The following is a 127,283-nucleotide window of genomic DNA, read 5'->3' as shown; positions in this document are numbered from 1 at the left end:
GGCAGGAGGCCAGGTTGGAGACACTTTAAGGATTCAAAACAATGCAAAAGCTGTTAGTACTTTTCACTAGTCACTGCTCATCTGATATTGAGTTTGCTATGCACAATAATTCGTAAGCCAAATATTATCTCAAGAAAATTTGTTTTCGGGTGGGGAAAGCCACACTTAGGACATTGGGTACAGCCAAGAGACAAAAAAAAAATTACATTTGAGGGCATTTTAGTTAAGTAGATTAATGAAGTATACATCCAGTTATTAAAGTATGATATTCCATGTTAGTGTACCTGGTATGTAATAAGAAAATATGCAATCTATTAGATTAGAGGTACACTGTGTAATTTCCTGACTCGGCTGTCTACAATCCCGAGTATTCGATCGGTCCATGAATTGGTTTCATGGCACGCAAGATGAATGTTGCATCGACAAGTACCGTCATGCACATGACAAGCTCTCTTTTGCTACAATATATGGCAATAGACATTTTGCCCCTGCAACCTTGAAGAGATGCATTGTGACCCCCACAATAGAAGTTAAGATGTATCGTTTACAAAAATAGCAAAGTAAACATATAAGAGATAGTATGCAACACTTCTCATGCTCAATTGGAGAAGAATTATCTATGCTTAGAATTGCAATTGCTTCCTTTACTTCTATGTCTTTTTTTTTTTGGGAGGGGGGGGGGATGGAGGAAGAGGAATTCAATATTCACAACTGACGTCAGAGTACAGTCACCTTCACTGGTAACAATATGTGTGTAAATGGTATAAGAATTTACCCAGGATATGTGTCTACCAAAATTGTGAAATAAGACGATACTTGTTCAGGGATGATAAAAAGATGGCATACTCAACATCTGAAGGTGTGCTGTTATTCCTTTATGGAATTCTATTGTTTTCATAAAATTCCATATTTTCCAGTTTCTCAGTTTGATAGTACTTCCAAGATATTTACATGACAACTTCTGAGATGGTACAGTGACACAAGTTTACTCTTCTTTCCTTCCTAGTAGGTAAATAAATCTGTGATAGATGAATTGTATTGCAGCTGCTTATTAAGACTTCATGGAGTAGAATGTAGCAGTCAGTTAATATTTTTCAGCTGTTTGGATTGTCCATAAACACCGAAATGAAATACTGTACTGACACTGTCACCATATAAACTCCATTTGACTTGATTATCTCGATTCAATTGTTCAGGCTTTTAGCAAAAGATCTCTGTCACAGTATGAAATGCATGCATACCTTATACTGTTCAAAGATGTACATGTGTATTGGACCAAGAGGCAGGCATTAATACCTGCTTAGTAGTTGTACTTACATTTTGATGTTTACCATGTATTGTTACAGTGTGTATATTCATGTATGATGTTGACATTGTTTGGAAGAATGATAAAGAATTCATGTCCATCACTAGATCAAAGCTGTATTCAGTCAAATAACAGCAACCAAATGTAGGTTTTTGTTTCACAAGGTAGATGAATAAGACACACGTTGGTTATAAGCAAATCAGAAGTATTACTTACCCCGGGTATTTAGAATTTGAAAAGATGGATTTGACACTTTGACAAACAGAAATTATTTCACAAGGTAGCAGACCTATCTCATTTGTCTACTAATCAAGTATGTATTATATCTCCTTAACAGAGATAATATGACAGCACTCTTGTGTGCTTGAAATGATTATAAAGTCAATGTTTACAAGAGACTTTGAAAGTTGCGGCTTTCTGTTCTGACCAGTACATACAACGCCCTTCAACATTATTTCTGATCAAATCCTGGCCAGAAATTGCGTAGACATGTACGATATCCACACCATATGAAGTCATCGAAACATGGTAAAAATGGAAATAACAGGGAATTTAGATTGAAAATCCCATTTGCATATGCCATAGTGCATGTGATTATAGTGCATAGTTTTTGAATATGGCATCTGCTGATGTTATAATCTGACAGTTCTAATTGCTAATGCCCCATGGACGAAATGCATGTTCTCACAAAAGTGATGCTAAATATAGTATTATAAAGTTGGTGAGTGCTTCAGCTGAAGTGTGGCAGTGTTTCATAAAACTCTGAAATGGGCATGCTACTAGGGAGCTTTAGATTTGCTGCGCGGACGTTTGAAACGAGTGTGTTAGACGTTCTCCTCTCCCCTGCGTCGTGCTGAAAAGTAGCTTTAGATTACGCTGAGATGCAACCTATAAAAAATAAAATGGCGCCCCCATATGATCGGTGCATGAGGTAGCTCTCTACGTAGGGAATTGAGTGGACGTAAAAATAGCCCAGAACATGCAGTGAAAACTCAGGCACGCGAGCTATAAATAGATCGTGTCTGATATGCAATTCTGCGCATGCTCAGACCAGGTTTTTTATCCCTCTGAACGTCCCTGTTGCGAAAATCTAAAGCTCCCTGATATTGTGTGCAAGAAGATGTGACTTTTGCGTTCATTGGGTTGTATGATCCTCATGCCCTAAAATAATATTGTATGATGGACGTTCGGGAAATGGGACATATTTGTTATGAGGAACCATAATATTATGGAATGTATAAAATATGATTTATTCTATTCTATTGCTTCACCAGCATCTTGTTGATGCTTCCAACAGCTCTAGGAATTTTTCTCATGATGCAATCATGTATGCAATTGTCATTATCAGTCCTAGCAATTTTACCTGACAAGCAACGCTACGAATTATAGATGCAATCATGTATGCAATTGTTATTATCAATCCCAGCAATTTTACCTGACAAGCAACTCTTTTTATTTGTTTTATCATTGTTTTCATACCAAATTTGAATGTAGCTGTAAATAGAAAAATTGATATATGATGTATACAAACTGAAATCTACCATCAGCTGACGGATGTATTATGTAATTGAGAATGCTTCCCATCACAATGACAAGTCAAGTATTTTCATAACTTGGTCTTCTGAAGTAATAGCATGACCAATATGTGCCTGTTTATCAAAAGCAATCTCATCTTGATACCAGTATCAAAATAATTATGAAGTCATTGTAGATCCTATTCTTCTCAAAACTTTTATCAATTTGATAGTTCATCATCTCTTGCCATTGATTATGTGACTTAAAATGATGTATATGTGTCTTATCATATGTGATTATGTGCCTATTGTATGAAGACAAGCAACTACTGGTATATTGTTCCATGCTTTAAATCAATTCATTATTAAAATATGATTCTTCATATTTCTTCCATGTGTTGTTGTTGTTGTTGCTGAATGCATTTTTAACAGAGTAGAGTACTGTTGTATCATAATTGGACAGAAAAAAAACCCTGGATTTGAAATTTTCAATGTTCTAACAGAACTGATGTTACATACTGTACAAGCACAATTGCAAATGAGATGAGATGAGATATGTTATAGCCTCACACCTTTTATGGACAGTCCCACAATTTCTTGCTGAATTTCCCTGTTGTTTTTTTGTTTGTTTGTTTTTTTACTTAAATAAAAAGGAAAAACTTTCATCCGTCACACATCAAACCGGTGTTGTGCGGCAACAACCTTGCAGTAACAACTCTTGTTGGGGGTTGAACATGTACAATGTATGTAGTTGCAGATGAAATACCTACAAAAAAAAGAGAAAATGTTTGATATTCTGGTACAGGAGTTGAAGGAGTTACCAAGTGACATCATCTCAGCTAATTTGCATATGTTGTTTCAACCAATACAGTATAAGTATTTGGAGAGAACACGAAACTTGAAAATATAGTGGACTCCCATTAAAACAAAGTCTTCAGGACTGGCAGTTTTCTTTCATTATATCGAAATTTCGTTATAACTGAACAAATAAACAATACTTTATAGAAATACATTGTACACAGAGTGGATAATGTTGCGGTCTGAATTTTTACTTTGTTGTAACTGGAATTTCATTATAACCGTGCCCGTTACAACGGGAATGTACTATACCATTACATGCACTTTATCTTTTCTGACTGATCTTCATGACAAGACAGCTGTAAATCCTTTTTACCATTATACATGTACAATGTATTACCATGTCGGGTATCATTTCATTCCTACAGTATTGCCAAAACAATAGAATACAAGATTAAAGAATTATTTTTTCTTTTACTCAAGTATTGGTGGGGTTGTGAAATGGGCTTATAATTTTTTGCGAGAGATCATGAAACCACTTGTGAAATAGTACAGAGCATACCATTCTAAAACGAATCCAAAGTTTATTTGATGAAAATCAGTTTTGGAATGGCCGAGACATCCAAAAACAAAGTAAAATAAAGCGATAATAATAAAAGCTGGGCCCCACCTTTTATTAGGATTGCTTTGTTTTGCGTATCTCGGCCATTTTAAAACCAATTTTCGTCAAATAAAAGTTCAATTCCTCTTACAGTTACATGCTCTTTCATATTTCATAAAAGGCTTTTCATTATCTCACCCAAAAATGTTAGAAACCTGAAGTTACCATGTAGGTCTCAACAAAAACTATATGACCCCTTTTAAGGGGCGGTTCTTCTCCTATTCGTTATCAATGTTATGTATTTGTGCCCTGATGCATCAACATTCTTTCCTGAACAGTACTGATGAAACAGTCTACAGTATAAGAAGACAGTAACACTATGTTACATAAAGTGTGTGTGACAGCTTAATACTATTTCACATGACCAAGGGACCAAGATGTTTGATCAAAAGATGTCTTTTATTCAGGAAAAAACAAAAAACACAAAACACAAAGACTATTGACACACACATGATTTATTGGGATTAAAAAAACAAACAAACAAAAAAACCCACAATATACATAAAAAAAGTACTTAACAGTATGAATAAGGCAGTACCAGAAAAAAAGGCTGTCTTTTGGTATAAAAACACAATGCCAAAATACCTGAGAGTAGTTCATACAATAACCGAGTGGACACTATCTGTAACTCTTTAACTCTTTGTGCAAATTCCACATACATATGTACCACTGTAGTGTAAACGTTTTGTACACTGTATGTGAATTATGGTAGTACCACAGCTACAGATGTACATGTACATTGTACATGTACTAGACATTGATCTTCTAAAATCCATCCAAACAGTGAAAAGGAAAGACTAACACCTCGATGCATCTACATTTACGTTGGAAAATACAATGTACATGTATTGTCTACTGCGATCAAAATTTGTCCATGATTTCTAATCACTGTTTGATTCTTTTCTCTTTCTTTTTTTTTTTTTTTAAATATATAAAATACATGTATAGGCTTTATGTATCACAGTAAATGATCAGTGATTTCTCAGAGACTTTACAATTTGCATTCCAAGATTCACTTGTCCCAAACTTCTTTATAACCATAATACGTTTTACATCCATGGAGATGTACAATGCACTTACCAATCAAGTAATCAAAATATACTAATTATATGTCTTCTCGTACCATCATATGAAATAATTTAAGAGCACTCAAAATCTTATTCCTTGTGCTTGTTTTGGTCATTGTTTGTTTCTGTAACAAAATGCACAGTAATGTGTATGAATGCGCAATTCAAAATTTCTTCACTTCAGTTCATTACCATTTGCAAAATATGAATAGGATTGTTTTAACAAACTGATGCTAAATGTATATGCAAGAGATATGACTTTGCAAGCTACATTACCCTTCTGTCAAATTGTGACATAAATACACCTTTAAAGCTATTTCCATCAAAACTACATGTACACTCAAACGTACCAACATAAAATGTAAATCAATAATGCCATAGCAGCTTGTACACAATACATGGATCCTGGGGTAACAGGTCAATTAATCTTCTGATCACATTCTACAAAATGCTGAAACTATCGCAAGTTCTAGCCAACGTTAGAATTTGGCACTATGTTACCACCTCTTTGAGTATCATAGTGTTGTAGTTAGTAACAGCTAATCCTGATCCAAAAATATATAAAGATTGGAATAAATAATGACTAGAATACTCCTTCTAATGCAAATACATGTATAGGTGGGTGGTCAAATACAAAGCATCACTTCTGGAAAAACACTGAAAAGAGATCGGTCTCATGATGAATGTATTCGTTCTATTACAGTCACTTTCACTTCATAAAAAATGTCCCACAGGATAGCACACTAATACTGTTGTCCCCACTGTTAAAAGGCAATATGAAAACCACTTAGAAATCAGCAATGTGTAAGACATACAGTGTACGTACTTCTAGCAACTGAGACATTTTCTTTCGAGTCAGTCTTTATTGCCATGAACTAGCAACTCTTTATGTGCAATATGCACCATCAGCCACTACTGTTTATTGTGAGCTGCAATCTACTTTTTTTTTTTGTTGTTGTAATTCAACACATGCGTGAAACTCTCTACATGGCACTAGTGGATTGCATCATTGTTTGCTATTTTTAAGATCTTACAGCAATATCACAACAAGGAGTACAAATAACACAACACCCTGAATAGCTACACTTTAAAATGCACCTCAAACAGAATTCCAAAATTTATACATGAAATAGAAAATATAACAAATTTAGGTCATCTTTGCCATAAGCAATAAATGATTTGGGAAGCCTGTTACAGTACTTTGGGGAAGGTAGAACATGTGTGCAATCTGCATTCTCGTTGGTCCAAAAAGACTTGAGCGTAATAATTTCATACATGTGGCATACCAAAGCAGTAAACTCGTTTTTTACAAGAGCCAACCGCTGCATTTTTGGGGGTAGCATTTTACATATCTTATCTTTCATTCCTTTCAAAATGAATACATTTTCAGGCCATTTCATGTACACATTGTACAAGTGTGATTTAGATCCTGGTGTCTAGTAGACTGGTAGGGTATTGTAGCTGGAATTGGCATGTTTAAAATTTGCACATCCAAGTATTCCATATTATCTGTTCATCGAGCCATGTGCTGTCTTTGAATGTAAAAACCACTTGGGTTACTGAACCTAATGAGCAAATAAAAGAGCAATCAAGACAGATGTGAAATACAAGGCACATCCAGCATTAGGTATCTACATGTCTGATTGAAACGCTGCATGATTACAAAAACTTAATGTAGGTGATATTTAAGGAAAGCAGTCATAAAAACTCACTCTACAGCCTCGTACCCTCCAAATGGTGACCTGCCATTTCTAAATCATATGTGGGCAAGTTTTGGTTCCATCTACATGTACTGCATAAATCTGTGCAATTTGCGATCACATTTCCTGGTGGGTCCAAATCAATGCCAATACACAAAAGAATGAAGACATAATGAAGTAAAAATAAACCCTGTTCACAAATAAGCCTACAGGTTGCTGGAATGGACTTTCTTTGGTAGCTTTGCAATGTACTGTATTACACGCCATATATTTTTCAAGGTTTTTATTATTGTGAATTTCATGAGTCACATGCTTTTTACTGATTATGACACATGAAAATACCTGCTCTGATCCAAACATGAATGTGACATGAACAGGTATATTTCTTTTTTCATTACTGTCCTCCATGATCACAAATTTAACCACTTGCAAAATTGTCAGGAGGTTATGATTCAAGAAAAATTAGACTTGCTGAATATATGGCGGATTGAGTATCAGCTGATGAGAATACCATGTATCACCTTGTAAGGAGTGTAATCAAAAGATCTAGGAGGGATATCAGCTACACAGCACAACTAAATAGGAGGAACAATGAAGGGACGTCACACACCATATGGGTTTTGCCGCTGTCACGGCAGACGAAGGCTGGCATGTCTACGCCAGGTGGACTTTGCCGTATCCACGCCAGAGACCGTCGCGGGAGAAGAGCAGGAGCAAATCCAGGACGAGGAGAATGGCCGGGAGAAGGAGGTCGGCGGGAGGGTCTCCCAGGGCCAAACGGGCGTGGAGGTGGATGACGGAGAGGACCATGAGGACAGTGCCGCTGATCACGGGCCAGTCATAGCGACCGAAGGCCAGGAGGGAGCCGAACGCGATCTCCAGGACGGCTATCATGGCACAGTACATGGCTGCCGATGGCTGGAAGCCAACGGCCTTGAGTGGGAAAACTCCAGAACAGCGACTCATCAAGGACACCTACATGTATGTTGTATGTGAATACATGGTGGAAAGAGAAAGGAAGAGACTATGACACACAAGCACAAACTCACCATGGGTAGACTTCTTCAGCGAGATAAATTTCTTATTAACAAAAGCAAACCTCATTTGATGCACCACGCGTTACCCTGGGGTACCGTAGTACCCCAGATTACCGCGTTGTGTAGCGCCACCTCACGTCCATTCGAGAACAGTCAGAGAAAAATGCATGCACTGTGTGCGTGTACATAGTCCTTCCCATGCCACTGCATGTTATACTATGCGTGCATGAAAGCTGCGATACCACTAGCGTGTGCTTTAGTGTAGTGCAGTGCAGTGGCTAGCGCGCGCTAGCTCCAGCACCAAAATTATTTCCTCTTTTTTGGCACCCAGGGTACAACCTTTTTAAAAAAATAAATTATTCAACAAAATGGCTGATTTTTATTTGGTACCCCGGGATACCATTTATGTCATCATTTGTCATTAGCAAACTCATAGTATACAAATGAGTATAATGCCATATTTAAGGTTATATTTCCAGTTTTACAGCAATCAACACTTGCGAGTATTAAACTCCTGCATGTGTTCTATTACTAAAGTGGGACTATGCACACAATGACACACGATGTTCATTAGCTGTTTTAATTTATTGATGAACGAAACTGCCCTAAGCAGAAATTAATTTATAGGCACCCTGTCTAAGCTAAGCTGCCGCATTGACAGGGTTGTTTAGATTTTATTCTACTCACATGATTGTTAGTGAATGGTGTTTTGACTTTTGTGTTTGTCTTGTAAGTTGTGTTCTTGGTTTGTTGTAAAATTTACACACATCACTGTACAGTATCAGTAACCGTTACAGATATCTGAAATCTTTATTCCAATTTTAAAACTGAATGCCCCTGGGGAATGGTTTAAAGACAAAGTTAATGTCTAACTAGATATTAACGTTAGGTCCTATGCGTAGGCCGTAGCTCCCTCCGTCGGCTCTAGTCATGCCTACCTTACCTAGCCCGACCAGACACTGTTACGCTATGCGAAAACAGCGTCTGACACGCACGGCATGCAGCCTCGAAGTGAGGAACCTCAACACAACTACAAAACTTAGGAACATGTATACTTTTCTCCTTTAAACAGAATACTTTACTCACGTTAAATGCTACAGAAGAATAGTTCGCCACACTGGGTCCATGGAGACCACTTGCGATAAGTCCGTGGAACAAATAAATGACACTTTCTGGCGCAATTCCTGACCGCCGGGCTTCGTCGTTGCAGGATTCAAAATGGCGCCTTGACTTATGCGCATGCGTGACCGGATGTGCTCCAGAGCGAGCGCGTGTGCGTTGAAAGTGTCGAACAAACCTTGGCGTCTGCGACACAATAACCCAGTACAGTTTATAGCTGTATACCTTATACTAGTAACCGTGCGTACGCTGCTTGAAAGGGCATTCACATCACGTGACCACCCGATATCTGAGCTTGGCCTGGCGTGAAAGATTGTGTACGGTGTGGACATGCTGGATATGATGATCAATTTCGGTAAGTTTCATTACGTACATTTGAATATATATAGCATCAGATGTAGAGTAAATATTGAAGAGTATACTCGATGAGTTTGAGGTGACAAAAATGATCGTAAGTATCAAAAGTCAAAGCTATCGTGTACGATTACGTCGCCTCTCCTAGTGATTGGTGGTCGCGCGCGTACAGCCCTGTCGCGACGTACCATGTACAGCGACTGGGCTGTGTATAGTTAACCTTACCGAACCAGCGACCCCAGGCCCCAACCCGTACTGTTACTGGTTACAGCGCCCCGCGCCTACCCTGGTAAAACCACCACCACCTGTACCGTACTGTAGTACCTGCAAATCAACTCTGCATGCATGAACACTCCACCACACTCCATTGTGGATCCCTCACATACCTGTGTCCCATGTGCCGGTTCTATCGGTGCTACTTTCAAAGTTCCCATGAGCACAGCGAACAGCCCAAGACCAACAGCTAGGTAGTACATCCCGTTAGCCATTTTAGCAGGTTTAACAGCAGATTAAGGCTCTTTAATCGGAAAACAATGTATGTTAAATCACGCTAAATAACGTTACTGGATTCCCGATATAAGCCGGTGGCATTCAAAGGGTGTACGCAGCTTAGGTTGCATTGTTCACAATGCGAACGTAACGTACACAAAAACAGTGAGCGCGCAGTGCGTGCGTACCGTGCGTGCGTACGAGATTATTGCAGAGGTACTGTTGAGGTCCGCCGCGCCGTTTATGGTACCATGTACAATGTACTGTATTCGATCCGTTATCGATTCTGAGCCAAACGCGCGAAACCCGAGGGACACGCCTTTTCGGTGTGGCAACGCGGACTCAGACTCACATTTGTCGTGTTTTATACCCACCTTTCATCATTTTGATTTACTAGTATCATAATAGGCAAAATATAAAATTAATAGGTCTATAATAGTACGGATATTGTACATGCATGTAGCGAGATAATAATGAATGGAGATAAACATGAAACAAAAAACCGATAGACCCAAGTGTATCAAGAAACCAATCATTGTCATACAAGAGTGATATCATCAATTCACTTTTCATCATGTATTCAATTCAATAGTTGATTTATTTCCATCATCAAAAAAGAAAAGAAAAAGGGAACACGATCCAAAGTGGTACAATTTTTCAGTTTGTCTTACATTCGTCTGATAAAGGCATTTTTTTTCAAGTACAATATAAAGTATATGCACGAATGATGTCATTAAAAAAAGGGAACAATGCACTTTGCCATGGCAACAAAAATAGTAAATAATCATAACGATGGAAACAGTTTTCCACTAAAAAGCTAAGCTTGTAAGACGTGGAACACTGGAACAAAACAACAACAGCACCAATTTGTTATATCACTAAAACATATTCATTTTACATTCTTCTATATACTATTGTACATTTACTCATTGATACTCAGTATGATGCTGATACTATATGAACAATACTTACTATATGAAAAGTATCTCGGGTCCTTTACTCGGTTGTAATAAAATCCCTCCTCATCTCACTGGTACAGACACTCCGTTTCTCTCTTCTTCTTTTTTTTTAACTCATCTCGACACTATACAACGAAACTGAAAAACAAAAGGTTATTAGATTATTGAATGCTTTAGACAGGCCTGTAGCTTTCACCAGATGAAGGGCCCACCGGTAACTTCAAATTTAGCTTATGCATATACAAAGTACCAGCGCGGGGTCCACATACACACATACTTTTTTTTTTTAATTCTTTATTCGAATTTCGTTCAATTTCATATCACAAAATTCACTTTCACAGAAACAAAAACAAAACATTATGCAAAGACAAACTGCAATATCTAACATTGTACAAAATTTAATGTCAATCTTACACTATAAAAGACAAAATACCACAAACATTGTGCAAAATAATGTCAAACTTACATTGTAACTCTCAAACCAAAGAAACCAAATCCGCTTTTTTTTTTTTAAACACACATCCATAGGCCTATATTCTCGCAAAATGCCCGCAAAACGCGGACATGATAGATAGTTTGCTTAAAACAAGGGGCATATTCCACTGCTTCTCAAAAGAAAAAAGAAATCGAAGCCATTTGCGAGAAACACTCGCACATGCACACACACACACACAAACGCCAACATGCATCCCCAGGCTTCAGGTTTTATTTACACTTGAATAACTCTGACTGACATGTAAATTGCCATTTTTTCTCATACAATAAAATACATCCTAATCATAATGTGGACGTGATGTGGAAGTGGTAGAAGCAATAGAGAGGAAAACGACAAGAATGTTACAATAGCTCGCAGATACGGCAAAATCAAGACAGAAAAAGAAAATCACATCTCATCCTCGGCACGCATCATTATATTCCCACTTTAACACTGGCATTCCAACTGTTCCTATTTTAATCGCTGTCTTATTTTCTTCTTCTTTACACATCCTAAAATACTTCATAACATCATTAAACTTTGGTACCTCCCCTTTCGATCTCGCTAAATCATAAAATATATTTAATCATCAATTTATTGTATTCCATCCTTTGATTTTTAACGAGTTTCCGGATATACCTGTATAAACAACTTCCCCATTCATATTTTCCAGTTCTTCTAAATTCAATTTCTGAACAATAATTTGCCACAATTCCTGAACTTTTACACTCCCAAAATAAATGTGAATTTTCCTTAGTGCTTTTACTGCGAGAGAACAAAGATCATCCGAAACAAACCCAAATTTCAACAGATGAACTTTTATGTAAAGTGCACCATAAGAAGTTTAAACTGAAATTCCCTAAGCTTTGGGATAAGAGTTGTAACTCTGGGTCGGAGAAAAATATCTTGGGTTACTTCTGGTGAGAAGGCGAAATTACTGTGTCGATCTTGTGCTTCCAATGTATATAACTGCTGTAAATCAGTTTAAAAATGCTTGTAAATCTTTCTCGAAGGTATGTCACCAATGTACTTTTCCATTTAATTTTAACCAAATCTCATCAACCTGAAATAAAAAAGTTTACCCACGACAATCTAAACGCACATATACAAAAAAAGCACACACACACACACACAAGCACACACACACGCAAACACACACACACATACACACACACACACACACACCACACACACATACACACTTTTGGCTCTTACGAAAAAAAACAAAAACAAAAGCGGAAACAAAGGAAGAGGATCGAGAGGGTACTATCACGAACCCCATCGTCTTGACAGCTAGGGCCTCACACTCAAAAATGCAGTCCCTAAATAGCAAATGTTTGATATTTAAATGTTCTTTGTTTTCAATGTAAATATTTTGATTGGTAAGTCAGAGTTTGTTTGAGGTTTACGTTCCCTCTCTCCCTCCCTCTCGCCCCTCTCCTGCATGGCTCCCTCTCTCTCTCTCTGGGGGAATGACAAAAGGCGTATAGGCCTATATGGGTATACAGAATTACTGTAGGCTCAGGTAGTGACGTCCACGAGTGAGTAGGCCCTACGGTTCCAACCATGCGATTAGCATAATGTTTTGTTTCTTTGCTGGTTCCCACTATTATTATCATTAGGAACGTGAGACGAAAAATCTATTTCTAATTATCTACTGTTGCATATTACGACCTATGTTCAAATAGTTTCATGGGATATTCTGATATTTCTCTCCCTAACTCTATTGCCGGCGGAGCGTTTTCAAAGTGTGTGTGTGTGTGGGGGGGGGGGGGGGCACTTCCGGGTTTCATGAGCTAACAAGCAAAAAAAAAAAGAATAAAAAAGGGGGTCAGAGGAAGGGGGGGGGGGGTCTCAGCGCAAAAAAAAAAAAAAAAAAAAAAAACATAACCTTACCGCGCTCACACTTCAACATCTCTATCTATTTCTATGTAGTGCCACTTACATACTTCCGGCCTAAAAAAATTGTGGGGGCCCAAGTGATGACACATTATGTATTCCTTTGTATGCACAAAAAGTGTGTGTGGGGGGGGGGGGGCTGCACCACGTGGGCCTATAACACACTGTACTATAGCTAAATCAAGACATGGTGCTTCTAGACTTGACTATACATTAGAAGAGGTCTGAATAAAGCAGTTGTACCGGTTAGTCTGCGTATGAAAGAATAACGCTTTCTTATAAGGCAACAATGAAATATTGGTTATGACATCATCAGCTCACTCATTTACATATTCATATCAACAGAATGAGAACTATATAGCCTGTATGGATATAGACTGCATGAATTAGCTTAACTTCCCAATGTCATAACGACCCTAATCTTTATCCGATTTTGATCAAATTTTGACTGTTGTAATTTTGTAAATAATATGTAATTTTACTCTTTCTCATCATAATAGTTTTACTGGACACGAATGTCACTTTAAAGCAATAACCCTCTGTGTGCCATATAAATTTCCTGACCATTACTATTTTGTTCGTAAATGACTCAAAGACACAGAAAGGGTTAAAGGGTTTTCTTATGGAAGTAAAGTTCTTCATGAAAATTGGGCACCAAATTTTTGTGTAAGCGACCGACAAGAAGGCCTCTCTGCCGCCAGTGCCAGAAATGTCTGATGTTTCATAGCGCCATCTCTAGTTTGAGGAGGTTCAACAGCAGCAGACATACGGAGCTATGCAACTCGACCTTAGGACAACCCAACCCTTGATAAGACGACCCTTACATTTGACGGCTTGATCGTGCTGTAATTGCTGCAACAACCGGGCTGTTTAATTTGTTGACAAAATAATAAAGAAAACAACAAAAAAACTTGCATCAAACTGGCATGGCAACGGATCGGACATAAATAAAACTCATAAATTGCATTAAATTGTTGTACTGGATCAGATTTGTAGGCCTATACAAGAGGATGACAGTAATTTTGCTGTTGAAGTAAAAACATCAGTTTCGTTCCCACTGAAAGAAGGAGTTTTTCTTTCCGCAATGTGAGCCCAGACTCGACAATAGCTAAGTGAGTTATCAATGTGATAGTTTTGTGTGAACATTTATGTCTGTGAAATATTGATGATGAACTGAAGATGGAGTGGACCTTATCTCAGCATTTACAACCGTCAAATGCATAAAAATAATAAGGACAAAACAAGTATGTTTTTTTTTTCTTAAACAAACTTCAAATCATTTTGTTTGGGTTAAGTTATTTAAGAAAACAAAACAATATAGTCACAACCACTAGAGTGTTGATCATCCAAGACCATAATTGGAGGTGATGTAATATTGCTTTATAAGCCTCTATGTCCCTTACTTTTCTTCTTTTTAAATGAAATTAGGATTGAAATTTACTAAGTCCTTATACACAATAAATTAATACAATCACATGAATTCCTGTACTTTTGAATTGCAAAATAGTAACCTTACGGGACAGGGCAGTAACAAGTGCAACTGGGACTTAGGTGACATCCTGACTGCCACTAATCAGTGATTGCTCGATGAAATATCAACACCAACCGTCAAACTCGTGAGTTTGTAGCAAAAAAAGCTGCTGAAAGCTGCTTGTCCAATGAAGGCGAGCCAATGAAGTAAAATGGAGTCAAAAGGGGCCTGAGCTTTCGATCCTAGCAGAATCTTTGTCAGAGGCAAAATGACAAACAAGCAAGGGCAATCACATATAAGGACTTCACACAACAAGAACAGACAGGGACAGGCTGGGTACACAAAACAAAGAAAACAAAGGAGAGGGTGGGAAGTCATGGGCAAGGAGCCCAACAGGTAAAGGGAGGGGGATTAGAGCAGGAGGGTGCATGGACAGACAAAATAAAAGGCCTTTTAAAAGGCGGAGGAGGGTCAGTAATGAACATGAGGATCAAGGGGGCAACCATTATGAAGGAAAAGATGAATAGGGAGGCAACATCAAAGAAGAAGATAAGGATTGCCTCTGACGAAGACGATAAAGATTGCCTCTGACGAAGATTCTGCTAGAATCGAAAAATCGTGAGTTTATAACATTTCCGTTGATCAAGTCAGCTAGATTAAATACTGTTAATAGGGACCTTATCAATATTGGGTGAAAACATTATCATGAGACTATCAAATAAAATTCCACGCCTTTCTTTCAAATTTAGATGAAATAGTTCGACTTTCTTCACTATGAAAATAGTGCCGAATATGATATCAAATTGCTCTTTGAACTTTTTTCCAGAGTTTACAGAATTGAATTAGATTGAAGGAAAAGGTTCCATCTCGACCTACAATATTATATGAACAAAGAAAATTTACTTCTTGTCTTATGAAACCGTCTTACAGTCCATAGTTAAAGACAATTAACATAATATGGACTTAATTATTTCCTTCACAAGGCAAAGGCGAGGTCGTGTTTTACTTTATATAATAGTGACATTAGTTAATGTCTTTTTCATTTCAAATCTAAGAAGATGTGCCTTTCCTGAAGATGTTTTTTTTTTTTTCAACAAATAAACCGATCACGCTCTTGAACAGCAAAGCACCAACTTGGCAAGGAGTACGGTCGTCGTGTCTGAGGCTGAGCCTTTTGAGGTCGAGTTGTCCAGGACAGTCCACGAAAGTTGTAAAGCAAGCGGCATTGCCGTTCGGATCTTACGCAATCTTGCCCATACGAAGGTATGTAATAAGTCGAAACCAATGGCCGACACGCTGCCGCAGTGACGGTACGTGTTGAAAATTAGAAATAGTGCAAAGATGGGTGGTGCATTACGCCGTGCAGCAACAAATTTCAACGTGGAAAACCGGGCACATCGTCTGATTGACCAAGAGAAAGTGAGACCATCTCCCAAACATCCTAGCACAGCCAAAAAAATTGCCGAATATCAGAGAGGTAGGTACCGGTACCGTGCATCTTTCGCTAGGTGGAATAGCTTTGCTTACCGCGTGGGTTGCCGCGCGCTGCGGGGCCGGGGCGGCCTGGGCGCTGGGCTTGGACAGGTGGCGACGCGACGAGGTGTGTTAATCACTTGGTGGGGTCAGTTTCATGAAGACAGCGAGAAGTCATCACAAATAATATGTCTTTAGATAAATCCAAAACGGCCAAACTCGCCCATCATATGTAGCTATGAGAAAAGAGAAGTAAAGTCCATTTCATGAATTCTCTTCTCAAACGAAGTGTGTCTCGTGAGCAAAAAGTCTCTCAAGAGTCAAAACTTAATAAGACTTTCAGTTTCATGAAACGGACTCGACCCCATGCCAGGCGCAGGCGCTCAGGCCAGCTCGCCAGGCCGAGTGAGTGGTGATGATTACCTCCCGGATCCTTGCCCCTATGACGAGATTAGAAGTAAATCTTTGTAATACAATGTACTAAACTGTAGAGATGCACTGAGCTGAGCCAGGCGTGTAGATGTTTTCACGGATGTCAGAACACACAAAAGTTATAGATAGCTCTATAAATCTTTAATGAGTTTAATCAAGTGAGCACAAATCTGAAATGCAGTTATGTGACTGTGTCCATCAATATCGAGGTAGACATGCGCTTGTCTCAAGTTAAAAATTCACCAAATAATGTAATGCAAGATAATTTTGTGGCATGACAATTTTGCAAATTGGAGCCACCTGCCTTTTCTTTTCTTTTTTTTTTTTTTTCCGGCATGAAATTTTCATGAATTGCTACTGATGTTAATTCATGTAGTGTAGACAAGGACTATTGTGTGCCTTTTAATTTTGCAAATTTTGGCTCATGAAATTAAGATGCATGCTAATATTTCTGTGTTGTTTTTTTTTTTTGTTGTGTGTGTGTGTGTGTGTGTGTGTGTTTTACAGTACATTTTAAAGGGGATGGTTAGTAATTGATCATAGGGAATCAGTGGGAATGCTTTGAGATGATTGTTCCAATCCTTGTGGGATTCATTTAAGAGTACATTATATATCTATTGTGTGAAAATTATTTGCTTCAGAATGATCTCAGAGTCATATTCAAGTAATGTGCAGTGCAATGTTTCCAGGTTAGCATGCCTGTACAGTGACGGGGTGATCGTTAACGTTTTGAAAACTGGGCCATTAACGATCGCCCTGTCACTGTACAGGCATGCAAACCTGGAAACATTGAACTGCACATTACTTGAATATGAGACCATTCTGAAGCAAATAATTTTCACACAACAATAGATATATATAATGTACTCATTAATGAATCCCACAAGGATTGGAACAATCATCCCGAGCATTCCCACTGATTCCCACTGATCAGTTACCGGTACTAGCCATCTCCTTTAACAAGCATCGTATCACTCAACTAATTTGGAACACGTTGGATTTGAATTGTGAGAGGTGTAGATTTTGTTGCTTATTATAGGATAGTAACACATTGGTCCATTGAGTATTTCTATTTAAACACGCGCACACACACACACACACACACACCACTTGTTAATGTTAGCACTGTGTAGGGCCCTACCAAACCTGAAACTGCCATCATTTGTTATTCACACAGATACTCCGTGATGATACTGTTGAAGCCAGACCTGGCACTTTTCATAATTCTGTCCAATTCAAATTCCAAAGAGTGATTTCATTCCATTTGGAAAATATTTGTTTGCAATTTTGACACAATTGGTCAAGTTTCTTTGCTGGTTTCCACATACAGGCATAAAAGTATATTTTGCCAGTAATACATATAGTGTAATTTGCCATTGATTAGGTATATTTGACCGAGCACCTCAAAACAAACAAAAAGTCGCACACTCTGATTTTGCATGAGGACTGAAAATAAGTGAATTGGGTCATCCTAGCCGATCTTGACTTTTTCATATTTTCTGAAAGAGCAAGTCTTCTTTTACATTATGCTAAAATTTGGTATCATAAAACGGGCAGGAAAGTGTGTTTTTTTAGCAGTTTATCTTGAACTTTTTTGGTAGAATGGAGTGATTAGGTGTGTCTTTAGAATCCCTTTTTCATTTCTGAAAAACCTTGTCCACACTCTTCACTTTCAACTGTAATAACTTTTAAAAGGGTAGTGCTACTGCTTTGAAAGTTGGCATTAATTATGGACAGAATGTGTTAATGGGGCATGCTTAATTTCAGTTTAATCTGATAATTCCTTCATTGTTGTTACTCTGGTGGTTTACTTCCTGTTTTTTGTCCCATTCATCGCACAGCCAGCACGGTTCTAAATGGTAAAGATTAAGCGCTTGAATAGACACTGTACTTCAGAGCCTCTTTTCTCAGTTCACACTTTTCCTGAGTTTGTGCTTTCTTTCCAATATTTAGATAGGTTAGGAGAGTCCATTTCATTTGAGTTATACATCATTTTAAAGCTTAAAGTGTGCTCTTTCAGAATATGGTCTTAACTAAAAATTCATGTCTGGCGACTTTTTGTTTGTTTTGAGGTGCAGGGTCACATATTGTGCGTTTCATACCTGTTTGTCACAGTGACTATATTTGTGTCATTTCTTGTTGATTTTGCTTTCACAGAGAATCCAGAGATCCTTGAGAGGCAGCAGGTGAAAGATGAGAGGTTGCTGGGAATGCTGAAAGATGTCAAGGTCATGTCACAGGAAGTAGAAGGAAAGGTCAGGTCACATTCTTGACATGTAACAAATCCCTCTCCATACTCCCAAGACCCCAGCTGATACTCAATCCCCGGTATCTTGCAGTCATCTCACTGGCACTTTTGTAGATAAAGTGAATACACTTACACCACATTTGCCATAAAACTGATTTTGCCTCGGCTGATATGCAAGCTATCGAATTCAGGAGCCATGTGAAATATGAAGAATTTTACTAAGTACTGAAAATATCCATAGTTTTTAAGCTTTCCTGTGGGGATTCTGAAATATTATGTTTTGTTTTGCAATTAAGTTGCTAAAAGTCATCTCTCTGACTAAATTCAATTTCACAATTGACATTTTGATATTTTCCAAATTGTTATTAAAGATTATATGATCACATACTGGTAAGAATGTGTTGCCTTCTGGAAGTAATGACATAGCCTAGTGAAAAAGAAACGATGTTCAGGAATTTCTGTTTGATTTGAGTGACAGCATTTAACTTGTATGAAAATGTAAGGAGGCTCTGTTTTGAAAAGGGATATTCAGATGATTATTGACTTGAAATCTTTGACCTTGCATAAGATAAAATGTAACTATTGTATTGAAAAGGAAACATGCTGTGATATTTTATAGCTTTTCTTCAGTTCTCACATTTGTAGTCTCTTCTAAACCATCAGCGTTTACATCATTCATGTCGAAGGAAATAGAAATTGAAATTCCACATGAAATTTTTGCCCCCAGCGTCTGATGGATGTGGACATGGCTGCTGAGGCCAAGCGTAAGGCGCGTCCCCTGCCTCAGAACCGGCAGCAAAAGCTGGGCTCCCCCAGCATCTTCCTGGAGCCGGACACTATCCCCGAGGGTCGGCTGTCTGTCGGGCAGGCTTTGGAGATGCTGGCCAAACATCGCCAGAACAAGGAGGTCAGTGAGAATCACAACAGGGCGAGCATGTACCATTATGTTGCCAGCCTACTGGAAAATGGTAGTGCGAACTAGTGCAAAGGGATTAGACACAAAGTCATACTTTCTCATGAACTTGTGGCAAAGTTAATATCACTTTTGTACTTCCTGGACATGAACTTTCATCGAGAAAAATACTGTGTTGTTTTCCAGTTGTAATGCTTAAGTCTGGACGTCATGAGTAGTGAAATGCTCTTCAGGAGTAAATACATGTACATATGAGCGGACCTGATGATTTTATGGCAATGGAGCAGCGGAGGTTGGAATGATATTTGAAACATACTAATAAGTTACAGTGTGACAGTTTGAATGTCCAAAAGTCTTCACCATGCTTCCATGTAATCATCATCACATCAGCCTCTTTATTTGATTTATACATGGAAAGGTGCAGATAGGGTCATGGCATTTTTATTTCTTATGACAAGGCATTTCTTAGATACATCCTTTGATTAATGAAACTGGGCTCAGGATCAAAATTCTGTTTCTAAATGTATTACTCTAGAATCATTCAGAAAAAAAGAAGAAAAAGAAGCATTTGTCAGATCAAATTCTGGTCTATAAAAGGTAGAGTAGAGGAAAGATTTGTCATTAAATCATTAACATGCACTACCTTTTTCTTTCAGCATATTGTGTCATAGCTTTTACTTGCCTAGAGTATGTACATGTATTGCTAACAATTGGGAGGTCAGCTTATTGCAGCTATACAGCGGAACCTCTTTTTAGAGGTTAGATAACAAAATCCTTATATAGCATGGCTAATTTGCAGGTCCCAGCTCTTTATATTTCTTTTCTCTTTTATTTATTTATTTATTTTTTTTTTTTTGTAGCTTTGATATCGTGAGAAACCTGACATAGCAAGGCAATTGTCATGGTTTGTAGGTCCTTGATATGGCAAGGTTCCCCTGTATTAAAAATATTCCATAAAATGGATGGTTGCTGCATTGCCTGCATGTCCTGACCCTGTTGTCAGTCTGTCTATCTGTGTTTGTATTTCAATTCCATGTTCCAGGAGTACTCGGCAGAGAGATTGTCCAAGGAATACAAGGTGGACCTGAAGGACACAGAGAACATCCTGGAGTACTTCAAATCCTTCAAGGTCATCCCGCTGGTCGCCGAGAAGGACGTGCCCCGCATCTCCGGCAGGTGATGCCCGCTGAACGTCGAGGGGGCCGGGCTGGTGGTGAAGGCCCCGCCTGGTTGTGAGGGCCCTGCCCGGTCAGTTATGGTTGCATTGGGCCACCAGGGCTTCTCAGTGAAGTGATTCTGTTCAGACAGCTTTGGTAGTAAGGTACTTGTGGATGTCGGTACATCAGCAGAGGGGATGAATAACTTGGGAGAAGTACTTTTTGTTGTTCATTGGACTCATGCGAAATGCAGTCAGCTTTGTAGAAGTCAATACCCAAGAAGTGAAAAACAGTCAGCTACGATGCAAGTCCTGACTTTTTCACAGTCCTGAATGCCCAATATATGACTTCAACATAAGTTGAATATACGATGAGTTCTAGAGCCTGTTCTTTGGTCCAGTATATTCAACTCATGCCAGTCTCTATGATCATACCCAATTCTGCTTTTACTACATAATATCTTGCATACTGTAATGGGTAGACAATAGTGCGAGTTACTCATATCACAATACACTCCTGTTGCATAGTTAATGTCTGTAACCGACATATATCAGTATGTGAAAGCATTGTACGAACACTTAATTGAAAGAGTTATAGTATGTGGACCATTTTGTAAGAGTGATTACACTTTGGGTGGTAAGCCTGTGAATTAAGTTTTCATTAAAATGGTTCTTCAGTTTACTTTCTAATCAGCAAATTTTTGCTACAGCGAAGGCTAATGCTTTGAATGCCCCACTGCTATATCTCTCACCCACATGTACACAGTGATAACTTCAGATTTGTTGATGTAGAATCAATCTTCAAATAGCCTCTCTTCATGGTCCTTGGCAAGTACTATGGTCATGGTTATAGGATCAGAGTTGTACTTCCTAGATTCATTTTATGTGAGGATTGTGCATAGGAGTCAAACCGCTTTGCTAGAATTTGGAAGATTTCATAGCTTTGATGCAAGGGAAAATAGAAGACAAACATTATGATGATGACAACAACACTGAAGTGTGCGAACAAATGTTTGCACACTGCGAAAGAAATAATATGCCCATCCGCAAACTTCAGTCAGAATGTTTGATATTACCACTCTAGTATTCAAAATTGAGATGTATGCTATATACCATGTGTCCCCCCCAAAAAAATTACTCCGCAATGATATCTTTAAAAATAGTGAATCAATCTAAATACAAATTCAGGGTATGAAACTATAACTCATTGCCCACATTTGATTTGCTTCAGTGGTCAAAGAGAAATGAGGAATTTTGTAGAGGATGTCAGGAATCTCTTCCCTCCAAGTTCTGTCTACTGTATTCACACACAAGAGCATCGAAGTGCTAAACTTGGAAGAGTCAAACTCATGACATACTTTACAACAATCCACAATTCTCTGTGACCGCTTAAAGGGAAGATAAACCCCAAGAACAATGTGGATTGAGTGAAAGCAGCAACATTAGTAGAACACATCAGTGAAAGTTTGAAGAAAATCGGACAATCGATGCAAAAGTTATGAATTTTTAAAGTTTTGGTGTTGGAACCGCTGGATGAGGAGACTACTAGAGGTTGTGACGTATGAGTGGACTACAATATCAAGAAAATATAAAGAAAATACTACAAAAATCCATTTTTCATGAAAATTACAAATTCCATCAACTTGATATTGACATATGTTAAGGGTAGCAATTATTCCCCCTGCTTTCTGAAAGCGGTTGGTCCACTGCTCTTTCATAATTCTAGAAAATTGAATTTTTGTTAAATATCCTTTATATTGTCTTTGTATTGTTGTCCACTCATACGTCATATCCTCTAGTATTCTCCTCATCCAGCGGTTCCAACACCAAAACTTTAAAAATTCATAACTTTTGCATCGATTGTCCGATTTTTCTCAAACTTTCACTGATGTGTTCTACTAATGTTGCTGCTTTCACTCAATCCACATTGCTCTTTGGGTTTACCTTCCCTTTAACCAAATTGAATGGGGTTTTCTGCAAAATAGAGCTAAGATGTTATATTTTAAGACCCTGCAATGTCTTTTAGGCAGTTTAGTCATATTGGGTGTTATCATTTTTTTTTTTTTTTTTTTTTTTTTTTGGGGGGGGGGGGGGGGACATACTGTATTGTGTAAATTCTGCACTTTTTCTACACTTCCTCCATGTCTTGGCAAATAAATTCCATTACTACAGAGACTCCAACTCTCCCGTTTTCGACGGGAGATCTCCCGCCGAAAACCCATTTTTGCAAAATCTCCCGTTCTCCCGTTTGAGATTTAATTTCTCCCGCCCTGGCTCTGTGTCTCCCGTTGGAAAGGATTTCTTACTTATAGCTATTGTATGTTGAAAAAATAAGCCTTAGATAACACCAGAGGGCATCTAGAACCCTAGAAATTTCGCGCTTCGCACACATCAACTTGGAGTCTCCCGTTTGCTAGGGGTTTCAGGCGGGAGAATCTCCAGATCAGAAGGTGCTATGGGTTGGAGTCTCTGTTACTAATATGCAAAGCCCCCTGATTTTGGAATTATTCTTGCCTATCAAGATGCATGTGTCCCCACCAATAGCTGTTTGTGATCATCCTGATATTGATATGCTATGTTGGCAACCCTGAATTTACATCCTTCGTTTGTGGTGTTCTTGCTGTTCTTTCAATGTTCATGCCTCTACCCTGAAGGATGCCTGAGGCATTATGCTATATTTGATTCCACAGTATCCTTGTTTCAGAAGAGATTATGTTTCGTGGTAGTGAAACATGAATTGCAAAGCATTGTGATGTCGTTAAAGAAGAGACAGAATGAAAAAAGAAATATATCAATAAAGTGTCTGTACGTATTAAATGTGAATATCTCTTTGTAAAGTGTGATATGATTTTCATTAGTAAGCTCTCTGTGTATGCGTAGGTGTGTGTTTGTGTGTGTGCTTGTCAAGATACCCCATATGAATGCATGGTGACACAACATTTGCTCTTCCGACTGTTAGGGTTGTGAGAGGGTTTCAGGTTTAGTTTGATGGGAGAATGAGGGTTAGGGTTATGTTTGTGGGTAGAATCTATGTTTGACTGTAATACATGTAGCATGCAGTTAATTCATGGGAGCAAATGCCCAGCAGTGCATATTTGAATGTGATTTGATAGTCCATTCAAACAATATGATTTTTAAATGTTTTTTATTACATTTTATTACATCTTATTAAATCTTTGATCTGCCCTTGGGAGTTGCTGTTTTATGACATGGATGCACCATTGTTCATTGGCTTGTACGTGGATTTCTACAAAATTTCACTCTTGCGTATACAATGTAGGTGGATCTGTTGATCCAACTGTTCCAAAAAAATGGGCATGTCTACCCAAATACACTCTATCAACAGGTGAAAGGATTATTATTCTTATCATTTATTTATTCATTTATTTATTTATTTATTAATGATAATAGACTTTTTAAAGTGCTCATTCTACCTAAAAAGATATATATACTACATATATATACTTTTTATTTATCTATCTATTTACTTATTTATTGGTATTATTTTCTTCTTCTTTTTTTTGGGGGGGGGGGTGGGGACTCTGGATATCTGTACACAGTTTTGAGGGAAACAGCACATAACTCCCCCCTCCCCCATGTAGCTCTCTGCAGCTGCCCCCTCCTGACCTGGTACCTCTATGTCTGTTTTATCACCTGCACCCTGTTTTCCTCCCTTACACCTGTCAAACCTCTCCCCTCCCCCCCCCCCCCCCAAAAAAAAAAAAAAAAACAAACAAACAAACAAACACAAAACAAAACAAAACAAAAGAAAACAAATTAAACAAAACAAACTTTACACACACACACACACACAACACATACACAAACACATTCTGTGACAAATGTAACTGATTAATGTACTAGTATGTACTTTTCCAAGGAGCACAGGTGTGAGGAAAGATAAAGCATGCATTATGTAACATGCATGTGTGTGTGTGTGTGTGTGTGTGTGTGTGTGTGTGCCCCCACCAACACATACACAGAAAAATTCAATGTAAAATAGTTTGTGTAATTGAAGCAGTGTTTCACACTTTGATGTAGCGTAGAAATTGTTGGATGATGTCTAATTCTCAACCACAACCAATGTGCAAACTAGAATCATCACATTGGAATTTCATACACCTCTCTTGCCAATAACTTCATGCCTAATACAATAAAATGAGGAGGAAACGGAAATCCACTGCACAAACACATTCACAGAAGCTATCAGTAAAAGACAGCATGTTTTCACACATGACTACTGATGCCAAGAACCACGGGTGCAAAGGCAAGAAAAAGAAAGAGAAAAGAATTGGGCCTCCATAATCACCTTGCTATACAAGAGTTTTATCATATCCAACCATTCACAAGGCAGTTACACTGTAATTTTCAACCTAGTTTTGCTTAAAGGGGAAATCCAGTCCATATATAAGTTAGTCTGATAGAAAAGAGTAATACATGTATCTTACTAGTTCAATGATAAAGATTTGACTGAAATTGGATGAAAAATAAGGAAGTTGTGACATTTTGAAGTTTTGCTTATTTCTGCAATACAGTTCTCGTACAGTGGATATAAATATGCAAATGAGTGAGCTAACCATGTCATACCCTCACAATTTTCCATTGATAGTGTAAAAAAAATTGAAAAAATTCAATATTTCTGTCATTGAAGTCTGAAACATGATATTATTCCTGGTTGAATAATTTCAGAATAGTGATCAATTAGATATACCAAGATTTGAGCCTCGGGCGCAATTGCGTTTGAATGAAAAAATGGAAATTTCAAAATTTTATGTACAAACTACATGGCAAATTGTGAGGGGATGAGATGCTCACTTTGCCATTTGTATATATTTTGACCATTCAAGAACCGTTTCCTGAAAACTTAGCAAAACTTTGAAGTTTCAAAACTTCCTTATTTTTCACCCGATTTCGATCAAAATTTTACCATTAAACTTGTAACATTTCACTATTTCTTAATATCAGACTAACTTATATTTGGACTGGATTTCCCCTTTAATTACAGGTGCATGTTTTTAATCTGAACAGTATGAAGGAAGTGAAAGAGACAAGCTCGATATTGTATTGACTTCAGCTATGGTGTGTGCATTCATGTGTGAACTTGTGGATGCAAGCATGTCAGTTCAAGTTGTGTGCTTGTTTGGCTACCAGGCCATGGAGGTTGTGACATAGCTGCCGATGATTCAAGATGAATTCCTGTTGCAAATCTGACATTCCCTTGGGGCACCTTTTAAGGACTGCCCACACTGAATGCCCTTTTGTCCATGTTATAAGAAAATGTTCCATCTTGTTCTCTTAAATTCAAGTAGGAACCAGTCTCAGATTTCACTCCATATAGCTTAATAGGTATTTTCATGTTGTAAAAATAAAACTTGGAACTAGTCTGTCTTGTGTTAAAGTTTGTATGAAAATTTGTAGAACAAGTCTACTTGTCTCTGATATAAACCCTCTTCTCCCACATTAGCAGAACAAAAGAATAAAGTGATGACAATACTTTAATGTCATGTGGACATGTTCCATTCTTTATTTCTTTGCATGTACACAGTATCTCCTAATATTCACATATACAATAATGACCCAAAGTGCTTCCTACACATGAAATATTTAATTATAAAACAGCAGTACGGGGTATCAAATATTTACCAAACCTCAACCCCTCTGACGATATTTTTAAAATATTCAAAGGGTTTTATGTATAGATCCTGTTAGAAATATACAATTACTTGCTCTTTTGGTCATGAAGAATTTCATTGTACAAAAGAGAAAACATGAATGTTTTCCATGCACAAGGTAATCTCAGTAGTTTCACAAATATATTTCGGCTCAATATTCTACAAATGCTACATTATTTGACAATGTGGTCAGATATGTACTGTTTGTTTCATGCTTTTCACATTTTACATTATCTTTAAATATTTTCTTCTTGTAATTACACAGTTCATTAAAACAAGCAACTCTTTGGCTCTGAAGCTTTTTACACCATAAAGACTTGTGTGAATTTTTTTCAGTACGGATTTAATCCACCTAAATTACACATCCTACGACAGTCAAAATGCCAAAATTATACATTGGTAAAAAACACTCCATTGTGAGAAATATATTGTAATTGTTTGAAAATAAAAGCAAGATAAATGATAAAAGAACATCACCACACCAAATCCAAGGCTGCAAAATGTGTGACTTTCCAAAGCCATAATCGTGAAAATGTGGTGAAAGAAAAAAAAATAGAGAAAAAAAAACCATTAAAAAATATGCATGGTCTGCAGTACACATGATACACATCACTTTGATTTATGAACATTGGATGCATGAAACGTATTCAGCTAGTTCTCAACTTTTCCCTACCCTTTACATCAGAATTACTGTGTACTTGAAATGGGAGGAACATGAAGAGAAAAAAAAAAGTCGTGATTCACTCCCGGTAGTTACCGCGCAGTTAGCAAAAATGATCTATCTTGTGACTGCTGCCAGAATAACGAGCTTACAGAGCAGAGAAGAATCTCCCACAGCATCAGTGAAACGTAACAGATTGTCATATCCTTTCTACAGTTAGAGACCGTGTCCATCAGAGCTATGGGCTGTGCCCACTAGATGCCCCTTGTACAGTGAAGTATTTACAACATTCAACAGCTCAGGACAGGGAGGAAAAAAAAAATCCATCAACAGACAACACTGACAGACAGACAGACATACATACATACAAACATAACGGTAAAAATTATATCCTTAAATATAGACATGCGATTGCATAACATTTTGTACAAGCAGCACAAAAGAAACAGAAGACAGTCCTTGAACACAGACAGACAGACATTCACAGCCTGACAAACCTTCCAATTGTACTTTTCAGACTATTCACCCACTCCAGCAACATCAGTGATCGTACAAATTTTCTGTCTCCAAAACCGAAACGCTCATATTGAACCATCTCTGTATAGAATTTGTTTAAGCTAATCTGTGTGTAAGTGTTCACTGTAAGTGTGCTCATAGCAAACATAAATACCTCATGGGTTTTTTCAAATTATTTGGCTCCCCCTCTGACTAATTCTATGCTTTTCAAGAAGGAATAGACTGCAGTGTCCAAGGGGGTAACAGCTCACAGATAACACTTCAAGTGACTCATACCTAGGCCTATATTAGTAATGACTAACATAAGTGCAGACCAAAGTCTTCTATTACAACTCTACCTTGCAAATTTATAAAATCACCCTGTCATAAAGACTGAAAACTTGATAAAGCTTACTTTCAGTTGTAGGGACAAAGCCCTGACCATCCATGTTGTCTTGATTGTGGACACAAGCAACACGAAGATGAATCAAACTTTTCTTTTTCAAGTCCCGATTCTCATAGTCTAGCATGCGTCACTTCCGGTATAGCTGTAGTGAAAACAAACAGCTCGCCTGCACTACAGTACATGTGCAGAGCTCGAGCAGTGCGTTGGTGTTCAGAATCCTCGACCTACCATTCTTTCCTATAATTTGTCAATAAAATCTATTGTGGCTACCAGAACTGTAAAGAAGAACCATATCTGACAGTTTCATGGAATTTCAAAGCAAATTATGGAAGAAAAGTAGAATATTTTGACGCAAAGATACACCAATAGTAGGTTTGTTTTCACTCATGCTAAATACCTGATGTCCGACCATTAGAATATGGGAGACAAGCCATTACCAATATGGATATATCTCTCTTATCTCCGAATAGTCATGATTTGCCACGGGAGAAGAAAGGACTGACCCTTTAAAAAAAAAAAGAAGATAGATGACCCTTAAAAAAAAATTAACCTTCTTGTGTCTTGAAACTGAAATCACTTCACAATGACTTTCAAAATGATTGCTGCTTATTGTTTCAAAATCTAAGCCATTCTAGCACTATCCATTATCCTTATTTCTCCCATTAAAATAATTAAAATAAACAGAAGCTTTATCTTTTGCAACTCATTAGAATCAATCTATCTTCAATGAAGTCAATCTGTCACATGACATTCTCTCTCCACGTACCATGCAAGTGAAGTCATGGTATCTTCAAACACAGTCAAAATAAAACCCCTACTGTCTATGTTCTTAACATACGGAACCCTGCAAAATATACTTGAGCATGTACACATCAGTCTGTTATAAGCAATGCAATCAATAAGTTTAAGTCACCAACTTTGAAACCAAAACATATTTTTCCTCAAGAAAAACTGAATTAAAATTTGTCTTTGGTCATCTTCACTTGCTGTTGTCTATTCTTTTCTTCTTCTTTTTTTGAGCATCATTAAAAATCTAAGGAAACAAAACGAAGAAGAAAAAACCAGAAGTACTGCATCTGTGACTCATTCTAATGAATTATGCTGAATACCTGCAGTAGTACTTGATTTTTAAGCAAATCGCAATTACTTGTATTTCAGGCAATCTACCACTGAATACACTTTCGAATAGCAGAACTGGTTTTAAGTACTGATCAGTACGCAGGTAAAAATGCCAAGGAATTTTCAAAGGCTCAATGAATACGTTCTGCCCCGGCAGCATCTACCAGTATTTCACTTGATATTAAATAATATTCATCAAGTTTGACAATTTTATTATTATTTTACTAATCAATGGCTAGAAGGCATGTCTCATCTAACCCATCAAACCACTAACGACATATGAAGCATACTCCTAGATCAGGCAGTCCCTAGTACGGTCGAATAAAAGATATGAGCAATCCAAGGTTGTCCATAAAACTACCCCAAATACACTTCATTTTGCCTTGTTCACGACAGAAGGTACTTGTGAGCAATACCAGCATGAAAACTTTTGCCAACACAGTGCATGTGTTTGTGTGAGCGTATTTTCGGCCGGATCACACAAAAACGCAAACCTGATCAATCGTAAGGTATGCGGTAAGAAACATCAATCAAGAATATTCACCACATTCGCCTTTGACTATTGGCCTGAGCAAAAGATGTCTGCTATCAATGATATACATTGTAGTACTCTGATTTCACTCGCGATACAAATTCCAATGTATTGATGTCTGAAGCCCCCCACAGCTCCAAGTAGAAAATATGGATGATGCTAATTACTGCTACACAAAAACCATGCAATTCACAATGACTGTGGTCATTACGTTCTTTGCCAACTACATAATCTTGGAACTAATCTATTTGATCAAATGCCATTACATACTGATGGTATGGCATGTCAACCCCAACCCACTAGACATTTTGCAAACTTTTAGTTCGCAATTGATTTCTATGGCTAATCAATGTCCTGTAAATCAACTTCTCTTGACAAACTAATTTCTACATGATGGTTCTCACAGAGTATTGCATTCTCAGCGTTATTACACAAGTCTGCAGTGTTTCGTCCTGGACGGGTGCTGCAAATTCTAAAAGGTACATGAAGATAGCAATAGAAATGAGATGAGAAGACATCAATGTCCTGTGGGGGTGGGGGGGGGGGAGACACACCGTCTCCTCATCACTCATGAAGTACACATGGTAGAATTTTGAATGACGGACATCGCTTGGTGAGACAAGGGTGCTTGCTAAACGTACACCATCTCCTGCATGTCAAGGCTATTTTGCGCCGCGGCGCCGTCCCCTTCCGACCTCTCCATCTGCTCGGGTCCCGGCGACGAATCAATGTCGATGGGCAGCGGGTGCGGGTGCCCGTTGTCGTCAAAGAACCGCCGGAACGTGAACTCAAAGAAGGCGTGGTCGGGCTGCTGGCGGTGGCTCTCCGCCTCGCTGGGGTTGCTGTCCCAGCTGTCTGTGCTGGAGTTTGAGCCGTGCAGCTTCTCTGGCGAGACTGGGTCAAAGTTTGAGGTGTCTGTCGGGTGACGCAAGGTGGGCGTGTATGGGGCCTTCATCTTGCGGATGTTAGAGTCAAAATCGATGGTCTGGAAAAAGGGGTGGGACTTGATGTCCAGGACGCCATTCTTCCCTAACCGGTCTTCTGGCCCCGTGCAGAGTCGCAGGATGAAGTCTGAGGCATCCCGGCTGAGCTTGGCCTGTGGCGGGATGTGAAGACACTGTAGCCAGTTGATGACCTGCACACACAAAAAAAAGAAGAAAGATATACAGAAGTGAAATAAATGAAAAACAGCGGGCCATGACGAGAATTCATCTATCTGTCTGCTGATATAAACAACCAGAGACATGCAGAAATAATTCATTCATTGTCAGTCATCATAACATTTACATGGAAGATATTCCTTGAATGCATGTGACGAACTGCTCAGTAATGGCAGCACATATGCATCAACCTTTCTCTTTAAAATGCATGTCCTACCTGAAACCTGTGCACAGCAAGTTGAGCTTACTCAGTGAGCCATTGTATTACAACTGTACTGGTTCGTGCCTAGTGTGTTTCAACAAGACACACTGCAAAATGATAAAAATGTTTTGTGCCAATTTGAAAAGAAGGAAAAGAGGTTCCGACCATGAATCTCACGACAATGACTGTCTACTAATAATACAAGAAACTTCTGCAACCCTGTATATGAATTGTATACCAAAGAGCACAGGCCCTACCCCTTGCTCTCCTTGATTTATGCGGTGGCTAGAATATCAACCTCTATTTTGTGAATGTAAATACTGACACCACATTCAACCCGTCTTTCCATTCTGAACACACAGGGTTTATTCTAAAGGTCAGTTTCATCTTTCAGAATGAAGGTCATGGAGTGGTACCTTCCACTGCGTCTCAGCAGGTGAGTCGGCATGGAATGGGGGCTGTCCCACCAGCATCTCGTAGAGGATCACTCCTACGCTCCACCAGTCACACAGTTGGGTGTAACCTGGAAGAGAAGGTGAAACAAGGGAGAAAGGTTGGACAATCAGTTGACTTCAGCCAAATGTTACACTTTTTTTCATATCACATACTCATAAATGAATCAAACAAAGGGACTGCAGCTTAAATTAAAATAGAATTCACTGGTCATGAATGAAAATCAAAGCAATTATTAGTAAGCCTCCTAATATACTGAAAAAGGTCACTGTATTTCAGAGTTCTTTCTTACAAGCTACTGTAAGAGTGGAAATTTTGGTAGTGTTTAAATTTTCATGCATTTCATGCAACCAGACACTAGCACGAAAATAAAAGCATACAAATATCATTGCTTGTCGTATGTTGCGGTAGTTGATGTCTGGATTTCGTGGAATTAAAAACACGCGAAACTCTTCTTGACCGGCCGAGCGCGAAAATATCCACTTTTACAGCATTCTGCTAACAACTGCCATGGGGCATTTATGTACCTTTTGCTTGCTGCAAACAATTTTTGGTTTTTTCTGTTCTGCTTTAACAGCTACCTACAAGATGAAATCACTGCCCCACCCCCTTCCCCGCCCGACCCTTTCTAAGGTGCTCTTGAGCCTGAACTTTACCATTATCAATCCTCGTGAGAACCTCCGGTGCGATGTAGTTAGGTGTCCCCACCAGGGAGTGGGCCTTGCATCTCTCCTGCTGCCGTTTCCGCCGTCGCTCCAGGGTCTTTAGAGGGCGCTGTCCGAGCGTTTTGAGGTCCACGTCCTCTTTGCAATCCTTGCCGAAGTGCTGGCCACAGCGACACTTTCCGCCATCGTTGGTGTCGAAGGGCTCCATACTGTCCTGCCTGGCATGCCCAGCTGTAGTGGCATGGTAAGAGAAGAATTAGCATACTTTGCATTAAACATCTAAATCCTCACATGAAGGCGCTGCTCAGCGGCGACCAGTTGGCTTTCTCGTTTTCTTGTCAAACATGCCTGCACATACATGAGGTACTTTAAATCACACTCTTAATGCACCTGACATTTTGATGTTAGTTCAGAATAAACGAACAAAACCAAAAAATGCCATATATCTACGCAAGTTATAAATCAACAGCAACTGTAAATGGGTGACATACCATCTACAAATTTCCCTGCTGACATCTACATTAATACTTCAGAGTATCATTTGAATCAATATATCCAGACATAAGCATTTTGTTTATTATGTCATTGAGTCTAGAAACAAGCAGTTTTTTATATTGATGATTACGGCAAAAAAAAAGTTTATCACAACGTAAAATAAAAACAAACCCCATGATGGGCAAGACAAACTTAACTCCCCCATATTATCTACTTTCAAAGCCTACACTATATGATATATTTCAAGTGGTAGAAACAGGTGTTTATTGACTTACACTTCTGGTAGTACTTTGAGTCATGAGTCCACCTGAAGCCAGTGCAGAGCCCAAAATCTGTGAGCTTGATGTGGCCATCCCTGTCAATGAGGATGTTGTCTGGTTTGATGTCTCGGTGGATGAATCCCATCTTGTGGACACTCTCAATGGCCAGCACCAGCTCAGCAATGTAGAACCGCGCCAAGTCCTCCTCAAAGATCTCCAGCCGGATCAGGAGACTCATCAAGTCCCCTCCGGGGATGTAGTCCATCACGAAGTAGAGATTGTCCTTGTCCTGGAAGGAGTAGTACAGCTTGACCACCCACTCATTGTCTGCCTCAGCAAGGATATCGCGCTCAGCCTTGACATGACCTGCCTGATTGCGCTGGAGAACATCCACTTTGCGCAGCTTCTTGACAGCATACAGGGCATCAGTGTCCACTTTCCTGGCAAGGGCCACCTCTCCAAAGGCACCAATACCCAGGGTCTTAATCTTCTTGAACATGGACTTATTCATCTTTGCCCGCTTGAGCCGGAGGTAGTTGGACTCCTTCTGGTACAGCATGCGTCGCATCTGATCCCGGTCCACAGCTGAGAGATCAACGCGCTGCATTTCGGCCTCCAGCTGCATGCGGCGGGTTTGTCGCTGCCTATGAGACTTCAGGATGTTCTCCACATGCTGCTCCATGTAGAATTTGTATGCCTGCGGGGAGTACGTCTTGACTCGAGGCTCGTACCTCTCCTTGTGCCTGCCTTTGTTGCGACGTTCTGGAACGGGGGATTCTATCCTGCTTGTCTCCTGGGGCTGGGATTCACTGGAGGCACTCTCAAGCTCTGTGCTGTCAGATATCTCTGAGATCGGGGAGGGCGGTCTGATGAGAGGTGACTCAGATCTGGTGGAGGAGCTGTGGGTGCTCTGGGTGCTTTGACTGCTCTGAGTGCTGACTGTGTCCGGCGAGGGGCCTCGAGCAGGAGGTGCCTGATCTGGTCCATGAGCTGTCTGGAGAATAGGTTTCTGCACTGTGGTGCTTCTTACTGATTGTAAAATGGGTGGTGAAGTGTAACCAGTCCCTGCCATGGCTGTGGTGGTGCTGACAGCAGCAGGGACTGGGGTAGGCACTTTGAGCTGTGAGTCTTTGGGGATCATCTCCCCCATGTTGGTCTGCATGGGCAGAGCAGGCCGGTATGGCGGAGGAGGTTTGCTGCCCGCCTGCTCACTGTGTGGGTCGATGCGACTTATGGTCACGACAGCTGGCTGCGGCTGGTGGTGCTGCATTGGCTGAGGTTGGTGGTGCTGTGGTGGCTGAGTCTGTATCTGCACAACATTTCCACCCATGTGGGACTGAATGGGTTTGAACATGGAGCCACTGCTAACTTGACTCTGACCATTCTGTGGGGTTAATCTAGCTGCATTGTACTGCTGCTGTGTCATGTTGGGAGTCCCTCCTCTCTGCATTGGACCTCCAACGTGCCCAGCTTGTGCCTGGATGGTTGGCGGCGTTTGTCGGTGCTGGGTGCTTAGCTCATAGCTGGGGGGTGGCTGCGTCTTGGTTATCATGGCATTTATCATGTCCGGGCTGTACATGCCCAAATTCTTGGGCTGATTGTCGGGTGGCAGGATCATGATATGAGCTGAGCTCCGGTGCTGCTGCTCCTGTGCAGCACTTGGTGGCACAGAGAGATGGCTCGACGCACTGGAACCCTGACTAGTGTAGCTTACGTTAGACCCCGCGTGGGTGTTACGCTGCACCATCATTTGATTTGACCCTTGTCCAGCAAAGTTCCCACTGGGTACTGCACTGTAGCCCTTGGACTGCGATATGGTCTGGGCGGCTGCTGTAGCTGCTTGCACATTATATGTTCTCCCTTGGGGATACGGTGGAGGGTCATGTGTGGACATGGGTTCCGCCATATTCAGCTGTTTCCCAGATGAAAACGTTGTCGACGACGTTGTTGAAATACGTAGAAAGGTTTCTGTGCTTTCAATATTAACAGTTTGTCTCTTAACTGTCCTGTCCTCTGGATTTATGGTAATGCGGCTATAACCACCATCAGCTGCGCTGGGCACTCTATTCATTGTCAAGCTGGACACATATCCTGCATTGTCTCCATTGTGGTTAACATATGACTGAATCAGTTCCCCATTCCTCCCCACATGTAATCTGTTGTTTCCATAGGATCCACTACTGACTGGGGTTGTCCGGTCCATGGCCGGGCTAGTTCTGGGATGATTTGTGCTTTGTATGCTGTTCTGTACTCGGGCAGCATTTATGTGCATCTGCCCACTAGAGTCTCTTGAATTGCCAGGGTAGCCACTCAGCTTCATGGCATTCCACTTGGACTGCAGTCTACTGTCTCCGTTGGAAACGAGCCCTCCCTGGACGGCCAAGCCCTGTGAGTTATGGGGGTTGGTGTCACCAAGGGTCACGGTGGAGGTGTAGGATCGACCGGGGTACCCCGAAGGCCCTTGCTGCTGCTGGTGCGAATGATGGGCCTGCAGCTGGACCGGGGACCGCCCATCACTGAACGAGTTGTTTGACGATATTGACGAGGAAAGACTGCGGGTATTGTCACCACCGACATAGATTTGCTGCTGTGATGTCTGATGGCCATATGCCTGATTGTGGGCATCCACAGCTGCTCTGGTAGTGCTCTGCGCTCTGTCTTCGTAGCTGTGTTTCCGCTTGAACCCATAACCTGAGTCAGATCACACAAGAGAAAAGACAGCTCACACATTACTACTCTGATAAACTTTTTCTAAAAACATCTAAACTGCTTGTACAACTGTATTCCATCCTAAGTATTGTAAAGTACAAGAATGGAGCACTGCATTCAGCAAAATTTCACAATGTACAAGCTGAAATATTTTGACATAGGATCAAACGACTTTGCAGAATCAAGTCTTTCATACATCTTCCAACAGAAGACCAGACATTATTCATGGAACTTCATCCTCAAATTATTGTACATCAGGATCATCTGGAAGTAGTCCTTAAAAACGTACTGAGAGTTAATGCGAGACTCACACACACACACACACACACACACACACACAAGTGCTTCATGCACAAAGTTTTAGGGTGCCGTCTGTTTGCAGTGCAGTTTATCTGTTTATCTTAAAGGTTTCATGTTTCTTGTAACTGTTTCTTCCTTGTTGCTGCTGTTGTTTTCCACAACCCCACCAGTACTCACCTGCTGGATACGAGCGGAGTCCGCCATTGATCACCGGAGAGCTATCAGCACTGCTGGTGTAGCTGCCCTCCCTCGTGCTGTCCGGCGAGTCCCCAGGCTTCTGGTAGAGACGGGATAGCTGAGAGACCTTGCCGCTGCTCGGGACACCATCCTGAGAAACAGGATATGAAAACCAAGAATGAATCAAACTTTAATAGTGAAGAGCAACATGTGAAGAGTGCAAAACCAATGGCTGTTTCTTCAGCTTTTCCGCATTAGATACCAGTTGATTATTATTTTACAACACAAGTTTGCTGTTCATTGTATTAGAGACCTCACTGTAAAATGGGAGCCTCACAATATACTGGCAGCCATCAGTGGCGTGCCATACACTTTTGCACATGTACAACGTACATCATTTCTACCAGTGTTGACATATATACACATATACACTGTATAAAAAAAAGTATAGTCTTCAAACCACACATTTTTCTCAAGACACATCACGATTTACAAAATAAAAGTTCTAGATGTTTGTATGCCTGCTGTGTGTCTGTACATGGGTAGAGATCTTTAAGTTTAAAGAACAGGCTTCATACATTTGTACTGCCTTTTAAAATGAGCCTGTGCCTGATAGATTTTTAAAGGATTACCCATCCCTTTGCCCAATGCAAAGTTATTGTGAAACTGACTGTCTTTTACGAGGCCCTAATACTGAAATGAAAGATGGCTGTTCTTTTCATCTTCTTGAAATATGCAAAGTAAATGTAACATACAGTGTATACAATGTACAGGTGAGATTTGGAGAAGGCAATCACACAATGATTAACATCTTTACAAACCACATTACTGTGCAAGGATAGTTTGCTATGTTTATTTTGAGACAAGAAACTGACAAACTATCCAGTCAACAAAAACAACAAACTCTGTGATGAAAGATTTGATTATTGTTTTGTTTAGTGAAGTTTTTGCAAGTGAAGTTTGTCAATTTTTTTTTGTCAGTCTTTTCAATGTGGTAATTTGAATTTAGCTTAGCAATTATCATCATCTGTATGATTGATTTAATAAACAGATTTCTTTGAAATTCCTTCATTTTGCCAACACATCACCTGGGCTCTTTAACAGAGGCTATGGGGGGGGGGGGGGGGAGACAACTGGAATTTGACTCTGCTCTGGGTTTGATGTCACTGGACTGAAACATGCGACAAGCATCCCTGGCATGTGCCGTGACTCTCTACTTGTACTGCACACATAGTCTGAGACGGTTGTTACCGATCGGCATTGCATTCTCAGCACTCTCGTCAAACTGCGTGACCCACTTCTAAATATCCTAGCTATGGGCAGTGTTGGCTCTGCCTGTTTGCCCATAGCGCCTTCCGTCCAGAGTCACATAATTTTATGTAATTATATAATGCAGGCCTATCTGTACAACTCTTCTGGACAATCTGTGTAGTCTTAACAATACTTTGGTTACACTGGACTACAATTGTACTCCTTTCTGGCATACAAGTCCTCTGCCTATTGATAACACGTACAGGATGTACAAATCTACAGTATAGTCTTCACCAGGTGGGGCAAGTCTAGTAGAAATATTTACATCATGTATTCAGAGCCTTTGCTTTATTTGGCACCTGAATACTGAAAATGTGCCCCACATTGGACATGGTTTCGAGTGATTCACTACAGTAGCACTGTTAGAAAAAGATCCGTACTTACATATATCTACATTCCAACAACTAGACAGAGCATTAATTACATACCAGGAACTGCTTGCTAACATTTGAGCTGCAAACAATGTAGGCCTACAATGCATCTTAGTGATGGTTACTAGTGTATATTGTACGTGTGCATTAGAGCAGGGAGGTGGGAACGCACCTCCCTGATTAGAGGGACAACAGACACCAAAGTTGAGTTTACGATTTTAAAAACATTTTTGGGGAAATGAGCAAACTTCATTTCTATGTACATGCTGTATATACAGCGTGTACAATGTACATGTATTCCAAAGCACAATATGGTTTGATGGATGTAACTCTCCTGCAGCTGCTTTGTGGTGTATGATAAATCACAGTACAGCCTACAGATTATCACATTCTGAAAGTAAAAACATAGAGGAAGGACATAATGCTATCATACGACTCAACATGACTGCCAGCAATACTGTATATTGACAGAACTTTACATACGTACAAGTTGTATGTTCTTGTTTTCTTCCTATTGGATCAGACCTACACTTGTACATACTGTACAGTACATGTAAACAATAATCCATTTTTATAGATCACATGGATGCCTTACATGTTGAAGATTGTTTCTTAGATCTTATCTGATTCGATTTTGGTGGCATTGCCATTTTTCAACTTTTTTTTGGGGGGGGGGTGGGAAATCATGTCAGCCATGATAGCAATACAGAAGAAAAAACAAAAACAAACAATGCTGTCATGTACAATGTACATGTAGAGTTGTTATTTTTTTTAATAATATGTCAAACTACAGGCAGCGCAGACAAAGTGTAGTAAATCTCCTCTGAGATGGAAAATCCCATCAGATAACAAAAAAAGGGAGCAGATGTATGCAGAGAATACAAAGAGCACATCAGGTAATTCTACATTTAATGGGGGAAAAAAAAAAGAAGAAAGCTCACAAATAGGTTTAAAGTCTAGTCCCATTTATACTGGGTACCCACAACTGCTTGACCATGAGAGGCCCTAAGAGCACAGGAACCCTTCTACCTGCAATTTATATCAATGCTTCAATGATGTACACCACATTTTACATTCAAGTCTGGCCTAAACTTTAGGCTAAAGCCCTCAACAATGCTTGGGCATTGTCAGTAATTGTATCATGGTCAGGATGAGTTTGTAAAGAGGTCTGGAACGACTCATACTACTCCCACTTGTGCTCAGCAGCTCCCATCAAAAGTATGTCTGGAATGTGGCACGTTTCCTGGCTCTATTATTCCTCCTGACAATAGGACCACAAGACTTTGATCTGACCTATTTGGTTTGTTGCTTGCTGAACTAGTCTGTGCCTGCGCCTAATAGGAGACCCACAACACGCCTGTGCCTGATCGAACAGAAGCACAATGACGGAGCCACCTGCGGCAATCTGAGAATATTAGCCGTAAAGCAGGCTGAGCTCTGCGAGACTAGTGCCTCCCCCCAAACTGGAATGATTAGCCTTGCTGTTACACAAGACACCTTACCCAGAATAGCGTTCAAACTTTTCAGGGATGTTACATCCTTTGTCCGCTCCAAGCATGAATAGTATTTGGCTGACAATTGTACTGACACCAAGAAAGGACATGAATTGGATTTTCGCTTTTTGTTCTTTTCTGTTCTTATTCTTCTCTTCTCTCTCTCTCCCCTTTCTTTCTCTTTTTTTTTTCTCTCCCTCCCTCAACAGAGCTGGGCAAATACCTGTGTTGCTATGAAGAGAGGATCTGTAAACTCAAAAAAAGCTGGACAAAGGCAGGCATCGGACAAAGTGGAACATGATGGCATAATGGGCCCTCACAATCTTCTCTCCTAGAGCGTGACAGCTCTCTGGTGCTGCTTGTCATATTTTCCCTATGATTCATTTATTTGCTCAGGTACAAGTAGCAGAGCTCTGGCATTGTGTCACAGTGTGGTGGCATTGTCCGGACTTGGTGTTAAGGCATTTAAAAAGATAGTTAAAAAATTTTTTTTAAAAGACCTCCCCTGAAAGATCCTTTTATAAAAAACCATGTGAGAAAGTGGCTGCACGGTGAATATAAATACAGTCACAGAAGGACTACAAACAGAGAATACATTTATGTTGGTAACAAGTATACGGTTCTTCAGAGGACCATGTTAAAAATCTTTTCCAGAACATAGAGGACAGGTTGGCAAAAGTCCTTTTGGGTGTACCTACAAATGGCAATTCAAACTCTCTTTAAATGAGAATTTGCACTTAAGAAAGAAAGAAAGAAAGAAAGAAAGAAAGAAAGAAAGAAAGAAAAAGAAAACCCTCTGGCAGTGACACATGAGCTTTATAGGACATGTTATATTGTAAATTGTAGAGCTGTACTTCAAGTGGAACTATGTATGTACATTGTAGGCCTACATGTACAAGCAAATCCTATTAGATGTAGATTTTTCATATTTCACATATGATGTATACAAACTGTATCCAGAATACAACATGTACAATGTAGGCCTACAAATTCTCTTAAAGTACAATGTATGTGTACAAATGTACGCTACAATTTTGTAATTCAATTTGTCAATTTGCACAGTGCAGTACACTCCATTCCTGATGTTTAGAATTAACTTTTCACAAAACTTCCTACTCAAACTAGGGAAATCCCCCCCCCCCCAAAAAAAAAAACAAAACAAAACAAAACAAAAAAAAAATCTTCAAGTTTGTGCAATCTGAACATGTTAGCATGAGTTAGGAGTGGGTACTACTGAACAGGTGGCTGTATACAACATGTAGAGCATGGTGGCCAATTTCATACACAAAATCATTGATATTGGACAGGAATGTACAGTATAGGCCTACATGTAAATCATAAACTGAGGAAGGTTTTGTATAATGTGGCCTGGAAGAAAGACTATTCAGTTTCAATCTGAAGAAAGCAGAAAGCAGCAGACTCAGGAATTTGACCTTTTGGCCAGGTGGTTGCACAAATCAAGGCCAGGGTCACTGGTGGTTTGACCTGCCAGATGTTATCTCAAGCATTCCCTCCATGCTATAAAATACAGCTCTGTTCAGCTGACTTGTGGATTTTCCATCAACTTTCACCTCCCTCCCTCAGGGCTGGGGAATTGAGCCGTCTGGAAAAGGGGGAGGCCAGCTTTGTTCGCCACTAACTTGCAACATTCATGGAAATCTTTCGCAGGCAACCAAGAATGGTACTCTGGTGCACCATTATGGTGCAAACAGAATTACTTGATGTACAAATGTACATGTACAAGCATACACTACTTCGGACCATCGTTTTGCAACAGCAAGAAGTGGGCTGCACATACATCAATGTGTATTCCATTGTGTGACAAAATTGTAACTGTATTGCACATTTACTTCATGAATACCCCTTTCAGGTAATCGTGGATGCGGATAATAGGAGCACTAAGTCGTAAAATTTCGATTACATGAACGGGAGAGGAGTAGAAAAGTGCGCATTATTTTGATGCTGCTATTATGCGCATAATTGCAGCATGAGGAGTAGATCGAGAATACATGAACGCGTTTTACGACTTATCCGCACTAACATTCCACAGTTCGGTCAAAGGTCACTCGATTTCCCGCACAACCGCTGATTGCTGAGCTTGAGTGCGCGAGAGGTGTGCATACACGTGAGGATATTCACCGGAAACATTACGTCATTATAGAGGCGTGCGCCGTAACCATGACAAATAACTCCGTCCTTCGCACCATTATATGAACGGGTGCTCGTAAAAGTAGTGCGCACTTCATGGGATATATGAACGCGATTTTGACTACTTCATCCGCATTATTTGGATGCGGATAATTGAACCGCGATTACCTGAAAGGGGTATTAGATTTCTAGTGGATAAGCACCATGCGTCAAACATTAGGCCCTACATGATCTTTAGATTGTGAACTCATTCTTTTCAGAGGGTGAATTGATGGAATTTCTCAAACAATAGGGATTGTTTTTCCTTTTGTCTTCCAAGAATTTGCATACAACGTACAACTTCGTACCGGTACAGCATGTACATAGGCCTCCTGTATACACCTGGTACACTGTTGTACGTCTTGTTCCTGTGTATACTGTACAATGTACTGTACATGACACACAGTTTCAGCAGTTGGATAGTACAGTATGTGTACTGGTATAGTCACAATACACTGTATGTTGTACATCAAGAAAGTTTTGAAAGTTGTAATTACATAAATGTAGGCTCCTATCTGCAATTCAGAGCATACAAAATGTACCCCTAGCTCTTTAATGTACATAATGCCTACACTTGACACTTCTACAATACAGTACTGTATACACTGTATTTGCAACAAGCAAAGGTGTACTAGGCCCTACACATGTCGGGCCTATGTACAGAAGGAAGAATTCAGGTGCCCTACCCTTCCTATGAAAAATTCAGAAGTACCAATGTGAATTTGTACAGTTGTAACACCATATCAATTACATTTACATGTATGTGGTACACATGTACACGTGTATGTACATACATGTACATTGTATGCAGTTCAGCATGGAAATTTCAAGATTCAGCCATCTTGGCATACATTGTACTGACCCCTGAACCACTGTTTTGACCCATGACCTTTTCCAATCCGCAGAGACTGAATCCATACAGGTGTGCAGTGTAGATACAATCACAGCTGCAAATACATATCTACACACACTTATTGTAAACTGCACGCACAAACGTATGGGAAAGTCTGCAGTAGTTTCCTTTCACTTTCTACCTCGGGCACCCCTAATCTGAATGTGTCCAGTGGGAATTGGTCTTTCTTTCAACTGAATTAATTGTTGAATCACATCTACTGTAAATCTTCAATGCACATGATACATGTACAGTGTAACTGTGGTATCTGTATCTACACAGGTCTAAGACTTTCTTTTTCAATATCAGATTGTTATACACTATAAACGGGACTTATTATTCACTAGTAACATCAGCTACAATGTACACTGCAAAGCTGTATGGCTACAAATCTAAAACCTCTATAAGCTGATCAAATCTTAAACCTCCATCAGCTGTTAATGTGACCGTGCACCACAAAACAAACAAAAAGTCGCACCCCTTGATTTTACGTAAGGACTCAAAACAGGTGAAATGGGTCAACCAAGTCAATCTTGAGTTCTTCACATTTTCTGAAAGAGCCATCTTTCTTCTCTATAATATTCAATTTCCTTTGGGATCATAACACGAATGGGAAAGTGTGTATTTAGCAGTTTTTCTACAACCCCTTTATGGGGGAGAGTATAATGTATAAGAATGATCAGGTACAGTACAGTACTGTACATGTCTTAGAGGCCTCTTTTCATTTCTTGAAATCGTTTGTACACTCTTCACTTTCAAGTCTAATAACTTTTGAAAGGATAATGCTCCTGTGTTGTAAGTTGGCATTAATCATGGACAAAATGTGCTAATAGAACATGCTCAATTTCAGATTAATCTGATAATCCCTTCGTTGTCGCTTGTCCCGTGGTTGACATCCTGTGTTTTGTCCCTTTCATCACACAGCTAGCGCAGTAGGCCTACACTTTATGCCAAGATGTTTCCTCCTCGTTTGGTTCCAGACGGAACTTTGAGGAGTACCTTGAAGAAGAAGTTTCAGCATACTGTACGAGCCTAATCATGTACAATGTATAGGCATCTAAAGAGAATTCCTCTGAGGATTTTGGTGATAATGCTTTTGTACGTACTGTATTTCATGTTGAGTACACCTGTTGAAAATCCCAAAGACAAGCATGCATGTACTTGGGAGTTTAAAAACCCCAAACCCAAACACAAGCATACAACCTTGCACAAAATTAGCTTTCCGTGATTCATTTTTTTTCCCTATGAGTACACAATAGTTATGAGAAAAAAATGAAACCTGCACCAACCATTTCTACTAAACTGCATACTATGTGATGTATACCCTGTAGCTACAAATACAAATGTGTTTGATTCAGATTCAACACAAAACTGTGACCTTTGCAATACATTCCAGGTTCCACACTCATAAGCTTTCTGAGAACGAAACAGAGGCTCTCAAATATGTTAGATAATCAAAGACAACACAGAATAATAGTGGAGGAATGCTACGTAACAATGGCCATCTGTATGTTCGTGGGCTATTCTCAATTTTTCCCCTCTTTTTTTCATCACATTCCAAGAACACACTTGTTCCCAGCATGCAGAATACTTGCAACTGTGCCTGGTACAAAGCACATTCTGCATAAGGCTGCACTACGGTTTCAGGGCATTGTACGTACGATGTAGCAGACCCTCGCCCTGTGTGCTTAGCGCATTCCCTCCCCATGTGTCATCATCTTCCACACATTGTACGAATAGTTGCGGCTGAGCAAAGGCTCTAGATCTACAGTAACCCTGTGTGATATGCCATGCCCATCCACATTGTACATTTGTACATTTTATACAGTTGTACAGAAGCACTGTGTACTGTACTAGTACAGTTGCATGAAAAAGCACACAACAAATGCAGGTGCTACATTTGTACATAACTTCTTTTTTTTTAACCACTTGAACGGTCAGGCAGGCAAACTTTCATACACTTGTATTGTTGCAAAACCCTTGTCCGAACATTTATTTTATTTGCCCCCCTCCCAAAAAGTCAAAAATTATAAGAAAATGATATAGAAAATAGGTTGTACAAGTCAAGACCTTCATATAATACAATCATTGGAATGAGCAGTACACTTACTGTAGGCCTACGTGTTGATTTTGCAGACTTAAATACATCATGGAATATTTAACAGACTTGGTTTGATCAAATGTTACAGTGTACATGTAGTAACATTGCATTGCATTGAGATTTCTTTACATGAATATTGGAAAGTTGCTGAAATGAAATTAATGTGTTGCATGATCACTATAAAACAGATGAGTTGTTATCATGGGGCTTCTGTAGTGTATGGTTGATTTCATGGGTTTGGGGGTGGAGGAATGTATAAAAAAATTAAGATGGCTTCAACATTCTTTGCTGCCAAATTTGGGCAAGTATTCTCACAGCTCTAAGAGTGAGACACTTGCCTGACTTTGATTTTCACTTGCCCCGGGCAATTGGGCAAGGACTTACAAAATGTACACTAATGTACAATGTAGGGTTGGACCTACTACTAATCGACCGCCTAATGTTTATTTGCTTGATAAGAATATTTAACACTGAAATTCACGTAAAAAACTTGACCTACGTGATTGAGAAAATCCAGCTCTATCAAATGCCATTGTTCCCTTTTCGATTCGAAGTTTCAGTGCAAAAATATCGCCGACGAACTTGCGTGGCCTCGTTTCAGCTCCCCGCGGTAAATCGCGTTTTTAGGATCGACCGCTGATTTTGCATTGACAATGCACGTAAACCGAGTTGTATTGAACACCGTGTTGTACGAAGCTTTTTAGAAGCCTTTTAGAAACTTCCATAGACATTACATTGTGCTGTCATTATGATTCGGTGAAAATATTCATTCGAAATTTTGTCCTTGATTAAAACCATTAATGAAGAGTGAATTATCGCGTTTTCCCACACCATCCTAATCTACATTCAAAGCCAATCCATTTTTATGTGCTTTGCGCGCAGAGAAGTGCGTATTAAGTGTTCAGTGCGCGAATTATACGCGGTCGGTTTCAATAAGGGTGGTCGATATGTAGTAGGGCTACCATACATATTGTATGTTGCACCTTGAAGTGTATCAAGGCATTAAACGATTGGATGACTCTGTTGAACAAGAGCTGCACAACATTTAGTCATGTTGAAATAGTGCTTGTCTTACTGCTTATCCAGTTGAACTGCAAAACTGTGTCTACAAGGAAGACTACATTGTACATGTATACTAATGGGCCTTTTAAATTCGACATACAACAAGTGGTATGAGGTTCTACAGTGTATAATACGTACACTACAATGTACCAGGTTTAATTTTTAATAGTTACTCTGCTGATAATATCAACAATACACACAGTATACACTGTATGTCACAGTGACATGTACATTGTATCTAGCACAATCAGATGGCTTGTAACCATACACTTTTGTATGTACATTCTTTTCGACTGTAATGTAATGAACATTGTACAGTGTATATTAAGCTTTGTTTTAATACCGGTTTCACATTGGCTACTTGCCATTTGAAAGTACTGTACATGTACAGTGTGTACAATGTAATAAAAACTTTCATGCCTGATGACTGTATAAATTATGCAGATATTCCAAAAAGCCATTAAAATGTATTACAAACTGTAGTACAATATTGTATGTACAGTACCTGAGGTTTGTTAGAAACACAAAACTGCTGGATCTACAGTCTCAGATTGATTTTGTGCACAATGTACATAATAACAATATTGCACATGACACACTCTTGCAGATATTATATCCAATAGCAAGTTTTAAAGGTAGGGAATCCCATTTGCATGCCTTAAATGAAGAGTTGTATAAATACAGTGGTATGTTGAAGAGAGTATCATTTTAGAAACTCCCATAAAGTATTGAAAGTGGAAGGTAACATTTAGTACATTTTTATTGACCGTTAGATTTTGAATTGAATTTTTTCAGGGCTCACCGTAAATTCCAGTACATTACTAGGCTACCTTTGCAGACCCATGCACTGCATGTGTGTCCATCATGTATATTTTGTGAAGAAAGTTCATCAAAACTTACAAACATTTCTATTCTTGCCACACACTCTATATGATATTACATCAGCTCTTATACTTTTAGATTTGTGTTTATAGATAAAAAAATACAGAAGACTGCAACAAAAAGGCTTAAGTGTGGCTGACACACAGAACTACTGAGTAGTTGAGTTTTGTGCATTATTCAAATTGTAGATAACTGTTGACTTCCAAATTTCTCAGCAGTGGCCTAAACAAGTCCCCTGAGGTTCATATTTAATGTTTGCTGCATTTTGAGAGGTCTGTAAAAGGTATCCCCTACCTTTAAAAAAAAAAAGAAAAAAAAAAAAAAGAAAGGAATTCTGCATGATAGACAGTATACAACATACCTATACAGACATTACAGTGTACAGTGTATATAATGCCTTAAAACAGCCCTAAAATCATGTCATGTGCATTGATTTCCAACTACAGCTGGCTTTAAACTGATCATGATTCACAGGGATACATTTGTATACACATGACCCCAGTCTACACAGTCTTCAAACACTCGACCCCCTAAGGTTAAAGTGAATAGTGCATTGACTTCCAGCTGTGCCCCCGGAATGTGACGTCACCAATATCCCAGCCACGCAACCCCCAGCGCGAGATCAATACTTGAGGAATGCAGCGCAATGGGCCCAGATAATCCACAGCCCATCTGCACTCACCGTGTCACTTTCATCTTCAAGCATCAGAAAGCTGTGACAAAGGGCAGCACTCAAAGCAGCCCTTTACTACTAATCCCCCTAAAACTCTTGGAATTTCTTCAGCCAAAAGAATTTCTGTGCCGAATCAATAACAAGCCATTGTCTCCCATCAATGAACTGAATAGTTACGACTTCTATACTACATACTGCCACACTGTAAAAACACAGATTTGACTTAAAATAATTTGTTATACCTAGTTTTTCATCAATACAGGAACACACATCCATTCAATTTGTTCATCTACCTTCACATGTACATTTAAAAACATAGGATAATACAGGATGGTAAAAGCACATTCTTCAGTGACAAAAACTGAACAGACGTGCCTCTTTTTCTGAACCATCACATTTTCATTCAGCTAAGTGAATGTTCCAGATGTACACTGTGTGGCCCGCAGTCAATACAAATTTCTAATCCTGACCTAGTTAATGACTGAACTTCACAATATTTGTTTGTTTGTCCTTTTTCGCTGTGAAAGAATACAGAAAACTGCAAGAGTTAGCAGCAGATTAAAAAGAAGTTTCACTTTAGATACATTGTACCTGATCTCAACACACAATGAGGATTTATAAACAGCTGTACAACATGTACATCAAAGATATTTTGATTAATTCCTATATCAGGAAATGAAGAAAGAATTCATTCTCAGGAAGTATCTGGGAGAATTCTGGAAATCAACGTGTCTGCACACACCAAAAAATAGAAATATAAAATAAGAAATAGAAATAAAAAGGAAATAACATATAAATAAATCAATCAATAAACAAATAAACAAACAAATTAATAAATAAATAAAATCAAAAGTACATGTATACTTCCAGTACAAAAGAATTACTTCTTTTTGTAACAATCATAACCAAGGAAAATCTTAATGTGCATTTGTTCTGGTACACTTTGAAATCATAGGCATTTACTTATTTTACCAATCCCTTTGACACCTGTTAGAGGGCTTGTTTTTGTTTTTAGGCTGCACAAGCAACATCTTTAATATAATGTAATCATATTGTATTTTATTTCAAGGTTCCTTCTGAAAGTTGAGTAAAATATATGCAAACATTGCATTAGTGTAACTTCCAAAATATTGTCTGATGTTGTCAAGATTTCATATTTTGTTTTATTTTTCAGGTCTGATGCTTTAAATTTAGTCAATTCATTCACAGATTTCTCTTTGACGTCACTTTTCCCTAAAAGCGTCCTTGTTTCCTTTGAGAGACAAACTGACATTGCACCTGCAGCAGCAGTTTTGGAAAAATAGTTTCTACATGTACCATCTCAATTTGATTAGATTAAAGGGACTGTACAGTGCTGGTTGAGGTGGGGGATTCAGGTTTATAGCATTCCTAAATGAGATAAGTAGAAACCTCTTATGACATATGAAAGAGCATGTAATTTTAAGAAGGATTCAACGTTTATTTGATGAAAACTGGTTTTCAAATGGCTGAGATATCAAAAAAGTGATAATAATAAAAGGCGACAGGCCACGCCTCTTATTAGGATCTCTTTGTTTCACCTTGTTTTTGGATATATCTCAGCCATTTCAAAACAGATTTTCATCAAATAAACTTTTGACACCCCTTAGAATTGCATGCTCTTTGACATCTCATAGAGTGGTTTCTGAATATCTCGCAAAACGTTAAAAGCTAAATCCTCACCTCAACCAGAACTGTACACACACTTTAAAACAATGTATAGTGAGCTTTCATTCCAAACATATCATTTTTGAATACATGTAGCACTCTGCTCAGATGATAGTCTTCACCGAAACAGAAATTTTACATGGAACGTGAAGTACTACAAATGTACATGGTCTGAGAGCTGGAGTTCTAGGAATACTGTTAAGCCATATATTTTGCAGGGTTGTTATATTTCCAAATTTCCCACATTGGGTGCTGTTGGCGAATTTAAAAAACCACAGATCCTAACTATACACAGCCCAGTCGCTCACATTTTTACAGCGACTGGGCTGTGTATACATGTAGTTAGTATGATCCCATCATGAATGCACTATGCATATGTTTTTGTTTTTGTTTTTTGTTTTTTTTGGGGGGGGGGGGGTTGGCAAGAATGAGCTCTAATATCACACTTGAATTAACTCACCTCATCAATGAGAATCGGAGATGGGTGCTGAAAGTTACTTTTTCCCACATTGCCCATCACCGCACTATCTGGCCCGTTCATCTCGTGCACCAGCAAACTGTTTCTGATACTGTCCAGTTTGTCCTTGTGTCCGCCGAAAGCCAGTCGACTCCTGCCCCCTTGCTGGTGCCGCAGGGAATCCCCCTGCCCATTGCCCACTCCTCCTCCTCCCGTGGACTGTGAGTTGCTCCCGTTGGCAAAGTTGCCATTTTGTGAGGGGTTGCCGCCGCTGCCCAAGGAGTCCCCCGACTGATTCACTTGGAGGTGTTTGAGACTCTCTGAGATGTCGCGCAGCATTTTCCTGTGATTGCCGAGGAAGATCTGCGGCCGACTGCCGGCCGCTCCCTTCTGCATTGCGCCCCTTTGCGGTCAGCTGGGCAGATGCCGTCCAAACTGCAAACTCTAGTTTCACTCAAACAAAGTGTCTGAAAATACGTATCCTCAGTAAGTACACAGCACTCTGAAATAAATATATCCTGGGTAAATTCCCACTATATATTCCATGGAGGTGATCCTAAAGTGATACTCGCATCCGTAGATACCTAGTTGGGAGAATCAAAATGAAGAGAGAATAGAGAGAGAAAATCTGTCAACATATTTCCCACTACAAGAATGATCATATGGGGGAGGAATCATATTACAATGGTACTTCACATGCTCAGAAGCAATATCATTAGGAATTTGAACTGTTTTAAGATTACTTTTTTTTTTTCAACTGCACACAGTAGAATTATTCAAGTATGTTCTCTGTATAATAGGTCTTCCTTGTAATGTTAAATACACCAGATGCACTGAAACTGGTAAACATCAAATCTACACAGTAAGTAATTCAACATTGTGTGTGATGTCCTCCGTCAGTCCCTAAAAGGAGAGTTAGACTTTGAACCATGAAAACATCATTACAGTGTTTGCCCTGTACTGATCAAGGTACAGTACTGTACAATTGTACTTCTCTTGCTGTAAATTACACAAGTCAGACTGCAAGGTAGAAACAATAATCACTTGTCATTTTCTCTTTTCTACCAGCATCCGGCTGTGAACACCTACTGTACTTTCCAGTATACAAGATGTACAGTAAAAGTGTATACAATATACAGTTGTACTTGTACAGTAGAGTCAGGCCCATCATAACCCAGTTCATATAAAGTGAAATGCTATTTGTGTGATGTCTACAAAATGTAAGTGGTGTTTGATATACAAAATTATTTTCATGCATTTTTGCTTTGTTTTTCTCTCTGCTTCCTCTCATTCTTTCTTGCTACTCAGTGTACCACATACAATGCATATAAATGCTATTTTCCCCACAAGATCTCACTCTAAAACTGGATGAGATTGTAATTTCAGAGCAGTTGGTAGCAAAGGAGATTACGCAAGGTGCATATTATATCCCATTGTACACAAAATCTAGTGCTACAATGCTGAATCAGCAAAGTAATAAACATTGAATCACTAATCACGTCCAACTACCGCTGCACTTGCACTGGGAGGCATTTCATAGAAATGTGTCTGTGACATACTCATTAATAATTTTTTTAATCCATCACCATATCCTGCAAATTGGTTTCAACTGTACTGCATAAACTGCCTGTACTGAGCTGTACTGTACTGAAATGTACTGTAAGTGTAATCTCAATTTTCTCGGAGGCAAAATACCAAAACTGGCAGAGCCGTAAAATATGCATGTTTTTAAGATGTGAATAAACCCAATGAGAAAATCAATTTTCATGAATTCCCATGTCCTTTAACACAATGGCTTAAGTTAACACCTTTGTACACTGTACATCATCTGGCAGCCTTTTTAAAATTTGTTTCATGAACTTCATTTGCAAAATGAATTAGGATTACTGTTATACAACACCATCACAGTCACATGATGTAGACTACACTATGTATATAGTTTTCATGTGGACACAAATGACAAGCACAATTGTAGTGCTGTAAAGTTGTAGAACATTCAACCACCTGTAAATTGAAGACCATCAACTACTACTCTGCCTTTCTCATCTACAGTTGTTACTTATATTAAAATCAGGTGTTTAAACTGCACTAATCTGTTCATATGGCATCTCTACCGACGCTAATAGATCATTTGAAATTAAGCCATCTAAAATGCAACCATACTCATACATTATACTGCCATCCAAAATGTGACAAATATTTGACTTGAGTTTTGACTAATCGTCAGTATCCTTTTGGCGCGCTGTCAAATTTTGGCATGGGTGGTCAAATTCAGGTATGAGAAACTGAACCATAATTGAACAATGTAAGATCATATGCTTCTAAATATAATCAGTATGAAATCATTTCAAAACAGGTCTCTATCAGATCTACAGTTTGTACAATGTACACAGAACATTGCATTCCAGATATTGTGTACATACATGTATTAATTTGGTATTTTAGACATCAGTTCTTCCATGTAGCAACATTGTATAAAAGAAGTCATAAAAAAGATACAAAAATAATAATGACATCAACGAAAGGAACAATTATACCAACTTGAGGGTTTCTAGATCCTAGTCCCTTGCATGGATAGTTCAAACTGCTCTGTACACAGCAGCACTTAATTTAGTGCAGTAGAGTTCCCGTTTCAGTTTCTATATCAGGGACAGAGTTCCCACACAAAATGTCAAGAGTCTATTAAACATATGATCCCATGAACAAGGGATGATGATTTTGGATACACAAATCAGTCATAAAGACCAGGGCATAAAGGCCGCGGCCTGACACCGTATGAAAGTTGTCAGCCCCAACAACTTGTCAGTCTTTTGACAATCATTTTTAATAGTGTAATACTATTTAATACTACTACTAGCTATGGTCCATAAAATTAGTAACAGTCGTTCTACTGACAGTGACCAGAGCTTCTCAGCCAACCAAAACCAAGGATTTGACTGAAATTGTCTGAGACTCACGCTCACCGAAAACTTGTCAGGTCGAGCCGACAACTTTCATGAAACAGTGCCCAGATGTCGATTTTTTAAATCCCCTTCACTGCCGATTCAGTTTGTCATCTAGCTACCACGCACAGGCACAGTGCAGTGGCTTGTCGCCGAGTTTGAGTAGGTCAGGTGTTCCACATTCCCACAGAAAGATTAGGCTACTTTGCAGAATTCTGGGGATTAGGCCTACTGTGTACTGGTTGAGTAGCAACACTATTATACAACATGTAGGCTGGTCTGTTGTGAGTTTTAAAGGGATGGTACAGTACTGGTGGAGATGAAAAATTGGGCTTTTAACTTTTTGCGAGATACCAAGAAAACAATTATGATGTAGTACAGAGCATAAAGAGGAATTCAAAGTTTATTTGATGAAAATCCGGTTTGGAATGACTGAAACATCCAAAAACAAAGTAAAACAAAGCGATCGTAATATTAAGTGTGGGTCCCACACTTTATTAGAATCACTCTTTTTTGTATATCTCAGCCATTTCAAAACCAATTTTCATCAAATAAACGTCGAATTCCTCATAGAATTACATGGTCTTTCATATTTCATGAGGTTTCTCATTATTTCACATAAAAATGTTAGAAACCTGAAATTAGGTCTCTACCAAAACTGTATAGACACTACGGTATATAGGATCGGTCTACCCAGTCATTGGGTGTCCGGACAGGTTGTGGGACCGGACTCTTACTGTCACTGTAAACATGGTAAAGTGCGTCTGGTTTGAAGACACGCCTACGTAAACAGTTGTTTGTCAGTGAGGAGCTGTGTGTAAATGTGTATTCAAAGTACAATGTAAAATAAGCAAGTCAGTACGCGAGAGTCTAAAGTGTCTGGACACCCAACCCCCCATCCTACGATCCCAAGAGCCCCAAACTGAATTTGCGAATTCGCATGTATCGTCAATATCGATGTGTAAACTTTAAATTTTACTGGTCTTTACTGGCGACTTTAGGCCTAAGTTAAATTTACTGTAAATTTACAATAAACATGAAATGGCCATTAAATTTGCATTACTAACATTCTCACCTCTTAAATATACACCAAATCGCCTAGATGCGATAGCTAAAACTCGAATGTTTTACGGGGGGAACCAGGGAGAAGCTACTGTCAAGTATGCTGTGAAATTCATGATTCCTGTTGATAGCTGCTGAACATAAACAATGCATGCTGAGCAGTCGACACGGCGGTGGCCATATTGTTGATGACACACACGCACACACAATCCAAGTTGTGTATGCGTGACAACATGTAGCATAAAATTTCACACGATCACGGAACAGGTAGCTCTACATTCCACTCGCACATCGGCACGATTTTCTTCAAAAATGTTCCATCCCCGGGCAAACTGGAAGTATTCTCCCGTACAATCAGGATTCCATAGGATGTTGCGTTCCTCTAGTGCACTTTCAACACTATCTAAGCAAAGTAAGGGTCACTTTCTACGTGAATTTACGATCGTCTCTTGTCCGTTCTCCGGCTGCCCATAGACAATACACATGCGATATGCACGACGTGCCAGATGAATTACTTGCGTTTATTTTACACGGTTGTTTCCCACGGACGGCGGGGAACCATGGGAAATACCAATCAGTTTGGGAGAATTGATAAAGTGATCAGGAATGTGGCGTTTTCGCTTTACCCACTTCACATCAGCTGCACAGGTCATTTGACTGATACAAGGGGCAGCAAAATAGATGCGAATTTCTTGATACTGCAGGGAATATGTTGGGAAAGCTAAAAACCCGGTGAATGAAATTAGCGCAGCGGCAGGTGGGGGGGGGGGGGGGGGGGGGGGGAGGGTGGAGGGGTTGACAAAAGCTAAAATGGATATCACAGCATTCCGCGTCCCGTGGAACGCATTCTACTGCAATAGTCACGGCAATTATATGAAATCTCTGAAGCCATCCGTCCCTAAAATTGATGAAACGTGAAAGGAATGTTGCAAACAAATTACCTGCTTTTAGATGACTCGATTGATGAAAAAAAAAAAATGAATGAACTGCTTTTCATGAACAACAGGAAAAAAACCACAAAACAAAAATGTGAAGCATGTCATATAAATAGTTATCGATCACATTAGAATCTTATTATTCATACGAAACATCGCTGCTTACACGATAGGACCCTACAAGTTCTATAGTTTAAAGGGACTGTACAGTACTGGTTGAGGTAGGGATTCATGTTTTGAACATTCCTAAGTGAGATAATGAAAAGCCTCTTATGAAATATGAAAGAGCATGTAATTTTAAGAAGGATTCAACGTTTATTTGATGAAAATTGGTTTTTAAATGGCTGAGAAATCCAAAAAAGTGCTAATAATAAAAGGCGACATGCCCCAACTTTATTAGTATCTCTTTGTTTCACCTTGTTTTTGGATATCTCAGCCATTTCAAAACCGATTTTCATCGAATAAACTTTTGATACCCCTTAGAACTGCATGCTCTTTGACATCTCATAGAGTGGTTTCTGAATATCTCACAAAATGTTAAAAGCTAAATCTTCACCTCGACCAGAACTGTACACACCCTTTAAAGATTGATCACAAATTTGATACTCGATTTGCTTTTGCTTTAAAGCAACAAAACAGCATGGTAACAACTCTACTCATTTTTTCTTTCTTTTTTTTTCCCCACTGAAGATAGGAGAAGAAGAAAAAAATAACAAGAAAGAAGGATTTAGAATTCCACATAGGCCTACACGAGATCATGCCTCTATATTGATGGATACCAATGAGATAAACATTGCTCTACTTCAGGCGAACTTCACCATGATTGTAGCAAAATCAATGACAAGAACAATACCAAAATGATTATCATTAGTAGGCCCTATCATGCAACATTAAGAACTTACCTGATTAGATACCAAACGCGCAATGAACGTGAAAGAATTAACCCTTTCTGGCCGGACTTTGAACAGTGTGTACGACGCTATGTGATTTATTTTTCTGAGGCATGACACTTGGAAAACACAAAGGATTAAGAAAAGTAAACTAAAAAAACAAACAAACAAACAAAGCATGCAGGCAGTGAGAACATTACTACATACACTGAAACAAGATTGGACAAACTGTTTTTCTTCCGTAGGAAGATATCCGACCATTCAATATCCTTAAAAAAAATAGAATTGTATGCAGTGTTTGTTTGTTGTTGTTTTTTCTTTCTTTCTGTGTCGAGCACAGGAGTTTTTAATGCAAAGCTGCATGATAGCCATTATTTTTTAGGTTCAACTTGATGCAATATCTTCCACAATAATGCATTTTTGTCTTTAGTGATACTCTCTGAGGCTCACCAACAGATTTCGTATAACAGAATTGAATAGGCCTACACAGACTCGATGATGACATTTTGGCTTATAACATACCCCAAAAAAGCCCCAATGTGCTATAATATGATAATCAACACCGATTAACTTTACAGCAAATAAATGAATTGATGAATATAAGATGAATGAATGAGGCATAATGAATGAATGAATGAATGAATGAATGAATGAATGAATGAATGAATGAGTGAATGAATAAATGAACGAATTAATTGATCAGTTAATAAGAAAAAAAAAAAGAAGTGAACAAAAATATAGCCGGATAGATAGATTAAATATAACTGAACAACTTAAGTTATTAATAATGATTGATAATGAATGATCCAACCAATGAATGAATGAATCAGTCAGTCAGTTAATGAATCAATTAATAAAAAAAAAAACAATCTATACCTTGGGGTATAGAAGCCTTACTTGTTTTAAAGCAAAATATTTAGTTTATAACTTTGTTTTACACTATATAATCGCTAAGCAGAATACTGCCAAAATATTAAGAAAGAGAAGAAGATTACGATGATTGTTTCACATATATAAAAATGGTGACTGGAAGGCGCCCTTTTATAATAATAATGATGATAATAACAATGATAGGGAATATTCATAATGCCCTTACCACTCAGTCTGAGTGCTCAAAGGGCATGAAGTGTCATATAAAGCCCCGCAAGAAACACTTGAAGGATATGCCCAGCTTGTTGATGACCCTTTGATTTTAAAGTTATCACTCTATTCATAGGCCAACAGTTAATTATTGTAACTGTCGTTTTCAATAGTTGATATTTTATTGTAAAAGTGTCAGTTTGGTGAAGACCTATTATATTTCCTTCTCTATGTCTCCCTGCTGTAAAGTTGAATGATTTATTTTGTCGCCAAATTTGATGTAAACCAAATAAGGGTTAGTCTTCGGTCTTTTATTTGGTGTTTTCATAATAAAACCGAAATTGAATCGAAACTGAATTAAAATGCCTTCTTCAAACAAGAGACACTCTCCCTGATTACTGCATCAGTTTGTGCAACAACTTCACAAGACAGTAATGTTGTTATTCGGTATACCCAGCACCTGATTCGTGGTAACATTCATGTTCCTATCCTAATGTTCACAATGTAAGCCCAACTATTCGCACTTTCATGAAATTAAGGAAGCGTATTTACAGCTGATATACAGTACCTAAATCACGCACCTGAAGAACTGCTGCTAAAATAATCTTACTCAGATTCAATACAGTTCAATAACATAGATCGCATGTTTTATTCGTAGGAAGATACGCAAACCTTCTCCGCAACAGCAACAAATGATGGCCCCTATGTAGTAAATTGTATTGATGAAAACGACTTCGCTTCGATCAGTGTATTGTCAATATCAGTAAGAAATCACAATAATAAGATCTATTCTGTGTACTCATTTGTCTCCCTCCAGTTTCAACAATAAAAAAATAAAACGAAGAGACAGGAACATGAGATACACCCATGCAATATGGGATAAAAATCGAACCACAGACAAAGCTGCACAGTGCCCTCTATCGATTAAGTACTTATAGTGAAAAACCTCGAGCTGGTCAGGCAGACATGAGCGCTCTCTGCCCTTTGCATAAAAGTTACAATTATGGTAACTTTACCATCCAATGGTAACTACCATGGCAACAATACTCAACAGCCAATCAAAATCAAGAATTCCATGGAAGTTACCATTGGATGGCAAAGTTACCATAATAGTAACTTTTATGCAACGTGCCTCGCTAGCCCTCCCCCTTTCATTTTTTTATTTATCTATATGTTTATGTTTATTTATTTATTTATTTATTTATTTATTTATTTATTTATTTATTTATTTATTTATTTATTTATTTATGTATTTATTTCATTTTATTTACTTATTTATTTATTTGTATTTTTTTTTTTGGGGGGGGAGGGGGGGGGGGTCAGGTTATCACGGGGGTGATCATCTGTACCGCATGCGGTAAAAGGGATATATCTAATGGGTTTAATTCGGGGGTACAATCCCGAAAAATCGCTGAAACAGTGACTCTTTAATATATCTTTTACCCCAAAATGCCTTTAATAGGGGCTGTTTTCAAATTATTCCCGAACAATCCTGGAAAAGGGCCCCAAATAGGATTAGCTTCAAACCCTATAAATCCGAACTATAGGGAAAGTGCGGCTTCTCGATGTTTTTGCCCCGATTCTCCCAATTTAATGTGCGTACTGTAAAGTTTTGCTCCAAAGCATTCTTTTCGCGGGGCATATTCGATGCTTTTATTATTGGGCCACAATGGTAATTTCATTATTATTACTAGTATTGTTGTTGTTGTTGTTGTTGTTGTCATCTTTATGTGGTTGCTCGAAGTCCAGCTAAAAAAAAAAAAAAAAAAAAAAAAAGAAGTTGTTGAGTTAAAACAGAAAAAAAAAATGGGACCCTATTTAAATAACTTGTCCTAAACAGTACTGGCATCAAATCAGACCATTATGGATCTTAGACATAATCACACATTATCATTAACATTGTTATGAAATAATGATGTCTCCACGAGGGAGCTCATCAGGGGCGGATGCAAGAATTCCTTAAAAGGGAGACGCCTTTATAAAATTAAAAGGGACCCATCCCCCATTTTTCTTTGTATTTCTTTTGCTTTAACAAAAAATAAATAAAATAAAGAGGAGGCGCCCCCTCTGGATCCGCCACTGCTCATAATATTATTAGCGATGTCTCCACGAGGGAGCTCATAATGAATATCTCTACAAAGGAACTTATGAAAACATGAATTATTACGATAATTCTCAATAACTGCAGGAAATGCCTCCAAGAAGGAGCTCATAATATATAAATACTCTACAAAAAAAAGAAAAGAAAAAAAGATTACCCATAATATGGCATTATAGTGTGTCACGATTTGCAACAGGTATGTAATCTCAAAAAAAAAAAAAAAAAACAAGTGAAGAAGAAGGAGGAGAAGAAGAAATTAAGAAGAAGAAGAAGAAATTAAGAAGAAACGGAGTAACGAGAAGAATAAGAAGACAGAAAAGAAAGAATGAATGAATGAATGAAATAATACAATGCATTAGCAGAACTATTTATTTGTAATGATTAAAAAAACCATGTATATCAACAAATTATACATGACGAGTGATCATGAGTAACAACATAATTGTATTTTTAAGGTATATACATACGGTGTATATATGCATAATTATTATAAATAACTCCCATGGGAATGGAAGTGGACTTGTGTTGGTTCGTGATATCCTCAACATCACTTATGTAAGGCTCCGTGGCAAAACGAATATTTAAATAATATGTTTCCTGTATTTTATGGTAATTCTTATAGTATTTATTCTTCAGTTTGTTTGTTTGTTTGTGTTGTGTGTGTGTGTGTGTGGTTTGTTTGGGTTTTTTTAGATTACTTGGACAAGTCCACAAAAATAAAACTTTCCAAACCGAGATTCTGCCTGTGACCTCCTCTGTCAATCATTGCTAAAGTCAGGGGCGAATCCAGGAATTCTGTAAAGGCGGTGCCTTCACAAAATTAAAGGGGGGTGCAATTGCCCCTCCATTTTTTTCCTTTTTGCTTCTTTTGTTTTACAAAGTATAAAGGAGGGGGTGCGCCCCGTACACTCCCGCCGGATCCGCCACTGAAAGTGCTAATATAATTAAAAGACATTGTAATGCACCTTTCTCTAACATAATTGCATGTTTCCATGTTGCTGATAATAATGACTAAAAGGACATTGCAGGGAATGTATGTTTATATGCTCGGTCTAGGGTAAGGTGGATTTCAATGTCTTTTGTTTAAAAAAAAAATATCAATACGTTAGCAATGATTGACAGATGACGTCACAAAGTGGATATTGGTTTGGGAAGTTGTTTTTTTTTTTCCCCATTTTTTCAGGGTGTTTCCAAGTAATTCGAGAAGTTTTCAAAGAAAATTAAAATATATTTCGATATTCGTTACCCCCACATAATAGTGATGTTGAGGGTATGAATCAAGACAAGTCAACATGCACTTGCATAAAACAGTTCTTTTCTTGTTGGTCAACTTAAGACATTGTCCACATCTACACTGCCATAAACTTTTCATACATGCTGGTCATCTGTTTTGAACATCTGGGCCCCGTCTTATAAAGCCTTCAAATCAATCACAAGTCCCCAAATCAATCGCAACTTGCATTGCAGCACACAAAGAAACTTGTGATTGATTTCTATCACAAGTCTTTATAAGACAGGCCCCTGCTTTCTCTCAATATTCTCTCTCTCAAGAGTCTCTCTCCCTCTCTCTCTCTTTTTCTTCAAATAAGCATTGTTGGGGTAGAATATTACAAATGCTGTAGTTGCCGTTGAGAGCGCTACAGCAGATGTAAACATTCTCACGGCACGGTCGGTACGTGATCGATCAACTACATCACGTACACACCTCAAAAAGGTATCTAACGTAATGTAGGCCTAGCCTACGTACACTTTATACACAGTATTCTGCAAGATATAAATATTTGGTGAACTACGTGATATACGGTAGTCTTCATTCTTCCGAGTTTTGACGGTGAGAACATATTTACTTTTTCTACAGTTTGCCATGAATTATAGGTGAATGATATTGATGTCAACGCAACGTCTCATGTGTTGTTTCAATGAGTGCCTACTTCACCTTCTGTTACCTTACGTAGTCGTAGAGTTTGGCCTGGCTGCTGGGCCGGGCGCCCACTCGCATGTTTTCGTGTTGGTGTGTGATATAAACACAGTAAACAGTTGAAATCTGCAAATTCATAAGTGAATTTACAAGTTTTGCTGTTTTGTGTAGTTTGACATCATTGTAATTCAGTCGTTTACTACTTCGAGTGATATCTTATTACATGGTCCCACAGTCCCAAATCGACGTAACGACCCACATCTGACAATGTCAGATCATGCAGATGTGGGTCATTATAAATTTACGTTGATTTAAATTTAGTGACATTCAGATTACTTTAGTTACGTGACAGTTCCATTTGTAAAATTTGTGTAGAGCACATGTGAGATGTCGTCACTTAGGTGAGAAAATATCACTTTTGTTAGAGATTGTACCCATATCATCAGTTGTCTTTTGAAGATTGGTTGTGAATTGTGTGCTATTAAGTGAATGGTATGTGTTGGAAGGTAGGCCTCGGAACGTGTTAAATGTGGCAAGATATTATTATCGTTATGTAACAAAACTACGCACCAAACACACTCTCATCATACAGCCATATTCCAACCTCCTGAGTTATGACTCCACTCGATTTACTGATTATAATAACAGTCGTTGACAACAGAATATTATGCTCAATTGTTAGTATACACGCTTTATTGTCGTGTACATTATGTATCACATGCAGGTGATAATTATAGGGTATTTTCCACAGAATTATGGATTAATCAGTGAATTGATTATACGACTCTCAATGAGCAATTGACAGCATCACTAAATTATATCTGCTCAAACGTTTAAACGGAGGTCTTAAACTTGAGGGGACATAATACATGTGGTTATATTAGGAGCGGTAATACAAATCAAAAGGTGCATAAGGTACGAACCACCGCGACAGTCCGAACAGAGTCCCAAGTCGCTTCAAGGGTGAAATATGGCCACGTCATTCTCCAAGGGGACCTCGATTGCGATCGCGAACTGCAGTGCGCACTGCCACGATGAGCTCCGGGTCGAGATACTGACGTGTACACTGTCTGGAACGGGTGTTCGCCGTCTGGTCATCGCCTGGCACTCACATCACTTAGCGTTGACACTAATGCGATTGTTAATGATGCGATCCCAGCTTGGAGATTCACATTCACGCTAATTCGTCGTGAGCTGGAAATGGATAAAGTTCATCCTCAGTCATTGACGACGGGGTTGACGATGAGAGGAGATACGAGACGAGCTCTGATGTAATAGCCTCAGCGTCCGCAAGTGTGACAGGAAGGCAACTCCTCTTCTGTAATAATTGTTCCAAAACTATTTAAAATCGATGTTGCTGGAACCAAGCACCTCACCGATGTGGTGTAAGATAGACATGTATGAACTTAGAGAATTTAGCAAAACCGCCTCCATAAGGAATGGACTTGACTCTGGAAAGTAATATTGCATCTCCCCTTTTGTAGTGGACGCAGGAGAGTGATGGTCTATGTCCATCTCCTTTGGCGGTTGAGGAGCCAGAGTGAGAGTAAGAGCTATGTCCACGGTTAATGTTAGGAAAAGGGGGCTACGTGGCAAGTATTATGGGATAAGCCTACGTGTACCTTTTTACATAACCGTTGTCAAAGGACTGGTCAGCAAAAATTAGCTCTTTTGTTTCTTTTTGCTATCGGAGAGCGTCTGGAGAGAGAACATGATTATAATACCGATTGAAATAGCTCCCTCTCTCGGCCGGTGACTTATCGTCAAACTAACAGGGTACATGCTGCTACATATGCATGCACCAGTAGATACAGTGTCAGTGTGTCGCTGTGTTCAGCAATACCATCACTGAATGTGTTGTATCAGCTGTGGATGGGTGCATGGTACGTGCATGGGCCATAAACTGTGACAATTACTCTTCTTCTTCTTCTTTTCTGTAGTCTGCTTCCTTTAACCTTGAAGATTCTTGCAGAACTTGGTGATAGTGTGTGTCATAGGGGTAAGGTGCATGTGCCAATAATTTACAGGTTGCAAGTACTGGTAGAAAACTTCCTAGAAATTAGCTGCTGCAGCCTTCTGTGAGCAGGAGACGGAAGTTTCCTACCTGTGTTTCTGCTGACTCTACTCTCTTTGTCAAAGTCAGCTTGAAAATGGTTGGTTTGGAATTTCGATTTCAAGAGAAACGATACGATTGCATAGAGTCAATTCTCATTCAACAGGGCATCCACCATACAACAGCACGAGGACGATACCGGCATTCAGCGCCACAGCCCAGACCAGCTCTTCACTACAACAGATTTATAACCTGACTTCAGCATCATGTCGGGGTGCTTGGACAACATTCAGTGCCCGCACTACGAATGCTGCGATACCTTGCCAGAGAAGCGCAACTTCATTGCTTCGATCGCTGCTGGCATTCTGGTAAGCACTCTCTCCTGGTTGTGCCAATTTTCCATTTTATCCCCCTCCTTCTCCCTCAGACATGGACATACCAATGGTCTCAACGGGGATGAAAATCTTTCACTTACTTTACACGACAGAATTATCACAAAGATGAAAACGTGCGAAGGATTTGGGTATATCAGATCGTGCAAAAAAGAAAACAAATACAAACATTAAATGCACACTTACTTAAAAAGAAGCAAAGTTCTTGAAATAGACCCACCATACAAAATTAGCTCTGAAAAAGTGTCTGCCTCTAGAGACAAGTGAAATAGATAATACATATTGCTGTTGTTGTTGATGTTGTTGTTTCCTTCTTGTTGCAAATACCAGTTTTCAAAGAACCTCCCCTCCCCCCCCCATTAGCCAAGTTTTAAGTGTGAGTCATCTTTTCTACATGTAATGCGTGTGTACGACTTTAAGTGGGACTGTTTTATGTAACAATGTCACTTTGTGAAATAATTCCGTCTTTTGTTTTGTTGTTGTTGTTGTTGTTGTTGTGTGTGTTTGTTATGGCTTTCAAACCTAGAATGTCGACATTGCTCTTTTGACTGACAGTATACATTACTTGTCTATTGTCACACGGAGCCTTACTGTAGATCTGTTTCAGTTGTCGCTATTGCTGTTGTAATTGATTCCGATTTTAAGCTGGATCGCCTGTGCTTTCTTGCAGTTTTTCAGCGGCTGGTGGGTCATCATAGATGCAGCGGTCATTTTCCCCAGTCAGTCTGAGATGAACCATGCCTACCACACGTGTGGTGTGGTCTCCACCGTGGCATTCTTCATGTGAGTATTCGAAACAAGAATGTGAATCAGTAAGTGCACACGTCCAATCAAATATTTGGGGATGCCACTCAGTTGCTTTAGAACACAGTATGATGATGTTAGCCAGTTCAGAATTTCACTCTGCACATGAGCAGAAAAATGTTATTTCAGTGCCTACCAACATGCATGCTGCTTTCTAAATTCGCTAAGATAAGCATCTGTGATATGATGATGATGTAACCCTTATAAATGGTGTTTGTCAGCGCGTCCACCTCACACCAAGCCTGGAATATATGGCTTCATTAGTAGAAGGAGTTTATTAATAGTAATAAATTCAATGTAGCATGATAAAATGGATGCTTCCCTAAGTGATATTTGATGGACCCTTCTGGTTACCTGATCTACTCAAGTTCATCCTTTGTTTGAACATGATTGATGAATTCCATAAATTGTTTATACTTCCAACAAGCTTACACACTATATCGTATTGAAAAACCAGTGAAATGCATAACCAACTGAGGGCTCCCATGAAATATCTGCATGCTAAGCCAAACATAAAACCTACCCACAAATATTGCCCTAACCCTTGTTCTAATCCTCACATCAAACTAAACCTAAAACCCTATCACAACCCTATCCCTAACTCTCTGTCCTTGGAGAAAATAAGACCGCAGCAAGTGTCGCAGGAGCAAATGTCATGTCACCATGCACATAAAGTAACTCTGAACTGGCTTATTTGGTGGTCTTTACGTATCTCTTTGGAAGGAAAAAAGAAAGAAAATAAAGTGAATTACAAATGAATTGAATCAATATGATATGCCCCCCCCCCAGTTTTCAATAGCTTAACATGATAGAAGGGTACTACTATCTTATTGTCAGAAGCTAAAGCAATAATGTAGTGTAACACAGTACACTGTTTAGTGTTCATCCATTTGCTATTAACAATACTCTCCTGGCCAACTGTGTTCTGCCTCCTGCAATAACATTGTGGTCATCGTTACAAGAATAAAAGTACTTGAAACTCATCTAGTGTCCTGGCCAGGTGCTGTACTGCTTGCCAATGAAAATCCCAAGAGAACTTTATTATTGTTCTTTTCCACCACAATGCTTTCTGAGTCGAATGATGAATTATTCAGTGACCACTCTATTTGCTTGAAACTTCACTCGATATGTTGCATTTAATAAGATACCGGTCTCTTTTTCAAAGTAGGTAGCTCATTGGTTTAGGTTTCTGATGAAGTAGTAGCCTTGAGTCAAGACTTTGTCAATTGTGTCGTGTTTGATTCATAGTTGTACTGTTTAAACAATAACTGTTTCTTTTAACCCTGTAATACACATTTCGCAAATCATGATTCAGTGGATCTCATATCAGTGATTTTTTTTTTTTTCCATATGTTTGACAATCTGACTCTCGGGACTGCCAGTGCAATGGTAGCGAGTTTCACTAAAAGTTAACCATAGAACTAACCCAAAAGAACTCTGAGTTCTGATAGAGATGGGGAAAAAATGTAAGAAGTAGAAAACGTCTTGATAGAAAGCTAAAGGAATTGCACATCGTTTTGTTCTGGAATGGTCTGTGCAGTGCATGATAATTGATGTCAATTATGTTTGGCATCACAGGATTAATGCTGTGTCCAGTGGGCAAGTGAGAGGTGACTCCTACAACGAGGGATGCCTTGGGCAAACAGGTTTGTTTCCATGGAAACCCTCCTCCCATAGATTTATGATGCTGTGTTGATGTAGCATGGAGATTTGCCACTTAGATGTACAAGAAATCATAATGTTTATTTGGCAACTTGTGCAGGATCATGGTTTTGTTTATTTGATTTTGTTGTTGTTTTTTAGCAGCAGCAGTTAATTGTCTGACTTGTTACATGTCACCTGTATCATAGAATTGAATCATTTATATTTATGTTTATTTGTTCTGTGAATCAATTTTACAGTGAATGAAGCCTTGACAGATACCACAAACCCAAATTGATATTTTGTTGTTGGCTAGCTGAAATAGTGTTGGAAGAGGGAATGTGTAAATTAACACAAATTACCTTCAAAATTCAAACAAGCATAATATTACTTTTCATGTCCAGGATAAACTTTCAAACATTCATTTCAATTCAATCATAGTTTATTTCCAATCAACGAAAATCAAAACATAGTACAAAGTAACATGTCATGAAATAATATGATTGATGATTGTCAAACTCGTTTGATGATTGTCAAACATTGATGATTGTCAACCTACGTGGAGACAGTAATCCTTGTAAACACAAACATTTCTTGTTACATTGATTTTTGCGTATTTTGCGCTATGTTTGGCTAGTGCGAATTTGCGTAAAAATTTTATCTGCATGTTTTGAATGGGTCGATAATTGCATCGCACTAATTCATGAACCTGCAAATATGTTTTTGAGCTCCCCAGTGCAAAAAATTAATTATGCGAAAATATTGACATTTACAGTAAGTGTGGATTGAAGTAGTATACACATACTCTCATACAACCCTATATCTATCAAGTAAAGAACTGGAACAAAAACTGCAATATTGGAACAGAACTGAATCATTTGATAGCAAGCTGTCAGTAAAGTCACTCGGTCATTGCTTTCTTGATGTGTTCTTGGTATACTGTACCTATACCTCTTTTGACTTCGCTAATAATAAAAAGTTTTGGTACCTCAAAAATTTCCTTGTCTTAGTTTGTGTTTCAGGTTAAAGTACCTTTCATATAACTAACATTGTGAGACTTACTCGCCCCAAAGTGCTCTCATGTCTATAGTAATCATGCAATTAACTGCGACCAGCAGCCCCATACGCATAGCGACCAGCAGTCCCATACGCATAGCGTAATCGGGCTTCGCATTGTAGCATTCAGGATCATGACAGATTTAGTATCGCGGGATAAATGTTAACTTAAAATTCCAAAAATTCTTCAATTTGAAGACTTACCAATTAAGGTGAAGTATTGAAAACAGGCTTTGGGCAACGTTGGTTCTGCCTATATTCCCTTTCTGTTCGAATTGATGACTGAATGTGATTCGGCCGAGAGGACCTTGGGAGAGCTACATACACCATGTGCACTGAATACTACAGCCAGTGCATGCGAACACATCACATGCGCACAAATTTCAAATCAACGGATAAGATGTTTGTGTGCGCATGCGCTGGCCGTAGTAGTCAGTGTATGCATGGGTCCATGTTGTATGTAGCTCTCCCAAGGTCCTCTGGACCGAGTCACATTCAGTCATCAATTCGAAAAGAAAGGGACAATTGGCTGAACCAAACGTTGTTCGAAGCCTGTTTTCAATACTTCAACTTAATAGACCGGTTTACTAATGATATGCATAATGACGTCAACCCCACGCGACCCTAGTGATTGTAACTAGGTCGGGCAAGCGAAATAAGCGCGGACGCGCGCGCCACACTGTTTTTGCATTCACGCGTGTATTGTCTACGATCATTACTCGCTGCGGATTATCGACAACTTTTGTTTGCTATAATCTTGCTTTGAGATGGCGTCAGCTTCAAGTTCTAGCCAAAGTTCGAGCAAGCCATGGAAGAATTGGACAGTTAAGGAATTAACTGAGTATTTGAGGGATATAGGTGTGAGCACAAGCGGCTACAACAAGGAGAAACTCATCAAACTAGTGCAACTGCCGTAGCCGATTTGGATTTGCCCATCGATCCCGACCTCTCCCGGGCGGACACCGGCCGGTCACTGCAGGAGAAGCTCGCTCTGGTAGGCTGCTCGTTCTCCGATCCTAACAAGCTCGCTGGGTTTACATCCAACTTTGACAGATTTTGGACTCTTTGACGTGTTCAACTACCTGATCATCAATCGGACTGACTATGACTGTAAAAGCTAAAGGGATACAAGTCATTTGACGACTACCGTCTTTTCGCGGATGGGAGTGTTTCAAGCCTGAAGTTCAACGAGGTTTCGGACACGAGCCCTTTTCGTGTTTTCCTTAGTGAGGTTAGGCCGACCGGACATACCTCAACAAACCAACGTACCAGACCTGGGTCGTGATGATTAAGTCAACGGGGAAAATAAATGTTGCCTACTGCGAATGTCAGGGAGGTTAGGTCTATCATTGTTTTTGTTTTTAATTTTAGGTCTACGTCTAGATCTAGGCCTACTCTAGATCTAGTCTATATAGGGCTAGGCCCCTAGGCCCTAACTGTTATTGTTAATAGAAAAATAGGTCAAAATCGCCATTCTATTTCATGAAGTTTAATCAGTCTGAGTCTAACTTATAAAAAAAATCCTTGGAAACATATCGATTATGAGAGATTCGTTGTCTAGTTTAGATTTCACAATCAATCATAATGCTTAGAATCATTAAAGTTTGAAGTGATGCGGTCATACTGTTGTATGTTCCGTAGCAGCAGTGTTTTGATCCACCCATTTTCAGAACTACTGAAGACAAAATCGAAGCCAAAATTCAATAAAATCGAAACTATAGTCCAAATTGCGTTTGATCACAGCAGAATTTTCCCTCATCTAAGGTTGGGAATTGATTTAGAGCCACACGAAATGCCACGAGGTAAAGTCGAAGTTGATGCATCTTACACATGTACACAACATACACGTAAGTCTACATGTGGGGATGTATCGGGGACGGCTGCAGCAGCCGACGTTGCAGGCTCGCATCCTTTGTTTGCCCGAGGTTGCGGCCGTGTGCAAAATTAAAGATCTGTGCATACATTAGTAAACCGGTCTATTGTTAAGTCTTCAAATCAAAGAAATTTTGGGATTTTAAATTGACATTTACCCGCGATACTAATTCTGTCATGATCCTGAATGTTACAATGCGAAGCCCCATTACGCTATGCGTATGGGGCTGCTGGTCGCAGTTAGCTATGCGTACAATGGGCTGCACGCTGCTGGTCGCAGTCAGTGGTTTCGTACAATATTTATCGACGCTGTACGGCGACGGCTCTGGTACGAAACCATCATTGCATGATTACTAAAACATGAGAGCACTTTGGGGCGAGTAATTCTCACAGACAACGTACTTTAATGTGAAACACAAACCAAGACAAGGAAATTCAGGGAAACTTTTGAGGTACCAAAACTTTTTATTATCTTTTTATTATCTTACTCTTTGTTTGTTTGTTTGTTTGTTTTTTGTCTTCTAAGGTGCCAGAATATGGCTCTTCATCGGCTTTGTCCTGTCCTTTGCCGGCCTCATAGCTTCAATGTGGATCCTTTTTGAAGACTACGTCATTGATCCCAGAGGTGAGTGTGTCTGTTTGTTTGTTTGTTTTTCATGTGTTTCTTTATTCATCTCCATGATTTGTTAGTCCCCAGGGCTTGACAAGATCTTGTATCTCCATTGGCGTATATTCAAAAACATACTAATTCATTTTTGAATATCAAAAATGCAGATTATGTTTTGTAAAACATTACTGCTTTTAATGTTATCGAGAACAGTGTTTTCTACAGTATTTGATGTTGAGATTGATGATATTTTGTAAATTGCTGCAAAAGTGAAAGTTCTTTTTTGCACTATTGAAAATTGCTGATTTTTTTTTTTTTTTTTTTAAAGATACAAGGTCATATCGCCCAAGGGACATTTTGAGGTTTTGCATTAAGTGCTAGATTTGCAAGTCATCTGAGGCTGTTATTCTTGTGTCAGTATATTCATACTTTTATTTTTGTCTTCTGCAGTGTTTTAACATTGCTTACATAATCCAAATGGGCTGTGTAGTAACTGCACAGAGAATTGATAGATCTGATGAAATAGAAACGCACAAATTCATTTACTCAGAAAGTCTCAAGTCATATATCACCGATTCACTGCTTTCGTACAACTTTTTGCACTCAAAGTGAGTTTCTCCTTCAGGCAGATTCTGATGTTAGAGTATCATTGAGGTATGCCATTCTGTGCAAGACACCAAAGTATGGCAGTGAGTGCTCTTTATGTTTTTTTTAAATATTTTTTTTTTATTGAACTTTATGGTTAATGTAATTACAGGGAAGGCATTTCATTAGTGGCTGGTACTTACAAAGGATTATAATACTAGCGTACTCTGTAAGATGAACCATCAGTGGATAGGCTAAAAGTTACTGGTAGGTGCAATGCTGCCAAGTCACCATGTGACCTGATATGAACCACTCTGAGACTAGGCCCCATTATACAGGTGATGACTGGCATGAAAGGAGACATACAAAATGCTCCATCCTGAGAAATTGAAAAGATAGTGAGAAAGGTTAGAAGTCCTGGGACATATGAAGGCACTTATAATCTCCCCGCAATAGCATTTCAAACCCTGAGATGGGAAGTGTGTGCAAACTATCCAACAACAAAAGCCATTATTATGTCATATTGTATGGGTTGGCAAAGTTCTTGGTGAGTGAGGCATACCTTCGATTTGACATTTCTGTGGAAGCTACCTTTGCAGCATTACAACAGGCCACAGACAGCAAGCTACTGTAGGTATGCACAACTACAAGTTATATGTGTGGTTTTGAGCCATAATGTGCACATTGTGTACCTAAATTGCATGCCCTACTTTCATTTTCTGCTGTTTTTGTAACTGATTAAGTGTGCATGGCAAGAGTATTGTTATTGTGATGTCAGAGGCTTTGCAATGTTGCAAAAACTATGAGTTGATTATGATCCCGTCTTGGGAGTATGTAAGTGGATGACGTCAGCATGGAGTATTCAAAATTAATTGCAAAAAAAACAAACAAAACAAAACAAAACAAAAAACAAAAAAACTGTACGAGGATATTCACCTATATACAATACCTTGACCCATTGAGGATGAGTTGAGTTTGCCTTACAAAACATGCATTTCCCCCATAGACACCTGCCCAAGGGTACATGGGACTAGTCTTCAACAAATTAATACAGTAATAGAAACAGCTTGATTGGTGCTCAAAATGTTGAATACAGAACATCTTGTATATATATATATATACAGTGGACTCGCGACCGGCAGTTTTCTTTCGTTAAATCAAAATTTCGTTATAACCGAGCAAATATACAATAAAAATACATAGAGTGGTTAATGTTGAGTCCTACATTTATACTTTGTTGTGACCGGAATTTGGTTATAACCGTGCTTGTTATAACGGGAGTGCACTGTACACCTGTACCGAAGTTGTATGTAATAGGAATGGAATATAGAGATGGAGAAGATATTCAATCAGTATCAATATGCTTCCGGAAATAGAAGACAGGAAGGAGAGAATATAGTATGTGTAGATACATGTACCAATAAGATGAGAATGTAGATTTTATTATAACTGTAAACGGGAAATAAATTCATTTATGTACAAAATATGTTGATTATATTGTGCAGATGTGTGTAATGTTTTGTTTTGTTTTTGTTTTGTTTTTTCTCAATACTGCACAGGTCTGCACACTAATGCTTACCCTGGAGTGGCTGTTTTCCTTGAAAACTTTCTGATTTTCCTGAGGTGAGTCCCTGGTAGTGCAGAGAGGCACCTGTTTAATGACATTGATGATACAAGAGATGATACTGTTCTTTGCGATTTCCTCGTTCTTCATGTTTCTGCGCATGTCTGTGTGTGTCTGTGTATTATCTGTGTTGTTGATGCTTTTGTTCAGAAGTTCATTGAGGTAATGTCTGACTTAAAGTGAATAACCCCCTGGGGTGGCAAGCTGACTCTGTCTGTAGTGTCTCTGCCATGCAATCAAGAGTTCTTGGATTTAGAGGCGTAATGAGGTTAGCTGAAATGTGATGTTTGTTTTTCAGTTCCCCTCTGAAACAAGATCCTCAGTCCTTCAGAAAGCGCATAAAGTGGATTTTCTAGTGTGAGAGAGTCCTGTCTTGTGCAATTTAAAGGGCCTGTTTTATAAAGAGCGGGTTGCTAAACTGGATGAACATGTGTATTACCTGATCAATATTGATATGAGTGGAGATTTGCAATCGGTTGTGCCATTAAGCTCTGAACTAAAAGAACCCTGACCTAGTGCCAATCTTGTTTTTGTGTGAACCAGCGGACTTGTCTTCAAATTTGGCCGCACTGAGGAACTGTGGGAATAAGCCGCGTCCCAACCAGTCAATCAGTGGCAGACTGCTCAGAATAGTGAACCTTCAACTCAAGATCTTCAAATGATGTCGGTGGCTGGTTGCAGAGCTAGGAGTCTTTACCCACTGCGCCAGAAATGCTGAAAAGTGTTGTGAAATTGCTGCTTGCTTTCCAAATTTCTTGGAGGCAACCTTATCTCAAATTGTTGCAGTTTGCCCAGACTGCAGCCTCGTGTTACCCTCATAATCACCAAAGTACACGATGAATACAAATAAAAATCATTAGCGATACGTTTTTCTACAAAAAAATGATGTTCAAAGGACTACCTGTAATGATGTGTATCAACTCAAAACTGCTACAAAATACCGCAGGATGTTTACAAAAAACCTGTGGTGTTGACTTTATCTTTTGTCCCCAATCATTATGCATCCCTGCTATATTTCAAATAAGACAAGCACACAAAGTAATGATATAGAAGCAAATAAAAAATGAAACAACTAATTATCAGTCGCCGATTTGATTATAAAAATTTCCATCATTTCTATTGCAACTTTCAAGGAATTCAGTTTCGATATCCCCACCATTTCCTATTGTTATATTTAAGAAGATATATATATATATATATATATATATATATATATATATATTATGAATTTATGATCTTTAAGAGAATTTCAATTAGTTTATTCATCTCTCTAGTTGCTCTTTGAAGCAGAACATGTACAGTAAGTTTACATATATGCACCAAAACCTGGCTTCTTTGTGATTGGCTATTAAAGTGACATGACATTGTCACAAAAATGAAAAGAATTCTTGAAAAAGCATTTACTGTGATAGACAAATCTAGCTTTGTATAGTAACAATTGATTTGGGGCTTTTGATCATGCAAGGTTTGTGAACTGTGAATATTCAATGATGCACTGTGTGCTTAAATTATAATCATTTTAATACCAACACATGATTATGGTGTATGCATTTGTTAAATTACTTTGATGGCAACAATTATTTGTACATTATTTTGAATGAGAAGCAAAACCAAGCAAGAGGCAGAAGTAAAGTAGACTCATGTAGTAATATGGTATACACACAATGTGAACATAAATATGTTTTCTCTTTGTAATGAAATATATGCCAGCTAGATATTCGGTATAGGAAGAAAACCAAAAACACTTTAACAGTATTTCTGCAAATACTACTCGTGCATTTTTTTGGGGGGGGGGGGGGGGGTGGGGAGGAGGGGAGTTATGGAAATTTTATTAATTAGTTTATTTTCTATGTTATATTCATTATACTGTAAGGACACACTACATCAGAGCCCCATCTCTTACATGATATCAGGATAGCAATTCTTGCTGGAAAAGCAGCTTCCCATAGCAACAGCCAATCAGAAAGCTGGATTCTTGTCATTACTATGACACTTGCCATTGCAGCAAAAGTTGCTATCTTAGCAACTTTTTTATGAAGTGGGGCACAGGTTTGTCATGTCTCCTTAGTTCTAAAGTTTATGTATATGTATGGCACCAACAATGTATGTATATACATGTACATTTATGTTCATGTACAATGATAATACAGGAACCAATAAATCAAATCAAATCAAATCAAATCTGTAGGTGGCTCCCGGAAAATTAGCTATTTCTGCTTGCCCTGTCAAAGAGAATATTAAACGCCACCCTTATTGGGGAATCATCGCCCTCTGATATGCAAGGAACATGCACATAAATCTGTTGACCGACACCCACAAGTCATACAGCTCACAAGTCATACAGCCCACGAGTCATACAGCTCACAAGTCATATAGCCCATTAGTTCGACACTAAGCTAAGAAGGCCCACGAGACGGACACATTAAGCCCTGTGTTGTATCTGTTGAACTCGTGGGCTGTTTTCACCTTGTGTTGAACTCATGGGTTTCATTTGCCTGGTGTCGAACTCATGGGCTGTATGACTTATGGACCTGTTTTCGGTGTCGAACTCGAAGGCTGTATGACTTGTGGGTGTCGGACTCGTGGGATGACCCCTTTGGAACTTCTCAGATTTGATGTGTGAATCTCGGCAGCCCAGTATGTCAGGATATCAAATGTATATAGCCATGTAGTTAGCCTGTAGTGCGGAGGGAAAGTGTAAATATATATACAACTGTACATAGAACATACTTTGTCAAGATATGTGTGAACTCTATGAGTGATTAAGGGGAGATATGATGTTACACAGGATTTGCATCTAGAAAGCTCATATTTTGTGTAGACAAGCGTTTTTGATTAATTGCAATATATGTACTGCCTCTTTCAGTCTGTATAACGTCTGTGAATGTTTCATCCTCAGTTGAGGTTTGCTAATGCTTGTTTTTCCTCTTCTAATAAGTCCAGGAAAATGTGATTTGGGGACTGAATGTCTCCAACAGAGGACATTTCTGTTTGCATATACATGAAATACAACAATGATTAGCATGCCAATTACAAATAACCATAAATGAGTAACGTTTAACGTCAAAAATGTGCTGGTCACCAGTGTAGGTTCTGTGCAGGACTTTGCTTTGATGTCCCTGAATGATTGTAATGTATAGAGGAATGAACCTGGCTGAGCCATGCATGACTACATTTTGCCAGCAACTATTGAAAATTCCCTGTAAGTTTTGCCTGACTCTAATGCACTGCAAGCTGGACGTGTAGATCAGCGTCCTTGACGTTCTCAATGTTTGTGATTGCAGAATTTGTATGAGTAGTCTTTTTGCCATTATTGTACACGTTTTCTCTTCTTTTGTGGTCCCTTATATATATATATTTTTTTTTAACCCCACATAAGTATGGTGGTATTGCCAGGAATAGAACAATTTTTTTTTCATTTTTAATTCTTGGCTTTTCTCACACACATTTTCAGTGATATTACTTGATCTAATGTATGCTTGGGACCAGTAGATCAATTTTCGAAATGTGTATTGTGTTGCTGGTGAGCTTGAAGATTTCTGATGCAAATCTTTTGTTGTTGTAGTCAGAGTGTATTATTTATTAGCAGGAGAGATCATAGCTAAACAGAGATTGTAAGTTTGATTAAATTTCATGCATGCGGAGCAGAAGATTGCTTCACTAAAATGTTGTGTGTTATGCATTTACTTTCATGTCAGTTTTGTGTTTTGTTTTGTTTTGTTTTTTTTTTCATTTTGTAGCAGTTGTCACAACAAAGACAAAATTAACTAGCTCACACTTGGCACCAGTTGGACATACTGTAAAACAGAAATTTTCACATGCACGAAACTTTATTAAATTTGTTAGGAGCCATGATTTGTGATAGTAAAATAACACAAAAGTTTTTTGTTTTTTTTTGTCTACACAATTTAGTACATGTAGTATATTTGTAAATTTTTCATGATCGGCAGTTCACAAAAGTTTCATGCCATGAAAAAAAAAGCCATCCCTTCCAATTGCGAAATGCCACAAATGTTTCTGGTTAAACAGTACTGTACTTAGTGCTGCAGACTATGGCGCATGGCCCGGTAATAGTGTGAAGAATGAGGCTTATTGTGAATTTGTCTCTTTCAATGCTTTTTTTTTTTTCTGCTGTCATCTGTTCGCAATGAATTTGTTACTGTTTTCCAGAATATGTGGTTTGTAAACTGTTATGGTTTCCTAGAATATATAATTAATCAAATGCTAATAGAGATTATCTAGATCAATGTTCAAAATTAGCACTCATGGGAGAAAAGAGAGTGGAGGAGGAAAGAATAAGTCCCATGACACAAGTCATCACATGACACTAGTCATGTGATTTTGTCATGTGACCCTGCTGGATACTGTAAAAGTGGCTATTTTCGTGCTTGGCCGAGTAAGAAGAGTTTTAATTCCACGGAATCAAGACATCATGCACAGGAACATATGGCAAGCAAAAATATTCGCGTGCTTTTATTTTCACGCTAGTTTCTGGTTGCGCGAAATGCGCGAAAATTTCAACACCGCGAAAATGTCCACTTTTACAGTACGTGGCATTTGCATTTTGAAATGTAATATCAGCAAGACTCGGTGTAGCAAAAAAAAAAAGGCTGCTGAAAATTGCTTATCCAATAGTGGTGAGCCAATGGATTAAAGTGGAATCAAAAGGGGCCTGAGCTTTCGATCCTGGCAAAATCTTCATTCTGACGAAGATTCTGCTGGGATCGAAAGCTCAGGCCCCTTTTGACTCAAGCAGCAAGACTTAATAGAAAAGAAAGCAAGCAACCTTGTGTATTGATAGCTGTTTCTTTGTGAAGTTCACTACAGTATTTGAGGGGCATCCCCCTCCCTTTCTCTCTTTTTGTGATGAGCTACGTGGGGGACAGTTAAAAGTCATTTATTAGATACTATACATAACCCTCTGTGACATGATTATCTTGTTTATTTTTGTGTTATTCTCCTGGAGTGAACCAAAGGGTCATTTATGAAATCAACTCTGCACAAGTCACTATTGAGACTGGAGAATCGGGTGTCATCTTGCTATTTCTTGTACGATTAGATTTTGTTTAATGCATAATGTGAGTTTGTGTGTGTTGGTTCCTGTCAGATTACATGCATTGTATAGCAGTTTTTCTACGTCTTGTTGATTTTGTACAGCGTATTCACTTCATAATTATGTTCTGCACTCTTTATTTCCATGTGCAATTCAGTCTACTGACTGTGAGATATAGTTAATTAATATACCAGTTAATCATTCAATCTATCTATCTATCTATCTATCTATCTATCTATCTATCTATCTATCTATCTATCTATCTATCGGTCTGTCTATCTGTATGTCTGTCTTTCTGTCTGTCATATCTATCTCTGTGTTTATTTAGTCTATCTATGTACATTTGTATAGACATATAAGCTTTGACAATATTTAGGCAATATTTGCACTCACATGATATAGTTAAGACATTCTTTCATATTTTGAGCTGAAAATTTACTGTGCCCTAGTCAGACATTGGACTTATGCAAATTTTGACTTATGCAGAGTTGACTGGACGTCACATCTGTCATCACATGGCCTAAATATATACAATAAAACTGATTTTACTACTGTACAAGTGTAATATAAAGATTTACAGTATCCTGAATGGGTACTAATGTAAAACATGGCATGGCAGGATACAGTAGTGGTACACAGAGAAGAGATGCATACATGTGTAGGGGTACTTCTGCATCAGGTGATCTTTACTCGTCATTTCCTGTCTTAAATTGGCAACTCTGAATTTATTACGTATCTTGTACTGGAGAAAGATTAAATGGACCTAGTTAAATTCTGTAAGCCTGCACCAGCTCACAGAGAAATAATAATAATAATGATGATAATGATAATAATAATGATAATAATAATGATGATGATGATAATAATAATGATAATAATAATAATGCTGATGATAATAATAATAATAATAATAATGATAATGATAATAATGATAATATAATAATAACAATAACAATGATAATAAATGAATAATAGTAATAATAAAAAAAAGATTGCCAATTTGAGAGAGAAGCAGAAAATATATGTTGGCAATGTGAGAATTTGTTCCAACTGCAGTAGTGAAGAGGTTTTGACAATGTGGAACCAAAATAAAAATCATATGTGTTAAAGGGCCAAAATTAAACTCTTTCTTTTAATTAAGGACACACTAAATATGGATTTTAAATATCAGAATAAGCAGATACAGTAGCAAACCACAAAACTTGATAAGGTGAGCTGGTTTTGTGAAAAGCAAGTGAAGTTAAACCTTGCTCAACTTGCGTCCTTTCATCTATGGAGTGCCATTGATGAGCCTCTCAATTTCATACAATTACCATACATATATTTCAGTGACAGAAGGCGTTAAGTGTTTTTTACTTTGTAGCAAGATCACAATATCTCCTGCTGATGTTAAATCCAAACGATAACAATATCTCCTGCTGATGTTAAATCCAAACGATAAAGCCATTTTCCTTGTAATTTAAAGTTGGTTTCCAAAGTCACACAATTGTGAAAATTAGAGGCTGGAACTTTGCTCTCAGTAATGAGTGGATTGATTTCCATGCTCGACTTGGGCGTGAACTTTTCTTTTCACAGCATATGTGTAGCTTGAATAAGTCTTTAGTCTCTTGGAAATGATTTGTTGATCATTTTTTTTTCAAATCTGCACAGCATTATCAGCTTTCACCAGCAATATTTCAAATAGCAATGTCAGCTTACCCAGTGTTCCTATGTTTATCTGTTAGCAAAGCAGAGTAGATTATTGCTGCAATTTCTGATTTTGAAGAGTTGACCAATGGAACGTGCGTTAATGAAGGGTTAATTTTCAGTAGTTGTTCCGTTACTCAGTCTTTGTCACTAGAAATGTTTAGATATTTATGCAAGCATCCAACAAGAATTGAGAAAATTGTTACAGTGAATGTTATCTGTTCGCATGTCATCATTTTGAATGTGTGGTGTGCAGTCGGTGATGTGTACTGCAGCAAGAGCAAAATGTACATGGTAGATTTCAGAACCCATCTCAGAGGACAGGTCATTGACATCATTCATTTGTCGTCACAAGAACTGGAATGCTGTTTTATATAGAAGGTGTGAACAATTACTGCCTTCTTGAAGAGAATTTCTCCCCAATCATTTTTCCTGCTTGCTTAGATTGACATAATTTTTTCATTCTTCTCTCGACTATTTTTGGAAAGAAAATCGACAGGGCTGCCAATTTCTGCAGCTCTAACAAAACATACTGATGCACCGAGAAAAATGTTCTTTGAAGGCAAAAATATCCTAGTTTTAAAATTAGGTAACTGCATGTATAGCACATGCTAAATCAACATTAAAAAAGAAAGAAAAAGAAGCCACATTTTTCATTTACAATAATATATCTTATATATGATGAAGAAACCTCAATATCAAAAGATCATACTGGTTAGTAGCTCTCTCATTTTGTTCAAGTTGTCTTTCCAGGACCTGGAGGGCTCATTTTATGGTTGTTACAGTGTATTGGCTTCGGAAAAAGATTCCCCCCCCCCATTGTATACATCTTTGCTATTTTTGTGTTTGAGTTTGTGTTTGTGTGTGTGTGTGTGTGTGTGAAAATGTTTATTTCTTCTTGTGAAGTATAATCAAAAAGTTTTGAAATCAGCATTGTATGTGGCATGTTTTTAATAAACTGACTGTAGAATGTTGTATAATAGATTTCCATATTTGTGACAAAAAAAAAAAAAAAATGGTACTTAGCACAAATAAACACACTGACACAGAAGAGTATTATATTAAATGGGTTAGTCAAATACCGGTTAGTGATTGGCTAAACACAGTCACGTGATGGAGGTACATTCGTTATGTTCTCCCATGGGAAAACATTTTCACATAACAAATACCCGCGCGCACAGTGAATTTGGCTCTGCGCAAGCTAGCGCGATCGAGTGTGTTGTGTACGTGCTGGACCTTTACGCTAAGCATACCATGATATCAATAAGGTACGGTGTACAGTTTGATGCGCCACTTTCAGAGCATGAAATCAATTGATAATGATGGTATTTGACTAACCCATATAATATAACAGATGATGACTTTTGTTGTCGGGAACATACCAAACGTTCGACCCTCAGGGTTTGAAATGCTATTTCGGGAGGCTATAAGTCCCTCGATAGCATTTCAAACCCTTCGGGTGGAACATTCGGTATGTTCCCTTCCCCGCCAGTCATCATCTATATAATGTATGTGTACAGTTTTTTTTTTTTTTACAACTGATTCAAAGACATTTAAATAGTATTGAAAAGAAGAAATAACCCCCCTCCCAACATACACACATGCACACACAAAGTAACATGGTTACTACAACACTGATTCAAAGGCCTTCCACCTGTATTTCAATAGAATAAACACACTCACACACACATTTGCAAATATAATACAGCCAAACCCCTTTAAAAGAAGAATTCAGTGTAACGCAAAATCATGATGTTGCAAAATGTACTTTTTAATGGAGTAAAGCCTCCCTGTAGTGACTAGAATAAGAAAGTTGAAAGAAAAATTAAGAAAGATATATATCTACATAAAAAGGCTTTTGTCTAATACACAAGTATAAAATAGGGTAAAAGTGAAAGACGGCTCAAGATCTCACTGGCTATGCTGACATAAAAAAAATCATTATACCCACGCCACTGATGACAAATATTCTCGTACATCACATTTGTGACAAAATAAACACACAATAAAAATACAGGTGATTTGCTTCATATTAATATGAAAAATCTACAGCAATTTAAGTGAAAGGTCATAAAGTATAGATTTCACAATATCTGCAAAAGTGAGAAGTACCTTCAGAATGCTAGAAATGTAGCTTGTGTTCAAAGGTAATGCATTACTTCCACTCTGTAAATACACCATTTGTGTATAATCACAACTATAGGGGTTTTAGCAAAAAACATAGTAAGCAAAATACTTTCTACTGGGGAAATAAAAGGGTGCATGGCTTTTGTGCACACACAAACACATACACAAATGCCGTTCTGCTTCTGAAAGTAATAGCATGTGTTTAATGATGAATGAAAACAGGAATGCATTTTCCATTGGCTTGCCATCTACTCTCCTTTACCACCACGGAAACATCACCTTCTGTACAGAGTGCACATAAAATGAAAAACAAATAAACACACATTATATTCATTCTAATAACAGTGTCAAGCTTTCCATTTATACGGATATAATCAATGCTGTTTTGAAATGTAAAAAAAAAAAAAAAATTAGCTACAAAAAAAAAAAAAATTGGCTGAAAAAAAAATAATAAATGAAAAATACTAGGATCAAGAGCTTATACTACGGCAATGCATGTTCCTAAAATTGGCAAGATTTTCTTTGTGCAGTGGTTGGCTATCCATAATGCATTCACACCAAGGTGGGGTCATGGCTGCCAACTGGCCTGTTAGTGCAGTGATTCAAGTTGTACATGTATCTACAGGAATTTACATGGCTTTAAAGACAGACAGCAGGACATCAAATTATGAGTAGAGCCATACACATACCAGTGGTGGATCCAGAGGGGGGCGCCCAGGGCGTGGACCCCCTCTTTATTTTTTTGTCTAAACAAAAGAAATAAAAAGAAAAGAGTGGGGGCGTTCACCTCTCTTTAATTTTGTAAAGGCGTCTCCCCTTTACAGAATTCCTGGATCCGCCCCTGCATACATACAGAATAAAGTTTTGGTCGAAGAAAATGTCCCACATGATAAAATGACAGGAGATGCGTACATTCAAAATTACATTCTTGTCTGCACACTGGTACCGAAAATTTCAGTCTAAAACTCGTCACGTGCTTGCAATATACAAAGAACCCCAAACAGGCAGCTTTGAAGAAATGTATATAAAACAAGATGTTTCATTTCACACTCATTTGATTGAAGACATTCGATGATCTATGCAGATATGGTTTGACAAAACAAGAGGGTAAACTGCACATGGACAGAAACATGTAAATGTTATCCAGGGATGTCAATCTTTTGAATAGTATTGCAGCATTTTGGGGGCTGAAAAGTTGTATTTTTGGTGGAAAACAGTGTTTTCCATGAATCCTACAGTTTTTTTGAAAAAAAAAATACTGAAAAAAAAGGAAGAAGTAACAGTTGGCATATCTGCTACACTTATCTCCCCCCCCCCCCAAAAAAAAAGTGCTCAAAAACAACAACAACTTTGTAGATTGACACACCAATATTCATCTTGATGGTTTAAAGTTCACTCATCAGTTTGTAATTAAAACTACAAATTTCTGTTTCATTTCTGCATGACTGTCTACATGTCCTTAGTTAGTCAGAAATGTCTAATCTCAATTCCCAAGAATGACGACCGCTTTGGCAGTGCAATCAAGGAAAATGAATATGGCAAATGTTCCTAAGATGGCTGGAAAAGGTAAATGCACAGGGCTGGTAGGAAAAAATAGAAATGTGAATTTGTGCTCAACCATAAACATACCTCTACTTAGAAAATGTATATACCATCAATGAACTCTTCAGCTTAAGTCATTGTCTGACTCAAACATAAGAGAAGTGTAAAGAAAACTTTGATATGAAAATCCATTTTGGATACTAGTATAGAAACATCTCACAATAAACAGACAATAAATCAAAGAATAAATACATACAGAGAATCCAATATCTTCAGGGATTAAACTATAACTAGTTTCTTGCATTTCAGAAGGCAACTTTGAGTTGGATTCTCAAAGAACAAAGGTGGCATTTTCAAACATGAAATGATTCAGATTGGAATCCAACAGTATGGATTCTTTAAAGACTTCAAAAGGCAGCTGTGTGTTACTGGCATTACATTCACGCAATTCTTAAAGGCACAAACTGCACAATCCACTCTTTCACAAATGGAGTTAAGGTATATACACTATGAGACACTGAAAAAAAAAATGCCGAGTAGTACAGATTGCTGGAGTTGAAACACCATGTCATGCAACAAATGTCCATTTAAACAAATGGAGAAAAATACTAGCAAAAAAATGAGACCAAAAACAGGATTTCACACTGCCTTAAAGATAAGTTTTTGTTTTTGTTCAGGAAAGTATTAAAAATATGAAGGAAAAATCAATATCTGGACTCTGAATGGCAACAATGGAAACAGTATGTTGTTCTCCAGATCAGTTTGTTTAAAGGCACTCCTATATCACTGCACTGGTATGAATTAGGTTTCATACCATCAGAAACAATATAATGCCAGCTGCTAAAAACACACTGAAGTGCGTATAATTTTTGGGCCCTTCCTCAACTCTTTTCATATGCATACATTCGCGATACACGAATATCAAATAAAAAGAGAAGGGAATAAAAGCATATGAGAGTTGGCAAAAAGCAAAAAAATGTGTTTTTATCTCTCAAAGGATACAAAATATTTTGCTATAGAAGTATTCTAAATGCCCATAAAAATACATTTGACATATAGCAGTCCCATGCCTTTGTTTTTCTGTCAGGTTCTCTAAATGATAGGCTTGGTATATATCTCAGAGTATGTACAATGTTCATTCCACATCATGAGCATCATTGGACATGCTGGCTTTTTCTACTACAAGTACCAGTACTTGTATGTCAAGCTGGTAAATCCCACAATCTCCAGTGATGATGGTTCATTTCTTATTCCTTTTTTTTTTCTACTTTTATGAAGCTCATTGATCCCTATCACCAAGTTCTACATGTAAACATGATATTGCAGTTTTCCTTCACTGATACTGCTTTAAACACCACATCTTGATACATGTATGTCTCCATCCTTGCCTGTCTTTGTGAAGGCCCTCTGATAGCATACTAACTATATATACCCTATATATATATCTCTCTCATATTTTCTCATCATCTGGATGCTCTATGCAGATTGCTTCACTTGTAATATAACACAAACATGACATGCCCCATTTTGATTGTCTTCTTCTGCTACTCTATGTCAATCAATACACGTCCACAGTTCACAAGAATGACAAGCTATAATCCACTAAAAGAGTACCAGTACACTATCCCTAATTTCCCCTTTTCCCTACCGCATCTCCAGCAGATGAGAAATAAAAGAATTTGTGCCAATACAACATACCTATGCTCACACCGGTGTACGCATATATGAAATGCCATCTACAATGTATGGAGAATAAAAGCTATGATAGAGATGATATTAAACAAAAACAAAACAAAGACAAAACAAAACGACCGTGCAATCTCTTTGTAAACATATACATTGCATACATGATGCATTTCTGTACACAGAGAGAAAAAAATATCTACATGTCACATACAATTGTTGTCCTAGACACCTCTATCCATGTTTGTTAATTTCAGGGTACTTGGTCTTTGGCAATTACTTGTTTGTTGCATACTTGTGGCGAGTCTAAATAGAAACAAACAATAGCAATAACATGCTGGTTTTACCAGCTTGAACACTTGCTGGATAATTACATACCTTGGTATTAATGATTAATATTAGACTGTTTCACACAAAATCCAGGTTTTGCATACATGCAACTCTAATCCGAAAGTGGAAAATTGTCAATGACTCGAAAATATACACAGTTAACAAATTTAAGGGCCTCTTTCATATTTGTGCTGGTATTGCAGAGCGCAAAATATGTGAAAATTTCTACATACGTATATACTTTGATGCTGCTGGTAATTTCAGTTATTTCAAGGGTTCTAGACGACAGAGCACATGACAATGAAAGCAGTCATACTATAATTATGCTAGGTAGGACAACAAGGCAGGTGCAAATCTTATACACTACAATAAAAATACTCACTCCACTGTAATGACAATATCAATGGCATAAATCACTTATGTTTCTTACACAGGAAGATTGCAAACACCACAAAAATCTGCATAAGTGGTAAAGACTGAACTTGCAATACCAGGGAAAAGTGGAATAGGGAGTTGGGGTGCTGGCATACTTACACAGAAAACAAGCAAACCATAATGTACAACATAATCACAAGGCAAGCTCTGAAGCACCAGTTTCTATGGTACCCTTCAAGAAACCTGTTTCCATGGCAACCATCATTTCACTGTGGTGTGTGCTCCAGTACTACAATATCACAGGTCCATTTTACAGCAGTACATTTCTGCAAGACACTCTTGGAGGGGAATCCCCTCCCTCCCACCCACCCCCCACCAAAAAACAAAAACAAAACAAAACAAAACAAAACAAAAAACACCCAACAACAACAATTGATCAATTATTCAGTCCATCAACTTTTGATCAACAAATCTCGATAATTCAACAGACTGAAGGACGGTAGAAATATTTACAAACATGATGCACACATTTCATTTAATATCATTCCATTACTGTTCCTTTTCCTCACTCTCACAAAATGCTGCTATGAAAGAACATGATATCTACACTGTCATGCGACATGAGTTGTGACCTGGAACGAAGATGTGATAACAGTTTAATATTTACAAGATGTCACAATCATGCCAAAAAAAAAAAAAAAAAAGAGAAAAACTTTAATAACATTTTTCAAGCAGCAAGCACCAAAGTGGCTTCCTAAAACGTTGCACAAAGTGACATCCTAAAATGCTGCACAACGATGACAACAAGGCAGAAATGATGATGGATACATCTGAGATATTACAAAGAAAACATGACAAATGTCATCTCCTGTTTTCTGCTATGTCAGGCAACAGATCAAGGTATAGAGTGTAGTGGCACATTATCAAATTGAAGACATGCTTTCTTAACTTAAGACTCCCGATCGACATAACATCATCAATTCTATCTTTCTCATGGAATGTAGTCAAACATAAGCAAGTACTGTGAACAATTATTTATAATCGGATGAAATTCACATAACAAAAAATGAGAAAAAAAAAACCCCTACCTTTCAACTTCACATTATTTTTCTGATCATAACTGTACAAAATAATTTCTTACCTTCTCCTAACAGTTGATATTTCAATGACTCATATTCACTGCCACATCACTTTTTGATAAACATGAACTTATCAGTTGGCCTTGATCGTGATCCTATATCCTCTCTTTAAATTCATAAAATTATTAGATCACCACAGAAATTACGACCTGACCAAACAGTAAAATCATTTGACGATAAATCATATTTCATCATCATGTCAAAAAAAAGTATTTGTGTTGTGTCATTCACATTATGAATGCCTTACTCATTTGCTACATGACAGTTTAACATTAACAATCATGTGAAGAAAAACAAATATACAAGAAAGAATGGTGCTTCAATAGAAAGGCAGTTTCAACAATATCTCTATTCATGTATTAATGTATGTATTAATCTGCATGCTTATTGCTACATATCAACAAAAGCATCATCATGGCCTACAAATCAAAGGAAACCTACAAACCTTCTTTCAGTACCACTGAGGCACTCTGCTACTGTGATAACACATCATACCCTAATATTAAATGTGGGACAATGCATGGTTGTCTGTAAGTGCTGCAACACTCTGATGATAAAACAGAAAGTAGGTAGTGCCACTATTAAATTATACTGATAGAGAGAGAGCGGGTGACTGCCCCTCAAACATGCAAAACGATTCCTACTTGGAACTGTGAGCCAATGTGTGGCCTGGCCATGTTTTGTCAGCAACAAATACACGTATATATCGTCCCAGTGGCAAGCTTTGAGTAATGGTCCAAGACTTTCCTCTCAGAATGGTTCCTTGACCTAAAGCCGACAATCTGGTTCATGACATACGACACAATGAACTGATGATGTCACCACGCTTACTAATCTTTTTCATTGCTTTTCGTTTTTTTCTCTCTTCATATCTTGCAGCCTGTTGTCTTGTTTTGCTGTAAAATAACATCTGACTTGGTGCACTGGTTCCAAGAAGAAAGAGAAGGTGCCATATTTGCTACCTTGAAAGTTTTTGACCAACATAGGAAAAAGTTTCAACCATTGTATCAAAATGAGACAGAAAAGTGAGCAATTAGACGCTGTCATGTTTCTTGTCAAAGGCTGCCTCAAGCATGCATGACATAAAAAAAAAAAAGGAATCTAAAAAATATTTTAATGTCTCCCTTTAAAGTAATACTGCAGTTTCATCTCAAACAGGACAATGTTTTTTCTTGAGTGCAATGCAAGAAATATCGTGGCAACCAGACCAACCCATAAAGCTACATGACACCTGGCTGCGCCATATTTCACTACATCATCACTTGTCATGCCATCTTATCAAAAGGCAGTGATATCAAACAGGGGCATGTCCAATCAACACTCCAAAGTCACTTGGATACCAGCTCTTCTTTGCCTCTTTTTTAAATATCTTTTACATGTTCCAGAAAGAATTGTGCCATATCTTTTTTCTTGTTCCTACATCTAGTGAAAAGCAATCGTGACTCAAGAAGCAGCATTTTACACAAACATTTTGTTGTTGTTGATAGAATCAATGGTAAGCAGAAACTACGTATCTGGGAAGAAGTTTGAGGAAAAGGTGGAAGAAGTAGATATCGTCTAGGAATTTTGAGGTCTACTTCCAACATTCTTGACATTTAAACAAAAACCAAAATAAAAACAAAAACAAAAAACAGAAGTAAAATACAGAAAGAATAAATGTCATTGGATTCCAGCTCTTCATGTAAGAACATGGAAAAACAAATGAAGACAAACTACAAGCATTTGCAAGCTTAACAAATCGCATAGGTTATATACCAAATTAATTTCATTGTCTGGAACAAAATCTGACAGAGACATAAGGAGCTAAGCAAGGCCAAGCCCAGGTACTGACATGTTTTTTAACAATTCCCTGGTCTTGAACAGACATGGCAAGTACACAGGAATGGAAAAACCTCCAAGGGGCAGCCTTTCATTGTATTAATGTAGTGTAGCAAGGTTTCCCATAGAGTTGTTCGAGATGCCCCAATCTGGAATGATGAGGGAGTTGAGAGCTACAGATAATCCTTGAAAAACGTCAACAGGATGTTCTCTGCTTTTTTCCTGACAAAGTTTGGGCCCTTACTCCTGGCATTGTTGATAAGTCGAAGGCCTGGATAAACACAGGGAAAACACAACACTGCTAAAAGGCACTCTCAGACACTGCCATGAATTAATTTCAGACATCCAATTTTATGGACTTAGTATGATGTTCATATGTGTAAAAAACAACAACAAATAATGAAGGAAATGTTCTATTCTATCTTTTGAAATACTTCCTATGAATGATAAAAGGTACAATAAACGGATAAAGCACCACACCAGAGAATTATACTATCATTATTATTTGTGTTTTAAACGCAGTGTAAGAGCACCTCCTCCATACCTTGCGGGTTTAGTCTAATCTTATGAACCAGTATTGCCAATTTAAGAGAGGAAAAACAGGGACTTAAATCTTGTAAAATATGTTGCAATTTACGAATAAGTTGTGAATTGAAAAATCAAGAAGCTTTTGAAAATCCTGCAAAAATAGAAAATAAAATCAATTGTATGCAGGTAAGTCCTGTTGTAGTGAAGTCCTTGAGATCGGCAGTTTTCCTTGTTATATTGAAATTTCGTTACAGCTGAACGGTAAAGTATAAAAAAAACATATATATAGATGAAAATTTTAGGACATGAATTTTTACTTCATTGTAACAAGAATTTTGTTATAACTATAATTGTTATGATGGGAGAGCACTACCTACAGACAATATATGTTTGAATAACAAAGAGCTCATATGAAAGATAACATCCTTTCTAACTCATGACATACTTCCACTGATTGACAAAAGGTAAAACAGATGAATAAAGCACCAGACCACTGAAGGGGGAAGAGGTCTGTGGGGGCGGAGAGCTACGACACTGACCTCCATACTTCCTGACCAGCAGGCAGTACTGGCCTTGACCACGCTGACCGTTCCTGGACCCCCTCTCCAGCTTGAGGACGTTGTGGATGGCATCCAGGGCTATCTGGACCAAGACCTCGTTGCTGTGCTTCAGGGCCGCACAGAAAGCCCGAAAGAAGCCCTGCTCCACAATATATCTAGAGAAGACGAAATGACGAGACACTTCTTCAAAGAATAAAGCTTGGCAAAATCAGTTTCAACTGCCATGAAAAATATGATACTGTATAAGCTGTTATTTTCACGAGGGTCTAATTTTTGCGAATTTCGCGAATCACTTTTGGACTGCGAATTGAACATGTGAAAAATCTGCCATGCCCTAGGTTACTAATGCACTTACAGGTGTCAATTCACAAAAACATCTTGCAAAAATGTCCATGACCTGTTCATATGCGAAAATATCTGTACGCAAAAATATCAGCTTATACAGTAGTGCATATAAAGGATTTATGAAATTGGCAATAACATTGAAAACTGCTGCATTGCTCTCAGTGATATGAATGTACATGTCAGCGATCTAATGACCGAAAGTATCTCCTCAAACATTTTGCTACTTCATCAATCATGGCCAGCAGCCCTCACATTACTTTAGATCTGCACAAAGAGAGGATATCACCTCAGCCAAAAAGATGGATCCATTATTTGTATTCATTATAGGAACATGACCTTCCGAACGTGACATTTAATTCCGACTGCCTTACATGGCAGGTCTGCTACTACGGAGCTACTTTCAGAGTTCTGGTTCTGGAAGATCTAGAACTGTGCTTCTCAACTGGTGGGCCGCAAGCTCTTGCAGGTGGGCCGCAATTTTGGCCGAGAATATGATTAAAAATGATCGATACTTGATCTAACTGGGCCTTTAAAGGGTGTGTACAATTCTGGTCGAGATGAGGATTTAGCTTTTAACGTTTTGCGAGATATTCAGAAACCACTCTATGAGATGTCAAAGAGCATGCAGTTCTAAGGGGTATCAAAAGTTTATTCGTTGAAAATCAGTTTTGAAATGGCTGAGATATCCAAAAACATGGTGAAACAAAGAGATCCTAATAAAGTTGTGGCATGTCGCCTTTTATTATTAGCACTTTTTTTGATATCTCAGCCATTTGAAAACCAATTTTCATCAAATAAACGTTGAATCCTTCTTAAAATTACATGCTCTTTCATATTTCATAAGAGGCTTCATTATCTCACTTAGGAATATTCAAAACATGAATCCCTACCTCAACCAGTACTGTACAGTCCCTTTAAAAAAAAAAAATTGTAGGAGCCAAAGTGGGATGGAGAAGGATGAGAAGCTAGAAGACACTATAGGAATTCAGAAATCACTGCAGGTTAGCTGCAAATTGTCTCTATCAACACACCCACCTGATCTGTTCTGGCCGTCCATTGACCGTAGCATTGGCCACTGCCCACGTGGCCTCGTACTGGACATAGAAGTGGTCCTGCTCCATGGTGTCCAGCAGAACGGGAATCAGGCCAGCATCAATCAAGGACTGATTGACCATACAGACAAACAGACAGACAGACAGGATGATCAGTATGACCTTTTACCCTTGTTCTAGGAGATAGTCTGTTGTTAGCTCATAGGCAAATTTTTTTCAGTTGGTTAGGCCCTTCACTTGCTTTCAAAGTGATATATTAATGAGTGCCCTATTTTCCCCCCACCCAACAACCTGGACCTCGGAAACCCAAACCCCGTCACCGTGAGCTGGCTACAACAGAGTTACTACACTGCCTAGCTCCTTCAAATGAAAGAAGAAGCTTGCCCAATATAACAAATTGTGATATTTATGTTCCAACAAAGAAAGAATGAGCAACTCTCCATTTGTTTTGTGAAGAGGATTTCAATAATTTTCATTTTTCTAAGATATTCTGACAGAGACAAAAATTATCTGCTGAGGAGGACACAGAAAAACTTATTATTCTTAACATCCTATACAAAGAACAGGTCTGAAGAAAGTTTTTTCTCTGGAAGAAAATGAAAACGGGTAAATTTTTGAGTACGAACAGAATAGAGAGCTACTCAACTACCAGGTCACACAGGGTTGCTATTAAACTCGTTTTAATCTATAACATTAACAATTCATCACTATTTTTGTGTGTGTCCGATTTCCTCCCAAAATTTTCACTAGTCTGCTTCTCTGATTTTGCTGTTTTCGTACAAAGCAACATGGTATCAAGATAGAATTCTCCTTTAAAGGCACATGGACCCGGTGGTTTAGTCAAATACGTACGGGGGCGCACAGCGCAAGTTTCCTACAGAGACCTATGTTATCGACTCCCCTTTAGCGCTTACGCTATGACCCATTTCCATGAGTCCGAAGAAGTTCGATACACTGTAGTCAGTGGTCCGATCACAGTTCGGCTCATGATTCGGCTAAGGGGGATGACAGCTTTAGCAAACTTCTTTTGTGACGTCATACTAAGAAGCACATATGCACGCACCCTGGCATCACTACAAACTGCGTGATGCGCAGAGAAGACAACAAGGGCAATGTTAACTAGCAACACCTACGTGCTTTACTCTTGGTGACAGCTCACCTTTGGCAATCTTCGTATCAATGCTAACGGTGATCGGCACTATCATCCAACAGCGCCCCCGCAACTACCGGGTCTATGCACCTTTAATAGTAATATGCGAGAAAGTCAAACAGGAATAGTACAGTAATCATCATCGTAGGAGTCTTTGCACTCATGCCTCACCTGAATCTGCTGGCTGGTGCCGGCCGTGATGTTGGACAGCGCCAGACACGCCTCTTTACGGACGGCGCTAGTGAAGCGGTCCCTGTCCAGCAACCTTGTGAACTTGGGCAAGGGGGAACACGCCAGGACAGCCTGCAATCAACACACATACCATCATTTTATGGTAGTAAACCACTTCAGATGTATCAGAAGGTGACACAACATTTGCTCCAGTGACAACTGCTCCAGTCTTATCTTGTAGAATTTGTTTGGCTTAGCGTGCAGATATTTCATGGGAGCAATTGTCGTAGGAGCAAATATAATTGAACTGTGTTAGAAAGATAAAACAACTGCAGGAAACCATTCTGATCAGCAGAATTCTAGGGGGAAAAAATCTATCACAGTACATGATGCAGAACATTGCAGCAAGGATCTACTACAGTAAATGATGAAGGACATTCTAGAAAAGATCTCCTACAGTAAATGATGGCATAATGTTATCATTACATCGAGACTATTAAATATATATAATTTTTTTAATGAAAAAAACAACAAACTAATACAAAGTATAACATCATTCCCATCCACAAAGATGAAAAATATTGGAAATAACTTCTTCAGGATTTTTAACAAAACCAAACTTTTCTCTTTGGATACGAGCTTAGTGAATTAAAAAAAAAACAAATTTGCACACCTTCATCAAAATGAAGCAACAAACTGTTAAAAAAAAAAAAAACCTTTATTTTTTGTTAATACAGCTTTTATTTACTTTTTTTTTGGGGGGGGGGGGCATGCTAAATACTGAGTGAGCAGAGCATAATACTGTGAATTGACATATACCATTATGAATACATTTTCTCAAACACTCTCTCTTTCTTTCTCAGTCAAGCAATAAAAATATCTGAACATCATCTGAGTATGAAAACCAACATTCTTATACGCCCACTGGGAGAGCAATAACAGCTTGTTTGGAAATATTCCAAGCATATGATGAAGCAAAATCAATGCTGCTATTTGAAATATATGGTGGTACATGATACAATTGTGACTCATCAATTACTTATTTCAACTCCCCCCCCCCAAAAAAAAAAAACAAAAAAAAAACAAAACTAGAAATGTCGCTTTGGCGACTGGTATGCCTCCGCCATAATGCATGATTTTCCCAATAGGTCTAGATAGTACATGTGGACAATGTGTGATTACATTTTCACAAAATTGGCAAAATATTGAAATGACAAGTTTGTCACAAATGTGTTGAAAGTTCACCTTCCTTGACCTAGGTTTAATTGGATGAATAGGAGAGCATGTATCTAGGGATTTAAGGACTTTAACTTGACTTTGACCCATTCATACATTTAGGCATTGAGTAATTTTCAAGGTAAAGGTGTGGAGAAAAAGTGCAATTTCTGAATTGAATAGTAAATTGTTACCATTTTCACCTGGCCCTTGACCCTAAAATTCATAAGATAATCACTTTCAGATAGAACATGCATAATATGTACTAAGTTTCAAGATAACTTGAGCCACTTCGAGATATGGAGGAAAAAGTTAGTTCAGCACTTTCACTTGATCTTCGACCTTTTGACCTTTGAGGCAAAAAAAAAAAAAAAAAAAAAAAAACTTTCCAGAGAATTTCTATTAGGTTACACATGCATACACCAAGTGTAAAAAAATAATAACCCTGCTGGCATTGCATAAATATGAGGGAAATAGTAAAATTTTGAAGTGTTGCACTTGACCTTTGACCCCATGAACCCTACATTCTCTAGATAATCACTTCAAGTCAGTACATGTATATACTATGTTCCATGAAGATACCTTGAACAATTTTCCAAGGCACCGAGAAAAAAAGAAGTTTTGATATTTTTACTTGACCTTTTGACCTTTGACCTTTGACCTCATGACCCAAACTTTCACCAGAGAATCTTTATTGGGTAATACATGTATACACTAAGTTTCAAGAAAATATCTTCAGGCATTCAATATATATGGCGAAAATAGTGAAATTTCATGTATTTGACCCTGACCTTCTGACCTTTGACCTTTGACCTCATGACGCAAACTTTCACCAGAGAATCTTAATTGGGTAATACATGTATACACTAAGTTTCAAGAAAATATCTTCAGGCATTCAATAGATATGGTGGAAATAGTGAAATTTTATGTATTTGACCTTGACCTTTTGACCTTTGACCTTGAGCATGTGCACCCAAAAGTTGATAGGCACAACTTCACCCCCTAATACACATACATGCCAAGTTTCATTAGGATACCTCAACAGGTTTTGATAGTTACCTTGTCCACAAAATTCATTACGGACGGACGGAAGGACGGACAGACGGACGGAAGGACGGACGGACGGACGGACGGAAGGACGGACGGACGGACGGAAGGACGGACGGACGGACGGACGGACAACCCGAAAACATAATGCCTCCGGCACCACTTCGTGGCGGAGGCATAAAAAAAAAAAACTAAACAACAACAACAACCTAACAAACACACAACAGACAAACAAACCCCCCAAAAATATATCTTTTTAAATTGGAGGATTAACTACAAAAACAGTCACAAATTGGTCAGAAAGATGATACCTGTGTCTGCTCCTCGTTCCCGGACACTATGTGGCTGACCGACAGGAGGGCCGCAGACACCACGTCCAGAGATGGACTTCTGTATTGGGAACGCAACACATCAGGGAGAGGTTTGGAATGAGTTATACAGCATCAAACATGTTGATATCTAGACTTCATTTTGGATCTAAATTACTGCAATTATTGTAAACTAGCAATGACTGCAGTTCCCTCTGTATTATCTGAAATGCTCAAAACTGATTTTATACTGATGCCTTGCTGTTTCCATGGAAACTATCCCTTGTATGTTGCAACTGTTCTAAAATCCCTATCTCTTAAGAAGGCCTCATACATCAGAGATTGATAAATCAATGGTTTTCCAGCAGATCTTTTGCAATAACATGAACATCTTATTCCAGCTGAGTAAACACAGGGGCACAGCGATCATAGTTGTCAACAGTGATTTTTTTTTTTTTCTGTTTATTTTTTTTTCTCTAAAAATTCTTCCCTGGATCCTCTTACAGTACACAGATGTGGACTACTTTACCATGCACTGCTGGATATTATTGCCCTGAAGGATCTTAATCAACCATTTAGAGTACATGTACATACACACTAATATGAATGAAAAGAGGGTGGTTTAGTACTATGGGGTAATTTGGTACTAAGGAGCTGAATTCAACTGTTTAATTTTAGCAGCACATTTCAACTAGTCAGAATCAAGAATTCATCAACTGAGGTATAAAAATAAGATAAAATTGACCTTAACCCATTGAGGATGGACTGATTTTGCTACAACATGCATTTCTCATATACACTTGCCCGAGTGTACTCGGGACTCGTCCTCAATGGGTTAAAAATGAGGGAGTTCTCTCACCCTAAAAGCTCCACCAAGCGAGGGCAGAATCCAGTCTGCACCACGCGGCTGATCTTGGCATCGTTGCTGTCCATGAACCTGGTGAGAGTGGTACATGTCTCAATCTGACACTCCTCATGGGTGCTCTCAAGGAACCGCCTCAGGTAACCAACCTTGGCGATCGTCAGCTGTAGTCAGAACATAAGGGCAATTCCACGGTAACTCGCGTTACAAATAATGGGTACATTTATGGAATAATGTACCAATATCTTTGTAATTGGAAGGATCCACAAGTTACTTTTTTCATCATTGGTTAAGTAGATATACACCAACTAAATGAATCCAAAAAGAAAAATAAAGGACAAACATGTTGGGATTCTTGAATCATTTAATTTTGGTAACTCGCGTTACACAAAAAGGACATGGTCAATTCTATAAAGGCCTCTTTTTGGAAAGTCTCCTCATACTAGACAATCCTGATAAAAGTTTTCCTACCTTGAATTGGTAGTGGGTTAGGACTCATGAATTAACACTATCAAAGTTAAGTAACAATGACCTGGTAAAATGTAGGGAGCCTTTATATCGGTAACTCGCGTTACGTATCGCGTTACATTATGTCCACTAACACAGGGTGACATAAATTGATGACATACAACTGTTCTGATGGCACTGAATCTTGTGTTGAATATTTTGAGAGATGCTTAGTACATAGTAAAATGAATAAATGTTAAACAAATATTTTACTAATCAACCCAATTGATAGAGAAGAATGTGTTTAAGACTAAAAAGAGCTTCACTCCTCATAGAGACCCTGAATATGTTTCAATATACATACCCAGATGATTTAGGTGTATAAGTACATAATTTTCAGAGTGTAAAAATGAAAGATGTTGAAATTTTTAAAAAACAAAACATAAAAGTATCAAACCCTATCGACAAGTTTACAAAAAAAGCCTACAATCTTTCAAAAATTAAAATCCTGTCTTTTTGAAAACTCTAATATCTTTGCAACTGATTGACAAATAGACCAGTTCGTAATTCCACTTTGCGCATGAGCAGAAAAAGTTCATTTGTACCAACAGGCATTTTGGTTTGTAAATTCACTGATATAAGCATCTGTGATGCGATGATTATTCATGTGATCCTTATCTAAATGATGCTTGCCAGCACATCCACCTGACAGCAAGAATGGTATTTTGCATAAAAGGAAATAAGCTGTTACTGCATTCAATACAAAACAATGAAATGGATGCTTGCTAAATTGTAAACTGATGGGAGTATTCTGATCCCCTGATCCAAATGCAAGTTCATTCTTTTCTTGAACATGAATTCCATAAATTGTTATGTCGGGCAAGTTTTATGCATTATGCTGCTTTGAAAAAGAGTGAAGTGCTGAACCAACTGAGAGAAAAGAAAGGTAATTTGTAACAATGTGTACATGATCTACAGTGTAATTACGAACTGGCTTATTACCCTACATCAACTTAAATTTATTAAGCACTCAGTTGATCAGTGTTTTAGTAGTAGCCATGATAAAAAAAGTCATGGGCGTGCATACTCGAGCAGTATTCGAACTAAGACCTCCTGATCTCCGCACGGGCATCATCTCGGAACTAGACCACCGAACTTCCGCCCGACAGGAAGTGTTGGTTCTAATCCTTATATCATGCAGCGGGTACTGCGTAATTATTCAAATTCATGAAATTCTTTCATTGAGATGTTATTATTGCCACTAATTGACAAATTGCCCTACATCAACATAATAAAAACTGAATTGGTCAGTGTTTTATTAGTAGCCATGATAAAAATCATGGGCACACATACTTGAGCAGGCCGGATTCGAACCCACAACCTCCTGATCTCCGGACAGGCGTCATTTTCACTAGACCACTGAATAAGGATTAGAACCAACACTTGCTGCTTTATAGCATTCTGTAATAAAAATTCTGTAATACTAATGCAGGAATTTCAGAAGATAAATTTTAGGTTAACCTCGTTCACTGCTGGATGTACATGTACACATGCAGTGAAAGCCTGGCTAGACTCCTCAATGTGGCATGTGATCAGTGGCCTTGATGCTAGTATTATACAATCACAGTTTATTAGGCTACTCTCCTTTGTTTCAGTCCAGCATAGTGTGTACAACACTCGATTTAATTGTTTTCACCATAATATAGCTCAATTTTAGTGTTAAAATTTGCTTACTTTGGTGGAAACTTGTGTTTATAGTCGGTAACTCGCGTTACATACCGGTAACTCGCGTTACATGGTAACTCCCGTTACACTTTTCATTGACATTTTTTAATGTGATGACAGTGTTTATTCAAGTCAACATCCTGTGTACAGTATCAGGGTGTGATGAATTTAGAAAATTATGATTCCCAACAAATTACCTCCACTGCTTCCTTCAGAATGAAAAATATTTCTTGTTTCGGTAACTCGCGTTACATGGCTCAAGGGCTGCACTTTAAGGTGGTGATAAAAATTTTGTGAAGGTGGTATAGAAATTTTCTCATGGGAGACTGAAGTAGAACCAATCTACTTCTTTAAAATGAATTAACTGAAGTGCTAGCAGAATTTTTCTTTAAAAAAAAATGTATATCAAGTTAAGCATGCATTTTAGCAATTTGGATGACTGAAAAATTGTCTTGAACATTTGTAGCTGTTTCTCGGGAAATATTTGACTGATTGATATAATTCTTTGAGTTTTTTCAACTTCAATATATGGGTAATACATAATGAGTAATTCTTTTGCAATATAATAAACTTGAAATTTTAGTGCCATGTCCACATTCCCATGGAATTGCCCATAACATGAGGAAATCCCATTAAAACAAGGTCACCAAGACCCCTGATTCTACCTTGTTACCTCCGCCAAGGGAGGAGGTAATGTTTTTGTTACTGTTGGTTTGTGTGTTTGTTCGTTAGTTAGTTAGTTAGTTAGTTAGTTAGTTTGTCTGTGTGCAAAATAACTCAAAAAGTAGTTAACGGATTTGGATGAAACTTGCAGGAAAGGTTTAGAATGATACAAGTAACAGATGAGTAAATTTTGGTAGTGATGCAAGAATTTTTGGGGAATTTCTGAAGGATTTTTGATATTTTGGCAGGTAGGGTCGATGAACTTGGGAGTTCAGGCTGCGCGTATTTGAGGTTTGCATGCGCGCACTAAAGTGCGTGCTCTAGTTTCTGCTAGGGCGAGGCGCGCCGTGCAGCTGAGGGGTTCATGACGTAACAAAGGCTTCTATATTGAGAAATCTGGTGACTTTCAGCACACAATGCTATAAGTACATATGGGTGGAAATCACTGATATCTCTATGGAAGAACAAGATCAGTGGTGGAAATGAGCTGCATGCTTGGCGGAGGTCTGCGCTCTCAGAGTGCTTCTCTAGTTATAACTGGCATACTCTTCTTAAGCATACCAATAACGAGACGAGCAAAATATAGTAATGGAAAATCAGGGGGCCACTTAGTACAACTCATTAAAAGTGGTAGCTCATTGTAAGATAGCTTGTTAAAGTGTGGTTTCCCCATACTCTGCACAGTTTAATAGCACCTTACACTGTACACTCCTATGCTCTTGGGCCAAATCTGTCTCTTTGCATTTTCATCGAGGGGGTGGGGGTGGGGGGGGGGGGGAGGGGAGAAAGCTTATGGCCATTGGGCTTTTATTCTTGTTTTTTCTTTATTCCCAGAGCACCTCATAAAGTGCATGCAAGGCATCACAGTTACACAACTTATTCTAAGTTCTGTACATATTCATGCCATATTGTATTTTATGATTATGTACCATCAAAATGATATGATGATATGACATGATTTACCACTTAATAATGATACTTGCAACAATAACAACAATACTGATTATGATGACATTGATGATGATGATGATGATGATGGTGATGATAGTGATAATAATAATAATAATAATAATAATAACAACAACAACGACAACGACAACAATAATACCATATCAGTGAAGTAACTTGCTATCCCCTTTTACTGTCTTTCTGTTTACATTTCCCAGGGAAACAAGCAGCTGCTGTAATTGTAACTGCAACCCATAAAGTACTCGTCCGTTTGCTCAAAACCCCTTAATAGCATCTCCCTACAGGAGGGCTAATGGGAGACAGTAATGGAACACTAATAGGATTACCCAATCACTGTCCATTGACAGCTAGTCTCAGTGCATATGTGCTGACTGGCGAAGAAACCGCAGTTCATAATGGGATGCAATGATATCAGGGTAAACACTGTGAGGTGATGACATCATCAACTCGGCTCACTTACATAAATATGTGGTTTTTGGCTAATACATAACTGTCAGGTGAAAACATGTTACACTGTAAAGATATTGTATACAGCTTTATCACTGAACTCTACTGATGTACGTACACACGCAGCTGAAGCATCATGCCAGGAGTCAACCGTTACCAAGGGGTGTACGCTTTGATGCACATATTATATCCAATTCATTTCGCCCAAAGTGTGCACCAGATCGTTGAGTCTCAATTCTAGAAATGCAAAGCTCCTTTGTGTGTGTGTGTGTGTGGGGGGGGGGGGGAGGGGATTACGGGAGATACCCCCAACTCCATAGGAACTATCAAGTTTTATTACATTACACAGATGGAGAAGGCAATACATGTACAGGTATCTATTATATTATATGGCCTACATGAATACAGATCATATCATTCTAGCCACATCAGCAACCAGTCTGAAATCATACCTGGTGTGCCATCACTGCACACTAAACTACAATTTCGAGCCTCACTGCATTAGTCATGTGAATGCACTATGACCAATCATTGACCAGTATTTATATAGGCCACTTAAAGGGGATGGCTAGTAACTGATCAGTGGGAATCAGTGGGAATGCTGGAGGATGATTGTTCCAATCCTTGTGGGATTCATTTAAGAGTACATTATATATCTACTGTTGTGTGAAAATTATTTGCTTCAGAATGGTCTCATATTCAAGTAATGTGCAATTTAATGTTTCAAGGTTAGCATGCCTGGTTAGTGGTCCCACAAGGATTGGAACAATCATCCCTCAGCATTCTCACTGATTCCCACTGATCGGTTACTAGCCATCCCCTTTAATACTGTGAAATACTGATTTCATTTATGGTCTACTTTGACACATTTTATCTCCCTTTTGCAGCCGACTTTTTGTCAATTGACTTTGCTGACATCTGAAATTAGACACTCGGATTCAATAAGCTTTGATTCCAATCTCTCTTCTTCTTCTGATGAAATCTCAAGTGCCAGGGGGGGATAATTACAGGCTTTTCATCTTCCAGGTTGCTATGACAATGTCATTCTCCATATCACACAAGCCTCTTTAGTGGCCATCCCCTAGATTGCTTACAAGAGCTCTGAAGAACAGCGGAAGAACATCTGACAATAAACTATGATGACTACCACATCACTAGCAGCATCCATTATTTGTTCAGCTCCTCATCAAGTTGCATCCATATTGGATAACTGTTACCATGACAACCTGTAAACTTGTCCTGGAGCTACTCCAAGGCTTGCCCTACTTCAATGACATCTGACACCATGCAATCTTCATTCTACCTATGGTACATGTACCTGTGGTATGGTAGGTAAGATGCTTGGTGGATTACTAATGTTCCAAAAAGATTTTTTTCTCTCTCTTCTGTTCTTTAAAACAACAACAACATAATTGGGAGAAGTCACGATTAGTTTGGAATGTGTGCATAAAGAGTGGCTTTACAACTGTTGATTAGGGTTTGGTATTTTATCTATGCTAAGAATGACTTTAAAAAAAATGCACAAACTATTAACCCACATCCGCCAATCTACGGGATATCCCGTAGTTCGCGCAAACGCTGCAAACCCCAATCTACAGAATAATCCGTAGCACAAATGGCTTGGATGATGATGTCATTTATACAGCTTATTGTAGCCTGTGAACTCTGACCTGATATCCCACAGTCCTTTGCATCACTTCCTGTTAACAATATTTTCATTTGGATGTGTATTCATTTTTGAGGTTTACAGCTGGCTGCTGCTGACAGAATAGGTCTACATCTACATGAGATCAACATTGCTGTACACATACATATAGGCCTACTTTACTGTAGTCCCATCCATAGTGTTTATGAGTTTATAGACCATCATAGTCCGCAGAACGCAGATCTTCAATTTCTTATTCAATATTTCTTCACATTTGTAAGCTTTATACCCTATGAGTCATATACCATCTGAATCTTACATTATTAAGATTTCAAAATTGATAGTTATTTTTCTGTATAAAGGTTATGGATATTTTTCATTAGTGGTTTCTTTTGAATAAGCAATATGATTATTCACAAATATGTAAATCAAGCAAAAAATAAAGATCATATGACACCACATAATTCATGACAGTACACTGATTTACATCTTATTATAAAACAGTATGAAAGGCCATTTCTTTCTCTTTCAATTGATATATAGTTTTCCATAGTTTTCTTTTCATAAGTGTCGATGACATCACCTTGAATTTGAGACAGCACAGTTTAGTGAACGTACGTGAAATAGCCTCCAGCACCACCAGCCTATAAACTGCATTACGTGACCGGCGGATATGGGTTACGGCCCTTTCCAAAAAGATGGGTGATACTACATGCATGTGACAATATCTTCAGTATGGCCCGACTACTTAGTCATTTCGTTACAGCACATCATATTCCACAGGTTGATTTATTTGCATTTACGGGTATCATGCCTTTTACAGGTCTTACTCGAGGACACAATACAAGACAGTCCAACCTGTCTTAGCACCCACCTGTCTGTAGCAGCCACCTGTCTGTAGCAGCCACTCTACATCTCACACCTCCCAATTTGCAAAATATAATTAATTCTTGCAAAATACATGGATAAACTGTATGTGAGATGAAACACATAAGACTTCGACTGAACACATGCACACATTATGACATTGTACACCTGCATGAACATTGCGATGCCACACCACCATGGCGACAGTTGTTACTTACCCCGCTCTTTAGGAACCGTTGCAATCCTTGATATAGTTCGTCTGACCCAGGACTGGACCTAGTTGCGCCACTGGGGTCTCCCTCCACTTTCTTAGGTTTATTCTTACAGATGTAAAGAGAAATCACCATTAGTATAGAAACATACGAACATTTAACCCAGTTTTGGTTTACACTAATTGAACATTTTTAAAGATATGGTTGACAATATGGCTGACCTTATGATTGTCATACGAGTATAAATTCTGCTAAGAAAGCAACAAATAGAAAAACTTCTTTGTTTGGTTGAGGTGCATTGGCAGCTACCATAATGTTTTCCTGGACTTCTGAACTTTACAAATCAATACATGTGTACTGTAAAACGAGGAATGTTTGTGTGCATTTTAATTTCGTGAATTAAAATGCATGCGAAAGTTCTTGTCTACATTATATGCATTGAATGTTAGAGGCAACTTGCGAAAATTTCATGCCGTAAAAAAGGCTGTCAGCTCCAATTCGCAAAAATTTCATGCCGTTAAAATATTGTGTTTTACAGTATTTTGTAGCACAGTAGTAAACCAGGATACAGTAGGTCTGTCTCTTCTAAATTTCATCCTTTCCAGGTTGAGGGGAGATAAGGAGTGAATTACACAAGATTACCCAAAGAGTACAGATGGGGGGGGGGGGGGGAAGGATATGCACTTTTCTTCTTACACAACTATTCACACAGGTAGATCACCCACGCATACCCTATAAACTTACTCTAATTCTTTATGATGCTTTCTACTGGCCTCCGTAAAATATTGATTAGCCTACTATCATTAATCTGAAGCCTGAAAGTGGTATCAATTCTGCAGTTGCTTTAAAAGCCTGTACTGAGATGGTGTAGGAGAAAGGGATGAGAAGAAACAATATATAACAATATTCACCTGAGCTGCATCAGATTTCTTTGTGCCATCAGATTTCTTTGGTGGATCACTTCCATCAGGTGCCTTTCTCTCACTGGGTGGCTTTGCCAAGGTTTTCTGCCCGTCCTTGACTCCACCCCTTTGTCGTTCATCACTTCCAGCCTCGCTCTTAAGCCCTCCTTTCTGTGTCCTTCTTCCATCCCTTCCTTCTGTCCCTCTGTTTGCAGGGACTCTCTCCGTTTTCTTCTGAGGAAGTTTGTTGTCCGTTTCCACTCTGCCGGAGCCATGTTTGGACACTGGTTTCTGCTCATCACCTGCTGGACTTCTCTGTTCGGGATGCTTGGCCACTTCATCAGTTGCACTTAATTTCTCTACACAAAATTTTTTCCATCCTTCTCTCACCCTCTCCATAGCATTGTTCCCCGAGACTTTTTCGAATTTCTTTACAGGGATCTTGCTGCCACCTTCCTTCTTTTCAGGCTTCTGTCTTGCATCTGGTTTCTCGACTCCTTTCATTCCCTCTTTTGGAGCCCTCTCTCTTCCAGTCCCATACCTTTCTCCTCCTTTTACTATTCCTTCATTCTTTCTTCCTTCTGTCACTCCATTCACCACTGATCCTTTCTGCAGAGCTGTCCCTGATTGGTCCACTCTTGCAAACTTGCTGCCCTTACCAACTTCCACCTTTGTCTCTGGACATTGGTCTTTTTCTTCCCTCCTAGTTGTACTGAAGTTCGCAAGCTGTTTGCAGTCACTGTATTCTTTGCTTCTTTGTGTTGCAGGGTCCTTGGCTCTTTTTGGAGCTGCATTGTATGTGGGAGTTGCTTTGACACTACCAGCATTCTTCTTGGATGTGCTGCTGTCATACGCTTTCCTTGCTGGCAATTCTTTTTGTTCAACATTGCTCTTGGACACAGCTTCCTTTGCACCTGTTTTATGACTGGTTGCTGGCGAACTGTCTTCAACATCTTTCCCCTCCACGAATTCTTTTGTATCGTGACTCGAATGCTCATTTTTGCAAATGCTGCCTTCAACAGCCATGGAACCAAGAATATTGCTCAACTCTCCGTTCAATTTGAGCACAATGTCCAACTCTACTGGATCTGATGAGGAAGGATCTTCTTCACTCGCTGCCGTGACTGCTGTGTTCACTACATTTTCCACCTCTCCACTGGTTCCTTTGCTTTGGGATGTGTCCACTCCTTGGTCTGAACTCTCCTCAGTTGCAGTGGTTACACTTTGGCTCTCCCCCTCCTCCATGGTAACATCCCTAGCTCCACTTTTGAACATACTCTGCGAACCACATCTTAAACTCTCAAAAATGTTCCTATCATCACACTCCTTTGCTGGTGTTTTTTCTCCATGGAGGTTGCCAGCAGATTCTGGAACAGAGATCTGTGCTGCCGTTTGTACATCACGCTCACTGTCTTGGCTTGGGTGTGTATCAGCCTTGGTAACAACCGCATCTGTGACATCCATGTTCTCCTCTCCTTGTGTTCCAGTCACTGTTCTATCCTCCCCAGTCTCTACGTCCATACTCTCTTCATCAGTTCCACTGCTGCAAGTTTTCTCTATAGTTGCAGTCTCTTTGTTTTGATCAACTTTCTGCACTTTGCACAACTTGCCTCCTGCCATTTCGCTAACCTGGACAGCATCTCCTGCGATTTCGTGGTATACATCCTGTGAGCTTTCTCCACCATTCATTTTACATTCCTCCTTATTTCCTTCATCAACCTCTTCGCTGCTGGCAATGGTGGTCTTCGGAGTGTTCTCTCCTCCTTTGCTTTCTTTGCATTGGCTTTCTTTGCATTCCTCGGCCCTTCCAACATGGCCTTCTCTGATGGTCTCCTCTGCACCGTCATGGCCAATCTCTTGTTCAATCTGTCTACTCTTGTCATCAGTGCTTCCCTCATCACAGCATTTTCTAGCTTCACCTCCCTCTTGCGTGCTAGCTTTCAATATCTCTGGCTCATCCTGCTCATCTACTTCCATTTTACTCTCTTGGTCTTTCTCGTCTGTTGTCATGGGTGAATGTTCTTTCACATCCTCGGTGAATACTCCTTCAAGTTGGCTTTCGTCGGCACTGCCTACTTGATTCCTCTCCCTCTTCTGAGCTGCAGTTACGTCTAGTTCCTCACTCTCTTTCTTTTCTTCCTTCTTCTCTGACTCCTCCTCCTTCTCTGGCACCTCCTTTGCCTGCTCTTGTTCCTCTCTTTTATCATCAATCCTCTCTTTCTCCTTCCCTACATTTTCCTTTATCTCTTCAAGTTCATTCTTCCCCTTTTCCAGCTTATCTTTTGCTTCCTGTGGCTCTTCTTTTCCCTCTTCTATGTCCATCTTTGTTTCTTGCTCCTTCTCTTTCTCTAGCTCCATTCTTTCATCCTGCACCCCTTCTTTCTTCTCTAACTTTTCCCTCTCTTTCTCTGATGCCTCCTTTTCCTCCTCTAGTTCCACCTTCTCCTTCTTTTGCTCCTCCTCCTCTATCTCCATCCTGTCATCCTCCACCTCCTCTTTCCTCTCCACTAGTTCCTTCTCTGATTTCTCCTTCTCCTTCTCTGGTTCTTTTTCCTTCTCCAGCTTCTCATTTTCTTCCCTCGTCCCCTCTGTCATCTTCTTTTGCTCCTCCTTTTCCTCCTCAAGCTCCATCTTCTTCTCTTGCTCCTCCTCCTTCTCCATTTTTGCATCCTCCACTTCCTCTTTCTTCTCCTCTAGCTCATTTTTCTCCTCATACTTCTTCTCTAGCTCCTCCTTTTCATCCTTTAGCTCCACCTCCTTCTTCTCTGGCTCCTCCTTCTCTAGTTCCATCCTGTCATCCTCCGTCTCTTTCTTCTCCTCTAACTTTTCTTCCTCTGCCTTCTTTAGGTCCTCCTTTTCATCCTCTAGCTCCATCGTCTCCTTTTCTGACTCCTCCTTTTCTAGCTCCATCCTTTCATCTTTCACCTCCTCTTCTTTCTCCTCTAGTTCCTCCTTCTCCTCCTCTACCTTCTCCTTTTCTGGCTCTTTTTCCTTCTCTAGCACTTCTGCCTTCAACTCCATCTTTTCATCCTCCACCTCCTCTAGCTTATCCTTTTCCTCCTCCATCTTTTCCTTCTCTGACTCCTCTTCCGTCTCTACTGCCTTCTCCTCCTCTAGCTCCACTTTTTTCTTCTCTCGCTCCATCCTGTCATCCTCCACCTTCCTTTTACTATCCTCTAGCTCCTTCTTCCCCTCCAACTTCTCCTTGTCTGACTCCTCCTCCTTTTGCTCCTCCTTCTCTACCTCCATACGTTCATCCTCCACATCTTCTTTCTTCTCTACTGGCTCCTTCTCCTTTAATTCCTCCTTCTCTTTCTTTTGCACCTCCACTTCTTCCGCTACCTCCTCCATTTCTTCTTTTATTCCCTCTTTCTCCAGTTCTTCCTTTTCCTTGTTTAGCTCACTCTTCTTCTCCAACGCCTCAGTTTCCTGCAGCTCTCCTTTTGTCTCTTCTAGATCTGCATTCTCCTTCTCAATTCCCTTGGGTTCCTCCTCAATATCCTCCACCTTCTCAGCTGCCTTCTCTTCCTTTGAAACTTTACTTCCACCTTCATCCATCATGTCTGTTTCTGATTCCTCATCTGAGATGTCAGGCAGAAAGCAATCTGTGTCACTATCCTCATCAGATAACAGGGCTTCTTCTCTGAGCATCTCCAAATGTGCCCCACTACCCATCCTCTGATATTTGCCTACCAGTTCATGCTTTGGCGATGCATCATTTCTCTCCTCTTCATCTGCTAAGCCATTTTCTTCTCCTGCGTTATCTTCACCTCCCTCCTCTACTTCTTCATTTTTAGCATCTCCTTCTATGCTTCCACAATACTTCATGACATCCTCATCAGGTTCATTGCCATGGTTACCGCAATCTATGTCATCACTTGTATCTTCATCAGGTTTGTTGCTGCCATGGTTACCACCCTCTCTGTCATCACCCGTATCCTCAAGAGAGTTTTTCTCCTGGTCAACTCGGCATTCCTCCTGCTCCTTCTCCAGGACTGGCATCACCCTCTTCCTCCGGATCCTGATGAGGAACTTGTCCTGCCGCTCCATCGTGGTCACTTCATGCAGTTCATACTTGGCGTCTCCCACGTCATCATCCTCATCTTCGGCGGTGTCCGACAGCTCCTGCTCTTGCCTCACCTCACCACCAATCATTCGCTGGAATTCCATCAGGGCCTCTAGGCTTCTTAACTAAGTGAATAAAGATAAAGATGAAATTGTGCACACCTCTAAATCATTCATTTACTCATCATAATGTGAAATACAGGTATATCTGAATGTGCTACTCGTACAGTAGCTCACTCAATATACCAGGAACAGAAATACACTGTATCTTCCACAATGTTAGGATTGCTTTTACTAACATGGAACTCTTCATTAACAATTGAAGCCACAAATATCTCTGATTTACCAACAAATTTAAATCTATACGGGTATATCACGATGTGAAATATATTGATCTTTCCACATGTCTTTTTCACTCCTCCAAACTCACTCGGCTTAATAGTAGATGTCTTGCTTTTGCCACAGTAATTCAAAATTACTCTCTTCGAAATACAGTCAACCTTACTGAAGTCTACCTTATTGCCTAAGTCGAAGGCCTTTTCAAGCCCTCTTACATCTATGATCGATTATCATCCCTCATATAAGTCAAATTTTCTTTATGTCAAAGCTGTTTCTTCAGTCCAAATAGATTTGACTTAGGCAAGATTGACTGTATATTCTCCTTTGTCACTTGTTTCCAATTCACATTCAAGCATGCAGCATTGATTATTTTTTTTCCCTGACATGGAACAGTATTGCCTTGACTCCACATTGAGGCAACTACAAGTACAGAATTTAATCGTGGCAAGTGATAGATTTTCATACATAATACATACATGGAGCAATCATGAGGCTGCTGGAAATGCCTGTAACACTTCATCGCTGTAAGAAGACTTGACTTTACGGTTTTATACATCATTCATGCAAGATCTGAATGATTTACACAGCAACAACAATGACAAAACACCTCCATAAAGCTCAGCTGGTGGGGTGAAGTCAATGAATTATGCACCATGTTGCTAAGCACCTTGAACGGAAGATTGTGTTAGCCAGTCACACTCTCACAATACTCACACATACAAACATACAAATGTACACACGCACACATATACATAGGACCTACACACACTTACATACACATACATACAAACACACACACACACACACACATACACAAAAGGCAAGCACATTCTACAGTTTCACCATAATGCTGGGCAGATTTCTAAAGTGATTTCTTTTCTATTTTTTGTTGTTGTTGTTGCCACCATTGCTAATTGCCACCATTGTGAATGACCCTGCAGTCTAGCAATCTGTATCGGCAAGCTTCACCTATTACACTAGCACTGATACAACACAAACACTGATGAACATTATAATCAACACACACTAAAATGTACCACTGTTTCATATTCACCTCTCTGATGACCAATCTCTTTAACTTGATGCGACCCATTTCACTGTGATGATTTTCCGATGCGTCGCTGCTACCGTCGTCCACCCTTGGCCTCGATCTCCTCCTTGCTTTGCTAATGAATTTTTTCGCGCAGCCGTTCTTCCAAATGTTCACCTTGGGCTGTCTGCCCTGTCCATCATAAGCCTCCTTCCTCCTTTTCTTTGTCCGGTGCTCCTTCACGATCTGCTCGCCTTTACGCTTCCTTCCCCGCGACACTTTCCTCTCCCCACCAGCAGTTCTCTGCAATCCTAAGTTCAAAGATCTTCCTTCCCCACTTTCAGATTTTCTGTCCTCACATGTATCAAGTACTCCATGTTCTTTCCTCTTATTGGTACTCTTGTTCTCCTTGACGCGTTCAACGCTACCACCATTTCCCTCTGCTTTGCTCCCTGTGTCCATTTTGTGCTCTTCTTTCGTGAAACCGTGAGGCAAACTGAGGGTGCTGATCCGGTGTTTGGTGGATGCGTTCTGTCCCTGCACCTTGGCTGCTCCATTCCCCGTCTTCACTTCCTTGATGGGACTCACAGTCACTGGATCATGCTCAATGAGCTCCACCTGACCCCGGTGGATTCGCCACTTTGGTTGGACCTGGAATTTCCAGTAGAGGAACAAACCTTAAAGGAATGGTGCAGTTTCGGTTGAGATGGGGTTTCACTTTTTCGATGTTTTTTTGATGATGATTTATTGAAGATAATGAGAAACCTCTTAAGAAATATGAAATTTTGAAGCATATAATTCTAAGAGGAATTCAAAGTTTATTTGATGAAAATTGGTTTTACTTTATTTGCTCTTTAACATTTCATGAAGTGGTTTCTAAGTATCTTGCAAAAAGTTGAAAGATGAATCCTCACCTCAGCCAATACTACACCATCCCTTTAAGATTTCGCAAAAACACTCTATGACTTTATGCTTTGATTCTCTACCACTATGCCACACACATGCAATACACTTCCATAGTACATGTATGATGTACCGTACTCGAACAGATCATTAACATTATGATAGAGCAGCCATCGTCATTGATAAAATCGGTACATTGATAACATCAATAAAAGATGGAAGAAATAATGAAAATGATAATAATGATAAAATTTATAAATGACAGAACTTAGGAGGAATTTGGTAAAATGCTATGCCTTCATCAATAAAGTGCAATTTTACACCATCTTCAAGGTGACTTCATTAAATGGGAGTAAAATCCAACCAACAGATTGATAGGTAAATCAAAATCAGACTTGATAAAAGAAATGTAGTGAGGATGCTACAGAATCGTCATTATCCAAGAGCTTTGTCTACAGATGTTCTTATAAGACATATTCTATAGTTAACATTAACAGTCTTTTTAGCATGCTAAGTCTCTAAAATATATGGACACGGACATATTGTCAGCTGAGAACTAGAAGGGCGTTATCACAATTTTGGGAGGTACTGAGTTATTGGTATCATACATGTATGGTAGAGCTGGATCTCCTCAACATTATGGTGTTAATTTTCTATTATTTTCATTTTCAGTAAAATGTTAAAAATCAAAACAGCAAAGGCACTATTTTACCCGATATTTGGGACAATGCTTCTAAATATACCCACTTTTGATTAGGTACACTTTTTATTTCATGAAAATTGAAGATTTTGTTTTGATCTATGCTTTAATAAACCTTAGAATGTGATAGCTCCCTTCTGGTTCTCAGCTGATTATATCACAAATCCTGACATTATTCTATATCTTTATCACGGCCATCACAGAAAAATTAAAGGCTGCTTCTGGCACCCTTGGTACAGGGAACACAAAAAGCAACATTGCATGATTCTAAACAAACTTACGTCTCGCGTGAAGTAGGTTCGGCCATTTCCTTCCCCAGTGCGACTTTTCTTCTGGCGCTTCTTTCGCACGTGGCCATTCAGTGCCACCCCATCCTGAAGAATCCCACCATTGCTGCTGTGCTGTTCTTGCTCTAAGAGGGCTCGCTGAACCTTTCTCTGTAGGGACAGTGAAATTTCAGATAGAAAGTTGATTATTATTACAAGAATGATGATAACAGTAATCATTACAATAGGCGCGGTCAGACTGGCAAAAGATCGCGAAGTTTAAGATCGCGATCTTTAAGATCTCGAAGTTTTGCCAGTGTGACCGCAAACTTCTCGCGAAACTTCTCGATCTATTTGCGGACGTTGTCTCCGAAGCGCGAGGCCATTGTCATGTTCAGATGTGCATTGTTACATCACAATCACTAGCCATCGGACGGCGCACTCTTTCTTGCGCGCGTACGAATGGACCAAACTTCGCGATCTTAAACTTCTCGATCTTTTGCCAGTCTGACCGCGCCTATTGATGACTACACTTCATTAGGATTAAATTCATGTTACTTGCCAATTTTGTTTTTAACATACAAAACACTGAAAATGTCAAGGTTGTGAGCACACCATATGTACATGAAATTGAGTCTCAGATGCTTTAGATACACGCGTATACAAATTTAACATTATTATGTACATCTACACTGCACACAGGGATACCAACCTTGTAATCAGCACTGCAATATTCTGAGGAATGATAAAGGCATCTTTATAGTAGACAACATATTTTTACATTTTTTCTTGCAACAGACAAGTATAGTAATACAATTTGGGAAAAACTGTATTTTCCATGACACCTGAAACTATTTTTAGCAAAAAAAAAAAAAAAAAAAAAAGTTACAACTTCTGCAAACATGTAATCATTGTTGTCTCTGCATAAATGGGATGCCTGGATAAAATGGGAGAAAAATAAAATAATGGTATGTTGGATAAAGACAGCTCATATTGGTTATGAGAGGGTTTGGCAAATTCCATGATTTCTTAAATGTGATCTGGCATCCAAAAAGTGTGATAAACCATCAATTAATGCCAAAATTCTCCATTTCTGAAATGATCCACTTGTTCTAAACAACTAACAGTAACACAAAACTGATACCACAGTGATCTAAACACACACAGTGATCTAAACACACACAGTCTTGATGTGCAAGGGACATGGTACCAACAAAGGCAAAATTGGCCAACTAACAATTATCGCAGTGTCAAAATGGTTCAGGGACTACAACACCGAATCAAAAGATTCAAATACATTTGTATTGAAACATTACAGACTCAGAAATTGGTCGAAGAGCTCAGGACATCTTTTAGAACCTTTTTATTTTCACACAAAATTCTCTTGTTTTGCAGATTTGTGTATCAGTTTAAATATCTGCGATGTCAAGGGTATTATGGTGAGAATAGCAAATTACATTCTGCCAGGAAATGTATTCAAGAGAACTTTGGCAGTGTGCACACAATCTGACAGACATCATGTCTCATCAACATTTGTTGGCATTATTATACAGGGTAGAAAAGTATAAATAGCCAGACTGTACAGCAATCCACAGCAACCTGTCCTCTCTGAGCATTATACACCATGTACATGTACATTGGTGTATGTATTGTATGAGGCAGCAGCTTGTCAATACAGCTGTAGATGGAAATGATTCAAAATGGGTTTGTACTATCACACAGGTAGATGAACAAATTCCTACTGACTGATATTGCCACAGTCAAATAAATTTACACTCATAGAACACATTCGACCAACCCTGGCTCTTGCCCACTACATGTACCAGGTACATTGTATAGTGTATGTAACAAACTATACAGTGTACATACAGCTGTACCATGCATTGAGAGCCAGAAGTTGAAATTATTTAGGGATTAAGTGACAGAATAGTCACTATTGAAAATACTGCAATTTCTGTCACCCAGGAATCCATATAGGCTCATCAAAATAGTACACAATGCAATGTAAATTATTTGTTTTATATATTCTAAAACACATCTTTTGAAATAAAATCACAAAACGTTTTTACTTCCACTAAATATTCCTCTAGTGTTGTGCTTTGTTAACAATATGCGATCATGCAGTGAACCACACAGTCGTCTCAAAAGGCTGATACTGACATTATAACACTTTACCATACCATTGATGGTACAATGAATATGATGTCACAGTATGGCACATTTTTCTTTTTAAAATCAGCATTTTGTCTTCAACATACATGTAGCACTGTTACGTCTGGTCGCATGATGCTATTTACACCAATCAGCAAACATGATTTCATGAATGAAGGATATTTAAATTCTACATGTTTTGACAGTCCTTCTGTATCTAGATCAAAAATAAGAATTTGAGAAAGAAAAATTAAGATCTATACAGATTAAAAATAAAAAAAACCAAGAATTGACTACTTTATTGTCTCAATGTTGCGAAACTATTGCAATACTGATTAGAACTCGATCGTCAAGTACTGCATTCTCATTAGCTGATATTCAATCTTTCATCTACTATAGTAAAATTTCCTTGTTTCATGTGTACTGTAGAACTTGCTGCCAAGTTATTTTGTTTGTTTTTTTCTCTCTCTGTTCATGCCATGAATCTTTCATTTGATAGCTACACATGCTACTATAGGACTCCACACCAGGACACCCACAACAGTATTCCTACATTGAACTCAGTCATCCATGGACAACCTTGGAGAGCCACAGTGTACCACTGTTCCTTTCAAGAGCTCAATCCTTTTCATCAACCTTGACAGCATTCACTACAGTAATCCAAAAATACTGTATAAGCACTATGGTAACAAGTTGTGGAGAGAAATACATTTAGTACATTGTATATATGCAGAGACAGTGTGTGTACAAAAACAATGTATACATACTTTGTACTTTATGTTTATACTCAGATTAAAATTTAGCACGCAACAACAACCAACGGAGATTGCCAAAGCATAACTACATTAATGTAGATGGTCAGAAATGAACATATACTGGTTTTCCCAACAAATTTGTTCAATGCCTATAGGTTTGAATAAAATAGATGTTTAAATTGGCAAATAGGCCCTACATGTATGTGTAATTTTACTAATAGTGACTACACTCAGTTGGTCACACTTACATGTAGTAAGAAGTTTGCATCATTTGAGGGTTTATATGATATTGGATAATCATCCATGAACCAAAATGCAATGAGATGCATAGTATGCAGTAGTACTAATAAAACTAAAGGGATCTAATACTGTACGAGCTGAAATTTTCGCGGTGGTTTTATTTTCGCGAATTTCGCGAATCGCCTTCGAACCGCGAAAATAACAACACGTGATTAACTAAGTTCAGTTAGACCCTCGTAACCGCGAAATTAACAACACGCGAAAATGTCCTCCAAGTAGCAATTCGCGAAAATATCTGTATGCGAAAATTTCAGCTCGTACAGTAGAATACACTGAGTTTTATAAGATCCCCCCAAAGAAAAACCAAACAAAAACAAACAAAAAACAAAATAGATAATAATGGTAATAATTTGCATCATGAGCATGATGCTACTAACACACTTTAATATCCTAGATCATGAATTCACTCCATAGTATGAGAAATAGTCTATGCAATATATGCAAAGCAATACCACTCTATGTCTGGGGTAGTGTAATGGTGTAGAAAGGAAACTACAGGTACAGATGTAGAAGCATTATCACGGCGAACAAAATGTCCTGTTTATTGTGTTGCATAGATATGCTGTTCGGAGAACCAACTACTGTAAGACAGAGTGGCAAGCAGGCACCCAACCATGCACTGGTGCGCAGTGGTGAAGTTACCATCTCAGTTTACATTGCAACAAGGGCCTTCACTGTAGCCATTACCTACCAAGATTGCATCTCGGCCACATCCATTCTGCGGAATAATCATCAGCGGCATGTTTGAACAATGAAAACAGCTCTCTCCAAGCTGTGCATGTGTGTATGTGTGTGTGTGTGTGTGTTTGTGTGTGTGTGTGTGTTTGTGTGTGTGTGTGTGTGTGTGTTAGTTAATGCCCTCTAAATTGTGTTTGACACATGGTTGCATACACAAGCAAACAGGACCAAAATTCAGCAAAGAAATTGCCATGGCAACAGGGAAGTCAACGTAAAATTAATGGTAGCTACATGATGATGATCTATATGCCAGCTGCAAGCAAGTTACCCATTCAAACCAGGAAAAATCACTCTGTACGCATCCATGCAAGAAGGAGAATTAATTTAACATTAGGTCATAAAATTATATTGTTGAGGTATCCAGCCATATTGGTACCAGCAGCCATATATGGACTGATTGGCGAGATATTCTGAAGCACCACAATCTACAACATGTAGCAAGCTATGATAAATTTACACAAACCATGAAGATTGCAAAGTTACTATTACCATACTACCATAATTCACATGATGTCTGAACATTTCATAATTCACATATGGTGTGAAAATAAAATGACACAGACAGGAAAAAAAAAAAAATTCTTGACCAGTCCTTATGAATATTCAAATCAGCAAGTTGATGATGTCATGCTCTCACAATTTCCCATGCATTTTATATAATACAGAAATGAAATTAAAAAGAACAAATGTTAACTCTGATATAATGTTGGTAATGGGAACATGCTTTTACTTGGCTTTAATAGCTAAAAATAACAATTTTTCCCAATTTCAGATTATAACATACAGTGTACATGAAAAATTATGAGGGTATGACATCATCAACTTGCTCATTTGAATATTCATAAGGACTGGTCAAGATACATGTTTTCTGAAAAAATGTGAAATATTAGAATGTCACATCTTCCTCATTTCTTATCCAATTTTTGTCATTTTTGTATCATTCTGTAGGGAATATTTTTCTCTTTCTTTTGAAGTTTATCTATTTTGGGGGTGGATTTCTTCTTTAAAACTAATATCATTAAAGGAATAATCACCCCATCAGTATCCGACAGGCCAATACCTTAGATTCATTTAAGTCACTCCCTAAGACATATCTCTTTAGGCAATCTTATAAGAAGTACACGTAGTAGTAGTAGTAGTAGTAGTAGTAGTAGTAGTAGTAGTAGTAGTAGTAGTAGTAGTGACAGTGGCGGTGGTGGTACAATGTACAGTAGCAATAGCAGTACAATAGTAGTAGCAGCAGGAGCAATAGTAATTACTTACATTGTAGCAGCAGCAGTTTCACCAACCTGAAGGTATGTTTTGTTGATACACAATTGTTCTCAATGTAGTTATATGCAGATGTACTTGTTCATTTTGTTTTCTACTTTCCTAATCCTTTTTTGTTTTTCTTTTTACTTCCTAGCACTTAAAAATATGATATTAAGTGCTTTACAAAGACGTATCATTGCAATTTTATCATTACACAGGGCTGCACACTAACCCATTTTTTCTGCCGGTCCAACTTGTCTCTGTCGGACCGGTAAATGCCTCGTTTTAACATTTTTTGCCGGTCTGAACAGAAAATTTACCGGTCAACAACAACAACCTAAAAAATAAACTTATTTTCTTGTTTTTTATGGACGTACCCCCCCCCCCCCTACCCATGTACATTTTACAGATTAATATCTCTAAAAAAAAAAAAAAAAAAACTTGCATTATCTATTGCACAAGAACTATAAAAAAAAGATAGGAAAAACTAGAATGTTTGTGAATTACAGTGTAAAATGATAATGAACAAAATTAGATTGCATCAAATGCGTTTTTGACTTTTTCTAAACATCGGCGCACGAACTTGCTGGGTAACCTGCTCTTGGTGGTCAGTTGGATTGCGACGATTTAATGAATTATTTTAGCTGTGAAATTTTCTGATGCACGCGCTCCAAGGAGTTCTTTATTTTTCTCCCGATAATCTATTCGCATTTGTGCATGCGTTCTTGAAAGGCACACGACATGCAGGGCCGAATTTGCAATCCTTTTTGCGCCCATTTCCACCTCAAATATTAGCGGGATTGTGACGATTTCATAAATTACTTCGGCTGTAATCTTTTATAATAACGCGTCAAAATGGGTTGAAAATGTGTCCTTTATTTTTTCCCGATAAACTCTTCGAATTTCGTAAGTGCGTTCTTAAAAAGATGCACCACATGGCCGAATTCATGATACTTTTTGCGCCTATTTCCACCTCAAATATTAGCGGGATTGTGACGATTTCATAAATTACTTCGGCTGTAATATTTTCTGATGCAAGCGCCAAAAGAGGTTGAAAATGTGTCCATTTTTTTTCCCGATAAACTCTTCGAATTTCGTAAGTGCGTTCTTAAAAAGATGCACCACATGGCCGAATTCATGATACTTTTTGCGCCTATTTCTACCTCAAATAATCAGCGGGATTGTGACGATTTCATAACTTACTTCGGCTGTTAATCTTTTATGATGCACGCGCCAAAAGGGTTTGAAAATGTGTCCTTTACTTTTTCCCGATAAACTCTTCGAATTTCGTAAGTGCGTTCTTAAAGATGTTCCACACAGCCGAATTCATGTACTTTTTGCGCCTATTTCTACCTCAAATATCAGCGGAATTGTGGCGATTTCATGAATTATACTTCGGATGTAACTTTTTGTGATGCACGCACCGGCTATAGAATGGTGGAAAATGCGATCTTTATTTTTCTCCCCATAATCTCTTCGCATTCCGTACATGCGTTCTTGAAAGGTATACGACACGGCCGAATTCACGATCCTTTTTGCGCCTATTTCTACCTCAAATATCAGCGGGATTGCGATGATTTTATGAATAACTTCGGCAGTAATCTTTTATGATAACGCGCCAAAATGGGTTGAAAATGTATCCTTAATTTTTCCCGGATAAACTCTTCGCATTTCGTAAATGCATTCTTAAAAGATACGACACGGCCAAAAATCATGATTCTTCTTTTTGCGCCTATTGTTTCCTCAAACTTCAACGGGATTGCGATGATTCTTTCATGAATTATTATTCGGCTGTAATCTTTATTATGATGCACGGGCCAAAAGGGGTTGAAAATGTGTCCTTTATTTTCTCCCAATAATCTCTTCGCATTTCGTACTTGCGTATACGACACGGCCGAATTCACGATCCTTTTATCGCCTATTTCTACATTGAATATCAGCCGAATTGTAGCAATTTCATGAATTACTTCAGATGTAATCTTCTGTGATGCGCGCACCAACTAGAATGGTTGAAAATGCGTTCTTTATTTTTCTCCCCATAATCTCTTCGCATTCCGTGCATGCGTTCTTGAAAGGTATAAGACACGGCCGAATTCACGATCCTTTTTGCGCCTATTTCTACCTCAAATATCAGCGGGATTGCGATGATTACATGTATAACTTCGGATGCAATCTTTTATTACAATTGTATACACGCGCCAAAAGGGGTTGAAAATGTGTCCTTTATTTTTCGCGGATAAACTCTTCGCATTTCGTAAATGCGTTCTTAAAAGATACACACACGGCCAAAAATCATGATTCTTTTGCGCCTATCGTTTCCTCAAACTTCAACGGGATCGCGATGATTTTATGAATTATTATTCGGCTCTAATCTTTATGATGCACGGGCCAAAAGGGGTTGAAAATGTGTCCTGTATTTTTCACCCAATAATCACTTCGCATTGCGTGCATGCCTATACGTCACAGCCGAATTCACGATCCTTTTAGCGCCTATTTCTGCATCAAATATCAGCGGGATTGCGGTATGTCATTAATTATTTCGGCTGTTATCTTTTGTGATACATTCACCAGTAGGGTTGAAAATACGTTCTTTATTTTTCTCCCGATAATTTCTTCGCATTTTTGCATGCGTTTTCAAAATTATACACTGCATGCAGGGCCGAATTCGATATTCTTTTTGCGCCTATTATTATTTACTCAAATTCCAACGGGATTGCGAAATTTTCATGAATGACTATTCGGCTGTAATCTATATGATGCAATCGCCAAAAGGGGTGAAAATGTGTCCTTTATTTTTCTCCCGCTAATCTTTTCCCATTTCGTACATGCGTTCTTAAAAGGTTTACGACACGACCGAATTCACGATCCTTTTTGCGCCTATTTCTACCTCAAATATCAGCGGGATTGTGGCGATTTCATGAATTACTTCGGATGTAATTTTTTGTAATGCACGCACCAGAAGGGTAAAAATGTGTTTGTTATTTTTCTCCCGACAATCTCGTCGCATTTGTGCATGCGTTTTTGATGAACAACACGGCATGCAGGACTGAAGTCAAGATCCTTTTTGCGCCTATTATTTCCTCAAATTTCAACGGGATTGCGTTGATTTCATGAATTGTTATTCGGCTGTAATCTTTTATGATGCACTCACCAAAATGTTTCCTTTATTTTTTTTTTTCTCCTCTATAATCTCTTCGCATTTCGTACATCATAAGCTTTTGAAAGATATGACGCGGCCGGTCGAATTCATGATCCTTTTTGGGACGAATTCTACCTCAAATATGCAAGCGGGACTGCCATGATTTCATGATTTTTTTTTTCTGCCTAGTAATATCTCTTCACATTTTGTGCATGCGTTCTTAAAAAGTTCACGGAAGGGCCGATTTCGTGATCCCTTTTTGCGCCTATCTTTATTATGAGACCATTCTGAGCGAATTATTCATTTTGTGAAAAGACTGTGTACAATGAAAATAAACGCAATCAGATCCATTTACTGTATCGCTGAATATCGAATGTGTTTTTACTTTTTCTAAAAATCGACACTAGTAAATTTGTTCTAACATAACTGCCACACTGCAGCGAAGCCGGGAGGATCGATCTTGCGTTAAAAATCATGAGTAAAATGACCCATAAATGCGTGCGCTTCTATCAATGCTTCTTGTCTGGCATGACCGCCGATCGCAAGCAAACGAAAAGCAGTTACTGAGTAAACTGTACATGCTTTGCATGTACGATGTATTGCATTGCATCCATGCATGCAGTGCGTGAGCAGCGCCAAATGCGCAAGCTAGCGCGAATACAGTACAGTAACTGGTCGACTGCTAGTGCTCAAAACTAATCCCGTTTACTGTACAAATTGTACCGGTAGACATAAACGAAAACTTGCGTAAAACTTGTTGAACAGTGAGATATCTGTTTCTCCCTGATCGGGGCTGCTCTTTTTCTTTCTACTGACCCCACCATGCACCAATGTTTTTTTTTTTATTTTTTTTTTTTTTACTGGTCATGTCGGACCGGTAACTTGTGGATTTCCTGAAAAGTTACCGGTCCGACAGTGACTTTTACCGGTCTTTGACCGTCGGACCGGCGCCAGTGTGCAGCCCTGCATTACATTGTGAAATGTATGTTGCCCCTTATCCAAAAAAAAAAAAAAAAATAAATACATGGTACACTAAAGCACAGTCTGCATTCATCCCATTTGCAATTGATGTTCTAATGCTATACACTGTATTTAAACTAGAGTCTTTTACAGAGAGAGAGCATCACTTGTCAAACATACATTTGTACCTTGCTTACAGTAGATTCATGTTTGTTCAGCAGGAATATCTATTCACAAAGATGGTATGCTTTGATTTGTTAATACAGTGAAATTCCAGACCATGTTCAAGTTGCCATTAATTATGTAACTTAGCAAAATCAGACTAACAGAATGATAAAAGATTAATCAAAATTGGACTCATAATCATGATGTGAAATACATTGGGAGACAGTTTTTACATTCTCAAGTTTTCAGTGTTTTGAAGAATCAGTGATATTACTGAAGAAAAAATACATAATGGTATCATGGCAGAGGTGATGATGTCCAATACCTCTCATGTCTCCCATATAATAAATTGCTATCTTCACTAAATATCCCTTTTTGACATGAAATCAATGACAATGTACAAGTACACTTGTACAGTGTACCTTTTCACATCAAATTATTGCAGTCTAATAATCACAAATAACAAAGTCTTCTCACTTTTTTTTCAGGGTTTTTTTTTTTTATTTCAGGAGGGAAGAGGTTGAAACAACAACAAAAACATGAAGTATGGGTTTTCTTCAATTTGTCTGCCCTCTGTACAAAATGAAATTTGTAAAGACTGCAACTGCTGATCTACATTTTAACAAACCTGCCATAATAAAGTAACAAGTGGGAATCAAACCTGTTGTCTACTGCTTTCCAGGCAGTAACACTACCACCAGGCTATCCCTGGGTGCCGGCAGTGACAAGATGAACTTGAACAAATACCCAAGCTCCAAAATTCTAACATTATTATGTTAAGAAGTCTTGTAGGCGGACAAGGCATATTAACCCGTTGAGGACGAGTCCCGAGTATACTCGGGCAGGTGTCTATGGGAAATGCGTGTTGTAGCAAAATCAAACCGTCCTCAACGGGTTAAATGAAAGCAAAAGATTAAGCAGAGGGATGACTGAGGATATGAGGTATGGGTTTTCTTCAATTTGTCTGCCCTTTGCACAAATGATATTTGTAAGATCACAACTGCAGATCAATCTACACTGTACATTTTTAACAAAAATATCAGGAAAAAATAAAACAATAATTGTACATGTAATTACCTCCGCCAAGGGAGGAGTTTATGTTTTCATTACCGTAGGTTTGTGTGTTTGTTAGTTAGTTAGTTAGTTAGTTTGTCTGTGTGCAAAATAACTCAAAAAGTAGTTAACGGATTGGGATGAAACTTGCAGGAAAGGTTGAGAATGACACAAGTACCAAACGTTTAACTTTTGGTAGTGATCCGAGAATTTGGGGGAATTTATGAAGGATTTTTGATATTTTGGCAGGTAGGGTCAATGAACTTGGGAGTTCAGGCTGCGTGTATTTGAGGTTTGCATGCGCGCACTAAATTGCGTGCTCTAGTTTCTGCTAGGGCGAGGCGTGCCGTGCAGCTGACGGTTTATGACGTAACAAAGGCTTCTACTGGTATATTGGGAAATCGGGCGACTTTCAGCACATGGGTGGAAATCACTGATATCTCTATGGAAGAACAAGATCAGTGGTAGAAATGAGCTGCATGCTTGGTGGAGGTCTGCGCTCTCAGAGTGCTTTTCTAGTTATCTTTTTTGTGAGTTCACACCAAAGGGAGAGATGACATCATTTCCTGTATGAATATACGTGAATGCTGCTGGGCAATTCCATGTTATTCATGTTACACTTTTTAGGCGTCTCTGCATATTGTAATTGTCATATTTTTTTATACTGGAAGGTTTGACACACTCTCTGTTGTACAATAGATGCACAAGTCCTTAGTCTACCATGCAATATTAATAGAATTTTACTAACCACATCCATACTGGAAAAAAGACAAAATACTTTCGTTACTCACGTTACATTTTTTGGGACGACATAAAAAGCCAACATGCCTTTATTCAAAAAGTGTCCTCATACTGGGCAGTATTTCAAACAACTGTTGTATGATTTAACTCATGTTGTGGTACTCAAATATAGGGGGTCAAAATTTTGAGAGCATTGGAAATATTTGACAGCAATAGCAAAATCATCGTTACTCACGTTACACGTTACTCAAGTTACATATTAGCTCATAATCACTACCACATAACTGACCATGAGAATTAGCCGGAAACTAAATGCTTTTGATGTATTTAACCTCTCCTGATATTTTGTCCCTAAAATCAAACAATATTGGCACTCTTTCATACTTTTCCCACTGTCATATGGTCATACATTCCACATAATTTACTTTTCAGAATCTGAGTAACCACTATAAACCAAATGCAAGAAAATATAAAGTAGTAGATACAAGTTACTAGATAATAGTGTAGATACTAGTTACTAGATAATAGTGTAGATACTACATGTAGTTCAATTTATGCAGTGAATTGAAATATTCTCCTTCTATTCCCTTTCACAGGAACTTAAATGTAAGTATTTTTAATCATGAGTGAAACACTTGATTTCATAAATTGTAAACTACTTTAGAAATAACATACAGTACATACAGTTGTATGTCTACAAATTACATCCAGCTACTGTTACCAGTGTGGACTTTCCACTCTATGTCAGGGCTGCCAACTCTCGCACAATTAGCATGAGACTCACACAATTCATCAAATTTTAACTAACTCTGATTAAAGAATTCTCACACTTAACCCCAAAAACAGCATGTAAAAAAAAAAAAAAAAAGTAATGTCCCTAAAATTCCTGATTATCCGAACATGCAATATGCCCAAGCCCAAACTTTCGAGATTTTCCCACAGGCAAACTTCTCTATGGCATGTGTTGAAATCTTTACTAGAGTATGCACCAAATCCACATCAGATACATACAGATTTTTGTTAATCTATTATGCTTACAATTCATTTGTAAATTGCATCGAGATGAAACATTATATTCCCATTTGTCTTACGATTGCTCCACTAACCAATTACTATGTACCAAAATTGTACAAATTACAACCTTAAGCATTAAAAAAAAAAATCAAGCTGGCTCTAAAAGGGATTTAAAGTTATCCATAGCTGATATCTGAAAAGATATAATGTAAGGCTTAGAACTTAACCAAAAAAAAATTATAATTTCCACGATTATTAGCCACATCTGGTTTGTCTAGTTTGCCACTCAGGATTTTCTTTGGATAGCAAGTGTGTTTAGCCTATTAGATAACAACCAATTCAAGCAAGGTCATGTAAGGTTATTTACAAGACCATACTCTCTTTATGCCCCCACAGCTTACTCAAGTCACACAAAAAAATATTTGCTGTCATTGGTGTAGAAATATATTTGTATTTTGTGATTTTTTGTCGTTACTCACGTTACAGTTTTTGAACCTCTCTCATTATAATACAATTGCATGTACACAACTCTTTCACCATTTTTCATATTACATGTAGGTAGAGGCAGTATGAAGAGAATTTCCATTGGCACATTTTAAATCCAAGGGAATATTAAGATATGAAACTATTTCAGTATTTTCGTTACTCATGTTACATTATTGTAGTTTTAGCAGTTTGGCAGTATGCATTCTACCAATTCATGGGAATATGGATCATTTTTTCCTCACTGACAACAAGTAACTACAGTTGAACCTCTCGTATCCGGACAAGTCGGGACCGGGGCTCATCCGGATAAGGGATTTGGCCGGATACGGGAGAATCAATGCTTTATACATGTACATATACATACACATGTACTGATGTAGCCCATTGTAGTACAACATGTAGTAATGTGTATACCGCAACCTTTTCATTGTTACACTCAGTAACAGACCCCAAAATAGAGATTCGTGTTTGCAAGAATGAAATCATTTTCTTTTTTCTTGGGATGATTTACCTAAATAATTATTAAGAAATGTATCAAGTATATGTAATTCATGTGTGTTTGTGTAGGAGTTCTCAAGGAGTTGGGAATCCCCCTTTCCTCCCGTAATTCTTAAAAAAAGAAAAAAAAAATCACGGCGAGATTGCGTCCGGATAATAGAGAGATCCGGATAAAGGGAGGCCGGATAATAGAGGTTCAACTGTAATATCCAATACATCATAAAAATCAACAAATCAATTACTTACCATTCCTTCTATGGAATCAACTCAAACATTCATGTACATTTTCAATGTAATTGTCAATGAAAATGTAATTTGACTTTAAAGTGTAATATCTGCCTTTCTGGAGGTATATTAGTGCAAAAAATGGCTGTTCCACATGCCCAGACGTATACTGAACAAAATAAAATAGGTGGTAAGTTTCAACATAACAATTTATTTTTTCACCCCATGACACCAATCTCATGGAATTGGCCTGCTGAAAGCATAATCATTGAAATTCCATAAGTTTCATTTATACTACCAGTGACTGAACGCCTGCACATAAAAGCTTAAGTATGCATGAAATGGGGCCATTACAAGTGGTACATACATTGTAGCACTTTTGGATTTTATCGTCAAGTGCAGTTTGTTGTTACATTGTAGCTTTCTATATTTTAATGAGAGACCATGTGAACGTACACCTTGTACATGTATATTAAACTCGTCGTTAAGAGCTTATTTGCGACGACAGCTTTCACTGATGACAGGGTGACCACATGAACATTGCTAATGGTATAAAAAATAATGGATACAGTTTCATTTGTATGCAAATCACATTCTGATAATGCGATGTCACACCATGTGTGTAAATTTAAGAGTGGCATGAGTCTAGGTTTTGATGACACTGCAATACAATTGTGGCTATGAAAAGAAAAAAATTATCCACACTATTGTTGAACTGTCAACATGTTTTAAAAGTGATATATTGTCCCTACACAGAGTAGAGTTGTACATTGCTTTTCAATTGAAGCTGGTAAAACTAGAAAAGCACTCTGAGAGCGCAGACCTCTGCCAAGCAGCAATTTTCCATCGATGAGCTTGCTCTTCCCAAAGAGCTTTTTCTCCTCTTAACCACTGGGGAAAAGCTCTTTGCGCTCTTCCGCAAAGATGCTGAAAAATTGCCCGATTTCCCAATATAGAAGCCTTTGTTACGTCATAAACCCTCAGCCGCGCGGCGCACCTCGTCCTAGCAGAAACTAGAGCACGCACTTCAGTGTGCATTTGAAAACATCAAAAATGTGCAGCTTGAACTCCCAAGTTCATTGACCCTACCTGTCAAGATATCAAAAATCCTTCATAAATTTCCAAAAAATTCCCGGATCACTACCAAAATTTAATCATTTGTTACTTGTGTCATTTTCAACCTTTCCTGTAAGTTTCATCCAAATCCGTTTCCTACTTTTTGAGTTATTTTGTACTTGTACACGGACAAACAAACAAATGGTAATGAAAACATAACCTCCTCCCTTGGCGGAGGTAATAAAGTATCACAGAAGATATCATCTGGGCTCATTGAGAACTGTACGTACAATGTATCACTCACTATACTTAATAGATTTCTTCAGAGGCAAAATCTGTTATGTTTACAACCAGCATGGCTTTTGGCTGAAACATGCACCTTTACATACAGACATACATGTACAAAGTATTGATGCTACTTCTATTATAAAGACTACTGACATTAAGTACATTACTTTACTTAAAGGAAACCAGAACCCGAAGTGCAATGTGGATTGAGTGAAAGCAGCAACATTAGTAGAACACATTCAGTGAAAGTTTGAGGAAAATGAGACAATCGATGCAAAAGGTTGATGTACATTGTAGGGCAATGTGTCAATCAGTTGCTATCGATGCAAAATTTATGAATTTTTTAGGTTTTGGTGTTGGAACCACTGGATGAGGAGACTACTAAAGGTTATGACTTCACGTATGGACAACAATATAAAGAAAGTATAAGTTAAGTCAAGGATTACACACCAAGTCAAGGATTACGCACCAAAATTTGAACCAATTTGGGCTATTTGAAGTGTTAATATCAGCTCTGATCTGCAATGCTGTTGCCAAATATGAAATATAATAAACATTCTGCTGCCATACGGTATGTACTCGGTCACCCTAACAAAATATCTCAAATTTATCTATAAACATAACCCTACACCCTAACCCCATAACAACCTACTAAAAATTCTAAAAGCATAACCTTTAACTTTCAACCTAAGTAGTTTAATCCAGAAATCATATTTCAACGGATACATACTTCTTATACAGACAAGAGCCATACTCACTCTCTTTTTCTGCTTGTACTTTTTGCCCTTGACCTTTGACACATAGGCATCCAAGAGTTCCTTACAGCAATCCAGGTTTTCGCGTGGCTCCCATGTGTCCATCTCCTTTCCGTAGCCTTTCCATCGCACACGGAACCAGAGTTTGTTCTGTGGCAGGGCATGCAAAACAAGTCACGATGAGAGTATCAGATCACATGACCACATGAGCACCCTTGGACATAGAGAAAACAGCTTCTGATTGGGGACTCTGATTTTCTAATCCTATCCATGAGGTGGGTTCACATATGCCATAAGAAGTCTGACTTGGGCTGTTAACATGGGGCTCAATATCTACAGATTACACTCATAACTATATAGGAGGCTCCATAAGAGGAATTTGGGAGATACTTATGAGAATGTTGCATGCACCTCAAAGGGCAAAATATTCTCTGAAGCATGAAAATGAATATACTGTTGTCACTGAAGAGATATCTTCATCTGTAGGAAGCCTTCTGGGTGATTAATGTACTTTCATACCCATTGTAGATATCTCAAATTATTAACACAGAACCAAACTGCACCAAAATCAGGAAGGGCTGATATCAACTTTCATGTTGTTGCTCAAAATAACTCACTCAATCTTCACAAGTGCACACAAACACTCACATCTCACAGACACACATCTGTACACATACAAATAAACAGACGGACATACTGTAGATACACATGCACTCACACACAAACACACACATTTCTCAACTAACTTCTTTCAACTTGCCATAATCATTGTACATCAAATTTTAGCTCCCAATCCCAGTTAACGTTGCTTTAAGGATACATCACATATTGTAAATATATCAATTCTTCAAAGTTCAGTTTCAGATTGTGCAGGCATGACAGAGAGCATACCATACAGCACTATCGCTCTCACCAATGTCAATGACTCAGTGAATCAGTCACTGCTTCCCGATGATGGATTTGGTAGGTTATTTAGTATTTCCCCTCATTTTTGTGCAATTTGGTTTCATGAATTTCACAATATCCACATGGACATGGATACATGTAGATAGGAAAGTCATCTATTTAGTATAATTCACCAGTTTTTTTACTAGCGCCGCCTCCTGAAGAAGGATCTATACAGCTACAGTATACCGGAAACTTGGCGGAAAATTCTATATTTAAATGGTTCAGTTTTCATCAAATTCATTACATGGCCAAGTTCTATACTACTAGGTCTATTCAAGTACTAACGTTTACAACACTTCTATGCCCACAGGGCTGTGTATAAATACAAACCATTGGAATTTAAAAAAGCGTCCCATAAACTCACCTGTACCAAGCACATCCTGGTGATTTTTTCGACCTCGTAGACATTGTTGTTAAATTCGCTCTCCACTGTCACCGTAGGCAAGCTGCCACTACCACCACCAGTACAAGGGGAGCTGCAGCTGGCTGTGATCGTTTGTAAGCAAAGTGGGTCGTCGGCTGTATCATCCATTTCTGCAATTCTGGCTTCGTCTTGTTTCTCTTTTCATGTGGACTCACGTCACATTTACGTCCTTGGAGACTTGATTTCACACTTGGAATTTTGCACCAGTGCCCCGGTGGTAGTCTTAAGGCTTGGGGGACACAGTGTGGCCGTGTTAAATAGTGATTTTTATTACAGTCGTGCGTTAATCACAGGCAAAACTTCTCCACGTACCTTCCTGGGGGTAGCTGCTGCCGTGGTGCAACACGACAGCTATAGCGACTCAACACAGCTGCACAGCCAAAGTGAGCTGCTGAGCGAGCTACTTTTATACCATAACAACATTAATTAGTACAGCAGCACACAGTGCACCGCAGTGTGTTAACTGTGAACGATCTAACTCGACAACAGTTTTTTAACATTCGGGCAACAATTATGTCTCAAAACACCGCACTCATTGTAAATAAGGTTACTTAGCTGTACATGATGTCGAAAATTTGGAGTTCAAAGCCCGAGTTCAGAGGCAGCACATGGTTGCAACGAACTGTATGCTTGAAGAAAACAGCAGCAAAGTAAGCCCGTGCTTGCTCAGTCTACGGAAACGCCATTCCAGGGTAAGTGATAATACGGGTACCGGATCCTTACAGCTCCGATCACACCATACACGAACACACCTACACACACGCGGATCACACACTCACGCACACACGTAAACATTGACGGCGATGCATAGGCCATAGGAAGCTAGCTGTTATGAACGCTGGCCGCGTGGCTCAAGGAGAGTGGAAGGAGGGTGGGGGCGGGGCTCTCGACTTCTGCTTTGTTTTGGTCATAGGTCTGTACAGGTGGTGGTCGTACCATGGACGTGGGTCCATTTGGTCGTACAATACTAGTATCACTACGATGAGGCTGGGTATGAACATCTCACGCCTCGATCCATGCCGTATCTAACCATGATTATCAAACACTGAAAAGGAAAAAAAAAAAAAAAAGAGAGACTTTCCTCTCACCAAATTGGCTTAATTTCACCAGT

The 127,283-nt window shown here is 38.6% G+C and overlaps 5 protein-coding genes across 5 annotated transcripts; 2 read left to right on the top strand and 3 right to left on the bottom strand.

Annotated features, from left to right (window-relative positions):
* Window positions 1-4,667: 4,667 nt before the first annotated feature.
* Window positions 4,668-10,147, bottom strand: LOC140242229 (transmembrane protein 35B-like). Its single transcript, XM_072321973.1, has 2 exons — window positions 9,943-10,147; window positions 4,668-8,021 (listed from the first exon to the last, which is right to left on the bottom strand). Exons 1-2 carry the CDS (start codon window positions 10,042-10,044, stop codon window positions 7,701-7,703), a joined length of 423 nt encoding a protein of 140 aa, XP_072178074.1. The 5' UTR covers window positions 10,045-10,147; the 3' UTR covers window positions 4,668-7,700.
* A 5,990-nt stretch (window positions 10,148-16,137) lies between these two features.
* On the top strand, window positions 16,138-21,200 carry LOC140242739 (NADH dehydrogenase [ubiquinone] 1 alpha subcomplex assembly factor 4-like). Its single transcript, XM_072322498.1, has 4 exons — window positions 16,138-16,326; window positions 18,912-19,009; window positions 19,730-19,909; window positions 20,958-21,200. The coding sequence occupies exons 1-4, from the start codon at window positions 16,191-16,193 to the stop codon at window positions 21,093-21,095; spliced, it is 552 nt and encodes a 183-aa protein (XP_072178599.1). The 5' UTR covers window positions 16,138-16,190; the 3' UTR covers window positions 21,096-21,200.
* Window positions 21,201-26,572: 5,372 nt separating this feature from the next.
* On the bottom strand, window positions 26,573-53,960 carry LOC140243036 (uncharacterized). The gene is made up of 8 exons (XM_072322775.1): window positions 53,510-53,960; window positions 49,496-50,076; window positions 39,776-39,783; window positions 36,378-36,514; window positions 33,207-35,882; window positions 32,428-32,667; window positions 31,735-31,841; window positions 26,573-31,091 (listed from the first exon to the last, which is right to left on the bottom strand). Exons 2-8 carry the CDS (start codon window positions 49,886-49,888, stop codon window positions 30,588-30,590), a joined length of 4,065 nt encoding a protein of 1,354 aa, XP_072178876.1. The 5' UTR covers window positions 49,889-50,076; window positions 53,510-53,960; the 3' UTR covers window positions 26,573-30,587.
* A 6,236-nt stretch (window positions 53,961-60,196) lies between these two features.
* On the top strand, window positions 60,197-71,893 carry LOC140242608 (transmembrane protein 50A-like). The gene is made up of 7 exons (XM_072322360.1): window positions 60,197-60,333; window positions 62,640-62,841; window positions 63,536-63,648; window positions 65,248-65,315; window positions 68,765-68,863; window positions 70,990-71,053; window positions 71,598-71,893. The coding sequence occupies exons 2-7, from the start codon at window positions 62,740-62,742 to the stop codon at window positions 71,641-71,643; spliced, it is 492 nt and encodes a 163-aa protein (XP_072178461.1). The 5' UTR covers window positions 60,197-60,333; window positions 62,640-62,739; the 3' UTR covers window positions 71,644-71,893.
* Window positions 71,894-86,738: 14,845 nt separating this feature from the next.
* LOC140242652 (uncharacterized) lies at window positions 86,739-126,912 on the bottom strand. The gene is made up of 12 exons (XM_072322409.1): window positions 126,113-126,912; window positions 124,804-124,950; window positions 109,241-109,396; window positions 107,381-108,007; window positions 101,932-106,113; window positions 101,027-101,128; window positions 94,043-94,209; window positions 93,187-93,265; window positions 90,614-90,745; window positions 89,276-89,403; window positions 87,875-88,050; window positions 86,739-87,078 (listed from the first exon to the last, which is right to left on the bottom strand). Exons 1-12 carry the CDS (start codon window positions 126,278-126,280, stop codon window positions 86,981-86,983), a joined length of 6,162 nt encoding a protein of 2,053 aa, XP_072178510.1. The 5' UTR covers window positions 126,281-126,912; the 3' UTR covers window positions 86,739-86,980.
* Window positions 126,913-127,283: the final 371 nt, after the last annotated feature.

The sequence above is a fragment of the Diadema setosum genome, chromosome 19 (assembly GCF_964275005.1).
Source record: "Diadema setosum chromosome 19, eeDiaSeto1, whole genome shotgun sequence".
Taxonomy (NCBI): Eukaryota; Metazoa; Echinodermata; class Echinoidea; order Diadematoida; family Diadematidae; genus Diadema; species Diadema setosum.
This window is presented reverse-complemented; position numbering and strand designations above follow the sequence as displayed.

Bases quoted from the DNA above. Each gene is read 5' to 3' on its own strand.
- LOC140242229 (XM_072321973.1), bottom strand. From the start codon at position 10,044: ATGGCTAACGGGATGTACTACCTAGCTGTTGGTCTTGGGCTGTTCGCT. The intron at 8,022-9,942 runs GTATGTGAGGGA...ACATACATGTAG, and splicing joins AACCGGCACATGGGACACAG to GTGTCCTTGATGAGTCGCTG.
- LOC140242739 (XM_072322498.1), top strand. From the start codon at position 16,191: ATGGGTGGTGCATTACGCCGTGCAGCAACAAATTTCAACGTGGAAAAC. The intron at 19,010-19,729 runs GTCAGGTCACAT...TTTTGCCCCCAG, and splicing joins CACAGGAAGTAGAAGGAAAG to CGTCTGATGGATGTGGACAT. The intron at 19,910-20,957 runs GTCAGTGAGAAT...TCCATGTTCCAG, and splicing joins AACATCGCCAGAACAAGGAG to GAGTACTCGGCAGAGAGATT.
- LOC140243036 (XM_072322775.1), bottom strand. From the start codon at position 49,888: ATGCAGAAGGGAGCGGCCGGCAGTCGGCCGCAGATCTTCCTCGGCAAT. The intron at 35,883-36,377 runs GTGAGTACTGGT...GATCTGACTCAG, and splicing joins ACTCCGCTCGTATCCAGCAG to GTTATGGGTTCAAGCGGAAA. The intron at 31,092-31,734 runs GTACCACTCCAT...TTGTGTGTGCAG, and splicing joins CTGCTGAGACGCAGTGGAAG to GTCATCAACTGGCTACAGTG.
- LOC140242608 (XM_072322360.1), top strand. From the start codon at position 62,740: ATGTCGGGGTGCTTGGACAACATTCAGTGCCCGCACTACGAATGCTGC. The intron at 65,316-68,764 runs GTTTGTTTCCAT...TTGTCTTCTAAG, and splicing joins GGGATGCCTTGGGCAAACAG to GTGCCAGAATATGGCTCTTC. The intron at 68,864-70,989 runs GTGAGTGTGTCT...AATACTGCACAG, and splicing joins CTACGTCATTGATCCCAGAG to GTCTGCACACTAATGCTTAC.
- LOC140242652 (XM_072322409.1), bottom strand. From the start codon at position 126,280: ATGGATGATACAGCCGACGACCCACTTTGCTTACAAACGATCACAGCC. The intron at 109,397-124,803 runs GTGAGTATGGCT...CTGTCCCTACAG, and splicing joins AGTACAAGCAGAAAAAGAGA to AGAAAGGTTCAGCGAGCCCT. The intron at 108,008-109,240 runs GTAAGTTTGTTT...TGGAAATTCCAG, and splicing joins GAACCTACTTCACGCGAGAC to GTCCAACCAAAGTGGCGAAT.